The 126,483-nt window shown below is 40.8% G+C and overlaps 2 protein-coding genes and 3 long non-coding RNA genes across 10 annotated transcripts; 3 read left to right on the top strand and 2 right to left on the bottom strand.

Annotated features, from left to right (window-relative positions):
* Positions 1-13,655: 13,655 nt before the first annotated feature.
* Positions 13,656-20,439, bottom strand: LOC102155678. Of its 5 annotated transcripts, none has more exons than XR_005359705.1 (5): positions 20,178-20,439; positions 18,985-19,185; positions 17,129-17,242; positions 16,755-16,948; positions 13,656-13,877 (listed from the first exon to the last, which is right to left on the bottom strand). It is a non-coding gene; the product is annotated as an uncharacterized LOC102155678 (long non-coding RNA). The 5 variants fall into 5 exon arrangements; XR_005359704.1 differs by having other exon boundaries at positions 16,755-16,945; positions 20,178-20,436; XR_005359708.1 differs by lacking the exon at positions 20,178-20,439 and adding an exon at positions 20,013-20,108 and having other exon boundaries at positions 16,755-16,945.
* On the top strand, positions 19,680-62,524 carry MYSM1 (Myb like, SWIRM and MPN domains 1). The gene is given in 21 exon segments (XM_038537395.1): positions 19,680-19,784; positions 24,746-24,821; positions 26,459-26,529; positions 28,325-28,402; positions 28,494-28,517; positions 29,649-29,727; positions 32,452-32,550; positions 35,002-35,215; positions 35,218-35,773; positions 40,095-40,225; positions 41,328-41,431; positions 42,840-42,917; positions 44,991-45,076; positions 47,715-47,769; positions 48,115-48,165; positions 48,875-48,949; positions 49,576-49,764; positions 50,702-50,834; positions 55,792-55,897; positions 56,076-56,133; positions 57,155-62,524. Coding segments are annotated over 21 exon segments (2,514 nt in total). The 5' UTR covers positions 19,680-19,701; the 3' UTR covers positions 57,323-62,524.
* A 1,121-nt stretch (positions 62,525-63,645) lies between these two features.
* On the top strand, positions 63,646-70,110 carry LOC119872024. The gene is made up of 2 exons (XR_005358903.1): positions 63,646-63,894; positions 69,801-70,110. It is a non-coding gene; the product is annotated as an uncharacterized LOC119872024 (long non-coding RNA).
* Positions 70,111-75,704: 5,594 nt separating this feature from the next.
* On the bottom strand, positions 75,705-105,758 carry LOC111095943. Of its 2 annotated transcripts, XR_005359710.1 has the most exons (7): positions 105,301-105,758; positions 103,217-103,293; positions 94,180-94,425; positions 93,247-93,362; positions 92,167-92,441; positions 79,526-79,768; positions 75,705-77,753 (listed from the first exon to the last, which is right to left on the bottom strand). It is a non-coding gene; the product is annotated as an uncharacterized LOC111095943 (long non-coding RNA). The 2 variants fall into 2 exon arrangements; XR_005359709.1 differs by lacking the exons at positions 93,247-93,362; positions 94,180-94,425 and having other exon boundaries at positions 105,301-105,753.
* A 129-nt stretch (positions 105,759-105,887) lies between these two features.
* On the top strand, positions 105,888-107,753 carry TACSTD2 (tumor associated calcium signal transducer 2). Its single transcript, XM_038535542.1, has one exon. The coding sequence runs from the start codon at positions 105,888-105,890 to the stop codon at positions 106,878-106,880; it is 993 nt and encodes a 330-aa protein (XP_038391470.1). The 3' UTR covers positions 106,881-107,753.
* The last annotated feature ends 18,730 nt before the right edge of the window (positions 107,754-126,483 follow it).

Below are 126,483 nucleotides of genomic sequence, written 5' to 3' on the forward strand. Positions count from 1 at the left end.
TGATACCAAATTCATAGAATTATTAGGGCTAAATTAGATAAGACACATAAAATTACAATCTCATCATGATTCCCATTTGCATTATCCTAAAATCAAATGTGCTTCCATTAGCGTTCTAATCGCTTTGTAAGTGTTCATTACATGTCTATGTTGTTCACACAGCTACACATTCTTTGAGTTTCTCATGTGTGTCTTGGAGGAGGATGGGTGAATAATACGTGTTGGGTATCTACCACAGGCCAGGCCTATATGGGGTGTTTTTGATACACTGTCTCCTTGGTTCTTTCCTCAGTCTCTGTAAGGAGATGTTGGATCCCACCACTAGGTGAGAATACTGATGTTATGAAGGTCAAGCCCCTAAGACCAGGTGTGATGCCATGCTCTTCACATCTCTCTGTAGCCTGACTGAGACCAAAGCAGGCATTCAATAAATGCGGAATAATGTTCCTGTGAATGATGAGGCCCCTGAACCAAGGTTGAATGTTCACTAAGGCTCAGCACTTAAGAGCAAGTACTTGGGCCAAATTGCCTTGGTTCTTCCACTTTCCAGCTTTCTGACTTTTGACAGGTTTTTAACCACTCTGTGCCTTAGTTTAAAACAATTGCAAAGTAGAAATCATAATAGTATCTATCTCTTCTTATTGTTTGTTTTGAGGATGAAACAAAATAGTATATGTAGATTGTTTCATACAGTGCCTGGCATAGAGTAAGTGCTCTATAAATGTCTCTCTTAAATAATCAGTCTCAGAGCCCCTGAGTGGCACTGTTGGAGACACTCAGGAAGCTACCCCATGAGCTGTGGTAGGCCAGGGCCTCAGGAGCCTGCAGAAACTTGGATGCTGTTGCTGAGGGGAAGTGAGGCCCATTTCCAGCTGCAATGGCCTCACAGCTAACAAAGGGACAGTGTTCATTTCCTTCAAAAGTTGTTTTGCTCTCTTTCCAAGGCTTTAGGGCAACTGCTGCTTCAATAGGAAGCTCTCTGAAGCAGTGAGGCAATAGTCACTCATCCTAGGAGGTGATTCACACACCAGAGTGTGTGGTCCACAAATGGTGTGGGGGTGGTACCTCTTGGGGAGAGACTGACATGCCCCTAAATGAGTTGTTTGTGATCACAGGCTGCTCACGAGCAGATATGGGAACAGATGAGCCAATTAAGTTCTCGTTGTGTCCTCTCCACACTCCTTCAGGAGGGGGGCACATGTTGCTCGAAAAGATGCTTAACTTGTGCATGAGAAGTGTTCTTGCCTGCATCCCCCAGGCCTCTCCCAAATGAAGGCCAGTGAAGACAGAATGGGGAACTGGAGGTTTGGATGGTTTCAAGACTCGTGCTGTTCACTTGGCGGTAAAATGAGAGAATTCCTGAAAAGCTGACTGGAGAGAGATTTTGGAGCTGAGCATAATTCCAGTGGGGTGAGAGTCTTGTCCCTAAATTTTACTCAATGATAAAAATTTTATCAAGATTAAAAAAAAACAATTAGCCTATTATTTGTTTCTTCCAAAGGACTGTGCATGTTCTAGGGGTACTATGAATCTTATTCTGTATCTATCACAGCCAAGAGGACTGCATTGGCAGTGCCAGAATGCTTGGATGAATCAGAGCTCTGGGCAGCTGTGGAACCTCTCAGTGCCTCAGTTCCCTGACCTGTAATATGGGAACCTACCTGAAAGGGTTGTAAACATTAATCAACCTAAAGCAGTGCTGCTCAAAGTGGGATCCACCCTCCAGAGCTCATCTACAAACTTACCAGTCCTTTGCCAGTTAGGAAAGTAAGAGTAACCTTTTGAGAAATTTTATCCCAATTGCTCATTATAGCAACAGTTTATTATATTTTACAGAAGTATCAGTTTGTAGTAGATGAAACATTTTTTAACTGTCTCTTCATCACAGTTTGAGAACTACTAATGGTGTCTATCTTAAAATGTAGGTGTGTTGCAGTATCCATATCATTTTGTTATGAATATCTTCCTTTGACTTCTCCTCTCTGCTTATCATTGAGTTTTATGGGTCGGTAGTATGATTTCCATTTCAGGATTTTTAAAAAGTTATTTAAAATGTTTATTATCAAAAGTGGGCGTCCTAGTGTTAAGAACCACTGATATAAAATTTTAGTAAACACAAGGACTTTGGATTTGATTTCAAGACAGAGTGAGAGACTTAGGGTTCTAAGTGGGAACCCTGGCAACATGGTGAGGAAGGGCCTTCTATGAAATCTCACCCTTCAGCAATGTAATACCATGGTAGGCCCTCCTCCTTGGCTCTGCTGTTGGAAAAGCCCTCTTGATGAGCCTGGGTTGAAAGTAGTCTTTCCCACTCTATAATACATTTCGTAAGATAGAATATGGGCTTTGCTCAATATCAACTCATTAATTTTAGACAAGAGCAAATACTAGGCCAGGGAAACTGTCATTAAAGTGATTATTTTAAAACCTACCAATGTGGAGCACCTGGGTGGCCCAGTCAATTGTGCAGCTGACTCTTGATTTTGCTCAGGTCATGATCTCAGAGTTATAAGATGGAGCCTTGTGTTGGGCTCTGCGCTCAGCAGGGAGTCTGCTTGAGGATCCTCTCCTTCTCCCTCTGCACCCCCCCCCCCCATGCTCACACTCTCTTTCTGTCTCTCTCAAAATAAATACATAAATCATAAGAGAGAGAGAGAGAGAGAGAGAGAAAATCTACCAGCTCATGGGCATTTAAGGTGCCCTCAATTTTCACCCCCATAAAATGAGAGGTTCAAAATAGGTGTATGATAGTGTAGTGTAGCAGAAGGAGCAACAACTTTGGAATCAGGCATAACTAGGTTTGATCTTTCACTCTGCTGCCTATAGATCAACAGATCACTTAATCTCTCTGGGCCTCAGTTTCCTCACTAGTAAAATGGAGATAGTAAAACTTGCCTTGTAGGATCTTTGTGAAAATGAGCAGATACTTGCTGGTGTGCCCCTGACATAGAGTATTTCAATCATTGTTAGCTGCCATCTCCCTACTTTCATGTTTCCATGAAGGAACTTCTGACAAATAAAAATTAAAGATGATCACAAATATCTTGCCATTCTCACTGAGAGGTGGAGTCTAGTTCCTCACCCCTTGAATCTGAGCTAGGCTGGGTTACTTGTTTAACCATAAAATGTACCAGAAGTCATGTTCTAGGACCTGCAAAGCTAGGTCATGGGAAACCTTGCAGTTTTCACCTAGGGTTCTTTGAAAATTTGTCATGGGGGAAGCTACCTGCCATGTAAGGATCTGATTACTCTGTCCTCTATGCTTTGAGGAAGCCCAAGCTACAAAAGTAGAGAGGGCAGTGGGGGAGAGATATTCCAGCTGGCCAGTCATCCAGCCCAGGTGCCAGACATGAATGAAGAAGCCTTTTTTTTTTTTTTTTTAAGATTTTATTTATTTATTCATGAGAGACACACACACACACACAGAGAGAGATTGAGAGAGAGAGAGAGAGAGAAAGGCAGAGACACAGGCAGAGGGAGAAGCAGGCATCCACGCAGGGATCCTGATGTGGGATTCGATCCCAGGACTCCAGGATCATGCCCTGGGCTGAAGGCAGGTGCTAAACCGCAGAGCCATCCAGAGATCCCCCTGAAGAAGCCTTTAGATTACTCCAATGCCAGCCTCCAAAAATAGCCATGTGAAGGACCCTAAGCCAGAACCACCTGACTGAGACTGTCAATAGACAAAACTGTAAGAAAAAAACACTGCAGTGTGGAGTGGTTTATAAGCCACAGTAGACAGCCAGAACATTCTGCTAGAGTAAAATTTCTAGTCTTTCTACCCCGTACTAACTTATGAGTGATTGATGGTTTGCCAATAGTTTAAACTCCATTAGCTCACAATCCTGTATGGGCCAGGAGTAAGGTATTCAAGGTTGCTGTTTCCACATGGCCTGCCTTTGTTTCCCATTTCGTGATCTGTGAACATTCTCCTCCTTCTCCTCTGTGACACGTGTGGCTCTTCTGGGGGTAGGTGGGGAGGAGGCTACTTGCCTCAATGATCTTGCCTGCAACTGGGTAGGTAAGTAAGAGAAAGCCTACTTCATGTTGAGGTGACTTTCCCCAGTCTAGATCTGATATTTTGAACTCCTTCTCTTTGACCGAACTGGTTAAAAACCAATAGTGGGGAATGTTGGGACTGGCACCTCAGAGAGACCCCAATGTCCCTTCTAATTCTGACATTGTGTAAAGCAAATGGTTAGATATTAGGCAGGTTCCTAACCTGCCTTGCTGATATGGAACTCTTGCACACATTGCTAATAATGTGTTTAATTTCCTCAAAATAACAAACAAGCTAAAGCAATTATACTTTTGGTTAGTCAGTTTCTGGTTTTCTCTTGACACTTTTGATGGTTTGCTTACATTACTTCTCACAAAGATCACGACAAAAACTTTCTACCAAAGCCAAGCTGATAAACAGAGCCCTGGAGACTGCCATCATATCCTGTACATGACTCAAACATGACTTCTAATTTCCTTAGTCCCTGGGAAGACGACAGTGTGCATCTGCTATATTAAATTCTGTTGGGCCTTCATTGTTTTTTTCTTTTAGTTATTGTTGTATTGCTTCCAATCATTTCTTCTTATTCAGGACATAGAAGGAGAATGAAGATTCTGTTAAGGTAACAAATATAGGTGTTTTTCTGCCCCCTCTCCACGACAATGCTAATCCATCCACTCATCTAAGCACCCAGTCATTCATTCAGCATGTCTTTATCGGGAGCCTTCTCTGAACTGAGGCCTGTGCTGAACCCTGGACATTTAAGTGTAAGTGAGATACTTGCAGGCCCTTTCCTCAAAGGGAGTACCTCTAGTGACAGAGCATTTCAGCAGATCATTGCAATGCTGCCTAATGAGTGTCCCAACAAGGAAATACATGTACACATACACATTCTTCTGAGGGAAGAAGGCAGAGGCATTGAGGACACCAGCCTCTGATACCCGTGTCCTCTTAATATTCAAGTTTAAGCACAAAATTTGAACACTTTTTGTGATTCTGCCCATGGATGAATTTCACCATTGCATTTTGTGTCCTTCGTGGATCTTATTTACAAAATCTTAGGCAACAGAATTGCTAGAGGTGGAAAATCGGTCTCTAATAACTGATTATTATTAGCATAGTGACTACAATATATATTATCTTAGTGAAGCCTCACCACAACCCTGTGAAGAGGCCTAGCATCTCTGTTGCATAGAGACCTCTAGAGCTTAAGGAACATGCCTAAGCTGACACAGCCAGTGAATGGCAGAAACAAGCCATGAAAAGAGGTTTGTATGAGTCCAATTCCATCATCTATCGTATTGTGCGATAGAAAAATATCTACAGAAAGAGCAACTCCACCCCTCACACTGTATCATTAAAAAATAATAAAACTCTTATTGGGGAAACAACGACAAAGAGCAGTAGGAAGGATGTTAGTGGTCCAATAATATTAAGATATATAAAGCAGGTGTTATGGGCTGAATGTTTGTGTCTCCCCCCAAATTCTCAAGTTGAAGTCCTAGCCCCCAATATGATGGTATTTGAGGTGGAGCCTTTAGAGAGCAATTAGGTTTATATGAGGTCAGGAGGATGGGACCCTTGTAATGGGATTAATATCTTTGTGAGATAAGGGAGAGAGAGAGATCCATCTCTCCAGGAATATGCACCAAAGTAGGGCTATATGAGAACACATGGAGAAGGTGATGGTCTACAAGCCTGGAAGTGGCTCTCTCAGTCACTAAATCTGTTGCACCTTGATCTTAGACTTTCCCACCTCTAGAACTGTGAGAAATAAATGTCTGTTGTTTCAGCCACTAGTGTATGGTATTTTGTTACAACAGCCCAAGCAGACCATGACAGCAGAATATGAAATTCAATACAATCATAACTATGTAGCACAAATGTACAGAAAAAAATAGAAAAAAAGCCTTAGAATGTTAACTGTTCTAAGTGATAAAAATACTTTTTCCAAACTTTTCTATATTTTCTAAAATGCTTATAAAATGGCTCATAAGAGCTCCAATTGCTCATAGGCTGATGTTTATTGAGCACTTAAGTCCGTGCCAAGATCCATAATTTCAGTTGGTCCTCACAACGATCAGAGGGGGCAAGATCTATAAATTCCTCTATTTTACGTAAGGGAAAAGTGAGGCCAAGAGACGTTAAATCATTTGTTACAGATCACACATCTGGTGGATGACAGAGTAGGTATTCAAGCTTCACTTTGTATGGCTCTACAACTAATTTTCACTTTGAAGTTCCAAAAGCAATAAACTTTATAGTCTTCCTTGGCTTCATCCTATATTTAGACTCTAAAAATATTATGTTACTGCAAAACTTTAACCTTCATTTGTGTATTCCCATTTTGATGCAGGGAAGACAATAAGCCCTGAGGAAGTAAATTCCTTACTTTGAGAACATGAATGAATTCTTAAAGACCACTTAGTAACTTGTTTCATCCCTGGGGCCTCCTTCATCCTTTCCAGCTCTTGCTTTCTGTTAGCCTTTTCATTGGCTGAGGGTCACAGAACGCCCCCCCCCCCCCCCCCCCCCCCCCCCCCCCCCGCCAACCCCCTCAGTTGGAAGGACCACAGAGACCATCTGGTCAAATGACCCATGTGAGGCTGGAGGCCTTCTTCAACCTCCCCAGGTTAAAGAAGTTAACCTCTAATTGTACCTTGAATACATCTCCAGGGCAATTGCTGCCTTTGACACTGTGATCCAGCTCTTTGCAGGGACTGTGTTTTTGCTTTGAGGGAATTTACAACAACCTCATTATCTGCAAAGAAAAATAAAGCAAATACAATGCTGTCCTTACTTTTCTCTCATGGATAAACAATTTTAATGTGCTGCAATAAACTGCTTGTCCAGCATATTCAAGACATACTAGTGTCTAACTATGGCAGAGAACATTGCTGATACTCAGCCAAGATGCATCTAGCATCAGGCCTGGCTGCCTCTGTCCGCAGGCTTCTTTCTTCAGTCAGCTCCTGCTCTAGTCTTCCACATCTCAGCAAACGACACCTGCATCCTAGCATTGCTCAAGCCAAAAACCTAGGAGTTATTCTTGTTGCCTCCTTCTTCCTCACCCCCACAGACAATCTGTTACCAAATCCTGTTGATTATACCTCCAAAATATATCTCAATTTCATCTAATTCTATCATCCACTCATGTCCAAACAACTATCATTTCCCATCTGGAACCCTGATATTCCCCACTTTCAGAATACTCCCCCCAAGTGCACACACACACACACACACACACACACCACAATCCATTAACCAACCAATACCCAAAGTGATCTTTCAGAAAAAATATGCTAGGTCATATCACTTTCCTGCTTAAAATCCATAAATGGCTTTCCATTGCCCTCATGACATGGTACCATTAAAAATCCTCCCTGATACTTCCAGGGTTCCTATGATGGCCCCAGCCATCTCTTGGCCTCATCTCACATCATTTTCCATCTCATTCGTCATATTTCCATGTCAACAGATAGCTTTCAATTCCTGCCTTCCTTGGGGCTCTCATCACCCACCATCCTGGAATATTTCCCCTGCACTGCCCATCTCCTTCCCTGATCTTTGTTTGGCTGGTTCCTATTCGTTCTTCAAATGTCAGCTTAAGTGTCCCTTCCTCAGAGAGGTCTTCCATGATTTCCCAACCTATATAGCTCTCTGTGGAAGCCAAGGGCTATTCTCTTGCAAATAACAAAAACTGAACTTTAACCAATTTGATTAAATAAGCAGTGTTTTTTGGATCAATAAACAAAAATGAATTTTTGACCTATGGAACTGAGAAGTTTAGGATTGGTCTTGCCTCAGACACCATAGATCCAGCACGCAAATGATATCATCAGAACTAAGTTCAACTCCATCTTTTCATTCAATTTTACATCCAAAAAATATTTATTGAGTATCTAGTAGATACCAGGCACTGTTCTAGGTGTTGGGTTGTATTAGATAAGAAAAAAAAGATAAAAATTCCTGCCTTCATAGAGTTGTCATTCTAGCAAAGGAAGATAGTAATCAAGGAAAATATACTCTATAATAGAAAATTTAGGGTGAGATAAGGCAGATTGGTACAGCAGAGAGAGGGAAGGGGTTTGCAATTTTAAACAGGGTAGACTTAGATGAGAAGGCACTGTTTGAGCAAAGATTTGGAGGTGAGGAAGCAAACCATGTGAATATCTGAGCTGGTGGGCCATCCAGGCGGAGGGAATGGCTAGTAAAAAAGCCACTCACACAAGAGTGTGTCTGTCATCCTCAGGACCACAGGGAAGCAAGAGTGACTGGAGTGAGGAGGGATAGGAAAAGAGGTCACAGGTAGCAGGAATCCCATCTTAGAGAGCTTCATGGGCCATTGGAGAGTTTTGAGTAGAGGAGTTAAAAATCTAACTCTTAAAAGAATCATTCTGTGTTGAGTGAAGATTTCAAGGGAAAGCAAGAGTAGAAGGAGGGATCAGTTTGGCAGCTACCACAGTCCTCCAAAGATTAATGGTGATTTGGACCATAGTGAAAGCAGTGAAATGGTGAGAAGGGGCTAGAATCTGGACACATTTGACAGATTGGATGTGAGGTGTGACAGATGCCCAGGATAAAGTCTTCATTTCCTAGCCTCTCCTGATGATAGGTGGAATCACCTAATTCTAAGTTTTAGCTCTTGAGACATAAGCAGAAGGAGGTGGACAACTTCTCAAAGGGAAGGGGCATGCCCTCTACTTTGCCTTTTACCTCTGCCTTGCTGGCTGACATTCAGCCATAACATTGGTAGCCCTCTTGCACGTTGCCATTTTGGATCCTCCCAAGGGAGCCACGGGGTGAACCACAGAGGAGCTGTCACAGCAGTGCTGGTCTGCCAATGCATGGCTTATTGTTACATGAGAAAGGAAGACACCAAGTACTTGACTCCTTTTACTTTAAATCTCTGCACAAGAGGTCAAATGTCTACTATACTGAAGATAATGGCCTTGTGATCTTTATCTCACGTGTGCCAATAGGACTTTATCTTGCATGTGAAAGTCTAGGTCAACCCAAGGGAAACATTTGATGGCAGAAATTACACCTTTTAGAAGTCACTGAAAGGAAGTTGAAAGTACAAATACTTGACTTTTCATAATGAACTATTTTATTCACAAAATGTTTTTTTAATTGAATAATAATTGACATACAGTGTTATATTCATTTCAGGATTACAACATAGTGGTGTGACAATTCTATAGCTTCACAAAATACTTTTAACTACATTACTTTCTTTACTTCTTGAAACAACACTGTGAGTAGAGTATTGGTCTCCACTCTATCGTTATCACCCAGTGGATAGGGACTGTATTTTAATCATCTTTCTACCCACATCTCCTGTATGCAGGAGTATGGTCTAGCATGCAAATGTGTTTAGTAGATATCTGATTAATAAAAGCATTTGCAAATGCTTGGATACATGAAAAATATGGTTCCCCCATTTTCAAGATATTCAAGAACTTACCAAGATGTTAAGTGACTTGCTCCAAGTCACACAGTTCATAAGAGATAAAGTCAGAAAGCTATGCCCTCTGAGTTGACACTTGGCTTCAGATTTTACCCAAAGAAGACAGGAGGAAGGAGAAAGAGAAAGAGGAGTGAGCTGCGGGGAAAATAGAGAAAGGGAGAAGACAGGGTATAAGTAGAGAACTTACTCCTTGACTGGGACATTCTACCTAAAGGGAAGGAAACAAATAAACTAGGGATATCCTCACTTGGAATCCTGGGGTGGTGCCCAGCCCAGCGATAGGGAACAGGCACGTCAAAATCCTGCCTCTCGCTGGAGGCTAGCACGCCTCAGAGCACGCTGGGTGCTCTCAGCTCTCTGAACCTCAGAGCTGTTCTGAGTCACTTTCCCGCTGGCAGATTCGGGACACAGATACTCTCTCCGGGTAATGGATCTTTCTGTAAATAAAGATCGTTTAAGAAAACCAGACCCACTAGCTGCTTATGTTTGCCGGGAACAGAAACGAGTGTGTCTTTTCCCTTAAATCCTTTTTGTGTGCTTTTAAACCTTCCTGCTTGCACAACCTGAAAGAGAATTATTAAACCCCAGATTTAAAAAAAAAAAATTGTTCTGCAGCTTTAAAGTTTGCCTGCCTTACTCATCTAGTGGGGAGGATGTGGGTAGGGCCACATGATGTCAAGTAAGCAACAAAACCATGACATTCATCTCAGCCTGTAACTGACAGCACAGAGCCAGGATGACCAGAAATCACAGAGCCCTCCTCCAGGGCAGGTGGCAAAGGCTGGTCCCTGGTGGTCTTAGCCACAGCTCCCAGGCAGGCTAGTGCCCGTTTGAAGGAGGGGCTGTTTTGAACACAGACTTACAGCAGATGTGAGGGGCCAAACCAGCCCTGGTGTGTAGGGAGTGCAGTGGTAACCTAGACTGGCTGTAGCCCGAGGCTGCAGGATCTGTTAAGCACTTACCACTCGCCAGTCCCTGGTGAGGCCCGTCCACTTCCTTTATCTTTATTTCATTTTGTTTCAGATCATTTCATCTTCCCAGCAGCCCTCTGAGGTAGGGATCCTGACCCACCATTACAGACAGTGAAAGTGGGACTCAGTGACACGTACCCTCCAAATGCACCCTGCTAGTAAATGCAAATCTGCAATTCCCTCCTGTTCACTTTCCACTCCACTATTCACCATCTACTCCAGCAAACATCACCTTTGCCATTCAGAGAATCTGCCTACACTCCTAAGTGAGCAGACAAAGGAGAAATAAAGACAAAATCCCTGTAGAGGGGAGGATAGGGTGGGTGTGCCTCTGTCTGTAGTCTCCTGGGAAGAGCCTCAGGGACTCTGCTGGCTTTCCAAGGCCCCAAGCCAGAATGGGATGACACAGACCACAGGGTGCTTTGGGGGAGGGGGGGCAGCCCCTGCTATGGGGCTAATGAGGCGTAACCACCGCACTCCAGGCACCAGAGCCATCCAAGGCCTCTGGAATCTTTTATGGCAGGTCCACTAAAGTTGCAAATCCTAGTGGCCATAGTATATTTTCAAAGGCTTAACCAGCTCAGTAAGAAGAATGCTCTGGAATCTTCACTAATTCAGTGAGGTCTGTTTCCAAGACATGGGGCTTAGAGTCCAAGAATCTTACTGAGTATCATCTGGGCTGCTTAACAGAGGAAAAATCACAGCAAGTTCAAGGTGTCGGTGACTGTGATGGAAATGGGCTCTAGTGAGCATGAAATTAAATCAAATAAAAGCGTGGAAAACCTTGAAAAACCCCTTCCTGTCTTAAATGAAAGCCACAGAAAATGTATATGAGTAATTCCTTGATGTCCAATTTTTTCTATCAAAGTAAATCCTTTCAAAGGGTTAGAAGAGTTAGGGACAGCATGTGGCCTTTCAAACACACCCTCACATGTAAATAATTAACACAATATCTGTACTGTCAGGATTGTTTTTACTACCACATTTCACTAAACCATTATTTTAAAGAGGTCTTTGGTTTTCTTATGAATGTGAAAGAATATAATCCATGGCATGGAAACAAACATATATGAAACACATTGTGGAAAATCGCACGTGATAAGTTCTCAAGTCAGTATGAAGAAAAGACGGTAATGTGATATTTTCATCAATGTTGAATTGTAACTGGGTCTATTTCATGATACTTCGCAGGGTTCTGTGATGGATGATGAAACTCTTATCCCATGAAATGCCCTATGTCAGAGCGGGTGAAGATACATAGAAATCCATTTAGTATAATTCAACAAACATTTACTGAGCACATACATGTACCAGGAATTCTATCGAGTATTAGAAAGAATGAAAGTTGAACAAGTCAAATCCATATCCCCACACCGCACCCCCTATCCCACTTCCAGCCCCTTGAAGCTCACAATGTGGGTGAGATGAAATTGCAGGCATCAATTTCAAGTAACGTATTTTCTCAAATCTCTGAAAACAGGATGCATCTTACAATCAACAACATGTCAGAATGTAATTGGCAGAGCTTTTTCTTTCTTAATGGCACATAAAATAACAGAATAACTTACCATCCATGACAATAAAGTTTAGATTCAATGAAATATGATAATTATTGCATAAGGCAGAACAGAGACAGTGCTAAAACAAAGAGATCCAAAATTTCCTTTCAAACTGAAATGTATTGTCCCTCCCTGGAAGAGTTTTTGTAGTTGAAGAACTTAAGCCCTTAATGGGTAATTCAAGGTAAATAAGTAGGAATGATTACACAAAAGCACTTATAAATTGTTTTGTTCATAATAATAAAACAATGAAAGTGCACTGGTATTTCACACAACTTTAAGCAACAGTAATGGATATTATAAAATTCATTTCTATTTATTTTGCTTCTTTGAAAATTTTCAGGATTTCAGGACTTCTCTTCTGGTCGGAATAAAATTTGTTTTACATACCTGCTGGTAATATGCACACTAGGAGAGGTTTTATTTTCCAGAATTGGGCCTTTCACCCAAATATTCAATTTTCTCTTGAGTGCATGGCTTACAGTTATTACTCAGTCCATGGGTCATTGACTTCCCAGAAATGAAAAACAATGTGAATGCTTATTTTTTAATAGCATTTTATATTGTTTTTTAAGTAGGCTCCATGCTCAATGTAGGGTTTCAGCTCATGACCCTGAGGCCAAGAGTCGTTCGCCCTACAGGCTGACCTATCTGGGCGCCTCTAGAACAATGTGAATATTTATGATGAGAAACAAATAACAAAGAAAACTTTGGGGGAACATTTTTTTTCAATATTTTCAGCTTAGTGTATTTCTGATAGGTATTTCTCAATGAACAAATCTTCTCACTAGTTTTCTCCTCTTCATATCCTCTATATACCCTATGCTGCAGCCACAGCAGGTTGCTGCAAATCCCTAGCCCTGCCTTGTACTGTCCATGCCTCATTGTCTTTGCTCCTGCCTTTTTTTTTTTTTTTTTTTAATCTTTTTTGCCTGGAATGCACTTACCCTCTTTCTACACTTGGAAAGCTGTTGCTCAGCTTTCAAAAACCAAGTCTAATATCACTGTCTTCTCTTAGCTTTCCCAGGAAAGAAGGGTCTGGGACCCGGGCTTCAGACACTCATTTGTTTGGGAAGTAGTCCCAAGGATTATGAAGGACAGGAAAGAGCGTAACAGTAAAGGAGGGAAGGTCAATTCAAGAGTAAGTTACTGCTTTGCTCTATTCTGTAAATAAAGGGGCTCCATCCTATTGGATTTGCTCCCCATTGGTCAACTCCCCCCACCACACACACACACACATCAGTGTTAACACCCTTGCTTTCCTGCATTGTGCGTGAGTGTACTTTCTGGTGCAGAAAGTAGGAGATGTGTGGTGCTGTCAGGGTACACCTGTGTGAAGCTGGTTGCCATGGCAATCATTGAAGTAAAAGTGATCTAAAGAGGATGACAGGCAGTGCACAAGAGGTCATTTTCCTAACTTGCACAGAATTAGCCTTGCCCCATCACACCTCCATGGTGCCAGTCACAGACCTCTGCTTCATGGCCTTTGTTCTGTCGCTTTGTGATGATCCATTCATATATTGAGTATGAATTTCTAATCAGTGGTGACAAGATCTTGTTCATTTCAGAGCCTACTGAACTCAGCAGAGTAAACAGCAAGCAGCATATGGACTTAGGACCCCTCAATGTGGTAAAAAAAAAACACACATTTTAAATTAATGGGAAGTGTTATGGCAGCCAGTTTATTTCTCAAGTAGCCAATATGACCATTCAAATGAGAACTCAGGATGCAGTTTTAAAAAAGGAGAAATAGGTCGGGTGGGCTCAAAACAAAAAACAGCATAGACAAAGATGTACTCATCCATGATCCCGGGAAAAAGGAATTATTTTAACAAAAGTATCAGTTACAGTTCGTGGAATTTTTTTCTTCAGGAAACCTGACAAAAAAAGAAACATTACGTGGGTCATGTTACCAACCACTCCGTTTATAATCCTAAATACATTTCAGTATGTAACTTATATTGCTAATATCTATCTTTAATCTCACTGGAGCCCTACAGTGACTCCCCAGTTCACTCAGAATGAAAACTATTGTCCTTACAATGACACCTACAGCTCTACGAAATGTGGTCCTGTTACCTTTCTAGCCTCCTCTCCTCCTGCTCTTCTGTGTGTTCACTTTCCTCCACCTTGCGGGCCTCCACCAGGGACACTCCCACCCAGAGTGTATGTACCAGCTCTTTCTTCCATCTGATCATTTTCTCCTGACATCAGCTTGGCAACTCCCTCAGCATGGCAAGACTGCTCAAATGCCTCCTTCCCAACAAGGTCTATGCTGAACCTCCTTTTTTTAAATTTTTTTTTATTTTATTTATTTATTTTTATTTTATTTATTTATGATAGTCAGAGAGAGAGAGAAAGGCAGAGACATAGGCAGAGGGAGAAGCAGGCTCCATGCACCGGGAGCCCGACGTGGGATTCGATCCCGGGTCTCCAGGATCGCGCCCTGGGCCAAAGGCAGGCGCCAAACCACTGCGCCACCCAGGGATCCCTGAACCTCCTTTTTAAAACCTGCACCCCTACACCGCTCTGAACTCTTGAGGTCCATGTCCTGCCCTACTTTTTTTCTCTTTTTCCATAGCACTTAATCATCCTCAACAAATATGTAATTAATTTATTATGTCTATTGTTTCTCTTCCCCTTTGCTAGGATGTGACTTCTATCAGGGTAGGAAACTTTGCCCTTTTTATTTATTGGTGTATCCCAAATGTGCAGAATAGTTTTTGACACATAGGTGTTCAATAAACACTTACTGAAGGGATGCCTGAGTGGCTCAGCAGTTGAGCGTCTGCCTTCAGCTCAGGGCATGATCCCAGGATCTGGGATCAAGTCCCACATCAGGCTCCTTGCAGGGAGCCTACTTCTCCCTCTGCCTCTGTCTCTGCCTCTCTGTGTCTCTCATGAATAAATAAATAAAATCTTAAAAAAAAATAAACACTTAATTGAATGAAATATCTTGAAGCTTTGAGATAACAATATGCTTCACGATATAGAGGACATGCTGTCCATCCAAACGCCGGTAGGGCACCTACTGTGTGCTAGGTGTGGATAACATAGACATGGTTCCTGTCGTCAAGGAAGTCTCAGGCTAGTGTGGACACAGGCAGGGCCAGACAATTACTGGCCAGAGTGACAGGCCCTCTGACACAAGCCTTGCTGTGGCTTTTGGGTCACAGAGACGGGGGTTTGTATGGTCGGGCAGGAAGATGTTATGCAAGAGCACCACACTGAAGCTGACTCTTCCTATAGAAAGGGAACTATTTAGTAAAAGGAAGGACATTGGACTGGATTTTGTGCACACATACTTGCTCATGTGCGAGTTATAAAAATGAGAGTCATAACAGTTTTACATTTCATCTTAAACACCCCTTCAGAATCATTACAGAATGAACTTTTCCCCTTGAGTTGGTTACTTGCTTTCTGCCTCCCCTCTCTCCCCTCCAAAAGTATAGGCAGTGTATAAAATAAATATACAGGCAATAAAACTTCATACATCTCTCCTTCACTAATGAGGAGAGACTTTGAGAATCTATGTAGGTTTATAATTGTTCCTTTGTCTATTGCGTTATGTATTTCTTGTCAGGATCATAATGCAATTGTTTTATACATATATATGTATCATGAATTTATATAGTTCTCATTTAAAATATCCATTGATTATGTGTTTATAAAGGAAGTTTTCTGTATTCAACTATTAAAAGAAACCTCTGGCTTTATTTTTTTCTACTTGTTTCACTCATTCATTCAACAAACTATTATTATTATTACATTGTTTAAAAGATTTTATTTATTTGAGAGAGAGAGAAAGAGATATCAGAGAGAAGGACAGGGGGAGAAGCAGATTCCCTGCTGACCAGGGAGCCCTACACGGGGCTTGATCCCAGGACCTGGCTCCATCATGACCTGAGCCAAAGGCAACCACTTAACCCACTGAGCTACCCAGGTGCTCCTCAATGAAAGAATTGTTAAGTGGTTATTATGTATCAGGCATTGTGCTGGGTGCTATGGATACAAAGAGGAACAGAAACATGTTCCCTACCCTTAAGACGTTAGTAGTGCAACAGGCAGACTAGTGGAAAAATCAGAACACTGAAGTCCTACATTTAGTAGGAGAGAACGATTTAGGGCAATAGTTACAATGTGCAGGTCAGATGTAGCCCACATACGTGTTCATTTGGTCCAATAGTGTATTTTAAAAATTTGAACTGTTTTTCACAAATTAATTTTGATTTCTGGCTTGACTTAAAAGACGAATCAGAAGGCTTGGCAACTCTGAGCCAGAGTTCCAAAATGGCAACAGTTAACTAAAGCTGAGTCAGAACCAGCCCATTCAGAGGGAGAGAGATGGGGAGCTAAGGGCAGAAGGCAGAGTGCCCCTGAATGTGGATGGGCTGGGAACTGGGGAAGTGTGGCAGATTCCAGGCAGAGAGAATATTTTGGTTATGGTCCATATTTAACTAAGCATCCAACCATATACAAACCCACACAGACTTTGACAATTCCATCCCCGTCTTGCCCATGACAGCATTCATAAATGTCTGTGAAATGAACACAATCAAAGAATTTTACCTCTGGAGATTATTTCATAAGTCATTTTATAAATGAAGAAGCAGCAGTCTAGAGGGGTTGAGTAATTTGCCCGATGCAGTGCCGACATGAGCCTATAGCTGTTAACAGATTGTACTAAAGGCCTGAGGGAACAGAGGGGAATTGCAACATAGAACAGTATAGTGGGCATCTGTTGTTTTACTTACCCAGCATCCATTCTTCCTCCCTCTGGAAACAGTACCCTTATTTTGCTCCAGGAGCCACCACTCCTCATTCCATGTGCTGCTGGTGGAACTGAGTCCACCTGGCTTCTTAGATGGCATGTGACCCAAGCCCAGCCAACCACACGCATCCTCCTGGAGCTACTGAGAAAGAGGCATCATCCTACCAATGGCAGCTGCTGGAAAGAAACAACGCAATTCTGAATGATGCTATTAGAACCTAACCTAAGACACCATGATGTAAGGAAAAAAAATAAAAAATAAAAAAAATAAAACACGGTAAGCCCAGATTCTTGGGTAAATTGCTTAACTATTCTGAACCTCAGTTACCACATCTGTAAGTGAAAATAATTCCTTACCTCAAAGGGCTGCAAAGAAATAATGTCTGTAAAATGCCTGGCACACAGTAGGAGCTCATTAATGTTGGCATCTTCACTTTCCCTTCCGAATAATGTCAGATGGATGTAGCATTACTGTAATTAAAATGTAAGAAGTGCATTGGCAGACGTTCCTTACAACATATTGAGAACAGCTTTTTCAGTAGCTACCTTATGCGATTTCAGGGAACTGGGGAGGGAAAATAAAATAAAATGCAGCTTGTTTTCCTGGAACAATTCAAGCCATATCCAATGCCTGCCAAGTGTAGCTCCTAAGTCTACGTCTGCATTCATCTATTATTTCACCTCTGTGTAGATAAAGTGGTTTTCCTACCCGCTCACTGGCCATTTTCTTTTTAAAATGGGAACTCTTAAATCCCTGGCAATCATTTAGCTGACAGTTTGGATCATAATGTAACAATAACATTAGTGAGCAGTTGTGTGACAGTTCCTGCTTTTAAAGCACTTTACAAATCTGGGCTAATTAGCATGAACGCTAACATGCCAGCTTTTCATGGATTAATATTGCAATTATACTTTGCTTTTTCAATAAAAATGCAGTGATCCCTTTTCTCCAGAAATAGGGAGAAATGAAATGAATAAACTGTCTCTTCAATGGATTCAAACACTACGCAGTTAAAATGTGAGTCAGATACTTTGACTAAATGTTCCTCTAAAAACATTTGTGAAGACTTACAGGTACGGCACCTCTCGCAAATTCTGTTTCAGCATCAATGAGGGAAATAGAGGGACAGAAAATAATGTGGGACAGAAAAGGAATTTGTAAACTCAAGGTAAGTTTCCAACCTTCAAAATACAGTTTCCACTCATTTCTAGATTTAAGCACCTCAAAGAAGTCTGAAAATTATGATTATGATTTACTCTTAAGCCAGATGAGAAAATACCAGTTTACGTAGTATTGCAAAAGACCTTATTCTTTCTGTTGTGAATTAAAATACAATAGATTAAGTATAGAAGGATAAAGACTTGGGTTGGGATCCCACCTCTAGTACTCAGCTATAGAACTGTAATTTTTCTGAATTTTGGTTTCCTCACTTCTAAAACGGAGGCTGGGGTAGGGTGATAATACTTACTTTGCATGATTCTTGGGAGGTCCAAAAGTGATAACACCTTACACAATATCGGGGATATGACAAGTGATCATATTAGCCCTGACCCACCCTCTCTATTTGTAATTAATCTTCCCTTCCTTTCCGCTCTAAAATTAATCTGACATTCATTCAGTTTCAGTTTACAGAAAGCAGGGCATCATAGTGAATGAAAATGTTTGTGTTAGGTATTATAAATAACTAAATTTAAAGGGCCAAGAATAATCATAAAAGTTCATTGTGAAGGGAAGAGTCATATGTTTATACGATCACTTGAAAACTCCTTCGAACATACTATGAAACATACTATGAAAACATGCTATGAAACCTAGAGATATCTCAGTTAAATCTGATCATTTTGTCCTCTGTTCTCTGTGCAAAGTTAGCAAAAAGTGATGTGAGGAGGTATAACAGTAGAAAGGCTGGCTGAGACAGAAGGCTGTCTTGAGCACACTTAAATTGTTTCATTCATTCATTCATTCATCAGTTCAACATTTATTGAGCACCTATGACATGTCAGACACCATACTGAATGTTGCCAGTATGAGGACTAGTACAAGGAATAGCAGCTATAGCTTTTGTACTTTAAGGATTCACAGTCTCGTGCTGGAGCCAGACAAGTGAATGAACAGTTACAATAATGCGAGCGATAAATGCTAGTAGGTGCATACTCAAGGCCAGTATCTAATTTCTTGAGAAGTCATAAATTCTCTGAGAGAAATGGTTTACCTTTTGCAGTTCCTGCCACATGATTTGTAGAGGGTGAGCACTCAGTACAGGATCAAAAGACCCATATTCTGGTCCCAGCTCCGTCTTTGACTAGCTATGCATTCTTTGATGGTCATTGCAGTTTTCTGAGCCTCAGTTTCCTCATCTGTAAAGTGTTGATACCAGTTGATACCAGTCCTCCCTGGGTTATTGTAAACATCACTGGTCATGAGAAAGAATTTTTAATTAATTGTAAAGACCTCTATAAACTAAGTCACATTCTTAAATGTTTTTTTTTTTTTTTGTATTTTAAAATGGAAGTTGTTTAGTACTTCACATAATCGCTGAATCATCCTTTTCCTTAAAGAAAACAAAAAAGAAAGAAAGAAAACCAACAGGTAAGGGTCCTTCATTGGACCCCAAGCAGGTCCAGCTTCATCTTCATTGGACCCCAAGCAGGTCCAGCTTCATCTTTTTAGCAATCCAGGTAGCCATTTACTATTATCCCCATTTTACCAATGAGAGAAGTGAGGAGCCAAGAATTTGCCCCGGAGCACAGCCGCTTCCAAGCCCAGGGTGTGTATCTGAGGACCAAGCCTCAGAGAAGGCCGCGCTCTTTTCCCTGGAGGCCCCGCCCCCCGCCCTGGAGGGGGCTGGACGAGGCTTAAGCCCCGCCCCATGACGCACGCGGCCCCGCCCCCAGGCCTCCACCTCTCGCGGGATCTCTCGGGAGGACGGATGGGGTTAGGTCCCATCATGGCGGCTGAAGAGGCGGATGTGGATATCGAAGGGGACGTGGTGCCAGCCGCGGCACAGCCCGGGTGAGGCGTAGAGACCGGGTCTCGCAGGGACGGGGAGGAGCGCGGGCGCGAAGAGAGTACCCCAGAGAGGCTTGGGGTCCGGCAGGGACCCGGGGAGCGGAAGCCCATCCGCCGGGCCAGGGTGTCCCGGCGGCCGGACCGGCGCCGCGCCCACACGGCCTGGCCTGTAAGCTGCCGCTGAGCCGGGCGGGCGGGGACCCGGGGCTCGTGTCGGACGGCCATTCCCACCTCTGGCCGCGGTATTCGGAGCGCGCCGACCCCGCCTAGCACACTGCACTCTGACCAGCGATTAGATTGCTACTTCCGTGGTGTCCACGCCGGAATCCACCCCGCCCCCCCCCCCCCCCCCCCGTGGACGGCGACCCGACCTAGGGCGGAGCCTCTGCACCGCACCTGAGCCGCGGGATCCCTGTTCCCAGCGCTTGTAAGCCCGGTGACCTTGGCCGTGCCGTTTCTTTGCCTCCCGACGACAGGTTTCCTCCCCGACCTGGGGTTAGTTGTGAAGAACTTCCAGGGAGGCAGGGCCGCACAGCTCTGGGGTCTCCAGCGTGGGCCGGCCTTGCCCGTCCCTTAGCCCCGTGACCTTGGGCCAGACAGGTAACTTGCCGGGGCTTCAGACAGCTAGCTCCTGGGGAAGCTGACAGGCCTGGTGTGTGCCTCCCAGGGTCATTGTGACCTATCGGTAAATGTTTTCCCTTCTTCCCCACCTCCTTACCCTCGCGTGAAGGGTATCGTGAGAACCTAGTGAGGGCCCACGGTTTATTTAATGCAGATTTCCTGCCGAACAGGCCAGTGTGGTTCCAAGCAGCATCCTCCAGCTTGAGAGATCCAGCCCTTTGCTTGCTTTCCAAGTAAGAAATCGATGCATACTATCTTCAAAATGTGCTTGCCCAGCCACCGTTTAGGATTGGAAAGAGGCCTGGACTGGTCAGGAATCACAAGTTCTAAACTGAGCCAGTTTATGTTGCTTATAAAATATCAACAACCAAAAAAAAATAAATAAAATAAATAAAATAAAATAAAAATAAAAAACAACCTCGTTAGAAGTCTGTTAGGTTGACTGAACCATGGGGAATCGCCAGTCTTAGACCATTTTTAGCTTTAAAATAAATGGTAAAATTTCATTCATTCCAACCTCATAGTAGGGCCTCTATAAATTATGGAGAGCAGTACCCGCTCTGCCCCTGGGGGACTAAAGTAGCGGGTGTAAAGTTCTGCTGAACCCTGAAACGGTATAAAAATGTGAGGAGTAATTAAATTCATATGGTCATTCTCTCCCAAACCTTTAGGCAAAGCAGTCCAAAGCTATACTGGTAAATAGGGAACTTTTATTAACAATCATTTTTCAAATAGTGAAAGGGAATAAAGGGGAAAGGAAAGAAAATGAGTGAAAATACCAGTGAAGATGACAGAACATGAGAGACACCTAACTCTGGGAAATGAACGAGGGGTGGTGGAAGGGAAAGTGGGCGGGGGATGGGGTGATTGGGTGACAGGCACTGAGGGGGGCACTTGAGGGGATGAGCACTGGGTGTTATGCTGTATGTTGGCAAATCGAACTCCAATAAAAAATATACAAAAAAAAAAAAACCAATCATTTTTCACATTTGTGTAGATCAAGTTATCAGGTTAGTTTTAGTGCTCTTGCTTGCATGATTTAATTTACTTTTCACAGTAAGTCTGACAAGTAGGCAGGGATACTTACCTGCAGTCCAGAGAAAAGTGAATTGGCCTTGGAATCACAAAAGGTCATCTGAGAGCCGTGGCTCTGCCCCTTTTCCATGGGTTCTTCTTTATTTTTCTGATCATGTTTAATTTTTCTGCCTTCCTTTTTTCTTTCCTTTCTCTTTCTATTATGCTCGAGCCTTAAATCTTCTGGTGACGCTTATGATCATCTTAGACTCACGCAAGCCAGATTACAAAGGGTATTGGTCCCTGACAGTGAGAGCCATTGCCTTACCCAACTCCAAGGAACATCATTAACATTATATTTTGGTGAATGGTGCCCTCTGAAATGTGTTGGTACAGCTAATGATAATATCTGTGGAACCCTTGAGGATTAATTGAAAACACGCTTTTAAGTACTTGCGAAATTCTAGGTACCAAAGTTAAGAGGTGGCACTGAAACCTTGATTTCCCTTTCACTTCTACCTTTCCTCCTCATCTTCCTTTTCTCCTATTTGTCCTTTAAATCAGTGTTCCAAGGGGTTTTGTCATAAGACTTCTCACTCACCACACAGTCCCTAGTTATATCATCTCTCAAGACTTTAATTTCGTTAGGTTGGATCATATAAAGTTTTGTCACTGTTCAACCATTTTTGACCATTAAAAAAAATGGTGATTTCCTAAAGTTCCACCTATTACATACTGATGTTTCCCAAATCTGTCACCAACCCAAAGCTCTCTCTTGAGCTTTAGATCCATTTATCTAATTCTCTGAATCTGTCTGTTCTTGGATGTTCCACAAGCATCTCAATCTCCGCTTATAAACGTTTCCCACTATACCTGCCATCTGCTTCTCCAAGTTCTCTAGTTCAATAAATGGCACCATTCACCCAGTAACTCAAGGCACGGACCTACACTTTATCCCTTTTCTGTACCTCTTTCCTTCCACCCTTCTATTAGTTGCTAAAGGTCTGTTAATTTGAAGTGTCCTCTCAAATGTATTCACTTTGCTGTTCACACTGCTTATTCTGTAGGTCTAAGTTACTGTCACTTCTTTAGTATTTATATAATCACTTCCTTTTAACTGCTCCTTGTCTCTTTAGCTCCCTTCTATTCTTTTTTTTTTTTTTTTTTTTTAAGATTTTATTTATTTACTCATGAGAGAGGCAGAGACACAGGCAGAGGGAGAAGCAGGCTCCATGCAGGGAGCCTGATGCGGAACTCAATCCCGATCCCAGGACTCCAGGATCACTCCCTGAGCTGAAGGCAGGAGCCCAACTGCTGAGCCACCCAGGCGTCCCACCCCCTTCTATTCTTGCCTGAAATTAGAGCAGTCTTTGTTACATCCAAATCTCATCATATTATTCCCTTCAAACTTCGATTTGCTTTATGAGAAAATCCTCCTTCCTTCCTTAACTCCTACAGACGTGGATGATCCATGTCCCACCTACCTTGTTCATTTAGTCATTCAACAGATGTTGACTGAGCACCTTTTCTATGCCAAGGCTTGCGTCTCTAGCAGTTCCAAAACTAACTCCTTGTTCTTATAGAACTAACATTTTTATTGGGTAAGAAACAGTAAAACTTACATGTGGGCCAGATGGGGATAACTGGAAAAAGATAGAGAAGAGAAAGTGGTTGTTGTGTTAGCTTTATCATGTATACTTACCCTGGAAAAGTGGCCCTGGAACTATAGGACTTCAGAGGTCAGCATGGATGTAGTGGTAGGCTGAATTTGAAAAGGGAAGAAGCCATAGAATTAGCAACCAATTGAATGTACATTGTGAGGAAAATATGGGCAGGCTCAGATTTCTGGCTTGGGCAACTAGCAGAATGGATATGCCTTTGTCTGAAACAGGGAACAATGGAAGAGTAGCAGATTTGACAGGAATTTCTCAGGGAAGGTTTAAACTTGTTAATTTGTGCTATCTATGGGGATTCAGGTAGGTGTCCAGATGTATACACCAGAGGTATGGAAGTTGCTAATCCTTATTGAGGAGCTCTGTGTAAAGAGATGTCTGCATTAAGTGAGGGGCGCCACTCCTGAAATGAGGGGCGCCTGGGTGGCTCCATCATTTAAGCATCTGCCTTTGGCTCAGATCATGATCTTGAGGTCCTGGGATCAAGCCCCCCACATCAGGCTCTCTGCTCAGCAGGTAGTCTGCTTCTTCCTCTCCTGTGTTCTAATCTCGCTTGCTCTCTATCTCAAATAAATAAAATCTTTAAAAAAAGAAAGACCGGAAGTGATACTAGTCCCACTTTCTGCATCCTTATCCTTGGCAGACCTCATTAAGCAAAGGTTTCCTTCTGCTGATCCATGTCTCAGAATCCTTTCTTTAGCATTCCTGGCAGCCTCTACCAAATCAGAGCTAACACCTGAATTAAAACCTTTTGCCATCAACTGAGGGAAGTTACTGCTTTTAGTTTATTGTAGAAAGCCCATTAGTTCCACAACTTATTGTAACCACTTTAGAATTAATTGAAGATTCAAAAAGATAAAGCTTTTTGCAGTCTGAGAGGTACAAAAATTCTTATCACAGACTAGGTCTGGGAAAAGTCAGTAATTTTCTGGGAAACTTTATAACTTCAAGATATAAAAAAACAAATATTGAATTTAATTATATCATAGTTTGGTCTTCTAAAACTTTTCATCTTTTTTGTAAGAAGTGAACAAGGTGACTTTAGAGAATTTTTATTAATTCAGTGAAAGGAGTGAGAATTAACAAAGTTTAATCCCCCATGAACATAGAAAAGGCCCCAAATAACCCAAGTTAATTTTTTTTATTAATATCAAATTTTCTTTTTACTGTCCTATTTTTTTTTATTTTGGATCTTTGATCATCTATTCTTTTTTTTTTTTTTTGGCATTTTTGAGGGCAGCGCTGTTATTGATGACTTTTATGCTTTAGCTATCACTAAAAGAATTGATTGTAAATTTGAATTCCTATATACATATGGATGCTCCTCAAAAGAACTCTGAAGTGTTGGTTCATGGCCATAGAGCATGTTGTGGTTGCTGCTTTGGGGTATTTTTTTTCATGAAGTTATTTCTTAGGAAACAAGAGAAGAGAACAGACTTTGCTGGTTAGCAGTTGAGATAGGGTGGCTTAAAGACAGTTTATATTCCACAAATTAAAGAAATAGAGGAGGCATTTCTGCAATGTTAAGTCTCTTAGGAGAAGAAGGGAATGAAATATTTGTTTAACATCTGTACCCTGCCAGTCACCGTGCTGTTTAAATGGTACTTGTTAATTGGTATAATAGCACTTTTTTACCCATTTTCTTAATTATTACAGAAGTGATGGAAATACAGCATCTGTTTTACAAGATCACTATCTTGATTCATCGTGGAGAACTGAGAATGGTCTTATTGTAAGTATTTTATGAAAATAATAGGTGCACTAAGCTTTTAAAAAGAATACCTCTTTTTTCCTTAGTGCTAGTTCTCAGCAGTTCCAGGGGTAATATGCCAAAAACATTTTTCTTACTTTAAAAATAAACTTATTCTTATTTCTTTTGACTTTGAAATGACCTGTTGGGAAACAACTTTGGAGCCACCTAGATTTAGGTACAAATCCTCGTTCTACAACTTACTAGATTTGTGAACCTTCTTTTCTTCATTTAAAAGATGGCGATCATTGCAGGGTTCATTTCTTTCATATAGCAGTTATTTATTGAATACTTACTATATGCCAGACACTACACTGGGTTTGGGGGATACAGCTATAATCGAGACAGACATAGTCTTGCTCTCAAGTTGCTTATGCATTAAAAGGGAATTAGGCAATAAACAGGTAGACATAGTAATTATAGACCATAAAGAAACCTGAGATGCTGGCTGAGAGTAACAAGGTGGGGAACCTATTTTAGATAAAGTTGTCATTGAGGGAAACAGAAGGTGACAGTTAAGTTGAAAAATAATAGGAGTAGATGTGTGAAGAGTTGAGGAAAAACATTCTAGGCAGAAGGAATAGCAGCACAAAGGCTCTGTTTGAAAGCCAGTGTCTAGAATATGGTAGGAAAGGGGGGAGTGGCAGCTGTGACAGGGTTGGAGAGGCAGACCAGTGTTCTGTCATGCTTGTATGAAGCAAGAGTAGAATCAAAAGACCAGTTAGGAAACATCTGTGGTAATCTAAGCAAGAGTTAGTGGTAGCTTGGCTGAGATTGTTGTAAAGATGGATAGATTTTAATTCTATCTATTTGGAGGTAGAACTGCTTGGTAGATTGGATATAAGATTGAGAAAAAAAGGGAAGAATCCAGGATGATTCCTAGGTTTCTAGGTGAAATAACTAGGTGACTAATACTGCTATTTACAAAGTTGGAGACATAGGGAGAAACTGTTAAAGGTAGGTGTTAGCGAGATTTGAATATGTTAACTTTGAGAAGCCTACTAAATATCCAGGTGGACATTGTGAATGGTCAATTGGACATAACAGTCTAGATAGAAAGAAGAGCTTGAAGTGCTTGAAGAGCTTGAAGAGTTTCAAGCCCTAGATAGAGCTTGAAGAGACCTGAGCTGAGAATTTTCTAGATAGAAGAGCTTGAAGAGACCTGAGCTGAAAATTTTCTAGATAGAAGAGCTTGAAGAGACCTGAGCTGCAAATTTTTAAGTTTTGAGGGCTGAAAACATGTATGACCACTTACGGAGAGATTGTGGCTTACGGGAAAAAAAAAAGAATTGTGAGTTTTGAAGATAGGGTGAAATTTCTAGCAACATGCTCACTACCTGATACTTCTCATACTTGATTGATAGCTGTTACAACTTTACCATGAGTAGGAGCCTGAGCCTTGGAATCCAGCAGTCCTGTGTCATATCTCTACTCCTTCACTTGAAACACTTGCCTTGCTATGGATGCATCAGTGAAGTAATAATTCCTATCTCACAATGTTATCCTGGGAGTCAGATATGTCTGCATAGTAAATGGTAACTTTATTGTTTTAAACATAGAAGATAATTTCAAAAACCAGTTAAGTAAAAAGAAAAATACATTCTTTTTTTTTTTAATAGCCTTGGACTCTGGATAGCACCATCAGTGAAGAGAACAGAGCTGTCATTGAGAAGATGTTGTTGGAAGAAGAGTATCCTTTAATGATTATAAGGAAAATAAAGATTGCAGGATTAAAAGTTTATAAATGCAAGACTTAACAAAAGAGACTACTGTTGTTACTAGATGAACCTTATTTGGCCCCAGGTTATAATTACATCGTGTGGTACCTACCTATGCAAAAAGCATTTTATTCCTCTGTTTATTTCTCTGTTTTACTACAGAATCTGAGATGTAACCCAATATGTTTGAGTTTCTGTTGTCACCTAACTCTGTACTATCTGAATGTTGAGTAGAGATTATAGAATATTTTAAAGTCAGCTAGAACCTTTAGTCCATGTCCAAGATCATTTAGTCCAAGCTTCCATCTTCAGTTTTAGAAGCTAAAACGCAGAGATGTTAATTTATCCAGGGACACAATTAGAATATGTAAAAGTTCTCACTTCTTACTCTACCAGTTTACAGGTGTTATGTGGGAGGAATCTAAGTAAAAAGCACAAAACAAATACTGCAGGAAGATTTTCCCTTCAGAAGTTGTAGATCTTTATCCACAGTTTAGCCACTAGCTTCTTGTCCTTGTTTCTCTCATCTATTTGGTAATGGAAACTTAACTTCTTTGGGACTCCATTTTCTTATATGCAAAATGAAAGGATTGAATGAGCTGATTTCTGATTTTGATTTTTAACTATTAATAATAGTCTAATAAATACTGGTTTATTTTTAACTCTCATCTGTATTTTATGGATATCCTCCTTTTTAAGCCAGAATTTCTCTGTTCCCTTTATTCCCAGTTATTGCTATTATTGATTTCAGAGTGTCTACACCTTTAATTATCATAGGTTACATTTTTTAGACTTTTTTATTCTCTTTCTTTCCCCAAACATCACAGCCTAGATCATTGTTTTTCAGTAGAAAAATAGTGCAAGACTCATATATCATTTAAAATTTTCTCATAGCCACATTTCAAACAGGTGAAATCCATTTTAATAAGATACTTTATTTAACCCAGTATATTTAAAATAATATTTAAACATTTAACAGAAAAAATTTATTGAAGTTTTTACATTCTTTGTTTATATGTAGCTATTGGCTGATACATTGAACAGTGTAAGTCTGTTACGAATGAACACTTCAGTAGTCACAGGTTCACTTCCAGATTTAGAAACAGAAAAAATGAGAGTAAGAACTAAGTGAGCTCTTGCAGTACAGGGATCTTTTCTTAGATCTTCATCCTCAGCTCCTTGTACTTAGCATATTGCCTGACATACAAGATATATAGTCAATATTTATTAAGGGAAGCATATGTCAGACTAATTGAGGAGTATTACAGTAGGCCAGTTTTAAGAAGTTCAAGGGGGAATGTCCATGGTAGATTTGACTTGAATTATTTTTATTAACGTAGAGAATACCCTAAACTCTGTTACCTTTAGAACTATGAAAATATACTCCCTAGTTAATTCTGGATAACCAATCAAATTCATCTATTACATTCTCCATATTTTAGGAAAAATTTAAGTGAAACACTGTGACTATTTCTTCTCTTAGACACTTCTAGTAAGGAATATAGGAGAAGCTAACATTTATGTAGCACATTTTGTGCAGGTCCTATGTTTGTGTGGTTTCACATGTAGTATTTAATCCATATAACAGCCTTGTGAGGTATAAATATTTTTATCATAGTTTTTGCCTATCTGGAAAAGGTTTTAAGAAAAATTAGTTTAGCTAGGATTCAAGTATGATTTTCTTGAATAAGTGCCTATTTAATAGAAGTCACACAAAAACGATATGATTTTATTATTATTTTTTAAGTTTCTTTAATAATTACACAGGTATTACTTATCTAAAAAATCACTTCCAGAAAAATTCTGGCTTGATCAAAAGGAAGATGATAAAAAATACATGAAGAGGTAAATCAATTTTTAATATTTTTAGAAGTCTGAACTATATTTTTAAAAACATATTGAAAAGCTTCCTTATTTTCTTTTTCATGTGGTGCAGCCTGCAGAAAACAGCAAAAATCATGTATGTACTTCTATGTTTTATATTGTAAAGTTATAGGAGAATTAAACAAAAATTATAGTTGGCCTGTAGAAAAACTCTTGACCTTGGGTTGTACAAAACTATAAAATCAAAATTTCTTAGACCGATGTTGGAATGCCATGAGATAATATTATGGTGTTATTCCTATGTCAGAATATAAGGTCCTGTCTATGTAAGCAATTCCATTAGATTATGGAAGATGGTTTCCTAGGGATTTGTGGGGAAATTTTTAAAAACTGCTATCTAATATATTAGGAATTGGCTTGTGCTCACTTCGGCAGCACATATACTATATATTAGGAATTGGCTTGATTTCTATTATTCTATTCAGTTAATTTTCACTCATTTCAAATAAAAATTTAATTTGAATTTGTGGTTTTCAAAAATTATCTAGAGAAATTAAGTATTAACTATTTTATAAATATCCTTTCCTTATAATTGAAGAAAATTTGATGTTATTTAGTGTTTATAAGCTTTCATGTTTATGATCCCTCAAAGGGTAGACTTATAGATTTACCATTGCAAAGGGTTTGAGCAGTGAGCAGACTTTGGATTTTGCATTTTGCTGAATAAATAACAGCAAAGTTAATGAGATTAATGGTTTGAATTAAATTGATGAGCTTCATCTCTGTTTTTAATTTTAATTTCTTAAGGACTACATTTCAAAAATAATAAATATAGTTTCTTCTTTTTTGGCTTGATATTTACATAGATTTACACTGAAGAATCAAAGAGAGAATATTTCTGGAGCCAACTTAAACACTTAACAGGCCTTTTAGGATTTGGAAATGTCATAATGTCTGCTGATTTGTGTCCAGTCTAAGGAAGCCTATTTGTTTGTTATCACTTTGACTTCCTTTGATGTCTTTTAGTGTTATCTTCACTCAGACCCAAGGATTATTCTTTTGGGGCTCCTATCATCCTAAGCTAGAGAAGTATACAAGACAGGGTAAATCCATCCCCCAGGTAGAGGCTGCAGCCTTTTCTTCTTTTTTAACTCTTAGATTCACAGTATTGAATTTAGCCTATGGCTGTCTATAACCTTTAGCTGCATAAATATGGAATGTTCCATTTCAGACTTTTTTTTTGCATTTCCTTTTTTTTTCCCCTCAGGGCACACTCTCCTACAAAATCAGCCAGTTACTCAGTAAAGTGGACGATAGAAGAAAAAGAGCTGTTTGAACAAGGGCTGGTAAATAGAGCAATTTTTAATTTATAGTAAAATAATTTTAGAAGCCAATATTGATAGAATTATAAGGTTAATTTGTGAAGACTAGAAATTTCTTTTAATGATCACATCTTTAGTTTTTCTATTGTGATGATATTTGTAGTATAGTATGAGAGAATTCCCTTTAACTCAGACCTAAGTTATTAAAATAGATTTGGATCAGTATTTTAGATAGTTTTCACACACACACCCCCCCCACGTTTTTTGGTAATAATAAAACACAAGATACTGAGCTCTGTCTGTATACATCAACTACCTGGATTAAAAGGCAAAATTACTTAGTTATCTAATGTTTTCTCTTAGAAAAAAAAAACAAATAACAAAGGCAAAAAACCTTGTATATTTGGAACTGTCTGCATAATCAGCTGAATCCTTTTTTATTCAGATATTTGGCATTCTGCACACAGTCTGGATATTTTTTTAGTGGACGTAGTTAAAGACCAGAAACATTTCTGTTGCATGAATGTTTCACTGACATGTATTTAAATATCCACAAGTTACATAATAGAAAAAAAATGTACACTGGTTTCTAATTCTGAAAATTCTATTAATGTGAAGAAACTTTTAATAACATAGAAAAATTTTTTATGGTATTAAGAGTAGGCTATAGCTTTTCCTTTAAGATACATGTTACCAGTATTATACCAATCAATTTTGAAATTATGTATATTTATATATTATTTATAAGATATTTATGTAATATGTGAGATTTATGAATGCAAATTGAAATATCATTGTTAACATTTCTATAGATTATGGGAAATAAGATGTATTTGTATTTATATAGACCTTGCCATGACATCTATATATTCTGTGATGTCTTTATATGAATAAATAAACTATCTTAAGGTTTTCTCTCCTGAGGTTTTTCTCCTGTACTGTTGATATTTTTTATATTGGTATTTCATTTTTTTTGCATGATTATCATTTTTATAACCTAACTTTAATTAAACAATCACTTATTTAAGATTGCTGCTTACTTTGGTGTTTTGCCCCATACCGAAGGCTATTATATATATGTGTATGTGTTTGTATACACACACACAAAAATGAATTGTGAATTTTTGGTTATTGTTGACACTGGTGGTAACAATAGGGGCTACATCTTCATGGATCAAACTTCAAAGAGTATTTGAAGTTAGAGGTGTTAAGTTTCCCAGTCATTCCTGCCTGTGCCGTTCGTTCTCTTTGCCTCAGGTAACAATTGTCACCTGTTCTTTGCATGTCCTTCTAGAGATATTTTGTCCCTATTTATGCCAATAGGCATTTATTTATATAGATAGATAGATAGATAGATAGATAGATAGATAGATAGATAAATGGATATTTTAAACCTAGAATGTTTTCCCACAGAAATACGTGGAATCGTTGGTTGTATCCCCACCCTTTTTAACCTTTTGATACAGTTTGCTTATACAGTGAGCTCTCTCAGGCTTTAGAGAAGGGAATTACGTGGTACCAGATGGTGAAGGAAGATTTTTTCCTTCCCTTTTGGGCATAGATCTCTTTCTTTGCTCTCTTTTAAAATTGGTGAATGTTTGCTTTGTTCCTCTTGTTGGTGTATCCTCTCCAATTTCCATAATGCCCAAGCCCCCACAATCTCAACTGGTTATAGATCTTTGGCATGTCTCAAAGTGCTCCATCCTAGGAAGTGATTGATTTGCCTTTATCCCACAATATGTATAACTAATTCTTCAGTAAGTTGATCTTAGCTACGTATTTATTAATAACCATCTTAAGTAATTAATTTATACTTACTGAGAATTTTCCTATAAGTACTTTTAATTTTAAGAAATTGTTTGCATGTCAGATTTTCTCATGAATATCAGAAATAAATATATATTTGTTTATCATTTGGGTCAGGTTTTGAAGATGATTTGCCACCATAAGTCATGACCTGTAGATATCATAACCTGTTCTGTAAATTTGGCCGTTGGGATCAGCTTCCCTGAGTTGTGGAGATACTGTGAAGATTTAGGTATCAAATATTAGACTTGATACCTAAAAATTCCCTTTAGCTTTAAAATTATATTGCATTCCTTTCTTTGCTTCAGAAAGCACCAGAGCTCCCTTAGGATCTCAGTTTTTTCCCTACCACAGCTTCGTTGTTAGCAGGCACACAGCCTTTAACAGTACAGGTGTATAGGGAGGTGTCGGTTGCAGGTTGCTTCATTTGTGATTCCTTCATTCTTCTAAGTCTGTTTTCTGTGATAACTGTGTGGAGTAAAAGTATCTGCTATGGGACAGGTATTGAATATTGTACCAGGTGGAATATGGGTGAAAAAAGATATTTTGAAATTAGTGTCAGGTATATAATCAGTTGATTCTAGAAGTAGAAAATATAACCTGCCTCTTTTTCAGACAGTTTTCCAGATTTGGAGCATTGTAATGTGCAATATGAGTATATACTGTTAGGAATACATAAAAGTGGTGGATCTTCATTTAGATAGCTGGAAAAAGAAAACTAATTTCTAAATCATTGTGGTCACTTTTCAGATGTTGAGATTCCAAAAGAGTATGGACTTTGATTTAAGAGTCTTAGCTTATCTATAAGACTTCATTGTGTGCTTTAGAAAATAAAGATGGGTTTGGTTTTTTTTTTTTTAGCTTTTTAAAAATGTGCAGTTGCTTGGAATATTAATAAATACATTAATCAAGATCAATTTCTTTTCCATTTTGATAACATAGGCTAAATTTGGCCGAAGGTGGACCAAAATTGCAAAACTAATTGGAAGTCGCACTGTTTTACAAGTTAAGAGTTATGCCAGGCAGTACTTTAAAAATAAGGTAAGCAGGATATAAATGTCCTAGTTAATAATTATTAATATTAATAATATTTATATTTATATTTATATTTTATGATAATGAATTTTAATAATATTAATAATATTTGCAATAAAATTAGTAAGCAAAAGTAGTTCTTTAATTCAAGCATTAAAGTCAATGTTCAGAGTTTTTGGAAGGCAGCTATGCTCACCACTATACCACCAACGCTTGTTCAGAGTTTTTGTAGTGAAAGAATTTTATATTCATAAAGTATTCAATGCATGTTTATCTTTAAAAATCTCAAAGTATATCTTCAGTGTTTTGAGTATAGACTGCTATTAGAAGGCATTGTTTCCTAGAAAAATATCTTTTCATTTTAAAGATTTACTTTGTAGCTTTTTTGTTTTTATTATTGTTCCTTTTATTAGCAAGATACATATTGTAAATTCTGAAGAGTCTGACTTAAAAACCAGTCTTTTCAATATGTGAGTGCAAGACCCAGTCCAGAAAAACAAGCCCACAAGCTGCAGAATGATGTTTGAAAATGCAAGTTGTTAGGGGCACCTGGCTGGCTCAGTCTGCAGAGTGTGCTACTCCTGCTCTCGAAGTCATGAGTCCAAGCCCCACGTTGGCACAGAGCTTACCTCTGTTCGGCTTCAAGACAGGCTGGGGAAATTCCTGGACTTTACTTGGAGGTTAACGGCTCCAAAACAAAATTGATGCTGAATGTTCCAAAAGCTTGGACTGGCTCCTACTCTGAACATTTTGTTCCTGCTCCATCTTCATGACGGCAGCTTCCATTACATTCTCAGGACTCCACGATCTGTGGCTTCAGCTCACTTCTCTGCTGGGCCATGATCTCTAGGCACCCGGGCCATCCTAGTAGCCTCAGAACTTCTGTCCAAAGATTTGCACTGTAGTTTTTAGGAATGATTAGAGCTTAGAGCCATAAATGCTAACATGATGCTAAAATCTATTTAATAGCGGTGATGAAACTTTTATAATTTTTATGAGGAATTATCTGAAAACTTCAGTAAGTTGCAGGATTCAGAAAAGGATAATTATATTTGGTCTGGTTCTTTAATCTTTCAAGTAATCTGTGCTGTGTTTAACCACGTAGTTGTGATATTTAGAAATTTTTAGTATATTCCCTGCTTGAGTTCTGGAAACAGAATTATATAGAATTTGAAAGGGTCTTAAGTGAAATTTGCTGTTTTCTTTTAATGCAAATAATGAGTTTTTCTCTGAATACAAGATTTAGATAATTTAGTGTCATTTGAGCATAGGAAGTAAGTAATATCAATCATCTACTCCCTCTTTAACCAAGCAAAAGCATTTTCAAGGCAGTCAGGCAAAGTTAAGGTATTCTGGAAGAGAATAAAGCTTAACTTGGTTAATCCTATTCCGTATTCCTATTACTCCTATTCCTACTCAGATTGGAACATGCAGAACATATTGGGGTGTCAGTTTTACTTAAAAACTTGGGGAAAGGAGACATCATGATGCTAAAGGAGACATTCATACAAAATATAATACAAATCTTACCTGAATTTTTAAGGTTAAAACAGGAGACTTCAAGTAAATAGCAAGGTCATTAAAGGGTGTTCCAAGGCCATGTGTCCAAAACTCCTTTTCTTTCCTGCTACCTTTTTGTTTTCTAAATAGTAAGCCAGTTAACCTCAAATACTAGATTCTGGGATTCTGTTGTGATACAGGATCTGCAGGTAAGCTCTTTTTAGGAGCTATCCTCCCTTGGGTATGCCAGACATATACAAGATTTTTCAAAAACTGTATGTAAAGATTTTATTCTAAATCATTTTTATTCATTGACAATCATTTTCTTTTCCATGACTAGATATTTATGTTATAAAAGTACATAAAGAAGATAATTTCATGCCTTAAATTGTTAGTTGTGTAATACTGCAGCTACATTAAATGAACCTTTGAAAATATTTGTTTCTTGTATATCTGAATTTAAATGAAAGATGAATTTAATTTACTAAATTAAAGATATGTGACAGATTCCTTTAATATGTTATAATGCTGTTTAGCATTATAAAAAATAATCAGCTGAGGTATCTGATACTCTAAGAAATTAGCCATTAAAAATATTTTAATACCTTAAAGAATACTTTAGTATGACAGTTGTTCATTCTCTGTGGTTGTTCTGAGCCAGATTCCTGTTTTAAACTTAATATTGAAAAACAAGATAGTAGTTGTAAATAGGTCATGATTATTTAATTAATAAAATCACCCAGCCATGAATGAGTCAAAAATATATTGATGGAAAATTGGAATGATATTTTACATTCAAAATGCAGTTGTAAATCCTTAGAAGAAAAGCACAATAAAGGTATAATTATACCATTGACATGTACTCAGTTTAATAATACTGTATTTATTATATATATGGCAGTAGTTAAATTTTAAAATATTAATATTATGGGGCTTTTATCTTGATTTTTTAATAAGGTAAAATTAGATGGTCCAGAGAAGGAAACACCAAATCAGAAGAGCAGCAGTGATCTTCAGATTAAAACTGAAGGTGAAGGCACAAAGGCATGGACGCCATCAGATCTAAGGGGACGTGCTGATCCCAACTTGAATGCTATAAAAATTGAGCAGTTATCTGATGATGAAGAAATAGACATCACAGATGAGGCAGATGAGTTGACTTCTCAAGCTCCCCAAAGAATTCTAGCAATGATGTCTTATTAAACATTCCTAGTAGTATAAGTCATGAATCCAGCCAAGGGGAATTTATTGCTTCTTACAACCAAGAAGATTCTGTATCTAAATCTTCCAAGGAATATTTTCAGAATATAAAGCAGGGAGAAATGGAAGCACTTTCAAGCTCAGGAAGTAAATTTTGGACTGAAACACAGAACACTAGTGACAAAAAGTCCCTTGAATTAAATGATCAGAAATGTAATAAAATGATGAAAAACTCTGAAAAACATGATGGAAGTGGAATAATGGATGATGCCAGGCCATTGTCTTCTCCAGAGCCTTGTGAAGTTCAGAAACACTTGAGTGATAATGAATTGCTTTTTCATTCTTCCTATCAAATGGAGGACGAGAGCCATGAGGAAGAAGAGCTTAAGCCACCAGAACAAGAAGTAGAAATAGATAGAAATACCATTCAAGAAGAAGAAAAACAAGCAATTCCTGAGTTTTTTGAGGGACGCCATGCTAAAACACCAGAACGCTATTTGAAAATTAGGAATTACATTTTGGATCAGTGGTAAGGAAGAACTATATTTTAGATACTGTTTTAAAACTTAACCATGCTCTAGAATATTTTAATTAGGCCTATGCAGAATTTTACATTGCTAGTGATACAGAGAGCTTGAACATGTGAATATATTTTAATAGGCAAGACTTAAAATTTCTCATAGTGAAATTTTCTTTGAAAGCTTTGGTAAATATTGTTATCTCTAGCTATCTCAACCCATCTGTCTGTTCATTAAGAGTATTTGGTCCTGGATAACAGGGATAATTTGCTTTGAGAAGCAGTTTCTTAGGACAGTATTCGGAAGAAACAGAAAACACTACTATACTAGAAAAAGGGGGAGAACATCTTTCCTAGTTTATCACGTATTTGTAAGTACAAAAAGAAACTTTTGTTGACAGATATATTTCTGTCATTAAATGTGGCTAGATTACAGAAACCATTCTCCATAGGTGCTTTCAGCTTTGAACTTGTAACATAATGTGTTAATAATCCCTTCATCCAGCTTCATCAGTATACAAGACTTTTTCTGATATGTGACATTTATCTTCTAAATTGTCAAAATTTGAATTATTTAGCATTGGATAGGGCATAAACCAAAGAATTTCCCACCTTCTCAGCCTAAGTGCTCTGCAAATAATTTGAATTTTCCATAGTTTAATTAAGATGTTATCAAACATTCATAATTGTTATTGCTTTAGGAGATACTGAGTTGCATAGGGCCATTTTTACAGAGGACTTGTGCTGTAACCTAGGAAGATTTGCCAAAGGAAAACATGTAACCAGGCTTGTTACATCAGTACCCTTCATTACTCCCACAATATTAATTTGGCTTTTAAAGATAGTTCTATTCTAAATGAAAGATTTTTGTTCTTGACATGTGATTGTCTTGCTGATGCTTGGGATGGCTAAAGTAAAATTTCTGGGTACAGGGGGTATCAAATGAAAGAATAATTACAAGGAACAACTGATATTTGCATAGTGCTTTACAGTTTACAGAAAGCTTTTCCATGTTTGATTCCTCAGAACAATCCTATAAAATAGGCAGGTGGTGTTTTTTTGTGTGTCTGATCGATTTTGTGGTCTCGCAAAGTTTAGGGGCCTTTGATCATACAACCAGTTACTGACAGAAGGACCTGTGTGCAGGTCAGCTCTATCACTCTCTCCATTATTTCACATTGCCTGATCCGTTCACACTGTTGAAGAAGATCAGTCAAATTAGATCTCTATGGGTATCTAATTTTGTTTTTGTAAATAGAAGGATGAATGGCCAAAGTTGAAGAACTTCAAAATAATAACTCAAAAATTTTTTATCTACATGTATCATCAATGAGTGACTTAATAGTACTTTAATCAATTTGATTTATTTGAATTTTGGATTCCCAATAAGGCAGAATAATTTACATAGATAGTATAAATGATATGGCAGTAGTTTCCTAATCTAATCTAATAGTTTCCTAATCTGGCCTTAGTTCATAAAACCAGTTAAATGTTGTTTCAGTATGGTGATTTAGCAGAACAGTGAAAGAAAAATGTTTCGAATAGGAACTCAAAGCTATTCTTTTCAGAAATAGAAGAGGGGACTGGAGGTGGTGTTAAAAAAAAAAAAAAGTAGAAGAGTTAAAGTTTTAAAATAAAAAGGCCTGCTAGATTTGTTTGTGGCTAAAAGATCCTTTCCATAAAATCACATGCAACTGACTCCCTGTTTAGAAGTATGTTTTATTAAGGTAACCAATACCATTATTATTGAATGCCTATGGAATGCATGTAAATGTATTTAAATCATCCCCAGTCCTCTTGACAACCTTGTCCTCATTTTACAGATGAGAAAAGTGAGGTTCAAAGAGGAAAAGGAACTTGTTCAAGGTCACATTAGGTGGAGTTGATTTCAGGGTCTGCAGTCTTGACTCTGTATTTTCACACTTCATCCAGGTCTTTGACCCAGACTTTTCACTCTCCCTTGGATGCTCCCCCAACCTGGCCCCCAAGATCTTGATGAATTGTGCTTCATTGTCTCCTTCAGATCTGCTCCATGGAAATGAAAGAACTTCACTACCCCCACCCTATGTAAAATAAAATAGTTCACATGTCTGCCTCTCACTCTCTTACTCTGTATTTTATTGATCTTCGTAGGACTTATTACTACTGAAAATATTATGTTTTTATTTGTACATTGTCTCCCCTTTCTCCCCCTTTCCTCCTCATAATAATACAGGCTTCACAGGAGCAGATTTTTGTTTTTTCATTGTTAACACCCCTAGTGCTTAGGGCAATGCTTGTCTAAGCAAATACAGAGGCACTCTATTTACTAAATGGGAAAAGATGACCCAAATGAATCATGAACAGGTATCTTTAGAGGCCCTACCATTTGTTCAGCACTGTACTAGTGCTGAGCTCGGTTTAAAGACTTTTGAGTTGGGTGATCTTTAATTAAATTAATAGTTTTTAAGATTCCTATAGACTTTTGGTAGCCAGTTATACCATGTTCATTCCTGCTTTCTTACCTTTATTTGTGCAGTTGGTTTCCTTTTCTTTCACACTGAAGTGAAGTGAAAACACACTGAAATCTCAGCTTCTCAGTAGAATTTCTTTTTTCCCCCCTAAGATTTTATTTATTTTACAGCAAGCATGTAAGTGAGGGAAGGAGCAAAGGCAGAGGGAGAGGATCCCAAGCAGACTGCCTACTGAATCAGGGCAATGCACGAGACTCAATCTCACAATCCTGAGATCATGGTTGACCTGAGTGGAAACCAATAGTTAGGTGCTTAGCCAACTGAGTCACCCAAGTGCCCCTCAAATTTCTGATACCCTCCCACATCATAAATTACTTTGCCTTCCCTGAATGTCTGTAGAATTTATGTTTTTTTTTAAGATTTTATTTATTTATTCATGAAGACAGAAAGAGAGAGAGAGAAGAAAGGCAAAGACACAGAGGGAAAAGCAGGCTTCATGCAGGGAGCCCGACGTGGGACTGGATCCTGGGACTCCAGGATTACGCCCTGGGCCGAAGGCAGGCGCTAAACTGCTAAGCCACCCAGGGATCCCCAGAATTTATGATTTTTAAGTTTGGCTTCTGCTTCGACAGGCCTTACTGAATATCCTGTCTAAGATAGTCGGTCCCTAGTTGTCTCTGACTATCCCCTATCCTTTTTTTTTCCTTCCTAGCATTTACTGCTACCTGACATTGTTTTATTTATATATAATAATATAGTAATATGTTATATATAATTTATATAGTAATATATAGTAATATATATAGTTAATATAATTAATATATAGTAATATATAATATATAGTACATATTATTCATTATACGTATTGTCCTATTAGCATGTAAAATTAGGAACTTTATATTCATATTTGTATCTTTACTGCCTGCAACAGTGGCTGGCGTGTAGGATGCAAAAAATTTTTTGTAGAATATAATAAATAAGAAATGCCTGTTATATAATGTATCAGAATACTTGGTTTATAATGTCTGTACGTAAATCTTGACTTTATTTTTGTAAGTGAATACTTTAATCCCTCTGCTTTTTTGTTTCCTCATCTCTAAAGTAAGAATAGTAAAATGTACTTTGTAGAGTTATGAGGATTAAAGTTGTATAATTATTAGTACTGACACAGCATTCAGTAATTGCTACTGTTAGTAAGTTCTTCGTTACTCTTAAACTCTATATACCATGGTACAATAAGTATATTCAGTAAATCTCTGTTTTTATTATGTAAAGTTTAAGTTTTTCATAGTCTTTGGGCATTTCTTGATTCCTTGGAAATCCTGTAAATGTATTTCTATTTTCCACAGAGAGTAAGCACTTGATATTTGCCTAATGTTTAAAAACCAATATAAAACTTTTAAGCATCATAAGGTAGCTTATAATTAAAAGATACTGCCCGGCAATGTAAAAGTAGATGAACCTAAGTAATATATAAAATTAGAAAAGCCTGATGTTAAATACTTTAGATATATCATCAGAGTGCTCTTTTTATTCAAAGATTGAGGCTTGAATTTGGATCTATAGACAAAGCTTCTAATTTTAAAATCCTGGGATACCTGGAGTCTGTTACATTTCATATGGAAAAAAAGTAATAATAAAAATTACATTATACTCGTATAATAAAAGTCACATTATACTCGTATGTTATTTTATCATTTAAAGATATTTCAGGAAAAAGTACACTTGGGTGTTATGTATTAGCATTGTTCTTCCTACACATTTACCAATTGAGAAGGGGTAAATTTTTAAGATATTTCAAATATTAAAAGTAATCCCCAGAAATCTTTTTTTCATGTTTTTATTTATCCAAAATAACTGTACTTCCATCTCTTAATTAGGGAGATATGCAAACCGAAATACTTAAATAAGACCTCAGTACGTCCTGGCCTGAAGAACTGTGGGGATGTTAATTGTATTGGACGGATTCATACATACCTCGAGTTGATAGGAGCAATCAATTTTGGATGTGGTAAAAATAAAAACCCAACAACATCTTTTACTCAACATTTTTTATCGTTAGAGCACCCATTAACTTCTTTCATGATTAGAATTCAAGCAGATTTAGTATAGATAGAGAATTCAGAAAGATGCTATAACATTATGGAGTAAATGTATTGAGTTTTTTAAAGATATTTCTGTTGATTAAACTGTATTTTCCTATAACCTACAGTGAAATTGGTATATAAGGAAAAATAGTCTACTTAAGTAGTAGAAGTAATATAACAATGCAGCTTTTTGTCAAGTAAAAGTAATTTTAAGAAATTCTAGTAATAGCCCATTTAATTTGTGTAATCTATATTAATGCTAGAAATACTGTCTAGCAGTGTTTAAAGAAAACGACTTATGAGCCTCTACACTTAAATGTAATAAAAGTGCTAAAATATTTTTCATGGAAGAAAGTTTCTTTTACTAAAAACTAGGTTTTTCTCAAATTTAAAGTCAATGAATATGCATGATTTTAAATGTATTCTTCACTTTTATTGAATTAATGTGACACAGAACATTTTGAAGAAAAATAATAACCATAGTTGCAAAGTAATAAAGTAATTAGAACTTTGTAACCCATGGTTTCAGAAGAGTATATTCTATGATATATCTATGAGAAGCCATTAACCAGAAAGTTTCTTATCAGAGATTATTTTATTTCATAGAGAGAAAGAGAGAAAATTAAGAGTCTACCCTGTGGTCTGTCCTTCATTTCAGTGTCTTTGTTTCCCCAAGCACTGTACATGGGACTGGCTGGTCAAGAGAACTAAGATCTCCTAGCTTCCTCAGTCACACAAGAAAAATCGTGTTTTCTGCATTAGACCTCTGAATTCAGAAGAGTGGGCTTAGCACTCATTTAATTAGAAATTAAATTACCCATCTCACAAAAACCCCGTTTTATTGAGATTTCCTTAAGAGCATTACTTTTACATGAGGACTTCCAAGTGGTTGTAGAGTAGGTTTAGAAGATCAGGTATAACAAAACTTAGAAATTGGCTTACAACTTAACATCTGTGTAGATGTGTCTTCCTAGTTAACCAATGAGTTTCAGAAAATAATTGATTGTTTTTCCTGAATTCCAATAGAACAGGCTGTATACAACAGGCCACAACCAGTTGACAAAGTACGAGTCAGAGACCGAAAAGATACAGTCGAAGCATACCAGCTTGCACAGCGGCTGCAATCTATGGTAAGCAGCCACCCTTTGGTAAGAGACCTCTTCAAATTGCTCCTTGCCCTGTTGAGTAAGGTGTGCTTCCTTCTCACCAGTGATTTAACAAATAGACATTTAGTGGAAGAACATGTTTTCTCAAGTATTTCACCATAGCCATTCACTTTCTTGGTTCCCATTCAGTTTCATGTTAAAAGGCAAAAAACAAAAAAAAAAAAGCCCTCAGTTCACTGACAGACCCTTGTGCTTTGCTGGCGACATGGTCTTAGACTGCTTGGTTCTAGTTTCTTTATCTAGCATGTCTTTACATCTATACAGTTAAGCTCTTTTTTTCTCTTTCAGTTCCTTTTTTTTTTTTTTTAAGATTTTATTTATTTATTCATGAGAGATAGACACACACACAGAGGCAGAGAAGCAGAGGGAGAAGAAGGCTCCATGCAGGGAGCCTGACGTGAGACTCGATCCCGCGTCTCCGGGATCAGGCCCTGGGCTGAAGGCAGTGCTAAACCACTGAGCCACGGGAGCTGCCTAGTTACTTTGTTTTAAAGTTTGAACTTTAGGTTTCAGCTTTTTGGAATAGCTATCCAAACTATTGTAGTCTTTCTTTTTTAATTCCTGAGGTTATTGAGTTTTAAATATCTTAAAATTCATGAATCTAATTTTTAAAATAAATGATCCTACAAGTCCTCTAAAAAACCTCATTGGTTTTACTAATAAAATAGGTTGAATTGATAAAAAGTGAGGCAAATGAAGAAAAGTGTCCATAATAAAGTGGGTATTTTTCTCAGAGTATTTAGGCCATAAACCATTTCTACTTAGATTTACTGTAGTGAGAAAGGATGTTTTTAGATATAGTTGCTGGAAGGAGTGCTATTTGTACGTTGGCTTGTGAGCCAGTGCATTTTAAAGGCTTCAGTGTTGAGGTCTACAAAACTGGGTATTAGTAATCCAGTCAGTTAACTTTGTGCTTTTTTATTATTTGTATCCATTAGGCAATCTTTCCCTTTGTAAGCCTGAGAAATAATTATTTTGCTTCTAGTTTTCAGTATTCTACTTCTTGCTGTGGGTTCTTGGAAGCTTTCTACCACAAGTGGTTGAGAGGGAAGTCATTTTCTTGATGGTTCTTTTGGTCTTAAAAATATCTTTTGTCCTAGTATTTTAGCTGCTAAAGGTAAAGAAAAATGAAAATTCAAGAAGAAATCTAAGTAAACTTGAGAGGATCATTACTGATTTATTTCTGAGGATAGTGCTATTAAAAATAAGTCAATAAAAATTTGGTTATGCATTGCTAATCAGAGATTATAATATTTTAAGAAAAAAATTAACTGATTTTTAGAAAAATGTCATTTTGGTATTGTATATTACTGTGCTGTGATTTCTCCAAGTTAATCTTGTTACCTTTTGCATTATTTTAATCTTACCACAGCGCACAAGGAGACGTAGGGTCCGAGACCCATGGGGAAATTGGTGTGATGCAAAAGACTTAGAAGGACAAACCTTTGAGGTAACTTTGACCTTTGCAAATAGCTCATCAGTAAAAGTTAACCTGCCAATTAACATTTGTATATCTTAATGCCACATATATTACACTCATTTGTATGTGTATGTATCCTTCCCATGTTACCCATGTTAATTTGCTTGTGTAAAAATCACCAATAAACAACAAAATAGAAGGCATTGGTACAGTTAACTAGGCGTTTGATTCATTTCCTGAATTTTAATTATCTACCTCTGCATTCTAGTTCTAGCTCAAAAATACCTGCCAAGGTGCCAGGAAGTTAGTATGCCTAATTCATTTTAGTAAACATTTGTAGGATAATGTTTTAAATTTTTTTTTTTTTTTTTTTTTTTTAATTTATGATAGTCACAGAGAGAGAGAGAAAGAGGCAGAGACTCAGGTAGAGGGAGAAGCAGGCTCCATGCACCGGGAGCCCGACGTGGGATTCGATCCCGGGTCTCCAGGATCGCGCCCTGGGTCAAAGGCAGGCGCCAAACCGCTGCGCCACCCAGGGATCCCTGTTTTAATACGGCATTTAAAATCTTGTTCTACACATTAGACATAATTTAAATTACAAATATTAAAGTATTTCTTATAAAAACTGATCCAAAAGAGAAACACAGGCAATGAATGTGTGTGTGTGTATTCTAAATCTATATAATTTATTTGTGAACATCTAGTGCAGTAGAATGGAAAGAATTTGTGAATGGGTACTTAACTGACTTTGTTACCTTGAGCAGTTTCTTAACCACTAAAGTTCAGGTTTATCTATAAAGTGTGGATAATATCTCTCAAAGAACTGTTGTGAAAATTAAGTGAAGGAAGTAGGATAAAATGTGTGGAGGTCCTAGTACTAGGCACTTAATAAGCCTTGCATATACCAGTTACTCAGTAAATGTTACTTCTCCTGGGTTTCAGTGCCAAAAAAAAAAAAAAATTGTTCTCTTTCTCTCTTTCCTATTCCCTGCCCCCAACCTCACGCCTAAGCACCAATATCGGCACATTAGTAATTCGTGGTTCCTGTCTAAAAGGAACTTATATTTCTGGTAGGAAAGATGATCTGTGATAAGTTCCATAAGATTGGTCTTAAGAAAGGTGAGGTCTTGGGATGCCTGGGTAGCTTAGTTGTTGAGCATCTGCCTTCAGCTCAGGGTCTTGGGGTCAAGTCCCACATCGGGCTCCCCTCGAAGAGCCAGCTTCTCCCTCTGTCTGTGTCTCTGCCTCTCTCTCTGTGTCTCCTGAATAAATAAATAAGATCTTGAAAAAAATAAGGGAAGTATCAGGTCTCCCCCAAAGAGTGTGATCAGAGGTGGTGTCACAGAAAATGTGATATTTCATCTGTGACATGAAGGATAAGCAGGAGGATTAGTGCATGAAGGCATTCCAGGCTAAGGGAGCAGCCTAAATAAAGGTACAGATGGGGAAAAAATATCAGACATATTCTGGAAAAAATGCCTAGTTCATTTGGGCTGGAGTGTAAAGAGTGGTAGTAGAAGTGGGATGAAAGATGTGTTCTGTACTTCACATTATTATCAGGATTTTATAAACATTAATTAAATCATCTCTATAACACCAGAACATTGTTGTTATTACTACTTGTGTTCCTGTGTGAAAGGTAAGGAAATTAAAGCACAGAAAACTAAGGTAACTTGGCCAGGGCCACCCAGTGGGTAGCAGAGCCAGGCTTTTTATCTCCAGAATCTGTGCTCTTTACCATTATGTTACAATGTCTCCTGCTTGGGGAAGAAAACTCAACACAGTAGGACTTGGTGATTAAGTAAGTGGAGGGACTCAGGTGATTTCTGAGGTTTTTGAACCTGGGTGGTGCCATTAATTGAAATGAGCAAAACAAGAGAAGGAATAAGTTTTAAGTTTGGTATGGTTGTAGATTGGGGAACAATTTTTTTATCTGTTTCCTAGCATTTCAATTTGATAGTAGAAAGAAGGACATAACATCTACATGAACATGGTCAATCTCGTTCTCACATGCCCTTAAATATGGTCTAAGAGTTGTTTTTGTTTTTTATTAATTCTCTCAGTGGCTGATGGACTCTGATCAACTGGTGTTTTGTATTTTAGCATCTTTCTGCTGAGGAATTGGCAAGAAGAAAAGAGGAAAAATGTAAACCTGTCAAATCCTCAAAAGTACCAAGACCAACAAAAAGGTATACCATTATATAATTTTTTTAACTTCTCACAAATGATTAGGAAATGCATGGGAAAAAATATCTCATATAACATTATATTAAGTTGAAAAATACTAACATTTTGAAATTTTTTATTTCACTGATTATCAATTTGGAAGACCTCGAGCAAAAGTTTTAAATTTATGTGGGTTTAGTGACTGTAGGATCCAACATATGTTGTAAAGGGGCTTTAATTATGACAAGTCATTCAACTCCTTAGATATTTTAAACAGCAGGTAACCTCATGAAATGGTTCTTTCTTTGATTGGTGCTGATTGTTAGCAAGGTTTTTTGTTTCTTAAATAATCTTATATTTGTAACGTGTAAGAGTAAAGGTCACCAAATAAGTTAAATGTCTTGATTTTCTAGACACTCACTTTTTGCAGATGCCCCATTGAATAGGGTATAGTTTTGTCAGTGTCCCTTTTAAAACAAGATTATCTAGGAATGCTACTAAGTCATTTTCAATGGAAAGAGCCCTAATGCTTAACCAGGAGTGTGTCCCTAGGTGTAAGTTACATAAAGCCTTAAGCCTTCAGTCCTCGTTTATAAAATAGTAGCTATAATAGCTAACTCTGTTATCTATGCTTTAAGCACTTCATGTATATGAACTCTTTAAATACTCATAAGTACCCTATGCAGTAGTTAATATCATTCCCACATTATAGATGAGGAAACTGAGACACAAAAAAGGTTGAGTGACTTGCCCGTGCTTGTCAGTGATGAGGCTGTGATTTACATCTAGGCAGTTAGTTTAAGGAATCCTATTGCTGACCATCATATTATTTATATATCACCTCTCTAAAATAAAAATTAAAACTTAAAGTTGAATTGAACACCAATAAAAAATAAATTTATGAAATACTAGACTCCTCATCTAGTATCTAGACATTTGATTCTCTGAATCTAAATGTGAGATTTATTGTGACTCCCAAGTCCCCGTTCCAATTTGTCAGGATCTTTCTGAATCCAGATCCACTTTTCTCATATTTGCCTTCATAACTTTGAATCATCAGCATTTCAGTAAGTTACCTCTTCTGTCATTGGCCACTGATTAAATAAAATGTTTAACTGAGATAAATGTAAGGCTCAGACTTCATTGTTCAATCAGCTGTACGTTGCCATGGTTAACCCGTGTCTTTTCATCTTATGCAGAAGAAAAATTTTAGCAGATGTCTTGCTTATATTCAGGTAAAATATATTTGAATCTTTATGAGTCTGCTAGTTTCTAGCAGATCAGTCCTATCAAAAATAAAATTTAGATTTACTTCTATTTTCATAGATCATTATTATTATTCTTAGTAGTCACCTCTTCATTTGGTAAAGGCTCAAAATCAGCTGTTTAATAATCTTTTCCAGAATTTCTCAATATTTAACCCTCTGCTTCTAAAGTCTGTTTTTCCCATGTTTTGAAAACAAGTCCGGGGGCACCAATAGCAGGTCATGATCTCAAGGTTGTGAGAGAGAGCCCCATGTTGGAACCTCACGTTGGGCTCACTGTTGGGCTTGGAGCCTGGTTGAGATTTTTATCCCCCTTCCCCCTCCCAGTTCACACACACATGCATTCTCTCTCTAAAAAAAAAAATAAAATAAAAACAAGCCCGGTAATTGCCTATTTGTAGCCCTCCAATAATTTTTCCATTCCTTAAAGTTCCTCCAACAAGATCAGTGGAGTTTCACATCATGCTTCTTCAGTTCTCTGGGATGTATATACTGTCTATTCTTTTTATTTATGTTGATGAAGCATTTTTTTATTGGGATCTTTTCCCTTCATTCAACAAATATTTGTGAGTGCTTGCTATGTATCAGGCACTGTTCTAGGAACTTGGATTACAAAGTGTGTGATTTCCTAGCACTAACAATCTCTGGTAGAATGGGAACTAAATAGTCCTGCTCTTTCCAGTCCTATTAACATAAACATATTCCTTGTTTGTGTGTGTTTTTTCTTCTCTGAACATAGCCTAAAGAAAGCCTTATTAATCGTTCCTAATACCTTTCTCAAACCTCAGCTCTTTACCAGTTAAAGCTTTTGTAACATTTCTCTTAGATTTACACATGCTTTTGTATCTACCCTTACTTGTGTTCTCCTCTTTTTGTCTTTTTTTTACTCTTTCATTGTAAAATTAGAGTTTATCATAGAATTTTATATATATATATTAATTTCTTTATCAGAACTGCTTGTTGTTTATTCATTCAGCAAAGATTTATTGAGTCCCTACTCTGTGCTGTTAACCGTACTTACAAGTATTTTTGAGAAACTTACATCCTTCTTGAACTTTCTTTCCCATGTCATATTAGAGAGTTGTTTACATTTTCTTCCAGTTTTTTGAAATACACTTGTGTGTATTATAATGTTCTTTTCTTTGGGTATTAAATTAAGACAACAGAATTGCTTTCTCCCAAAGGTCTTATTATTTCCCATATTTTTATTGAGTCCAAAAAACCAGTGCGTCTCTCAAAGGGTTGTATAGAATGTCCTAAGAAATTCTCCTAGTTTAGTATTTTTCTGAAAATTTGGGTTTAGATTATTGATACATATTTTCTAATTTAAATGAATGTTATTTTCTTGATCTTCTTACTGAATTTTATTAGAAATGATTTTTTTTTTCTTTTCCAGCTCGTTTGATCCCTTCCAGCTGATACCTTGTAATTTTTTCAGTGAAGAAAAGCAGGTACTATTTATGCATTAGTGAATGGCCATAAATAATGCCCCCGTCAGGCATGAAGTATTTCTTCTTTTTCTGTGTGTGCGAGGCATATATATATGTGAAAGATTGGACAAGGCAAAGTACATTAAGGGTCAAATGAGTGATACAGTTGGGAAATTAAAGAATTTTTCCATGCTAGGATTTTGAATGATAGTTTATTAAAAATTCTCTGGCTTGTGCTGAGCCTTGGTTGGTGATGAGAACTTGGTGTGACAGGTGAAGGAGAAAAGGGTGGACGTTCCAGTGAGGAAGAACAAAATCTCTATTTTTATGCTCCCCCATTTTTTTTTTTTTTTTTTTATATTTCAGGAGCCATTTCAGGTGAAAGTGGCTTCAGAAGCACTTTTAATAATGGATTTGGTAAGGATAATCTATTGTGTTTACTTACTCTGATTTCTATTCTTGTGTATTTTTATTGCAGGCTTAAGAGGGAGTATGGAAGACGTGTATTTTGGATCTTAACTATCCTCTTTTACAAGGAATCTAAAAATAAGTCTTTTCTTTTGGAGAAAAGCCAAACAATTGCATGTTTCCATATTTTAGAGAAAATAAATTAATGTGAGTTTTGCAGACTGTTTATCATCATTAACCCCATATTCATTTTCTGGTATCCTTTGTCTGCTGCCTTTTAGATAATTGTAACAAAGCACAACTCCTACATTTGGGAGGCTCCTTGTTGGCACTAAATTACCAAGACCTCCAATAGTTGTGTTTGTTCAGGGTGTTTTTCTGTAGGAGGACCCAGAGCAGTTTACTTTGTATCCTTCTGATACCTTTCCTGAGTAAGGAAAACAAATGGTATCTTCCTTTTTTTAAATTTAAAAATGGTATCTTGGAGTATTTAAATATTTGGTTCAAAGCTTCCCAGCTGGCAGTGAAGATAAATCTGAAATCCTAAATTTCTTTGCACTGAGCCTAGCATCTAATTCCTCTACTATGCTACTTTATTTTAGAAAAGCATAGTTAACATACTTATAGATGACTCTTCTGTGATAAGTGAGTTTTATTCTGATTTTTTGTCAGATGGATTTGTATGTTTGAGCTAAGTCTATTTTATATTTCTTTTTAGCATGCTCATGTCTCTATGGCAGAAGTGATTGGTCTATTAGGAGGAAGATACTCAGAAGTTGATAAAGTAGTTGAAGTAAGTTCTCTATTGTTTTAAAATAATTTTTAAAAATTATTTAGTCCTGCTGCCATACCAAATATTTTTACAGATTTCAGTGGATATAATTAAAATACAGACTTTTACCTGTGATATAAATGAGACTATGCAAATGTGTTAGATATTCCCAGGAGCAAACTAACATTCCACATATTGAGCACCTGTTCCTTTTGCCATCAAGAAAGAGAGAGTGCTGCCAGCCAGGCCTTGCCTTCTCATTTCCTTCACCAATAAAAAGCTACAACTACTTTAAGAGGCCAGGAAGCATGCACCAAATTGAAACTTGGCATGCGTCACTCTGTTGTAATCATTATCATAAATAATAGGAGTCATTGAAAGACTATGTACAGATATGATAAGGGCTGACTTAGAAAAATAATTATTATTACGGCCTTGTTTGAGTAGAAAAATGGATTCTGAGTTCCTACATACAATCACACTTTTGGAGTGTTATTTATTTGCCAGTTAAAGGCTGCCTGTGATACTGCCAAATACTTTCACTGGCTTAAAAAAGTTTCTGTATCTATGTATGAAAGAACTAAAACATTAAAGTAATAGAATTAACAGGATTTCAGTGTAACCATATAAGGATTAATCTTTTATAGGTCTGTGCAGCAGAGCCATGTAATAGTCTGAGTACAGGACTGCAGTGTGAGATGGATCCTGTCTCACAAACACAGGCCTCAGAGACCTTGGCTGTGAGAGGCTATAGTGTTATTGGATGGTATCATTCTCATCCTGCCTTTGATCCAAATCCTTCCTTACGAGATATTGACACTCAAGCCAAATACCAGGTGGGCTTGTAGGTTTTATGTGTAAATAATTGCACCTTTTCTCCTCCTTTGTTGTTTTCTATGAAATAAATGTATTTATAGCATTCCTAGCCAAGTATTGCATTTCTAATACTATTTACATCTGGAGCTTTGAAATAACTGCATTTTTTCTGATCACAAGAGTAATATGTGTTTAAACACTTAGCTATTTTATTTAGTACAGACAAACCATCTAACAGTGATAAGTACTTCTAGAGCCTTTAAAAATTGATGGGAATGGGGCACTTGGGTGGCTCATTTGGTTAAGCATCTGGCTCTTGATTTCAGCTGAGGTTATGATCTCAGGGTCGTGAGATCAAGTCCTGCATCAAGTTGCACACTCAGTGTGGAGTCTGCTTGGGATTCTTTCCCTCTTCCTCCCCCCCCCCTCCTCCCCTATTACTCCCCCCTTACCGTTCCCTCTCTGTAAATAAAAATAAAATCTTTAAAAAATAATTGATGGGAACAACTAGGACAGGGTCTAGGTATGAATGAAGTAATCAGTACCAGTCTATTTTACATCTCTGGTAAAAACAAAGTTTTGTTTTATTCTGATAGTTTATGTTGGATAGGTGAATGTTTTTGTTATAGGTAGCTGTTAATAAATTATTACCGTATTGATAAAGATTATACCTATAGTGAAAATAATCTGTAAACATATTCATGGCAAATACAGATTTTGGAGGCCACATGATCTAATTTTTAAGGGTCATTTCTGGTTGGGTTGAGCACATTTTGGCCTGAAAAATAATAGTGCGGAATGATACATATTTCAATTAGTTGCTGTTTGGCTATAAAGTTTTTAACACACCTTTGTATTCCTTTTTCTTCCATTAGGTGTTTAAGATGTTGGTATGGGTAAATACTGATTTTTAAATTTATGCAGTCAAGACTAATTCTACTTTTCTTTTCACTGTAGAGTTACTTCTCCAGAGGCGGTGCAAAGTTCATTGGAATGATTGTTAGTCCTTATAATCAAAACAATCCTTTACCTTATTCCCAGATTACCTGCCTGGTTATAAGTGATGAAATTAGCTCAGATGGCTCTTATCGTAAGTTTTCAACAAAAACAGCTTCACCCAACAACTTCACCCTATCTCAGCCTTCCTTTCTTCAAATCTCACATATGTGAGGCTGTGTGATTGAGAAGTTTGTCCCATCAACTAGGGAATAATTGTTTGCATACCATGTAGTGCAGCCATCCTCTTCCCTTTGGTGATCCCCTTGTAGATTCAGGTCCCTACGGTGTTAATCATGGCCACTGGGCAGGAGGATTACAATGTGGGGAAAAGTTTGGGCCAAGCAGTGTCCATGTTAGGTACAGGCATACCTCAGAGATACTGCAGGTTTGGTTCCAGACCACCATGATAAATTAAATGCCACAATAATGAATTTTTTGGTTTCCTAGTGCATATAAAAGTTATGTTTACAATCTACTGTGGTTTATTATGTGTGCAGTAACATCATATCTAAAAAATGACACACATACTTTATTTTTTTTTAAGTAAAGATTTTATTTATTTATTCATGAGAGACACAGAGAGAGAGAAGCAGAGAGACAGGCAGAGGGAGAAGCAGGCTCCATGCAGGGAACCTGATGTGGGACTCGATCCCGGGTCTCCAGGATACTGGGCTGAAGGTGGCGCTAAACCGCTGAGCCATCCGGGCTACCTGGCATACATATTTTAGTTAAAAAGTACTTTTGCTAAAAAATGCTAACCATCATCTAAGCTTTCAGTGAGTCATAATCACTTATTACATATCACCATAGCAAATATAATAATAATGAAAATTTTTAAATATTCCAAGAATTGCCAAAACGTGACACAGACACAAAGTCAGCAAATACTATTGGAAAAATGTTGCTGATAGACTTGCTTGACTATAGGGTTGCCACAGACCTTCAATTTGTGAAAAACACAATAACTGTGAAATGAAGCGCAGTAAAATGAAGCATAATAACCCAAGGTATGCCTGTCCTAGAGTTATTAGAGTTACTGCTGTAAGTGAAATAGACAAAGTCTCTATTCTCAGGAAATCTTGTATGAATATAGACTGGCTTTCTCTACAGTGGCATTCAAATGGGAAAAAATAATAATAATAAGGAAAAATTACCACCCTGTTACCAGTTCTCTGTGGCCTCTCAGTTTAGGCTTTATAGTGCCTGACTGGTTTCCTAGTCTTTGTTTCCATTCTATCCCAAGAAAGTATGTGCTGGGCTTAGCCCAGTCATATGATTTGATTCCTTTGGGAATTACGTTACTTGTAGTCCAGTCAACTCTGGCTGGACAGGGAATTAGTGTAGCAGACTAGGGAAAAGAGGGGAATGTAAGAGGCAAGTGTGTAGAAAGGAAAAGACTTGAAGAAACAATGACATTTCTGGAATATTTATTTTCTCCTCTCTATCCTTACCACAGCTGCTCTCCTTCACTGTCCTTTTTTGATATTGTCACTGAACATTATACTGCTCCCCATTAGCTCATGAGCTCCTTGAAGGTAGATGTTATATTGGACTCATCTCTCTGTCCTCAGTCTCTAGCACAAGGCCTGGCATAAAGTAGGTATTGAGTGAAAGTTTGTTTAACAAATTAACTTCGTTGTTTTTAATGATGTCACTTTAATGATGCCATCTCTTTGGCAGAGTAGTGCTTACCCCCATGTCATTGCAATTAGTTGCTCTGTTCTTTGTGCATCTGCAACACTTGTTTCCTGCCCTCAGGGTGCTTTTATCCTTTAAGTTTAATCTATCCATTTGACATTTCACACTAAAATCTGAACCTCAGAGAGCCCAAACTGTGTTCTTTGTCTGTGTATCCCCACCAGCACCTAATTAATAGTTGCCTTGCACCTAGGGAGTGGTCAGCACTCTACTGGTTTTTATTGAACAAAGAGTATTGACACTAGCTTTAGTCCAAAATGCCCAGTTTGAACATAGCTCATGTATATAACATTCTTTAACCCAATATAATTTTATAAAAAGTTACAAAAGGAGTAATCACAATTAACTTATTCTCAATTTAAGTCACTTTTTAAATCTTACAGTCTGCTAAATTTAGGAAATGAGCCTGTACTCTGATGCTATCAGAGTATACAGAGAATACAGTAGCTACCAGCTGCATAAGACTATTTACTAAATAGTCTAAGAATTAAATGAAATTTAAAATTCAGTTCCTAGAATTCTGCTTCTGGCCCAAAGAAAGTAACAAAGACCTATCTGAAACAACCATAAAACTGGACAAATGTATAAGACAGTGGTGTTTAGGTCACAACATCAGGCAGTGAAGGGATATTGCTGAGAGATGGGAAACAAATGAGGGGAGCCCCAAATTATCCTAGCTTACCAACCTAACAAGAGTTTCCCAGTATGACACAAGGAGGAGAAACCTACCTATGGAATGGCAGACTGAATTGAGGTGACAGAGGGAAGACAAAGTCAACTAAATTTGTAGGACAGAGTACCCGAGAGCAGAAAGCTTCATGGGGAGCCAAACTCTAGAGATTTGTGGGAAGGGACAGATTTAGTATTAAGCAAAATATAGAGCAGTGTATGCATGGAAGAAAGTACCGAGGCAGGGGCAGGAATCACTTGAAAGGATGAGAGGGAACTGTACTGGATGCTCTCATAAGGTACCACTAGACAGCACACAGTATTCAATATTTTCATCATTGCAGAAAGTTCTATTGGGCAGAGTTGTCTCTTAAATGCCTCTTAACACTGCTTACTAGGTCTTAATCCTAGGTTCTTCACTGTGCTCTTATTTGGAAACATTCTGGTTCAAGAATTTTCAAGAAGCCATGGGATACCTTGTGTTACAGTACTTTTAACTTAGGTTCTCTTTTCCTTGCCTTTCCTGTCCTACTCTCTTTTTTCCTGTTAGGTATATAGCCATGTTCTCTTTTAAATGTTTCTAATGGATAAGCATTTTCTGTACTTGGAATAGGCAAAAAATATACTTAGTGATTAGTTTTCTTCTGATATTTTAATGGATTAAAAATATTCAGCACAAAAAGAAATTTGTACTGATTTTAGTGCTTTTTTTTTTAACTTAGAAAAATACTCTTAATACCAAACAAAGCTGAATAGTTTGTGTGTGTGTTTTTACAGTTTTTCACCAGCACAGACTGAAAATGCATTCTTTATTCTTATTTTTGGTTCTCATTAAGAGTAGGAGTTGCTTGCCTAGATTATTCAGATCCCAGTTCTGACATTTATTGGTTATTTTACCTTGGGCAGATTACTTAGCCTCTCATTCCCTTTTGCCACATCTGTAAAATGAGAAAAAATTATTACCTTGCTGAGGCGCCTGGGTGGCTCAGGCAGGCATCTGACTTTGGTTAAGGTCATGATCTCAGGGTCCTGGGATCAAGCCCTGTGTTCATCATCACCACACCACACTCCGCAGGGACTCAGCTTCTCCCTCTCCCTCTGCCTCCCCCCACCTTTGTGTGAGCTCTCTCTCTCTCAAATACATAAAATAAAATCTTTAAAAAAACTATTTCCTTGCTTTCAGGGAAGTTGTAAAAATTGTTGTTAGTATATCAAGTGCTTAGCAAATAATAGATCTTCAATAGGAACTTGTGATTATACTGTTGTCTGAGCTTAGTAAGTAATCAGAGCATTTCAAGTAAATTATCAATATCACCAAAAGGAGTTTGCTTAATAGCTTGTGTGCTGTAATGTGTCACTCTTCTCAAGTTTTTGGAGGGAAAAAGTGAAATGGAGGAGAATTGAGAAATAAAAAAAAGATCCACATGAAAAAAATAGGGGTGCTTTTTAGAACACATTGACAAAATAAGCTTGTTTTTCAAGGAAGTTAGTCATGGTGTTTTTCATTTCATTTTCTTCATGCCTTCTGATTTGCTGGCATTGTATTTACTTAAAAAGCCTTATATTGACAAAAACCCAGTTGAGAGGCAGTATATTGTAAAGTTAATAACAAACTTAAGCCAGACTGCCTGGGTTCAGATTTTGGCTCTGCCTCTTCATAATTATATATATATGCTGATGAACAGGTTATTTAACCTCTCTGTGACTCAGTGTCCTAATCTCCCTCCCCCGCCCCAGAAAAAGCAGGGATAGAGGATAATACTGGTAGCTAGTTTAAAGTGGCCTTACATATATAAAGCACCGTAAGCCTGCCATATAGTAAGCATTATGTAAATTTTACTATTATTTTTATGGTATTGACCTTTGGTAATGAATCACCTGAGCTTTTCTTTTTAATACACTGCAAATACAATTATAGGGAGATTTTGAAAGATATATGAGAAATTTCCGATAGGCTCATCCTTGGTATTTTTCCTTTCTAGCTGTGTGCATGGTATCTACCCCTTGGGCTCCTTTCCTCCAGAGTTTAGCCTGACAGTTTTGACTCTAGTGCAGTTGCTGCTTCTCCAGAGTTAATCCTATTTCCTGACTGGTGTTAACTCCTATAAGGAGGTAAAGTGAGTGTGGGCTCAGAAGCCAGGCAGACTTGCTGGGGTTTAAAATCCAGGCTCTTCAATTTCCCCAGCCTAAACAAGTTGTTTCACTGGTCTCAGCCTGTTTCTTTGTAAAATAGGAATAATGCTGCCTACCTTATAGCATTGCTGTAAGCTTAACCTATTTAAAAATAAAAATCACTGGAATATGGAATGTCTTGTTTTGCCTAGCTCAGTGTCAGTTTAAGCCCGTGTTTCTGACAATTTTTAACAGTGCCCCCTTTCACTCAAAAGTCTCTTGGTTTGGATATAAATTATGTGATCATCCTGCCTCTCAGTTCCTTACATTTAATTGTCATGCAAATGGTACTTTTACTTTTCTTTATTATTATTAATTGCTTGGCATTAATGTGCTTGATGGACCTGGTTCAGCCAGGCAGTAAATATTTAATGAATGCCCACTATGTTTAAAGTGCTGTTCAGCTGGTCTGCCAAGTCGAGAGGGTGAGGATTTTAGGTAATTGAAAGGAGATTGCAGACTTAAGAAATAGTTGGTGATAGTCTGTCTGCCTCTTTATGCTCTTCTAGGTTTACCTTATAAATTTGAAGTACAACAGATGCTGGAAGAACCTCAGTGGGGATTAGTGTTTGAAAAGACAAGATGGATAATAGAAAAATACCGGCTCTCCCATAGGTATGTACTGTGGTTGGAGATGGTTGCACATCTGCAGTGTTTCTCATTAAATTATGTTTTAGAGAAAACCCAAGTTAAATATAAAACTATGATATATGACATCAGTGACAGTTTATTACAAAACTGATTAGTTTAAGGTATTTGTTTCATCAGCTTGTCTTCATATTTCTTCCAACAGCAGTGTCCCTATGGATAAAATCTTTCACCGGGATTCTGACCTGACTTGTTTGCAGAAAGTAAGCTGCCTTCATTTTAATTGGTTCTATTGTTCATGAATTCTAAAGCTATTCATCTTGATGTGTTTTCCCAGGATGCCAAATGCTTTGTAGATACATTTTCTGTGTATTTTTTTATTGCTTTTTCCTTTCAAAAATTTAATTTCTAAGAGATAATTAGTAATATGTTTTGTTGCCCATACTTGCTTATAGAAATAATATTATTTTAGAATAAATTTGTGTTGGCCAATAAATTTCTTAGCAGATTATTGTATGTAGTGGAGAACACTTTTCTCATTTTGTTAAATTCAAGGCCATGTTTCCATTTAGGCATAACAATTGATCATTTTTAAGAATGGTAGAATAAATCTAATAATTACATGTAAGTGGTCATTTTATTTAACTTTCTGGTAGGAAGTAAGAGTTCTGAATTCTTCTATTTCACTTCTTGTTTTGTTTCTATGAGTATAAAGAGTTAAAGACCATGAGACTGGCAACATCTTTTTTATTTTTTATTTTTTTGGTAACAGTTTGAGAATAGAAAATTTAAACATACTAAGTTTCTTTTTAGATTTTTTTACTCCCTCTCTTAAAGCTGCTTTCTCCTTGTTCTGTTGGAAGATTAATACGCATATTTTTCAGGAATCAAACTCTAGCATCCTAATTTTGAAGTTGTCAAGTCCTGTATATGTACACAGATTTTTATTCTACAGGATTATTTTGCTGTGTAAATGTAACTTTAGAAAAAAGAAGGAAAGTCACAAACTTGTCCAAAGTAGAAAACATCACACTTAAAATCTTAGGTTTGTCTCCTCACATAAGATCATAAAGGAACTAACCTAAGCATTTCTCAACAGTGACTTGCTGCATCTGGCTGTCTGATTATTCATCACAAATACATCTCCAGCCACGGTTAAGGAGACTGTTTCTTACTTGCACATTAGAAAATTTGAGATTTGGAAAGGGATACAATAATGATAGTAATGCAAACCCTCTTATACTTTTTGCGTATTTTAAATATAAAACTTTTCTTTCCAACTAGCTTTTGGAGTGTCTGAGGAAAACTCTGAGCAAAGTGACTAATTGCTTCATTGCTGAAGAATTCTTAACTCAAATAGAAAATTTATTCCTTTCCAATTATAAAAGCAAGCAGGAGAATGGAGTGGCTGAAGAGAACTGTGCTGTGGGTACAAAGGAACTGTTAATGTAATTATTTTAAAGTAAGACATTCTAATCTTGATACAGTGATCATGCTTTCAAAGTAATATCCTTGAAATTACTGTAATTTTGCTAATAGTGGCACAACTTTAATATTTTTTCTCTAGCTCACAAAATCGAAACTTTGCCACATAAATGATGTGACAAAGAGATACGGACTGGCTTTCATACAGTGATTATCAGAGTGTTGTGTGAAGCAGGGTCTGCTGCAGTGCTGCAGACCAGCCATGGCCAGTAAGCAGTGCAGGAGACCAAAGGGCTGTCTGCTTTACTGTTGTATTCAGGTTGATAAATGGAATGTATCTCTAATATTTATTTCTCCCCAAATTTTGGTACCTCATGTCTCTGTCTCATTAGGAGTACTTCCATTTTTTTCCATCTGCTTTGGTGAGATTTGCTTATGGTTGCAAATGAGCTATGGATGGATGGCACCGAGATAATTAACATGGTTGAGAACTATCGATATAATAAATCTAACAACAAGCTGTAGGAGGCCAGGGGAGGCATAAGGAGAAAATCTTAAACATAGAGAAGAAACCCAAAGGAGAAAATCAAATTGCCAGTTTTTCAGTTAATAGCTATTTGTTTCCATTTTATTTTATAGCAGTAATACTACAGGATATGCCATTTTCTCAGCTAGCTGAAACATTTTATATGGATTTCAGATACATAAAATAATTAGCTTCAACTATATGTCCACTTATATTCGTATGTGTGATGAAACCTCATTTAATTAGGACACGGATAATCATAACTCTCGTATTGGATTTTTTTTCCCCTACTACCTGTTATCAGGAGAAAGTGGCAAATTATAATAACACTTAAATATTAAATCAGATATTTAATTTTAAAAACAAAAAAGCCTTCCAGGACATACTACGTATCTAGCCCAGTTTCAAATACTTTCTAAATCTAGAACAGAAGTGAGCAAACTTTTTATGTAAAGGGACAGTTAGTCAAAAACTTAGGCTTTGCAGGTCAAATACCGTGTCTATCAGATATTCTGCTTTATACTTTTTTTATAATCCTTTAAAAATGTAAAAACCATTCTTATTACCTCGTGAGCCTCACAAAAAATGGATTGCTGGCCATTATCTTCCAACTCTGCTCTAGAGAATTATAACACTTGTAATTTACTTTCAGATATACGAACCTGAGACACTGAAAGGCCTTGTTTACATCATCTTCAAACAACAAAACTTAAGATTGTGATTTACATTTAAGTACATTTTCAAGTAAAATTAGCAATCATGCTGCCTGATTTACTCAAATGGATTTCAGTTTATTCTGTTAGCCATAGAACTGATTTATACCTGTTCTTCAAGCACTCTTATTAATAATAGTTTTATTACATCTTACCTGGATATGATTCTGTATTTTTACCTTTTTTGGTAGTAATCATTAGCCATGGAAGAATATGACAGTGTCTGAGGGAGTAGTGAGCTAGATCTAGATGGTCTAGGTCTTGGCTCAACCTTGTGACTTGGGTGAAAGGGAGGGGTGGATATAAGTTGACCTTCTCTAAGCCTAAGTTCTTGTATAACTGAGAACTAACTTACCTTCTTAACATCCTTCCAGGTCTAAAATGCATTTCTCTATATGTAGTTAGGATAAACAATGAAACATAATTTATAAAGCAATTACCTTTGGGAGTAGAGGTGTTAAGAGCTGTAGACCAACGTCAGGAGACCTGAGTCCTCCTCCTAATTCTGTTACTGGTTTCACTCTCTGGAAGTGATAACATCACATAATCTGTCTGGACCTCATGCCCTTCACCTGTAATCCATGGGTCTGAGTTTTTGTTTTGTTTTTTTTTTTTTGGGTCTGAGTTTTATGACTTTGTTTTTCCTTCCGAGCACAGAAAGTCTGATTCTATGATACGTAGTAATTGATTCGTTTGTATTTCTTCCTTTTAATGTGTTTTTCTCATTGTACATTGGGAACATATCCTAGAAATTGGTATGAATTAACTCTCTTGATTGACATTTCCCTATAATATCGATTAATTTGGGTGATAGAAAATAATGGAAATTGTTTAAAATTCTGTTCTCAAATCTGGATCCCTTATGTGCCAGTAACTAACCATATTTTCTAACCTAAGCCATACTGTGAAGAACTTGAAGACAGTAATCCTTGGAGTTTAGAGTGTGGAGAGCACAATTTTTAAAATAATATATACTGAGTGTTTTTTTTTCTTGATGATAGAGTACATTTATCTCAAAATATTTTTTAAAAAACAGAAACATAAATAAAAATATATAAATCCTATTATCTAAAAAACCACAGGTTAACATTTTAGTATAAGTTCTTACCCCCTTTTTTTTTCCTGGACCATATAATTTTAGAACATTATAATCTGTGATATTTTCCTTCTCTCCTTCATTGTTCATTCTCCCTGTTTCTTTTTTTCTCTTATCATATTCTTGAAACACTTTTGAAATTGCAAGTGCCCACCCACATTCCTGTCACTGCCAACTTAGGCTGCTTAGGGTAGTCAGAGCCAGGGTGCTGGAGAAGCACAGAGGAAGTCTACTGAGGGCAGTGTAACTAACATAGGAAGTTCAGGGGGCAGAGACTCAAAGGGAAACTTACCTCAGGTGATGCTTACTGGAGTGGAGACAGGACCTGAAAACATCCAGATCTTTTCATCCTGATTTGATTCTTAAGACTGCACAATGACAATAAAATAATGAACTTAATTTTTTTCTTTTCTTGCTTGACTAGTAGAAATGGACACTAGTACTTCGCAGTATTAGACTGAGCTCTATTAAAAATCTAATCCCAAAGTAACATGCAAAAAAGAAAAATCAGTGGAATAAGATCAACAAGATCAGACTCTCCTCATCCCTCCATTATTTTATCTTTGAACGGTCTTCAAACCCACATTATGTAGGACTTAGACACTTTTGCCTTCTTAGATGTTGTCTTCCATAAAAAATTAAAAATTAATTCACTACAATTTTATTTATATAAAATGAGTCTAATACTATATATAAACATGTCCTCAATCTAAAAGATTGTTTTTTTTTCCTTCTGAATTTAAAAGATGAAAACATTTTTTATGGGCCTTAAAAGTATTGTGGGCTGGAGGCATGGTGCCTGAAAGATAAGGTGGCCCTTCCTATATTCTCAAGGGTATCACTGGAGAAATAGCAGTCATGATTCTGTCGCCTGTAAAACTTATCTCACAAACCCTGGGGTAGCTTTGCCATCACCACCAAGAATATTGCAGTTCCTGGGGCTTTAAATCTATAGACTTGAACCTTGTTCTTCACTGACATGACCAAAACTTAAAGAGTGTTGCTTGGGAAAAATCATCCTCCTAAAAAAAAAAAAAAAAAAACAGATACACAGTGATTAGTTTTAGCTTTCAAGTGGATATTTTTGTCTGATCCTTAATCTGTAGTTGTGAAGCTCTTGCCACATATCCTACCACCTTTTATTTCTTCATTTCCTTCAAACACACTCCCACTTTATACTCGCTCCCTCTACTTCTTACCTCTTGGCACATAGGTACAAGATGGTTCATATAACATTTGTTGAAAGCGGGACCTAGAAGGATAGAGTTGAACAGACCCATTCATATTTCATGGAAGCTGATTAATGCTTCCATGCCTTCTCTCCAAAACTCTCCTCCCCCACAGGAGTAGAGGTGAGGTCTGTGATGTGCAGACTGTTAAGTAAGCAGGGTCAGAGCCTCTGCAGCTGTCTGGGCAACAGGGTGATTGCAGTGTCAACAGGCCAATCTGTGCAGGCCTCCTGCTCTTCAGTTGGTCATGTTTTTCTTGCTGGGTCCTAACGAGGTGAGCTGGAAGACTTGCAGGAAGTGATGTAATGGCAGGATGCTTCAGGATTGATGCTTTACCTGTGGATAAAGAGACTTATGGACATCTGACCACCTGACATACAGCTGTCAATCCTCAGGTCATCAACAGGCATTCAGTGGATGGATTTCTCAGTAGAAATTAAATAAGGGCACCCAAACTTTATATTTTTTTTATCGACACTCTCCTTTACCAACAGTAAGAGACTTAAGTCTAGAGTCCTACATCATGGCATTTAGGAAAACTTACTTCATCCAAGCACAAAGGAAAAAGCACATTTTTATCATCATCTCTATCATGATTAATACAAAATTTGATCAGTATTCTCAGTTTACCAGCAATTTTAAATAGTTTTCTTACAAATCAATATAAAATTTGGAATATTTCCAGGAAATCACTATGGAGAATAATGTCACATACTTTAACTAATTAAATTTCTGACCTTTTCTTAAATGGTTTTATGTATTCTATTCCTCAAAACTCTGTTTTCTCTGTTTTTTTCATTTGCCCTGTAATTTGTGCTTTCTGGCATTTTCTGAATCTTTTTAGCCACCTTAAATTTTTTGTGGAAAAAGGCAGAGAATAAATATGTTAGCCCCCTAAATCAGGAGAAAATCAAAACTTCCCAGAGAAGCTGTGATTATACCAGATGCTCTGTACTGAACTAAATTTGAGAAGGTAAAATTAACTCATGATATCTGGGTTGTTTGTATTTTCTTCCTTTGAATATATTTATGAATATATTCATAAGAATTTTAATTTCAGGGAAAAATGCCTTATGTGCTGTCTTTGAGGTTTCCTAGAGTAGTCTCTTAGGATTTAAGAAGAATGTTAACTAGGATTTCATAGTTTGTACTCCTGTTTCATAGGTTACCACAGAACATTTGTTTCAAGCTATGAATTATAAAATAGTATTTAGAATCCAGCATGATTTAAATAGACTGGTCATAGATCTTTGAATTTGTGTATTTGATGTGTAAATTGTAAATTGTGTATTATGTATATGTATCATATAAGTTTACTGTGATTATCGATGAACCTATTGCTATTGTTCCCCAAATGTTATTAGTGTTGATGGATTTCTTTTATTACTTTGAATTTTGGAATGTTCTATAATTAAAATATATGACATAAACTATTTTGTACATTTAAATACGATGCCACGTTGTCTAAATCTATATTAAATAATATTGTAAATATTGTTTATACAGTTATGAAAGCTTCTCCTCAAAATGGTTGGACTCTTCTCCCTGTACTAAACAATGACATGTTATAAAATATCTGATTTTAAGCTTTGAGATTTTTAGCTTGTGATAAAAATTAAAGGGAAACATTCTGAAGATTCTATATAAATAAAATTCTGAGAAAAAGTGGTGGTGAATCATTTGATGTCTTTCTAAGTTTTAGCAGCATACACATTGAATTGCAAATATGCCCCATTAATTCAAACATTGGTTGAATGTCTTATTATGTTGAGCTTTGTAGGGGACACAAAGATGAGTAAATCTTGATTTTTGTCCCACAAGAAGCCTATTACCTAGTAAGTGGGAAACACATAAAACCCAACATGGACAGGTAAGACACTAAGATACAAACTGAAATGGATTATAAATGCCTGTAAAGACTTCAAGGGCAATAGGTGTTTAGACAAATAATTCTCTAGAATGTGAGCAGGGAGATCGATTTCTTGGAAGACCTCATCTTTAGATATCCTGGCAGGGTTTGGTAAGCGACATTTGGGGAAAGATGTTTCAGAGAGGTGACCTTAGCACAGGTTCGGAGATAAGAAGTGGGAAATCGAGAATGGTGAGTCTTTGGCCAGAGGGTAGGGTATATGGAGGTGTTCATTAGGTAATTCACATTGAGGCAACTAAGGATACAGAAGCTATAAAGTGAAAGAAAATCTCATCTTAAGATCAGAATTAACTCACCGGTCTTTAACTCCCCAGTCTTTTTTCCTATCATATACAAAACCTCTTGAAAGAGGACTTTACCTACTTCCATTCTGACCTCAGTCTGTACTTTCTAATTGACCAAGTTCTTCCCAGCTTATCAACTCGGGCAAAAAGATGCTGTGAGCAAAGCATCCTTCGATAGGGACCAAAACTACCCCTTGGTTAACAGGGCCTGCCTTGAGCCAGCAAGAGCCTGCATGACTGGCCCCGACACAGTGATCCACCTGACCTTCACTGCCCACCTGCTTGTACCCGTCCACTTAGCCCCACGTTTTCCTGATACACCTGGGAGTAGAAGTCTCTTCTCACTTTGGAGACAGACTTTGAGCCACTAGTTGGCTCTCTTCCCGGTGGTGGCCTCGCTGAAATAAACTCCTTTCTTGTTTCACCCCCACTCCTCTCTGCCTTTGAGTTTTGTCGGCAAGTGGCTGAACCAGGCCCGTTTGGGACCTGGCAATTCTTGGCAAGCCAGCGTGGAACTATCTTTTCAGTTTGCCCAGCCTCCTTGGGGTCCCCCCACCAACGGAGCGGTTGGTGTGGGCGGTGCACCAGGGCACAGCTGTTGACCCAGCAGGTGGCTGTGGTCGTCAGAGTCAGCTCCTGTGGTGAATGTCCCCCCTCCCCCGAATGCAGAGGACAGGAAGTCCTGGGCAGCTGCTGAAACTTATTTTGTTGCAAAGATTCTCTTGCAACTTTGCCCTGAACTGCATCAACTGCCTTACCTGCATTTGGTGAAGCAGAGAAACAGGTTGAAGAATAAGCAGGTCCTAGGAATTTGGCTCCTGGTAAGTTCCCTCCACAGGTGTACATTGGAACCCATCCTTCCATGGTTCCCTGCTCTTGGGTTCTTTGGAACCATTTATTTCAGGTTTTCATAACCCATTTATTCAGGCTCGTGTTCCTTGAGTTGTGGCAGGGGCTGTTCTAATTTGTGAAGGTGCCCTTGGAAAGGAATGGGTGGGAGGGAGATAAACGGGAAGCCAGGGTATGCACTTGGGGAGATCTCTGTTGGAATTTGTGTGTGTGTGTGTGTGTGTGCGTGTGTGTGTGTGTACAAGATAGGGGATGCTAACCCCTCCCGAAGGCCTCTGGGGAGAATATTGGCTGGTGTACCTTTAGTTATAACCCTACGACTAAGAAGAGGACTTTTTATTCTAACACTGCCTGGCCCATGGATGCGAAGCTCAGAGGAAAGACGGCCACCGAATGGCTCTCTGGTATTCCTTCCTCTCATCTGGTTGTCTCCAAATGATGGTGGTGGTGTGAGGGCTGGCAGGGAGGGTTGTTTGGCTCTCCCAATTTGTTCTGGAAAGCCGTTTGGTTCAGTCAGTGAAGCTCTGACTTTTGGGGCAGAATGAATGCTAACATCAGTACTCTGAGCTTCATTTAGCCATAATTGTGTTTCTTCTGTGTTCTTTCTGAGCTTTTGCCTAGGAAGACGGAATCTTTTTGTTTTCCCAAGAAAGTGCACTAGGATATATTTTTGAATAATTTGGTGCAATAATTTGAATAATTTGGTGCAAAGACCTGAAAATCAACTGGAGTAAAAGCCTACTCTGAAGGCGAGAGAGACGGAAGACAGAGATAGATGAAGGGGTGTTAGATAGATGAAGGGGTGTTAGTCCAGACTTTGAGTCCACCTCCAGCCTCGACAGTGGCACCCTGGCCTCTCCTTCTGTGTGTGCACCACCCCCCGGTGCTTCTTAGTGGCCTCCTACACCATCCTCCTGCTCCTCCTACCATCAGTGTTGAGTGAAAGCACCCCAAGCTGTCAGGCCATCTCCTTTTGAGGTTCAAACTGAAGCACCTCCCAAGTCAGCATGAAGGGGCCCATGGGCTCAAACTGCCCACATGAGATTTCCCCACAGGAGCCCCAGGTAAAACTGACAGTGGGGAGTAGAGGGACTGACCCACACTGGACACAGGTGTGACATATCATCATTAAAGCTAATTTAAGTTTGCTGGTTTAACTAAAATAGGCGTGCCTTTCAGAGCTATCAAACATCAAATATAATACAGTTATCAATTTCTACCTGAATTAAACTCATATTTAATCTGTTGCAATTTGATGTAAAATGATGGATAATTTTGTCTCTCTCATAAAGCTTTCATGGGTAATTGTTAAGAGCAAGTATGTTGACTAAAAAGGTGTATAGCTTTCAACATCTTTGGTAACCAAGAACTGAAGTTTTGCTAGGTTAAATAACAAATGGGTTTGAACTCAGTAATTATTTAAATAATTTCCAAATAAGACAAAATAGGGACACCTGGGTTGCTCAGCGGTTAAGTGTCTGCCTTTGGCCCAGAGTGTGATCCTGGAGACCCGGAATCGAGTCCCGCATCAGGCTCCCTGCATGGAGCCTGCTTCTCCCTCTGCCTGTGTCTCTGCCTCTCTCTCGGTGTCTCTCATGAATAAATAAATAAAATAAAAAAAAAATACTATCTTCTATTTTAAAAAAAGATAAAATACTGAAATATTAATTACTAAACATCGCTGTATCGGCTTTGGCTTCTTGTTACAGAGAACCCAGACGCTGCAGTAGGCCTTATGCGTAATTGAAAGATTCTATTGTGGAGAAGCACATGTTTCCAGAAATTAGGAAATGTATTCATAAACTGAGTTAAAGAATTCTGGTGTAATAGTATACACTCACTCACTAGCTAGTTTGCACTGGAAACTAAGGTTCTAAGTAAAAATTCTGATAAATGTAATCAGGACTGCCAGAAAATGATAAAGAAAGCAACCTTGTATGCAAGGAAAATAAGCTATGTTTTTGATAAGAAAGGCATGAAGAACAGGAATATATTTTTGTTGAAAAGAAAGTAATTTTGTCCTAGAAAAAGACTGATTATTTAGAGAGAGAAAGCTAAGGACAAAATGCATGAAAAATTCATGAATGAAAAATTTGTAGAAGGTTTGTGAAGGGGAATCATTGGAAAAGAATTGTATGTATTGCCAGAACCAAGATTTGAAATGAGTGATTTTTTTTTAAAAAACACTCTAGTATAAGATTGGGATTTGGTTTTTCTCTCTATTAAAAAGACAAAGTTCCCTCTTAGATTGTAGGTCTGCACTTGTTAAGAAATTGTAAACAAATTTTTTTCTTTATCTGCCCAGAAAACCACATTGTCTTTATCAAACCACGTTGTTGATTCCTTTAAAGTTAAAACTTCTCCACATTGAAAGAGCTAAGTTTTGCGAACAACTGTGTGACCTTCTGTATCTGCCTTTACAATCTCTCTTAATGCCACCTTGAATAAATAATTAAATATTGAGTTTTATAATTATCTGAATCCTATTTAAGCATGTCCTTAAAAACCTTCTGAGGTTTTTAATAAACTTCCCAAGATTCAAATTATAAATGTAGTCTTTTTGACTAATTAGGCTAGTTTATTTGGTATGTTAAGTTACATGGAAGCATGTTAAACGAATGTTGATAAACCTTCCTGGGTTATATTGTATGAGTAAATGCTGTAACTGTTCTAGAAATTATATGAAATCCCTAAAGTTTTAATATGTTCTGATATAAGGTCACTTGACATTCTGATTATTGAAATGTGTGTCATAGAGATAAGAGGATTACCTTGTCAACTGCATTATAATGAAGTCTCATCAGATCTCTAACCAAGCCCATTGTTGAGTCTTGTCCTTTATAGTTCTTGTTCTGATGCTCTTGAAAACTGTGTTTCATCAAGGAGATGCATAAAAATGACTTTGGACAAATACAGTTTTCTGATACTTTTAAACTAAGAGAACTGCCTTTGAGTAAGAATTTCGAGAACTAGAGGGAAAGCTGCATTCAAACAGAACAGGAATTAGTAACATGGGTTGAATGAATTGAGGAAATGATTATAGTTTTTGTGACTCTTGAAACATTGCTGATTCTCTAATGTTTGCTCTCCCAGATTCCAGATTTAAGGAAACTTTTTCTCTTAAGATATCTATGATTTACAGAAATATGAGAAAATGTTCCTTCGTAAACAAATTTAAACATTTAACTTTTCCCCCTACCTCAACCCTCAGAATTTAGAAACTCTCAGCGAGTATGCTTTCTTTCATGGCAATTATAATTATTTGCTAAGTTCAATAAGAATCTGTTCTCCAAAAAAAAAAAAAAAAAAAAAAAAAAAAAGAATCTGTTCTCCTTGGAGGATGTGGAGAAAGGGGAACCCTCTTGCACTGTTGGTGGAAATGTAAACTGGTACAGCCTCTCTGGAAAACTGTGTGGAAAAAAAAAAAAAAAGAAAAAAAAGAAAACTGTGTGGAGGTTCCTCAAAGAGTTAGAAATAGAGCTACCCTATGACCCAGCAATTGCACTGCTGGGGATTTACCCCAAAGATCCAGATGCAGTGAAACGCTGGGACACCTGCACCCCGATGTTTCTAGCAGCAAAGTCCACAATAGCCAACTGTGGAAGGAGCCTCGGTGCCCATCGAAAGATGAATGGATAAAGAAGATGTGATCTATGTATACAATGGAATATTACTCAGCCATTAGAAACGACAAATACCCACCATTTGCTTCAATGTGGATGGAACTGAAGGGTATTATGCTGAGTGAAGTAGGTCAATCAGAGAAGGACAAACATTATATGGTCTCATTCATTTGGGGAATATAAAAAACAGTGAAAGGGAATAAAGGGGAAAGGAGAGAAAATGAGTGGGAAATATCAGAAAGGGAGACAGACCATGAGAGACTCCTAACTCTGGGAAACCAACAAGGGGTAGTGGAAAGGGAGGTGGGCAGGGGGTTAGGGTGACTAGGGTGACGGGCAGTGAGGGGGGCACTTGACGGGATGAGCACTGGGTGATATGCTGTATGTTGGCAAATCAAACTCCAATAAAAAAAAGTGCAAAAAATTTTTAAAAACCCATCTTATTATGTAAGACACACACAAATAAAAATTAATGAGGTGAAAAAAATAAAAAAGAATCTGTTCTCCTGGTAGTAGGACACCACTGAAAACACTGCTTGTATTACTGAGGCTTTGACTGGAAAGTCATATTTGACAGAGATGTGCATAGGCAGACATGACCAGATAGCTTTAAGGAACGAAGGTTGACTTTATGGAGCCAATAGAGCCCTCTTGAAATGTTGGCCTGATACCTTGCTTACAGAGTTCCCAGCAGCCTTACCTGCTGAGTAAAGAATGTCCCTTCCCGGCAGGTGCAGGAACCTAAGGATATTCTGGGGGACCTTGAGAAGAGGAATTCACCCAAATCTATAGGTATTCCAGGCAAATCAGATGACAAGTATTTGGTGTGGCTTCTGGCTTTGAGAGGCTGTTAAAAGTTCAATCAGAAATTCTTTATATTTCCAGCAAAGCAGATTTAAAAAGAACTTGTATCATAAATCATCATTCTTGCTCTGCTTATGTAAAAAATTAGGCCAAGTTTGGTAAAACTGGACTTGTTTTACAAACGAATTAGTCGTAATTTGGCTATCTTTGATGAAATAAGGGTGATTTTAGAAAAATGATGTCTCAGTAACACACACCCTTGTGGAAGTTAGATTCTAGTTCTGATGGTCTTTGAATGTTTATTGTTTGCTTAAGCTAGATAACTTGAGGTAAATAAACCTCAGAGAAATTGCTACAATAGCCCATGTATAGACAATCTCCCTTATTCTGTGGGGATAATATAAGGACCCCACAGGCATATGATTATTTCAACAGCTGGACGATGGATGGATTCCCCCAACAACTGACTGTGTAACTCAGCTATAACTTTGACCAATCCTATGTGGCTCGGATGGCAAAATCACTCCTTAAAAGCCAGTGCATACCCCTACTTTATGGGGTTCACTATGGACTCATGAAAATAATGGATGGAAGATTGGATTGGACGGTGTACTTGGGGATGCACATGTCTCCTGAGATGAGTCATCTCCCACTTGCCACTGATTCCTTGTAACTGGGATACTGTTAAAAGCTAGCTAGACACGAGGCAAAGAAGGCTTCTTGATGGTCTTATCCCTTAACCATATTTGTTGGAGGAGCCACCTCTACTGGTGTAGAATTACAAGTAGAGACTTTACCCAAGCATACAGCAGCCGCCTTTAACCAAACCCAGCACACAGTCACCCTTCTAAATGATGAAACCACACAAATTCGAAAACCATAGTTCTTCCCCACCAAATGGCCCTCGATATCTTGACTGTGGCCCAGAGAGGAAGCTGTGCTCTCATTAAAACAGAATGTTGTATATATATTCCAAATTACTCAAAAAATGTAACTGAAGCCTTGAAAGATTTAAACAAACACATCACTACTATAGATGCCCTAGCTCTAGATCCTTTTTGCAGTTGGCTAAATTAGATTCTTTCCTAATGGAAATATGCTGTTAAGCATTGCTATATTTCTTGTGCTTTTTTCTTGTGATGATTGTTTGACTTTTAGTATTTGTCAGGTGGGAGCCTGTGCTATTCACACAAGCCTAGAGATGCCCTTAGTGCTTATTTGGGAGAAATTCCTAAAATGAAGTTCCTCTACCTGTCAAAGTGTTCCATTCCTAAACCCCTACGTCATCCCAGGCAGCAGAAAGTAGCTAGAGAAGATATGGTTGTCATCCCATCTCCTTCCGTAGAAATGGAATGGAGATTTCACGGTAGGGATTTGAAAAGAAGATATCAACTACCTCCATTCTGACCTCAGTCTGCACTTCCTAATTAATGAAGTTCTTTTTTTTCCAGCTCATTTCCTAACTCAGGCAAAGGACCCTGTGGGCAAAGTGTCCCCTGATAGGGACCAAAACGACCCCCTCAACTAACGGGGACTGCCCTGACACCAGCAAGACCTCATGTGATTGACCCTAGGGAAGAGATCAACCTGACCTTTACTTCCCCGGGCTGCATGTACCCATCTGCCTTTGTCTCATATTTTCCTGAAAGAAATCTAGAAGTCTTTCCAGCACTTTGGAGACAGTCTTTGTAACTTTCGTCCACTGCCTACCTTTCTGATATTGGTCTCACAGAAATAAATTCCTCTCTTGTTTCACCACCACCCACTTCTCTGCCTTTGGATTTTTTCAGTGGCGAGTGGCCAATCAAACCTGATCTATTTGAGGAACCTGGAGTCAGGTGTTCTTGCACCCTTGGGCCCCTGTTTCACTATCAATTTAAAACATAACAAGGACCTACTGGGTCATACTATACATCTTCAGTTTCTGTCCTCTCATTGAGGACTTCTTCCTACAACAGCACATAAGTATCTATTCATTCTTGGCAAGAGGTACACAGCATTCTACAGTACAGATTTGCCATCATTGATCCAATCAGTTTTTTATTGATGAACCTTATTTAGAGGTTTCCATTTTTCTATGAAAAATTATTCCTTTTTTCTTGCACACTTCGTATTTCTCTGAAGAGATTCCTAGAAGTTTAGATGCCAGATCAAGAACTATGTACCCTTTAAATGTTGTTAGTATCTGCAGAAAAATCTTCCATTTCTATAAGCTAATTTTCCTCAGAGTAGTACAGCCACATTTATCATCTCGTTTACAGAACCAATTTGAACTCAAGGCTCCTAAATGATATGATTTAGGTGGCAAAGTACAATAAAATCCTAAGAGTTTTAGTTCTACAAGACATTTACTTCATTAGAAGTTCATTCCTTTGTGCAGCTTGTGTGGATGCTTGCTTATTAAACATTTGCTGTAATTTTCCTGATTGTGACCCGCATCATACTCAGCCAATAACTCTACATCAACATCATCCTGCAATCCTATTTGTACTGTAACTGGTTTTTCTTAGTGTCGCTGATGTGTTTCTACATCACTGAGTCTCAATTATCTTCCCATAGAAGGCTAGCTTTTTTTTTTTTTTAGAAGGCTAGCTTAAATAAAATATTGTCAGTGTTTGCAGAGATATAGCTAAGTAAAAAACTTGCTTTTCAGGCTCCAGGGTGGCTCAGTCGGTTGAACATCTGACTCTTGATCAGTTCTGATCTCACAGTTGTAGTTTCGAGCATGGAGCCTACTTAAAAATCACACAATTTTTTTTAGAAAGACCCTTGCTTTTGTCTTCCCATATTTTTCCTGTTATCAAAAACAAGACTTATCAATGAATAACTCCAATACCTGTTACTAGGCGTAATCAGTGATTCCTTTCCCACCTTCCCCACGAATCCCCCATTAACAAGGTCACTTCAAAATACAGAAGAACTGGAAAGTTTCAGAATGCCGTTTAACTGCTTAGTCATTTTTTTCTAGATCAGCGGTGATTGAACTTTGTTTTTTTCCCAAACACCTGACAGATATGACTCAGCAGTAATTGCAACGCCTGTGCCCACCCATAACCAGAAGATTGTCTACATCAGACTCATTTTGTGTAACAAAATTGAATAGTTCAAAGGAAATCTTGGTAAGACGTTTTTCAGAGCAGTACTGCTCTCCTAACCAGAAAACAGACACTGAGTAAGCTAGTTCCACCTCTCTCCTAGAGAGAGTGCGAGAACATGCTTTTATGAGATCAGTTTGCTTTGATACAATGCCTCAAGTTAGATCTCAGCATCATGCAGTTGGAGAATATGTTGAGATAATTAAAGTTAGCTCCTATGCCAAACCACCCTTAACTATCAGCACCTCAACATAGTGAAAGGTTATTTCTCACTCACACAGAGTCCATTGCAGGTGTTCTGATTGGGTGGCTCTCCTGGGCAGCACATCTCCAGTAGGTAATTCAGGCACCCACGTACTTTTCCGTGTGGCTCTGTCATCTTGTGACTCCACGTATCCCAAGTGTCATCTACTTGAGGACAAGGGGAATGAGAAGGAATGGGGGAACACACTTGATACTTACCTACCTTGGCTTGGAGGACACACATTACTTATGGCTAATAACTTTTTGGTCAAGAACTAATCATATGGTCCCCCCTGGATGCAAAGAGGAACTCTAAGCAGAGTCCTTTTGGGGTGTTGCTTCTGCACAAAATTTTACCCGATGGAAGGAGAACATGAATCTTTGTTAATAACCAGTGATTTCTGCTACAGATAGCTGGAATGTTATAAATTCATCTTCAGATGGGCCTTACATACTGTGCTTGAGACCCCCGGTTTATAAAGAAAAGTGGACATCAAATTTCTTTGAAGCCAGAGTCCTAATAGATAAAAAGATAAAAGATAATGGAAAACATTTCTCCCTCAAATCAAAGACTCTGAGAGCTGGAAAAGACATTGGAAACGTTCGGGCCTAGAGTCCTCTATCCTAAGATGAAGAAACAGGTCCCCAGAAATGAAACACCTTGCCTAAAGTCACACAGCCCATTGCTGCAGCCAGGCCACCTTGAGAAAACCCCAGTTCTGCTACTGCACCGTCCTTTTGAGTGATGCCAAATTATTTTCAATTTCATAGCACAAAGAACTACTGTGAAGATTTTATGTGCAATTCAAACGTTCGATATAATTTATGTTTTAATTTAAAATGTAATTTTGTCTTTTAGAACTGCAAGATCTAATAAATGCCTGGAACATGACTTTTATGGAAAAGTTGACTAAAGAATTACTATTAGAGGTGATATAATTAATGACACTTTACTAGCTTTATCTAAGATTAGCTATATTAGCTTGATCTAAGATTAACGAACACACAAATCCTTGCTGTTTGCTTTATAAATCCACAAAGCCACATCTGCTCTTCAATCATCTTAATGAAAACGTTGACTCCAAGACCGCCAGAGGGCGCTCTGTCACGGTGGATGAGCACCATGATCCCAGCCCTGTAAGGTTCACCAGCCCAATCCTCAGAAAACACTGCCCAGATCAATGCATTTACAAACACTGTGACACATTTCATTGTCCAGTTCCTTGACATTGTGTGATCTAGGGGTGAATTTCATTGTTTTTTAAGGTCTCTCCAGGTCAGCCATTTTCATTCATCAAGGCATTTTATAATAATAGCATCCATCCATTTATAGATGCAGGGCTAAACACTTTTTGTACAATGTCACATTAAATCCCCACCATAGCCATGCAGGAAGTTCTATTATCCCCACTTTAAACTTAGCCTTCGAGTGCTCAAGGAGCAGCTTATCCGAGGTCATCCAGCCAGAAGTGGCAGAAACAGAATTCATACCAAGATCCATAGGATTCTAAAATCAGCTCGCCAAGCTATCATGGTATTGGTTTCAGACCTGGAAGGAACCTAAGGAGCAATTTAGTTCCATATCCTCATGTTTGGGTGAGAGAACTGATACCCAGAGATGACAAGTGACTTGTTCAAGTCACAGACTCAGTCAAGGCCAGGATGGGAAATGATGGGCTTCCCATTGCCAGTGCTCCTGGATCACACCTCATGGGAAATCCTGCCTTCTCTGGGAAACTAAGAAAATCCCATGCTCATAGATCCTGCACCATCATACACCCCGAAGCAGTAGATAAAGCCATGGGATTATTAGTCTATTACCTCGACAGAAGAAATGGACCTTACAGTTAAAAATTTTGCTTCAACATGGTTCTCTGTCTTCCCCATTATGGCCGAACCTGGGAGAAGTGAATTCATAAGAAGAACATTTTCAAAAGTAATCTCTCTGCTTCCCGTAGGTATCCCTCCACCCTCTACACTACAGCCAGATGCATTTTGTTCTGTTTTTGTTTTGTTTTGATGGAGCACAAATCTGAGCATGTAAGTACTTTGCTTAAGATTTTCCAAAGGCTCACCAAGCTTTCTGCACCAGGTCCAACACAGATGCTTAGAAGACTCTTAGGATGTGCCCCTATCCCTTCTCTAGTCTCATGTCTTGCCAGTTCTCCTCCGCCTCCAACACACAGACACACATGCACATGCACACACGTGTACTCTTCGTTCTAATCATATTGAACTATTTGGTGAATCCTAACACACAGAGCTCCACCCAGCAGGCCTATATACTCCTCTACTTTCATATGGAACACGTCCCCCGGTTCCAACCATGTCTTCTGTGTGACTTTCAAAATTTAAACATCCCTTCTACCTAGAAGCCTGCCTTGACTCTCTACTCTAGACTGGATTAAAGCCCTTCAGCTGAGCCCTCTGTCAAAGCCCCAGTAGAACTGGTTTTTCCTTGCCTCTTTACTTTTCTGCTGCCTTCAGTGGACTGTGAGCTTCTGAATAGTATGGATCCTGCCTTTTTTAAGCTGTGTATCCCCAGTGCCTAGTATATAATACCTAGCATAGGTTAAGAAGGCATTTAATGGCCCTCATTCTCTGCCTGGCATCCCTATCCTGGTCTTACTCAACTATTCAGAGTTCGCTAATGTGCCTCATTTCTCCATCCCTACTCATGCGTCATTCTCTCTGCCTGGAATTTTGACTGACTTAATCAATTTCTCCAGCAAGCCTCACCTGATTTCGCTGGTCCCAACACAGGACTAGGCCCCATCTAGGCACATTTCCACACAACTCCAATGCTTCCTACTTGGACATGAAGTTGTTTTCTCTCTTTCCCACTAGAGGGTGTGCTCCTTGGGGGCTGGAATTGTTCATTCCTATCTCCTGGGTCTAGTACAGTGATTGTTACATAGAAGTGCTGAGAAAAGGTTGAACGGATGGATGGATGGGAGGGTGGATGATGGATGGGTGGATAGGTCTCCTGTTCAAGTTGGCATGGCCAGCAGATGAAGTAACAAGGACTCAAAGTCAAACCTTCCTTCTATGTTCTTAATTCTGTATTACCCAGCTTTGAAACCAGTTCTCCAACTTCCAGATTTCCCAAATTACATCTATCATTGCAGGCTGCTACAAATGATGATGATACGGCTGGAGAGCTCTTGTTGCTCAGATGAAGGGCCCTGTGCCCAGTGAGCACAAGGTGGTAATTTGTCCAATGAGCTTTTTGTGTCCTGGACTGAATGTTGCAGAACCAGCTAATGAAATCTACATTGTAATTAGGGAAAATATTCCTGCAGCAGGTTGGAGAGATAATTACTGCCTAATTGTATTTTCTCCCAGTATTTTAACACAATGGTCTAGAAAAATAATTTAGAATTGTGATTTTTTTTATAATTACCCTTTTTCTTCAGAAATCTGTTCAGAATTATAATTATCACTTCACATGTTTCAGAGCAGAAACTCTTCGAGTTAGACACCATCGGCTTTGTGTACATTATTTCCTTTGGTTATCTCAAAAACACTGGGATGTAGGTCCTATTTACCATATTTTATAGATGAGGAAACTGAGCCTAAGATGGGTTAAGAATCCTGCCCAAAGTTACCTTTGGTAACAGGGTTGAAATAGAGCAGTCTGTCTAATACTGAAGAGCATGATCTCACCCACTTCTCTATGATGTCTCAAAAACTCCCAAAGGAATCAATTATTCAGTGAATTTAGAAATCCTTTATTTTTTTATCTTAATTTTTTAGGGGGGCACGCACACACGTGAGCTGGGCAAGGCACAGAGAGAGAAAGGGAGTGAAGAGAATCTCAAGCAAGTTCCATGCTTGGTGTGAAGCCCAGCATGGGGCTCCATCTTATGACCCTGAGATCCTGACCTGAGCTGAAATCAAGAGTTGGTTGCTTAACCAACTGAGCCACCCAGGTGTCCCAGAAGTCCTTTATTGTTAAGGAGTGCCAGGACTGTTTTAGGTGCCAGAAATACAACCGAAAACAAAACAAAGCCTCTGCCTGCGTGGAGCATATGCTCTGGGGACAGAACAAAGCAAATAATGAATAAATACAGACTACTATATAAGATATTGGTAAATGATATGAACAAATGTAAAGAGAGTGTATAGGAAGGACTATTTAAAGAAAGGAGGAAAAAAAAAAAAAGAAATAAAGGAGACACCTAACTCCCAAAACAGTAGTGTCTTAGTCTCAGAGCCCTGGAGAGACCCTCCGTGCAGGAGTTTGTATGCACAAGGTTGATTGGGAGGTGCTCTCAGGAAATACAACTGTAAGAAAATGAGGACAGTGGGATTGGGCAGAGAGGAGGCAGAACCAGAGGGTGATTACATCTGAGCCCTCAGCAGATACTACAGTGAGCTTGCACTCGAGCCAACTCTTCAGGGTTGTCCAAATGGAGGCAAAGAGGACTGGACCCTTGTCCCCTGCCTCAGCCAGGCATTGGCCCTTGGCTACTGCTGGGAAGGAGTAAAGCAGCTCCCAGTGGCCAAGGGCAATGCCCAGTGAGGGGCACTTTTTGGAGTTGGGTTTGTTTCTGGATAGTGGTATTTCCTGTCAAGCTTCTCTTGTCATGTCAGTGGCTGATGCCAAAGAATTAACTGCCTAAGCCTGTGTTCTTCATCTTTACAAGCCAGGATAGTAGTATCTCTGCCAAAAGGTTGCTATAAGGATCAAAACAATAAAATGGTGGCGAGTGAAATGTAAAGGGAGATTAAATGAATGAAGGTTATCTATACTGTGGAATAGTATAGGTTGTGAAAAGAAATGATCTGGACCAACCTGAACTGATGTGGAGAGACAAGACATATGAGAAAAAATAGCAAAGGGTAGCTATTGTCAAGATTAGACACAAGTAAATCAGACACTCATTCACAGGGGCTGCTGTCATTAGCCAAAAGTGGTCACTTGACATTCCCTTCACTTCTAAACAAGAAGCAAGGAGTCAGAGGAATGACTTCCCTGGGCCAAAATAAACACGGCAAGATAAGCCAGGTCTCCAAATGAACAAGTATGCTTCCAGGTAGCTAGATGAGAAGTTGATTCACCTGAAAGTCTTCTCGTAAATCAGTGGTTCACTTGGTTTTTAAAATATTTCATCAAACTAATACAGGCACATAGTTTTTTTTTTTTTTTTTTTTTTTTTTTTTTTTTTTAGTAGGCTTCTAATGAAATACAGCAAGCCCTTCACCATACCTTGGTTCCATATTCCAAAGGCAACATCATTTGTCCCATGGAGCTGTCTCACCAGACACTTACCTCTATATTTCTAAATAATATGTTTATTTTACTATCTCCTATTCTACCAAATTTAAACATTATGTATTGTCAATTATGATCTAAACATCTGGCATTCCTTATACCAGCCTCCCATGCCCCACCTGTCCCATAGTTAAATAAAAAAATCAGAGTCTACACTATAATGACTATGTAATACAGTTCTTTAATTTTTTTTTTCCAAACTCCTCATCAGAACGTCCATCTACCTACCCTTTGATTACTGTTTTCAAACATTCTCATACTGGGTAGTCCATTGATCTCATTACCTCCTTTCTTTGTTCCAAGTTGGAGATCTCTTTCCAGAAGCTTCTGTCCTCCAGCTCCAGACTAGACTGCTCTCTGGGCTTGTTGCATAGCTGCCTTCAGGCGAATGCTCTTTGTTGCTTTTCTGGATAGAATCCTCTATTGCCTGGATTTTATGTCTTTCTCTCTCCCCAGTTTTGCTGGGGCACATCCTTAAAAAGGGAACTTGGCAGAGAGGGGTGTAAGTTTTCTCTTCATATCACCTGAAGTCCATATTGATTGGCCAATAGCCGGATGGCTTTCTTCCTGGTAAAGTACTTCATAGCCCTGAATTTAAACAGGTATATCCAAGGTGCTAGATATTAATCCATTTATCTAACAAACATGGACCAGAAGCAAGGCCCTGTCCAAGCATTTGACTCAATAAAACAGGGGTTCTGCTCTCAAGATGATTTTTGTTGGGGGAAATAAGTAAACAGGCAGTGACATAAACAGGCCTTCTCCTCTTCCTCATTCTTGACTCAAATCTGTTGAAAATGCAAATTTTATTGTTTTCCTGCATGAAATCCTCAGTCAGCTTTCTATTGTACTTAAAACTATAAATCTCTTCCAACGGTCCACAAGTCCCTTGGATTACCCCACCTTCATCCACTGTGATTACCTCCATCTCATTCCCTTTGCTCATCAGCCTTCAGCCACACTGGTCTTCTTTCAATTTCTGTAACACATTAAATTCTTTCTACCTCAGGCTATGGGCATGTGCTCTTCTCTCTGCCTTGATCAGCCTCACCTCCCTCTAGACCTGGCTAACCCATTTCATTCTTTTGGGTCTCTCCTTAAGTGTCATTTATTGTGGGAAATTTCCCTGTTGACCTTATCTAGATCAAGTAGCTTAAATTTCTAATAATCTATTTTTTATTCCTTCTTACGTTTATCAAATTTTAAAGTATCTTATTTATTTTTATGATTATTATGTGTTTATCTTACCTAAAAGACTAAAAGTGTAGAAATTGGCAATTTTGTTCCCTACTGTACTGATGGAGGAGGATGGCAGGCTTGGGGGTGGCACTCAGTCAGGGCTTCCTGATCCTGCATCTGGCAGGACTGATCCCACCTCTGGGCCTGCAGGCCACCCTCTCTCCTGGAGGACTCAACTGTTTCTGCCCCTAAAGGACTGTCACTCTATGAGATGCCTGGGTGGCTCAGCGGTGAAGCGTCTGCCTTCAGTTCAGGGCGTGATCCTGGAGTCCCAGGATTGAGTCCTACATTGGCCTCCCCACAGGGAGCCTGCTTCTTCCTCTGCCTGTGTCTCTGCCTCTCTCTGTGTGTATCTCATGAATAAATAAATAAAATCTTAAAAAAAAAAAAAAAGGACTGTCACTCTAGCAGCTCTGAGGATGGTGACAGACAGCCTGGCCCCTTGACAGCTTCTCCCATAGAAGGCCTGAGGCCTAAACCGCTTCCAGCTGAGTCTCCTTCCCAATTTCCCCCCACTATGGATCACCATCCCCGGTGTGTTCCCTCAGATTCAAGAGAACAGGGACTCAGGTGAGCTGATCCCCAAAGGGAGGAAGACATAGCCACACACTTACCAAAGGCCCCCTGCACATTGCATCCTCGACCCTGGACCCTGTATACACACACACTGCCTTCTCTGAAATAAACCCTGGGCTCCTGCCCTTGCCTGCTCCTCCATGCACTTCTTTGGCTTAAAGGTTTCTCTCTCTGGGTCTCTGATTGTACCATCCCAACCCCGAGCTTTAGCCACGCCAGTGGGCACAGGAGCTGGAGTGCACACAGGCTTGCTCACTGTGCCCACACATCTCTTTGGCCAGCCAGGGTTCTTGCTTAGCTTCCACACCCAGACCTGGCTCCCCTTACCCTCTCCTGCTCCCCACAGCTGGACACAGACCTGCACAAGGACTGCACCTTCAGTATCACACACGTGTTGCAGGAGCAGCAGACCAAATGTGCTGCTGCCCAGGGTACCAGAACCAGAAAACAACTGCCTTCTCACAAAGGGAAGGCAAAACCATGGTGGCTGATGGGAAAAGCCTTTTACAAATGGTATCAACAAACCTTCTCTGGAAAGGGCACAGGTGGGTACCTCCCCACACATAGACAAGACAATTGCTCATTATAATTTTGCCCCTTGCAGAGTTCTCAGATCAAGTGCAGCATATATGCATATGTACTCTCAGTGAGGGCTTACTTAACACCCTCATGGTACAGGAGACTTTATAGAGCACTGTACTGGGTTATTTGTGCTCCAAATCCCAAATTCATATTAAAACCATACCCTGCAATGTGGTGGTCTATGGAGGTCAGGCCTTTGGGAGGTAATCTGGTTTAGATGAAGTCATGAGGATGGGATCATCATGATGGGATTAGTGCCCTTTACAAGGAGGAAAACAGAGCTCTCTCTCTCTCTCTCCCTCTCCCTCCATGCACAAGGAAAGGCCATATCTGCAAGCCAGGAAGCAGGCCCACTCCAGGAACTGAATCTGCTGGCACCTTGATCCTGGATTTTCAGCTTCAAGAACTGTAAGAAACACATGTCTGTTTAAGCCAAGCATTCAATGGTATTTTGTTGCAGTGACTCAATCCGACTAAGACAGGTATTTGATAAATATACTGATTCAGGGGCTTCAAAAATCTATTGATTCAGAACCTTTTCAGGGTGGACTCCAGAAATCACTATTTCTAAAACTCCCCGAGACATTCCTATTGAGACAGCCTTGGTCTGATGTTTGGAACCCACTGCCCTAGAGAAAAGTGCCCAAGATTAAAAATCAGAAGATGTAGGTTTGAATTCTGCTCTGTAAATTGTTGGGTATGGCATTTGGGGATGTCATTAATATCTCTGATTTTCAGGATCTTGCTCTGTAAAGTTGAGGAATAAAAACACGTGCTCATGTGCTTCAAAGCATAGCTGTGGGGGTCCAGTGCCCAGCGGATGTTACATCACTTCACAAGCTACACAGTAGAGAAAGGTCAGAGTTGGCACTTGTTGAAGAACTCTTCCTCAGGGTTTGCCTCCCCATCTCTGACCATCTTCCTGGCCCAGCCCACACTTCTCCATTGAGATAGCATCCCTTTCCTTGGACTTCTGAAGAAGGGCTAATAACAATAATTCACCGAGCCTTTTGCTTTTCCAAAGTTCTGGGCCGTCATTATTTAGATACACATCGTAACACACCCACAATCGCACTAGCCCATTTGCTGTGGGGAAAGAGACTGAGCTCTGGCAGCAGCAGCAAAGCCAAGACAAGAAAGCTTGGCCTGACTTCCACAGGCGTGACAAGGGTGGAGTCTCTGGGAAGTCACAGAGAAAGGCCACAACCAGGAATTGGGGGACTTCTGGGCAGTTTCTTAACTGGCATTCACATGCTCAATCTTTTGAAAACTTAACTATTTGGGGTGACGGCAAAATCCAGAAAACTGAGTCCACTATCAGAGGTAAATGGAAAAAAAAAAAAAAAAGAACTCTCAAATTTAAGCAACTTGGTGTATGAATCCAGGAAAATTCTCTCATCAACTTGGCTTTCAGGTACCTTATATGTGGAGCAGGTGGTTGGACCAGATGAATGTATAAATGAATGAATGAATGAATGAATGAATGAACCCAACTGCCTGCAAGATACCTGCTGGGGGACATTTGCTTTTTGTCTTAAGATGAAATATCACCTTTAGTAGTAGTAGATGCTCTGTTGAAAGATGTAGCTCGGTTTGAGTGCCAAATGAATCAGCCAGGGAACCGTGGCTGTAGGCAGATGCCCACCAAGGTGAGGGGGCAATCGGGGCAGTCGGGAGTGGGGAAGGAGAGTCACAGCGGAGTGTGTACTCTCTGTGGGCAGACTTGCCCCCACGACCGGCAGAGCTGAACTGAGCATTCCCTGCTACTCTCCCAAATTTATCAGGAGAGAAATCACCCATCTCCCCAGATGCAGATGGAATGAAAAAAGGGAGAGAGACCCAGAGTCTAGAGGCTACATTCACTTGTTTCCTTCACAGGAAGGAAGCACCAGGCATCAGCAAGGAAGTTTCCCCGGATCGGCTACGTTGCATCAAACATCATGCTGGATCCTGTCACCCAGGTTAGATAATTCAATCCTCACAAAGGGAGACAGAGGTAGGTATCATGCCCATTTTATAGGAGAGGAAGCCAAGGTTCATAATGGCTAAGTGACTTATCCAAGATGACAAACCAAGGAAGTAGTAGAGTGACCGTGGAGTCAATTGTATTATTAATAATGGTTGAGATTTGTTTAGGTGCTTATTATCTGCTAGCCTGTGGAATACGTACAGGGACACATTTAATACTCCCAGAAATCCTAGGAGGTAGGGATTGTGTTTTTCTCTTTTGTAGATGAGGTCATTTAGACCAAGGTTCCCAGTTCAGGACTGAGATTCAAAGCACAATCTGTCCTCCGAAGCCCCGGTTTGTCTCCAGACTTTTACATTGTTCCTGTCTTGGGCAAAACATGTAAGCACATCAGTAAGTAGCCCCAAATCACAGGACATAATGCATCCTCTGAGACAAAAAGTTCATCTTTAAAACAGATAAGATCTCCAGGGTCTGGGTTTAAATCTCATCACTTGTCAGCCTCTTCTGCACCTGCCAAGGGGAAGTGATGACACCCATCACAGAGATGGACAGACACTGGAGAGGTGAGTGTGCTACCCAGCTGGCACAGAGATAAGGATCTGAGTCATATGAGCACTCACTTCTCAGGCAGGAAGCGGGCTCTGGCTGTATCTTGCTCCTACAGAGGATTGGCTCCTCTCCGGGTGTTTGTTTGGATCCCATGAGGCTGCCCACTTCTAAGACAGGAAGGAATGAGAAGGTCCCTCTTTTAGGGGGTGACTCTGGGATCCTGTGATAGCACAGGACAAACCCTAGGCTGGGAGAGGGGCAGGGCGGTTGGGCGGCTGGAGGCAGGGTCTAATTAATTGCTCCTAAGAAGACGGGATAGCTCACTAAATCCTCTCAACAAACCCAAGAGGCAAGTATTATCTCTGTTTCTCAGAAAAGTCAACCGAGGGTGATGAAAGAGAAGAAACGAGCAGTAGGAGGAAAAGAGTGGCATCGGGGGCAGGTGGAGAAGGAGCAGAGAGAGGGTGAGAGGATCACTTCCCCCCTCTCAGGGGGTCTGTTCCACACCAGGAGTGCCCAGTCTCCTGTCCCACTTGGGGAGGAGTAGTGAATTCTGGATGTGGGAGGTCTGGGCACAAAGTTGGTAATATTGTGCCCACGTATAAGGTAAAAAGCTGGAGGCCCTGTCCGAGGTCCACGGGTGGTAGATGGTGGAGGAGAGCCTGGGATTTGAGCTGGTCTGACTCTTGCACTAACGGGGTCTCTTTTAACCATCCATACCTGTGTTAAAGTGTTGCCAGGACCAGCAGCTTCAGTCTCACCTGGACATCTTTTTAAAAAGAGGGAATCTCAGGCCCAGCTCCAAGCCTCCCAGACAAAATTTACTTCTTCGCAAGATCCCCAAGTGATCCCAACATCTGTTCACACTTAAGAAGTCCAGTCCTACACCATGTGCAGGTTTTCCTGAGGTTCCTTCGAACCCCCAGGTTCTCACTCTTCTGTCGCTGGTGGGCCTGTCCCTGTCACCTCTCTGGCTGCCTTAGCTCTGAACCCCCCGCAGCACACACACCATACACCTGGGATTCTTGGCTCCCTTTCTCACCCGTCTCCGGCCCAGCTGGTGAGCCCCTCGGGGGACAGAAGTGCGGCATAGCGTGTTGTCCACACTGCAGAAACAGCTCCTTGCTCGTCTCCACTGCTGTCTGCAGACCTCATCTCCTCCTGATCTTTGCAGCAGCTGTCCAGAGTAGATATTATCACCCAAGTCGATAAAAGACTTGTCGGAGCTAGTTTAGTTCAAATGAAGGGCTCCTCAGTGCTCCTTTCTATCTATCTACCTCTCCCCACGGAAAGAAAGAAAACCTCATTGCCAATTTGGAGGTACTGAAACATGGGCACAGTACGCGGTGTTTTAAGTGAGGGCATTCGGTTACTCCAGGAATCAATCTTCTGGAATGTTCTCTGGCCGGCACAAGTGCCCCTCGCCACAGGGACAGCAGCAGCCAGTCCTGAGGCAGGCTTTCCTCTGCAGGCCGGATCTCATCACTCTGGAAACCAGCAGCCCTGGGGCCAGCCTCGGCTGTCACTCACTCGCAGTGAGGCCTTGGGAAAGTCGGCTCTGGTGTGTGAGACCCTTACCCCAGGGCTACACAGGAAGAAGACACTCAGTAAGAGGCAGTCCTGCTGTTCTCTGGGCCTCAGTTTTCCCACCTGGGGAATGAAGGCGCTCTGCTAGAATCAGCTTTCGAACTGTGGTCCACAGAGCTTTGGGGATGTCAGTCTGGATCTGGCCCTGGTTTGGGCTGAGATACGAAAGAGAAAGTGAAGGGATCCCTGGCTGCCCCTGATTACAATCAGGGCAGCTGACATTTATCCATTTTACATACAAGCTTTCTTAGGAGACTATGTATATATATATATATATATTATATAATTTCCTTGTTTTGCCTAAAATAATTCTGAAAACCATTGTCCTGAAATTTATCTGAGATTCCTTCTAGCTAGTACCAACTATGATCCCAGGCCTTATTGGGATTTAATAAGTGAGGCACTACAAATATTTATTGAGTAGCATCATGTCATTTACTGAGTGACATGCCCTGATGGCTGCTTTATGGTGTTCACTTTGGCTGCTGTAGGGAAAGCAGACCATAAGGGTATGTGTATGACAGACATGCCAAGATCCATCAAGCTTCTTTCTGTAGCAACAGAGCCTGATTTTTAGCTGAGCAAAAACAGTCTCTGGTCTCTACTGCCCAGGTAGCTGGCGTGGCTATTTGACTATATTCTGAACAATGTGTATAAACGGAAGTGGGCATAATTTGTGGTCCTTGCAGTTAGAAAAGGGGTGAGTGTGCCTTGCTCTTCTCCATTTCTTCCTCCCAACTGAGCAGTAGTGAGGGTACAGGGTAGTGACGGGGTAGTGAGCAATGTTGGGTTACATGAGCAAAGGAAATACCCTACAGAAGGTGAGGCCACAAAAACAAAGAGCCTGACGCTGTGGGGCTGCCACACAGTCCTCGACTGCTTCCACCTAGATTGCTACATGAGTGAGAAACTCCTGTCTTGTTTAAGCCACTGTTTATTTGGGTCTCAGTCGGAGTAACCAAACATATGTGTGTGTGTGTGTGCGTGTGTGTATACACACATAGATATACAATTTCATATATATGTGTGTGTGTGTGTATATATATATATATATACACACACACACATATACACACACATACTAATTAATATATGTGGACAGGAGTGGGAGCAGAGAGATCAGTTAGAAGCTTTTGAAGCAGTCCAGGCAAAGATGATGGTATTTGGGAAAAGGTAGTCACTTTGAAGATGATGAGAACCTCAGGTGGTTCTGGAGATGCAGAGATACAGATGATGAGATTTACTGGTGGCATGGATGAGAGGTATAAGAAAAATAGTCACAGATGATTTGGAGATCTGAAATAATGTGTTGCTAGATGGAGAAGAATAGGAAAGGAGCTTGGATGGGGTTGAAAATCAGGAGTTCATTTTGGACACATTAACTTTGAAATGTATGGTAGACATCCAAGTGCTGATTGAGCCTTTGGATTCAGGCATCAGGATTTCAGGGGAGAGAGAATGGGCTTGAGTACAAAAACCGACGTTTTGGGCAAAAATGTAGGGAACGAAATAGAATTCCACAGAGAATATCTGATCAAGCTGCTGGTTTGTCATTTTCTATAATTGCAAGATGGCTTTTAATTAACTAGCTCTGCAGACCACTGGGCACTGGGGAACCCATAGGACAAATAACTGCTCTGTGTCTGCACCGTGGAAAGTGTACCCTCACATCTGAACTGCTCAGGGTTCCTGAGGCACATACCTACCCTCTGAGAAAGCTTTCTAGGGTGAATGACATTTGGGAAAGTTAGGAGGTTGGGGAACTGGATGTTCACAAGGTCAGACTTGGAGTCCTTGGACAGTCTATATAATGGCCTGATGATATGAGCCAAGTTAGCTAATATCCATCCATGCATCCATCCACCCATGGGTCTAGCTATCCATGCGTCCATCGATCATCTGAATAGAATACCTCCAGTGTCATTTCCTTTCTCTTGAATCTCCCACATCCTTACACCATGTGGCCAGGCTATGCTGCTTCTTGTCCAAGTAACACGAGAGAGGAAACCTCCTGGAAAATAGAAAGCTATACCGTACAAGAAAAGATGATAAGAAATATAGGGATATCTGTCCAGATAGCAATGCGTAATCAAAAACTAGTCTGGCATCAGGGTTTGGAGCAATAGGCAGAGAGAAAACCCAACCGGAAAGCTACACTCTGTGAAGTGAGAGCTGTTGTGTCTGTTGTGAAGGAGGTAAGGGAATAATAGTGAAGAATAGCTTGCTCCTAGAGTCTCAGAGTCTAGCTCTAGGAAATTCTAAGTCTTGGGTTCAGCTTGGCACCATGTCCAACACATGTGTGACCACCCGGAGGAATAGCACTTGAGGGAGGAAACAGCAAGTGCAAAAGCCCTGAGGCTAGATTTTCCTTGACAACTTCAAGGAACAGCCTGGAGGTCAGAGAGGCTGGAGCAGAAAAGGAGGGGAAGAGAGGAAGGGAGTTAAGTGGAAAGATATCCAGCACCACTTCAGACAGAGCCTTGCAGGCTATGATTAGGAATCTGGATTTTGTTCTGAATGTGAGGAAAAGCCATTGAGGTTTCAAGGCGTGAGATTGTAAGGAGCACTGGGGAACCTACAAATACTCCAGTGGAATTGAACCGTCACATTCACATGAGGGATCATAAAAGAATGAACCAGAGGATAAACTGGAGACCAGACACAAACAACCAGAAGATCTGGGACTTATCTTATGTGTAATGGAGACACTGAATTGACACAATCCAATTCAAGTTTTGGAAAAACAAGTAGGAGGCATTTTGGAGGTTGGATTAATAGAACAGGAGAGTGATGTAGGAGAGAGAAGGCAAAATAAGGGCGCCAAAAAAACAACCAAGAAGGCTGGTGTAGTCATCCAGATGAGAGTTGATGACCAGGCAGGTGCTGTGAAATGGAGGACTGAGATAGAACCGCATGTGATTGAGTTTGAGAGGTAAGGGAGAAGGAGGAGACTGGTTTTCTTCTCCCTCTGAGGAGTCTTGTCCATTCCCATGGATGGAAATACCATCCTCCAGAGAGTGACTCCCCAAATTATGTTCCCAGCTCAAATCTCACGTCTGAGCTCTCATCCCCAGCTGCCTCCTTGGCTTCTCTGTTGCCTCACAGATACCTGTGTGTTCCAACGACAGCCCTGATGGGCCCCTCTGGCCCCCACCATCCAGGCTTTCTCACCTTGGTGACAACACTATCCACAAATCTGCTCAAGCCAGCTCCTGCACATAAGGGTGGGCCTTGGCTCCTCCCCACCCCCCACGACCACTCCATTGCAAGTCCTAACATTTCTAAGTGCATTTTGAATCTGTTCACACTTAGTAGATCCACTGCCACCACCTTAGCCACAGTCACTATCATCTGTGGCTCAAATTGTGAGTTCAAAAAGGCAATGCAGAAGACAATCAATTTGGCTCCAGGAGATACCAGAACTTCTACTTCTGTTTATTGTAGCATATCCTTTGTAACTGTTGTTTTTGTATTTGTTTCACAATATGCATTCTACTTTAGTGTGACAATACTGATAATAATAGTCAACACTTAATGAGACCTACTAGAAACTGGGCCCTTGTCTAAGCACTATGCATTCAACAGCTCATATAATCGTCCCAATGAGTGGATGAGGTTCCTATTATTATTATAAAACTGATTTTGCAGATGGAAAAATGGAGGCATAGAAGTTATAAATACCGCAAGATCACACAGCGAATGGTGCCTGTGGTGGACCTAGAGATGGGCTGTATTTATGCCCCTTGAAAGGATGTGATGAGGAGGGCTGGGGTGGGTCAGTAAGTAAAGTGTAGGACTTCTTGATTTTGGCTCAGGTCATGATGTCAGGGTGGTGACAACCAGCTCAGAGCTCAGCAGGGAGTCTGCTTGAGATCCTCTTCCTCTGCCCTTACCCCACTCACATGCACTCTCCAAAAAAAAAGAATACAAAGAAAGAAAGAAAAATAAAAGAAATGCTGATAAGCAGACAGCCTCCAGTAGTTCATTTTCCTTGGTACCCTCATCTGTTCCCAGTGTAGCCCCAGCCTATGCCTGAGCAAGGCGACGGTACCTGGGTCTCGGCCTCTCCACTCAAAGTGGAATTCCTCTAAGGGGCTCCCCCTCCAGCACTCTCCTCTGGCAAGCATACATTTTATTGGAAGGCTTCCTAGTTCTTTAAAGATTTTTTTTTTTTAAATTAATCATGAGAGACACAGAGAGAGAGAGAGAGAGGCAGAGACACAGGCAGAGGGAGAAGCAGACTCCCTGTGGGAGTCCAATGCGGGACTCAATCCCAGGACCCTATGATCATGCCCTGAGCCAGAGGTGGACTTTCAACCATTAAGCCACCCGTGCGTCCCCGAGGGCTTCCTGGTTCTAGCAGTTTCCTCTGCTCAGTCTGCTCACTTCCCTCCCAATGCTACTCCTCCATAAACCTCTTGGTCCTATCTGTGGCTCAGCCTCTGTTCCCCAGTATGCCCAATGGACATGGAGGCAGAGCCAGGACTGGATGCCGGGGAAGAGCATGACTCTGTGTGCCCCCACTATCCTGTCCCTCTGTCTGTCTTTGCATTTACTGCACTGCATTGAGATTTTTGGTGTCTGAATCTGGGGTGTGTGTGCCCCAATACATGTATAATGTAAAATTTGCTGTTTTAACCATTTTGCAGTGTGCGGTTCTATGGCTTTAATTACGTCCACGCTGCTGTGCAACCATCCCCATGCTGTTTCCAAAACTTGTTCCTCATCCCAAACGGAAGCTTTGCGCTCCTTAAACGATAACCCAAATCTGCTTTTTTAGACTCCAAAATAAACTAAGGTTCATTAGGACAGCAATTATGTCTCACTCATCTCTATCCGCAGTTCCCAGTAGGACCTGGAGTTTACTAGGCATGTAGGATATTGCTTACTAAACTGAAAAATTAAAAGGAAATTTCTTCTAAGATATTTGGAAAAAAACTTGGGAAAGGTGACATTTCATTGGACTCTTACAAGATGAATGAGATTTCAATGGGTGGAGCAGAGGGAAGGGCATCCCAGGCTGGGGGTAACAGCAAGACAGGGTAAACTGTGCTGGTGGCCACCCCGGAGTCAATGTTCCCCTCCCAGAACTGCAGTTTTGTTTAATGCAGCAAAGCACACAACTAAGAAATATACATACATTTCCTAACCTTTTGTTCAGATCCACATAACAGTTTGTTCAGGCCACATAACAGTTGTAGCCGATGAGATGTAGGCAAAAGATGAATGGTGATTTCTGGGGAAGGTTCACATTCCTAAAGTGGGTATTGCTACCTCCTCTTTTTCTTTCTTCTACTTCTCCTGTGGAATGTAGATGTAGTGGCTGGAGCAACAGTAGCCATCTTGCAACCTTTCAAAATTATGGAGTCATTGCTCCTGACATTTTTGAGCCACTGATTTAGCAACTCTAGACTTCTCTGTGTGTGTGTGTGTATGTGTGTGTGCATGTGCATGTGCGTGTGTAATTCCTAACTCTAAAAGTTGCCTGAGATTTTTTTTTTTGTAATCTGCATTTAATATGAGTCTTAGCTGATATGACAGTCAGTGGTTATAAACGCAATGGCAAGACTGGAAAACAAGACTAAGTACAACCTCAAGAGCCATGGGCAGCTCTGGCCTGCAGAAGAACTTCTGTCTCCTCTGCTTCAGGGAACTGACAGCCAAATGGGGAAGTTGCCTCTGCAGCTGTTCTCTGCCAGGATCAGGAAACCACCCAAATCACCAAAAGCCACAGTCTAGAAGCTAAAATGACCAGAAGGCCACTGCAATCAAGTGGTGTCTCAGGAAAGCCAACCTCCTGTGAACTTGCCAGCACAGCCACAGACGCCAGCAGGTGAGGAGGCCACCTTGTCACTCCATCTTCCAAACCCTGCATAAGAACATCTGACTGATTGGACTAATTCATATTCAGAATGTGTGCCACAAAGGAACCTGGGAAATGTGAATTTTTTTTTTTTTTTTTAGCCTCCCAGTCTCCACACGCCAGGAGGCTGGAGTAGGGATTGAATGCCATAGATGACATCTGCCATAGCCTGGAACAGAGTCATTCTCCTTCTTCCCCTGACCAAGTACAGCTTGTCTTCCAGGTTTTGCATTAGATTTCACTTGCTTAAGAAGGCATTCCCCGACCCTCAACCTATTTAGACTGCCCATCTCACCTCCTTGCTGAAAATCCCCATATCCTTCTGCAATTGTCTATTACAAATTACATATTCACCATTCTCTGACTCTAAGAGCTTGTCTTCCTTGCTAAGCTCCATGATAGCAGAGACTGTTTCTGTCTTGCTCACCTCTGTGTTCACAGTAAGTAGTGTGCCCAGGACACAGTGCATTATAGTCTTTCTGTATGGAACAGGTCAATGTCTTGCACGAGTAAATACATGGAGGCACAAAAGAGAGCATGGAGGTGAGCACTGTGGAACGGCGTGTCGTGAGGCAAATATAGACAGACATCAGTTGGAGGAAAGTTCTTTTGACATGGGAGGGGTTTCCATCTCGGCAATTTGTTTTGCAGAAGTGGATACCCTCTAAGTATAAAGTATGGCAGACCTGGATATCCTCTGGAAATACCCATCACACTCTACGTAATTTTCATCAGCAGCCTTGAATGAAACCAGATTTGCCTAGGAGAAGGGCACTTATTTCCCATTCACGGGTATCTGTCTCCAATAAGAAACATTGGTCCCCAATGTTGGGGACCTGAAGATGAATGAGATGCTCAGGAGCCTAAAAGATGCAGGAATGGTCTTTGTTCAGAGGTTGCCAACAGCCTGGTCCTCAGAACAGACAATCACAGAGAAGGAATATTTCTTCTATAGTTCTGGGACAGGAATATTTGAATAGAGACCCATTTCTTGAAGGATTGGGCCTGACAACTTGTTCTCATGTGTGGATGCCTTGCCATAATATTGAAAAGTTCATTTCTCTGAAGAAAGAGCCTGAATGGTAGCTACTGTGTTTGGCACAGTAATGCTTAGGCTCTGGCACAAAATCAGGTCATCAGAAGCTCTTTTCCTCTAAATAGACATTGGATGGACCAAAGTCTCGTGTCAAATCAATGCAGAGCCCCATTTTTAGATTCCCAGTCCCTTTTTCTCTTGCTCCAAAAAACCCTGAAATTGTTAGCAGAGTGAGTTTAGTCACAGCCCAGAGGCAGCAAAGCCCAGGGGACAAACTGGGGCTGCTCAAGGGGGAGCCACCGCTTTGGGGCTTGGTTTTGACCCCTGTTATATAGGGTCACACTTCCACCAAGATACACTAATATGCTCAACAAAACTAAGGTTTGCAAGATCAAGGTCACACAGAAAAAAGTATTAATTAGAACTGTATAATATGTGTATATGCATATGTATACATATATATGTAAATATGGAATATAGCTATTTATGAAACATCAGTAGACAGTGGTCAGGGTCATGTAAGATGTTGGGGACCCATTTGTGCCTCATTCTCACTTGGTATCATTATTAATCTACTTATCCCCAATCCCTCCCACCCATGAATCCTCCTGCCTTGCTTACAAATCTATGAAACATTTAATCTTTTTTTCTTTCAGTGCTCTTGTTTCTTTCTTGGTTTAGAATAGTCATTGAGAGGTAGAGCTCTGGAGTCAGACTTTCTCAGTTTAAATTCCAATTCAACCCCCTGCTGCTATGTGACCTAGGACAAGTGACCTAATATTTCCCTTCTTCAGCTCCTCCTCTGTAAAATGGAGATGAAAATATCTCTAACCACATGGAATTGTTGTGGGAATTCAATGAAGTAATCTATACAGCATTTAAAGGAATGCTTGGCATATCGTAACTCCTCAATGATATTTGTTATGCTTCTTATGATTATTATTATTAATATTTATGTGCAGCATTCTTTTACTCTTAGGAGGCATAACTTTTGTAGATTTTATGTTGTAAGTCAAATTTATGGTTTAAGTGACAGCTGGATCAAATTTGTTTCCTTCCCATTCTCCATTCTGGGGCTTTGAATACAGCAAGTGAGTATAGGCTGAGCTCAGGATGAGCTGGTACTGAAGAAATTAAACCTCCTGAACAAATGTGCAAATTTCAGAGAAAGGAACTATAGCGTTAATTACATTGCCTTGGGAAGCAAGCAACAGACCCTGCACAAACTGGCTTAAGCTAGAAGCAGACACATTAGTTCACATAGGAGATATCCAACAGTAGAGGGGACTTCGAGTTGGTTGATTCAGAGATTTGATGATGCCGTTTTGGCCCTCAGTTCTTGTTCTTATCATCTCTCCCCTGTGTCCTCTGTGGTACTGGCCTCATCCTAAGTCTGGCTCTCCTTGTGTTCATATGGTGGCTACCAATGGCAACTATGACACATGTGTCTTCTTTGCCATCCAGTGAGGGAGCAAAAAAAGGCTAGATGCCCCTGAAAGATTCTTGACTGATGTCTCCAGGAGGCTCTCCTCATGACTCAGGGGCCTCCCCACATCTATCTGAAAAGGATGGTGTTATCATGGTTTCTCTAGACCCTTCAACTGGGGTGGCATGAATATTGGAGTTCAGTCACCATGACCTTGGCAGGATCACATTAAAAGGCTTTCAGATGGTGCCAGGGCTTACCTCCTTTTATATTTTTTGAATGTCAACAAATGAGGATATTCTGTTTATCTGTTGCTATATGGAAAATGACCCCAAACTTAGTGATTTGAAAATATAATCATTTTATTATACCTCATAATTTATGGATTCTGAATTCAGGCAGGGTGCAGCTGGGAGATACTTCAGCTTCATGTGGCTTTGAGTGGGGTCACTCATTGGTATCAGCTAGTAGCCAGGCTGGTCTGAGGGTCCTAAGATGGCTTCACTTGAGTGACTGGCACCCTAGGAACAGCTAGAGGCTGGGCTCAGCTGGATGCCCCTCCCTTACTGGGTAGTCTCAGGACCTTTCCATATGGTCTCTCTCTAGCAGACAGGCTGGACTTCTCACAGCTCAGTTTGCTACCGAGCTGTAAGAGACAGAAATTGTGACGTAGAAGAGAATTCCAAATAATTTGAAATGCTGTCTTCAGTACACATAAAAAACATAAAGAAGGCATGCAATTTCTAATAATAGACACTTTGTCTCCCTTCACACCCACAAAATGGAGATGTCCATTTAAAAAATCAGTTTGAGGAGGGCCCCCTGAGTGGCTCAGTCGGTTAAGCATCTGCCTTAAGCTCAGGTCATGATCCCGAGGTCCTGGGATTAAGTCCTGCATCGGAGTGCCTGCTTAGTGGGAAGTCTGCTTTTTCCTCTGCCCTCTGCTTCCCCTGCTTGTGTTCTCTCTCTCCTTCTCTGACAAATAAATAAAATCCTAAAATAAATAAAAATAAAATCCTAAAATAAAAAAGAAGAAGAAGAGGTACTGCTTTGTCATACTGCCCAGGGTGACAGCATCACTGGCTTAGCCCAGTGTGGTTTCTCTGAAACACAAATCTGCTCCGACCATTCTCTTGCCTCACATCAATACTGGATTTTTATTCAACACCCAGGTAAATTTCAAACTCTTCAGCATGACTCATAAGCATTTCCTCTCCTGGGTCAAATCTTCCAATTAGCAGTGGAATGTAAGCTCCAAGAGGGCGGGCATTATATCTTTCATACTCATTGCTTTATCCACGGCACCAAGACCAGGCCTGGCATCTAGCACGCACTTCATAAATATTTATGGGTGGAAGGGAAAAAGGGAGGACAAGAAGGACAGTGGAAGAAAGGAAGAGAAGCAGGAAGTTAGCTTCTGTAGCACCCTCTACCTGACCCATAATACTCACTTTTAGTTTAATGCCTGGCTTCCTCGTGAATGGTAGGGTCCATGGGGGTAACAGACACACCTTACATGCTACATCTAGCACAGTGCCTGGAACAAAGTAGGTGCTCGAAAACATTCCTAAAATAAGTGAATTATTTAATAATGTGGTAAGTGCTTAAGGCACATACACAGAGGGGTGAAAGCCTGAAAAAAAATGTCAATTGATTCTCTGGAGTTTGGGAGTGGAAATGGGAAGGAGACAGGACAGGAATGAATCCTTGGAGAGTGATGCCAATGGCTTCTGCTTGGGGGCCCAAGCTCATGGGAGGCCAAGTGACTGGTCCCCTTTAGGCCTATGGCTCTGGAAGTTTGAGTCCTTTGCTTGGTCCTGATATCCCTTTATGCACCCAGTTTTCTTATTTGGCACAGGTATCCAACCCTGCTAGTTTTTTTCCAAGAGAACGAGTCTTTTGAAGTGATGCGTGGACTGCCTTGCCTCAGCCTCCTGGAATGTGACCTCATTCCTCCCCCAGGTCAGTCATCTCAGTAAGCAGCCTGCCCAGTCCTGCTCCATCAGGCAGCCTGCCAGGCATGCATTTGGCATAAGAGTGCCAATTCAGGGACCAAGGGAGTCTTCACTATTTAAGAGCATGGGCTTCAGCCTCAAATAGACCAGATTTTGTATCCTGTACCCATCACTTACTAGCTGTGGGGTCTTGAGCAAGTTGCTGCCTTGGCTTCAACATCTGTAAAATGGAGCTAATAACAGTGCCTATTTCATAGTATATTTGTAGTGATTAAATTAGATTCTCCATAAGCCTAAAACACAGAGTGCTCCATAAATGTTGATTATTATTTTTCTACTCAGGACTACTCAAGTCATGAATTTCTCTGGGATGGAGCAGGGGTAAAGGGAAAGATGGGGAGGGGGAAGTAGCATATATTAAGCACTTACAATGTACCGGGTACTGGGCTGACATGTCTGCAAGGGTCATCTTCCCCACACCACACAATAACCCTGTTGCTGTGTCTAGCATTAGTCCCATTTTCCAGTGGAAGGCATGCGGATTGTAGAGTAGGCCAACAGTTGGAATGCAGGTTCTAAAATGCACTTGCCATGTGAGTCTGGGTAAGCCCCTTCCCCTCTCTGGGCCTCAGCTCTCTCTCCATCAGTTGCAGCAATTTCTATCTCCTGGGTTTGCTGTGTAGATTGAATGAGTTAGAGGTAGGTAAAAATGCTTAGCCAAATGATGCTCTCAGTATATGTGACTTTCCTCATTCCCAAGGGGACCTCTGGTTGGGAACAAGGTTTGAATATAGAGAGGGAGATGCCAACGAGAGGTACCCCAAGGCATCAGGATTCTGGAGGGGATACCCTTACTCCCCAGAGGAATGGGCTGCCATAAAGACTCTGATGGCTGGCTACCTGCATCCCTGACCTTGCATTTACTAATGAGTAACAATAATCACACCAAATTGCAAGTTAAGGTCCCCAAAAGCAAAAATTGGAGCTTTTTTCATCTTTCACACCCAGCACAGAGCCTGACCATAGAAGGCACTCTGAGTGAGCTGAACAAGTGAATGCACTCTGCAAAGAGCTGTTTCTAGGTTGAATCCAGCCGCACCTCAATGAGCATCACAAAAAAAAAAAAAAAAAAAAAAAAAAGGCTGAACAATTCCTCTTCTAGTTTCCATTATATGCCAAATATAGAAACCTGCAGCAATGCAGGCAGGACAAAAGCACTGACCCTGAAGGCAGGAGTCCAGGTTTCTAAACTCCATGCAGCTCTGCTTACTATCTGATCTCCAGCAAGTCACTTCCCCAACCTGGGCCTTTGTTTGCCCAATGGTAAAATAAAGCTGTGGTGAATAGATGATGGGGTCCCCTCTAACTCACAAATGTGGTTGCATTTGTGTCTGATGTTTCCCTCACAGGGATGCTCTCAAGTAGAGTAGGTATATGGGCAGAAGGTGCCTGAGCTGGGATAACTGGCCTACTATAGATCCAAGAGACAGGGCTTTCCCAAGCCCCCAGAGCTGGAAGATGGCAGGGTGCCCAGAGCCCAGAACAGGGGTAGCTCTGGGGTAGGCCCTGCCTGTCTTCTTCCTGTGCCTCTGCCCCTACCCAGAAACCAAGGCCTGCGGTCCCCATTCTAGCCCCTCCCAGAGCTCTCTGCCCTATGGTGCTGGCATCGGACTTGAGTCTTCCCTGAAAATAATTAGAGCTTGTGCCACTTCACCCACTCAAGCCAGACGTGGACGGGAAGGCCTCTGCAACAGGGAGGAGCAGGGAGGCTCCGTACACCTTGGCAACGTCGACTTATTCGTAACAAACAGGTTGGCTGAGTTGGGTGGCCAGCACCTTGTTTCCTGTTGGGACTTATGCCACATGGAGGTGACCCTGGTGTTTGAAAAAGTCCTGGTTTGGGAAGGCAGAAACTAGCACCTATGAAAAGCTTGTGGTGGGTTATGTGCTGCTCTAAACTAATGGTCAGCAAACTACATATCCTGTTTTTGTATGACCACCTATTTTGTATACGGTCTATAAACTAAGAATGTATTTTACATTTTTAAACAAATTCTGTAAGGACACCCAGAATAGTCATGAATTTTGCTCCTTAGCCAACAAAGCTTAAAATATCTTTGTGTTTTACCAAAAGTTTGCTGACCTCTGCTCAAAGTTTTTCACATAGATGGACTCCTAAACCTCCTGCCTTGCTTACACACAGTAACCTTATGAAGTTGGTTACCATTACCTCCATTTTACAGATGAGAAAGCAAGAGGCCTAGTAAAGGTAAGTGGTTTACTGAAAATCTATAGCTGGCAAATATTAAGATCAGGATTTGAACCCAAGTCTGAGTTCCTTCTTATGACTAAATAGATTTTTTTTTTACTGACTGTGTGACCTCAAAGAAGTCACTGTAGTCTGGGTTGAGTGTAGAGGCTTTTGGCTCAGGTCATGATCCTGGGGTCCTGGGATCGGGTCCCCACATTGGGCTCCCCACAGGGAGCCTGCTTCTCCCTCTGCCTATGTCGCTGCATCTTTCTGTGTGTCTCTCATGAATAGATACATAAATCTTTAAAAAAAAAAAAAGAAGAAGAAGTCATTGTAGTCCCTGCTCAATGAGGTGAAGGCATCTAACTCCATCAGATATTTTAAATTGGGGGTGGGAGGGACTTTGAGTAAATCAACTCCAGGGAATCCCAGGTCCCTCTGCTGGAAATCTCAACAAGGTTCAAGAGTTTCGTGTAGAGGTTACTGTCTGTGCACAGCTGCATTTACTTGAGGAGAGAATCCATGTCACTCCCCTCAGAAAAGGATCCCATGACTCCAAACAGAGTAGAACTACTGGACTAGCTTTCTTGGAAAGTTGTTTCCGGCTTTAACATACGTTGACGTCATCCATTTGGGTTGTTAGTTTTTTTTCCCTCAAGGGTTGACTTTGTAGGCTGTCTTTTCCAGCCCAAATGTTATTTATTTCAGTTGTCTTTTCCAGACCTGTTACCTTTGGGTTGTGTTTTTCCCCCTCCCCTCACCCTCAAAGCTCTTCATACTCCTCACTGGGAAAAATGATAAAAAACAGGCACAATTAAGAGCGAGTGAGGTTTTTATACGGATGTATTCTGTAACGAGGGGAATAACCCATGTCAGTGGGGAGGGCAGGAACTGTACTTTATGACCCTTTATTATAATTATTCATGTTTCTATGTTATCTGTTCAACAAATATGCACTGAACCCGACTAGACGGTTGTTACTGTGTGGCCTGTGTGCTGCTCAGAGTCCGGGGTTCAGTGTTATTTGTCCTTTAGCCCCATAGCCTAGGACAGGCTTGACACGTGTCAGGCCCCCCCGCCCCATAAGCGTTTGAAATGAACTAATGATGCCTGGCTGGCTGGATAAGTAGATGGTGAACGGGTGTAAGAGAAACCAGTTGGGTGGGCAGGGAAGGGAGGTGCTTGGTGCTGGGCAGATCAGTTCTGTTGGCTCCCCATTGCTTTCCAATTGCGGCCTCTCCGAGTTCTTGGAGAAGTTTGGGAGGGCAGTCTCCGTTTTCCCATCAGCCATGGTTTGAAAGGTTACAGCTGACGTTTAGCTGACAGAGCCAGGACTTCCCACATGAATCCAAAGAAATGAGTCCAATCTCTTGCATTCCACACAGGCTAGAGGAATAATGCGGACTTCCCCACCCTTTGTCTCAGACCCAGACGTTGGAGAACAATGAAGTCTCCTCTCCCCCCTTCTCATTCTCCCCAGACTTCCGAACTTTTCTTCTCTCCCACTCCTCCTCGCCTCTACTTCCATCTGGTGACTCAGCTAGCTGCTGAGGGTAGGAGGGCAAGACCCTCCACACAGCCAGCTCCTTGGGCTGATGGGTCTAGAGAGAAATAGCTGCAGAGGCAGGGAAGAGCGGAGGGCAAACCACAGCCCAGGAGAGGGCTGGGGTGCTCATGCCCATGGAACACAAGGCTAAGGAAAGCTTCTGCTGCTGGTAAGTCTGAAAAGTTCTGACATTCTCTTAAGCTGGACAAGCTGCTAACCTGCACTGAGCTGGACTTTATTCATCTGCACGGTGTACATAATCCTTTATCCACTTCCCTGAAAGCATGATTTCAACCATGCTGTCAGGGAGCAAAATTGCAAGTTGTCCTATAAAATCGAAGTTCTATCATTATTTGGATTCAGGTGAGAGATGATTTTGATGCTCTAATTCAGCAGCTGTAGAAGGAAAAGAAGTTGCAATGTAGTTTGAACGTGGAGAGAAGTGAACTCGTACAAAGGTGTGGTGGAGGTTGAAACGTTCGGATTGGGAACAAAAACACAGTTTGTGGCAGTATGGTGTCACAAAGAAGCACAATCTCAGAACCAGAAAGAAATGGATGTGAATTCCAGCTCTGCCATTTACTATCTGTATATTCTTGGGCAAGTGTCCTCTTGAGTGAGTTTCTTATTTGTAAAGCAAGAATAACAGAGCCTACCTCATTTAGATGATGTGAGGTTAAAGATAACACAGCCTGTTGAGCAGCTGGCCCATAACAGGCTCTCAGTAAATTGTAGGTATTAGAAATATTGCTCAGACACCATCTGTTCCAAGAAAAGATGGAATTAGTAGACAGGCAGGGGATACTTTGGGTTATACCTACCCTCCCAGGCAGAGGACAGGGATGGGACAATAGAAGCAAACCCTCCTTCACAGCTTCTGGAGGATCCTCAGCTGGGATCTCCCGAGAGGGCCTCATTCCACAACATGGTGTGTTGAATGGGGCCGCCAGTGGAAACACCACCACAACGCAGAGGGTGAGATTGGCAGAGGAGGAAGGATGAGGACATAGGGAGGTTTCACTAGAGAAAGGCAAAGAAAGAGGAAGGAAGGAAAGGTTGAGAAGGGGAGCTCGTGGACGGGAGAGCTGCCTTCAAATCAATACCTCAGGAGCCACTGAGTGGAAGATGAAAATCACTTATTTTGTGTTGCTCCAAGAATGGAAATTCAGAGAGTTTGTGAAGATTACAGAGGCCTAGAGTTTCCCTGAATGTTATGATGAACCTTCTCATGGAGCTGGTTGGGATTAGGCCAGGCTGTCTTGTGGGGAGGACGGTTGTCTTGACACCACATTAGCGTGCCCCGTAAGCACCTGTTGAGGACTTGGAGACAGGACTCCACACTTCAGGTGAGAGACTGAGATAAACGACCTCTGATGTCCTTCTCAGTAATCCTGAGGAGCATCCACTGGATGAGTAAGACTGCCCCAGACAGGCAGCCTAGTTTGGAAGAGGCAGCAGCACATTTGAGACCTGTCACTACTGCTTTCCCCTTGGAAGGACTGGAAGTGCTCAGAAACAGCAACACCTCCACAGCGCCCCACGGGCGCCTCACACCTCAGCTGGCTAGCTCTGGGAAAGAAAGCACCGTGACTCATAAATGTGGGGTTGGAGAAACGTGGCTGCCTCGGGAATGTTGTGACAAGATTTCCCAATCTCTCCTCATTTGCTGCCAAATCTCTCCTGAAACAATGGACCCAAGAGCCAATGAGATTAGCTACAAAGTAACTACAAAGTTATTGGGTAGAGGCATCTGGGTGGCTCAGTGGGTTAAGCATCTGTCTTCTGCTCAGGTTGAGATCTCCAGGTCTTGGAATTGAGCCCCATGTTGGGCTCCCTCCTTGTCAGGGAGTCTGCTTCTCTCTCTCTCTCTCTCTCTCTCTCTCTTTCTCTCTCCCTCCCTCCCTCTGCCTTGTTCTCCCCCTCTTTCTAATAAATAAATAAGCAAACAAACAAATAAATAAAATCTTTAAAAAAAAGTTATTGGGTATTTTATTGGCTTTTGCCCTGAGTATAAAACCTCTGGAAAAGAAGTCAACTACTCCTAGGGAGAGACCAGATGTGAGGGGAGGGAGTCAGTGGTGGGTTGCAATTCCTGACAGGGAGACCATGACTGGAAGATCATAGGTAGGAGATACCGAAATGAAACCATGACACACACTTTTCCGGTGAGGTTGCAGTTACTTTCAAAACCTGATGGAGTACAAAAAGCTAAGCAACATCATGGATGTCATAGCAAACCTCTCCTAATAAATGGAGTAAGGCCCTACCCAAAGGAGCACACAACAGAGAAACTATTATCTTTCTAGAAAAGTGAAAAGATCATACATTCCATTCCCTAGGCATCCCAGACCCAAACCACACCCAAACTACACCCAGTTTATCATTCTTACAGTTTCCTTCCACTCTTGCTCATTCAAGACTCTTCAGTAAGACACTAAACTGTGTCATGGAGGAGTGTAGATGTCCCTATCACCAGACCTGGGTTCAAGGCCCTCCTCCACTGAGTCCTAGCAGTATGACCTTACAACGCAGCTTCCTCATCAGGTAAACAGGGACAAGAGTAATTATTTGGTAGAGATGCTGGGAGGATTATAGGGAATTTATTTATAAAGGGCCTGGTACAAGATTGGTGATCAATAAATGGCAGTTCACATTAATAACAGAAACTATGGAAATGGAAAAGAAAAGACAATTAGAAAAGCAAAAACAGAAATTTTACTCCAAATACTTTTTCTAAAACTTAATTTGAGGGATCAACTTATTTAAAAAGATTTTATTATACATATTTTAATAATAATAAACAAGAAAATATAGAGGGTGTACCTATCCCCTGGCTCTTTTGAATTCTAATACTTTGCAATGCTTTTTTTTTTTTTTTACATTTTTAGAGAAATAAAACATTACAGTTAGAATCATATACCCCTTACTCATTCTATTGTCTGCACTCCTGCTCCCCAGGCCCTGGGCTGACTTCCCATTCTTTTTATGGTTTCTTGGGGCCTCCTTCCTCCATCCTGAGCTAACAGTCACCACAGCCCACTTCTCTGTCTGCATTTTCTGCATTCTGGCTGAAGGATCACCTGCTTCCTCTAGTGCTCTGAGCTGTCTCTGAGGAGGAGGGGAAACCCCAAATGGTCTTCCAGCATTGTCCATGTCTCAGTGGTGCTCCTGACAGAGGCCAAAGTTGACCATGGTCAGGCAAAAAGAGGAGTGAGGGGTCTTCCCAACTTGGCCAACGCAGCTTCACAGACGATACAACCATGGAACCCCCACCAGGTCACTAACAGGCAACATTGCCTCTTTTCTACAAAAAAACAAACCAACCAGAAGGAGCTGCCCAGGGCCTGGCCATGCAGAATTCTAAGTCAGGCTGCTTCATCACAGCAAAGCAGGCAGCAAGAAACACTTCCACTCCAATGTGGGAGGAACTGGTGGTTAATGGCATGGGCTCTAGGGTTTTAGGTATGGGATCACTGTTGTGCCCTACATAAAGTAGCTAGTTTTTGCTTTTTGGAAAACCAGAACTTTCTAAAAAATATTTCTATAACTAAGAGAAAGAAAGAAAAATAAAAGAACATCAGAGAACCCTAAGTTGAGACTCTGACCTCTTGACCCCTTTGATCCTCTTCTGTCTCTGTTAATTTGTATGTATATGTGGTGTCAGGAGGCCTGGATTCCAGGCCCGGCCTCTCCACTTACAAGCATGTGACCATAAGCAAGTCCTTCTCTTGTCCTCCCAAGGCCTCTGTTTCCACATCTGTAAAATAGGGGTAACATCTTCTCTGCCTACGTATGCCCCAGAGCTGCTGTAGGGCTTTCAGCAGATGATGAGTGTAGAAATGCTAAAGCACTATCTGCATCTAGATAGTCTCCATATTCCTGCATCCTATAGGTCAGGATGACAAGGGTTTGGGGGCAGCTCCCCGCACTCACACACAGCTCCTCAGGCCTGGTCTTCAGCAATCCCCACCAGCTTTGTGCAGGAACCTATAATGAACTCAAAGCATCCTGAGATGGCTGATAATAACAGCTGAGATGAATTTTCCTTAGTGTATGCCAAACACCATGCTGGGTATTTTCTATTCTTTATCTTGAATCATTAAAATAATTATAGATGGTAAGTATTTTTTTTTATTAATCAAATACAGTTTTGTTTCTGTGTTTTGTTTTTATAAATCACACCCTTCAATATAAAACTGATGAGTTGGTATTGGTCTTACACCTAGGGAAGTCAGATCATCAGCACCAGATTAGAAAACAGAGCACAAGAATAGATCAAGTATGAGGTTCAGTTGGGGAAAAGCATGTTCATAATAACAAGTGGGAAGTCATCCTTTTCACAGACTTTGGAGAAATGAAGGCATTATTACCCCCATTTTATAATTAATGAAATTGAGGAGTGAAGTAACTTGCTCAAAATCATACAGCCTGTGGGTGATGTGAAGCCAGGATGTGAGCTGAAGTTTCACTAGATCCAAAGTCTGTCTTCCTTCAGCTGCACTAGATCGCATGCCTCCAGAATCCTGTCTGCTTACAGACTAAGCAGATTGTATCCCTATTCCCTATTGCCACAGGGTGATAAAAGTTTGGGATCACACATAAAAGCAAAAGTAACAGTTCATCATTACTCAGTCTTCCTTGAAACTGGATATTTGGAGGTTGGGTTGGAGTAAGTAAGGATAGAGGTTCATGGCTGGGGTCGGTGATGAGAATTGGACTAGCAAAGAAGAATTGAAATGGTCACCATGAATACTCCTGGGAATGTAATACTGATATCTAGAACATTCCAGACAACTCACTGTTAATTAACCCAATAAACTCTACTGAGCCCCTAATATATGTTGGTGCTCGGACAACAGTGCTTAGATATGGTTCCTGTCTCTCATAGACATTTGACAAGTCTGAGTTCATAGAATACTTTGGTTAAATACTTGAAAATTGGGGATCCCTGGATGGCTCAGCAGTTTAGTGCCTGCCTTCGGCCCAGGGCGTGATCCTGGAGTCCCGGGATCGAGTCCCACATCGGGCTTCCTGCACGGAGCCTGCTTCTCCCTCTGCCTCTCTCTCTTTCTCTCTCTCTCTCTCTCTCTGTGTCTCTCAATAAATAAATAAAATCTTAAAAAAATACTTGAAAATTAAAATTAAAAAAAGTACAAAGAGCTAGAGCTAACATGTGATGTTTTGCAGACCTAGGCAGGAAAGGGAGGAAAGAAGAAGGGAGAATCAGAATAGAGCCTGTGTTTAGTTTGTAAATTCATCATAAGGGCGTCTGGCTGGCTCAGTCAGTAGAGCATGTGACTCCTAATCTTGGGGTTGTGAGTTCAAGCCCCACATTGGGCATAGAGCTTACTTAAACAATTAAGGATCTCCCAACTAATTCCCAAAAGAATTTATTAAAAAATCAAAACAAATAAACTCATCATAGTGTTTGTGTGCCTGTTGAGGAAAGCCTGGCAGACCAAAGAAATTAAGAAAGGGGAGGGGGGGGTCCCTCCATCTTCCACAGAGGACATTGAAAATGGGCTCCCTTTATCTCCATCCTCCAAACACTTACCATGGATGAAAAAGGCCAAGGTTTGGAGACCTCAGGGCACTAGCCTGATTAGCTAAGCAGTCAGACACCACTGTACACATTCCCCAGCCCTGAAAACCCTTCCCCATCAGCTTACCTCCTGCCGTCCTGGGATGCATTGAAATGTCAAACAGGTAGCTCTGCCATTTATAGAGGACAGTGGCTACTTAGTAGCTGGAAAAGCAAAAAAAGATGGGATAGGTATTTAAAAGATAAAAATGCAACCTAACATTTTTACAGTGTCTTAAAGTCCATAAAACTTTGGTATCTACTGTCTCATCTATTTTAGATATGATTGTCAGAATGCCTTATAAAACAGAGAGATGTTATCATCTCCATTTTACAGATGAGCGGCCAGAAGCCCAGAAATGTTAGTGTTGCTGTTCTGGTATGTTAACAGGATTTAGGAAAGCACAGAGAAGGAGCACTCCCCTGAGTGCAATAGACAGGGCCTATCAGGGAAGGCTTCCTGGAGGCCATCCAAGAGCTCGGTAGAAAAACACAATTATGCAGTAAATAAATGAGGGGAAGACTCCTGGTATATGATTTTGCAAAGGCTTGGAAATGTGACAAAGACTGGAGACACTGGCAGGAGCAAGATGAAGATGATGATGGTTGTGGTGGGGACCACGACAGTGGCTAACACCCATCCATGCCTACCAAGTGCAGATACTGTTAGAACAGATACTGTTCTAAGCCATTTAACCACATCAATTCCCACACCAACCTTGTGAGCAGGTACTTTTCTCATCCCCATTTCACAGATGAGGAAATTAAGGCACAGAGAAGTCCCTCGCTCAAGGCCATATATGATCCTGTTTGCTAACTTACAAAGTGTGAATTCTATACCAAGAGCCAAGAGCACTTCCCACTCTGCTCTCAGCAGAGATGGACACAGATTTGTGATTTAGCAATCCTTCTCTGACCTAGGATGGACCGGGTGTGGGAGCGGAGAAAAGAAACTGGATCCGACTAGGCTTTTGGTTCAAGAAGCTGAACAGAGACAGTGGGAATAGAGAGCAGAGGAGCATTCCCACAATGCCCAGTGCTTGTGGGTTAGAAATTGCCCTCACATGACTCTGCTTTCTCTGCCTGTAAATGCAGAATGATGTATTTCCACCTACCCGCCTCAGAAATTGCTTGAAAATTAATGGGGTAGAAGCCTCGCTGGCTTTTAAACAACACCCTTGTACTACGGCTGGTGTTCATTAAATGCTGAACATATAAAATGTGCTTTGAACGGAGGAGCTGGGAATAATTATAGCTTGCTAATTATTGTTAATTTTACCACAGCTTTGAAACCCTGGACTTTCTCAATGATTTAAAAAAGAGATTGCAACCCCTCCATCCCATTAAAGTAGCCACACAGAGGCAGGCAAGCAATTTCCCACAGGCTCCATTCTTTCCTTATTTGCAGTGGTTCAGCTACTTCTATGGGACACGGAAAAAGAAAAGCAATGATTTACTCTTTTAGAACCCAGTCATACCTTATAATCCTGGCCGTTCTTTTTAAGAACTAGTTCCTTTTGGTCTCCCTACACTGAAGACAGGTATAAATATTACGTGTTTCTGTGTGTGTGTGTTTGTGTGTGTAGAGGAAAAACAGGTGTTTACAGAACATCTGACACACCGGGCACCGGGGCACCTGGGTTTTACTCATGGTGAGTAACAAACACTGCTCCCTTTCTTCGGATTGTGCCCCACCGTCTTTCCGTAAACACTGATTCAAAGTTTCACAATGGCCAGGCCGAAGAGAAAGGCCCATGGAGGGGATCCTTGGGTTCAGCGGTTTAGCGCCTGCCTTTGGCCCAGGGCGCGATCCTGGAGACCTGGGATCAAATCCCGCGTCGGGCTCCCGCCATGAGGCCTGCTCCTCCCTCTGCCTGTGTCTCTGCCTCTCTCTCTCTGTCTATTGTGAATAGATAAATAAATAAAAAAAAAATTTAAAAAAAGAAAGAAAGCAAGAAAAAAGAAAGAAAGAAAAAGAAAGAAAGAAAGAAAGGAAGGAAGAAAGAAAGAAAGAAAGAAAGAAAGAAAGAAAGAAAGAAAGAAAGAAAGAAAGAAAGAAAGAAGAAAGAGGGCCCCTCGGAGGAAGAAGGGGAGGATGTTGATGGGCTGGGTGACCTTAAGTGTCAGCCTCAACTGCATCGCCATAAAATGGGTCTGAAAGGCGGTCCATACCTGTCAGGACTGAGGTGGGGATGAGATCCTGCTCGCCAGCTGTGAACTAGGACTCCTTGCTGCTAGCCGAGCTGGGGGGAGGGCAGGGTAAGGGTAAGGGTGAGAGGTTGAGAAAGGGAGTAAGAAAGGGAGGGGAGGGAGGGGTCAAAAGCCTGACGATCTCCCGGGCCTTCTATTTCAATGAAATTCTCCAGGATTCCAGTGGAGGAGGGGAGAGCAGCCAGGCGGCCAGGGTCAGCGGGCTGGCGGCCGCTCCTCCCCAGGTGAGGCCCGGCGGGCCCCCCCGCAGCCCCGCAGGTGAGTATCGGTCTTCTTCTCCGGGGCTTTCGGTCTGGAGGAGGCGGGAGCTGCCTCCGCTGCCCCGATCGTATCGCGGGGCGGGGGCTGCGCCTTCCGTGGGACGGTGACGGGGCGGGGGGAGGGGGGATGTGTCACCCAAATACCAGAGGGCGAGTCCGCCCAACCAGCCGGGCAGGTCCGGCGGAGTATAAGAGCGCAGGGCAGCGGCGGGCCGCACACTCCCGAGCCCGTCCCAGCGCCGAGCCGCAGCGCCCCCCCGCGTCCCGCCCGCGCCCCGCGTCCCCGCCATGGCCCGGGGTCGGGGCCTCGCGCTGCCCTCGCCGCCGCCGCCGCCGCCGCTGCTGCTGCTGCTGCCGCCGCTGCTCCTGCTCCTGGCGGCGGCGACCCGCCCCGCGGCCGCGCAGGGCAACTGCACGTGCGCCACCAACAAGATGACGCTGTGCCGCGCCGACGGCCCCGGCGGCCGCTGCCGGTGCCACCTGCCGGGCTCGGACGCCCCGCTGGACTGCTCCACGCTCACCTCCAAGTGCCTGCTGCTCAAGGCGCGCGCGAGAGCCAAGAGCGGCCGCGCGCTCGTGCGGCCCGGCGAGCACGCGCTGCTGGACAACGACGGGCTGTACGACCCCGACTGCGACCGCGACGGCCGCTTCAAGGCGCGCCAGTGCAACCAGACGTCGGTGTGCTGGTGCGTGAACTCGGTGGGCGTGCGCCGCACCGACAAGGGCGACCGCAGCCTGCGCTGCGACGAGCTGGTGCGCACCCACCACATCCTCCTGGACCTGCGCCACCGCCCGGCCGCGCGCGCCTTCAACCGCTCCGAGCTGGACGCCGAGCTGCGCCGGCTCTTCCGCGAGCGCTACCTGCTGCGCCCCAGGTTCGTGGCGGCCGTGCACTACGAGCGGCCGACCATCCAGATCGAGCTGCGCCAGAACGCGTCCGACAAGGCCCCCGGCGACGTGGACATCGCGGACGCCGCCTACTACTTCGAGCGGGACGTCAAGGGCGAGTCGCTGTTCCCGGGCCGCGGCGGCCTGGACCTGCGCGTGCGCGGCGAGCCCCTGCAGGTGGAGCGCACGCTCATCTACTACCTGGACGAGAAGCCCCCCCAGTTCTCCATGAAGCGCCTCACGGCCGGCCTCGTCGCCGTCATCGTGGTGGTCGTCGTGGCCCTCGTCGCGGGCGTGGCGGTCCTGGTCATCACCAATCGGAGGAAGGCGGGGAAGTACCGCAAGGTGGAGGTCAAAGAACTGGGGGAGCTGAGAAACGAACCGAGCTTGTAGGGCCCGGGGGGAGGGGCAGGTGGAGGCAAGGGGTGGAGGGTTTCAGCCGCCGGGGGGGGGGGGGGGCCCAGCCCCCGCTCCCCGAGGGGACCCGCCCCCGCCCGCCCGCGCGCGCGCGGACTCTTGGCCCAAAGGACACGTGGCTCTTCCCAAATTCCCGCCGCGCCCCACCCCCACCCCCACCCACTTTAATCCATCCTGGGCTCAGGTCACCTGTCTTTCCCACGTGGGGCTTCAGGGGAAGCGTTTCTAGAATTCCTTCCCTTTCGGTCCCCGACCAGAAACCCGACTGGAAGAGTTCAGGCAAGTTCGGCGCAGGCCTAGGTATAAGAATCACGTGTCTGTGTGACAGTCCAGCATCGTCTGCCATAGACGACGTCGATGTCGAAAGCTTCCAGGCGCTTCTATCAGGGAGGAGGAGGAGGAGGAGGAGGAGGAGGGCGGGGTGGGGGTGGGGGTGGGGATGGGGTGGGAACAGCGCTTGCACTGTCTTGGCTTAAGTTATTTTTGACCAGCTCCACTCCTAGCGTGCATGGCCTTGCTGGTGAGAAAGGAGTTCGCCAGCCGAGCCCGTGCAGCGTATGCCCATTTGCTGTCGTTTGGGTCACCAACCACGCATGCTTGGTCACCGGGAAAGAAGCCTGTTTCAGCTGCCTCAACACATTTGGGATGTCTCTGTTTGAGGGTGGACTCTCCCCTACAAACTCAGCGTCTGTTCTTCAGCCTGCCCTTATTATTAAAGCAGATGTTAGTAATGTTTCTTTTGTAAAATGTTTGTACATATTTTGTCTTTGATAATGCTGCTGTGATTTTTTTTTTTTTTAAAAACAACAACATGAATTTAATAAAATACGGAAAAGGCACAGACCAAAAGATGGAGTTTGTGAAAACGCACTCCGGATTCGTATCACTTGGGTATCCTCTCATTTCCCACCACTCGGGGATCTTATTTCAAATTATAACACTTATTTTTTTTCCCTCCCCTTTCAAGAACAGGCATTTCATTTTACCACTCTGGTGTTTCCTGAGATGCATTAACAGGCTGGCATAAATACTGGTCTTTCTGAATTAACATGGCTTGGAAACCTCCCTCAGAGTGCAGGAGGGTGGGTCCGAGGCAGGAGGCTAGAACTAGCTGCCTGTTGTAGGGAAAGGGGACCAGCTTTAGGTTCTCTAAAGAGTCTCTAGTGGAGAATGGAGAACACTACCTTTGTGTCAGGAGCTGTATCTCCTCTGAATCCCAGCCCTACTTGGAAGTAGTGGTATTATTCCCATTTAGCCCCTGGCGATGTACTTCCTATCAAAATCTCTTGGCTCCCAGACAGGTTAAAGGACTGTAACCATATAGTTACAGCTAGTCTGCAGTGGGCCCTACCTCTGGTTTGGCAGGGGTGGGGGGGTGGATGGCACACACACAGGTTGTTTTCCTAAAATTTCAGTGGTCATATGCTTTAAAAACTTTTACTTCCTACTAGCTGTCAAAACTGGCGACCTATCGCTTCTCAGCCTTTTGGCTAAGATCAAGCGTAAAACTGGCAGCCTCTCTCCTTCATGCTTCTTTCCTCATTGTCACTCCTTTGTGTTATGTGGAGTATGTTAGAAGGTCACTGTTTGGTGGCCTACAGGTAAACAAGTTTCAGCAGTTACCAGGAAATTGGTGCAACAGTGGGTGTGCACAAAGGAGGGAGTGGCTGGTACACCTGACAGTAAGTAGCTAAATCCAGGACTTGAGTTTCTTCCCCTGAAATCCATTGCTTGTTCCTCCTCCCACTCCCACTCCCACTCCCACTCCCACTCTGTGGTTTATGCCTACCTCTCAAAGGCTGAAACACCAGTTAAGAATCGGGGAGGAGACTTTCGGCTTCAGCCTTCCCAGCTTGGGGCGGATCCCTAAGTCTGTAAGCACTCCTGCTAGGGTGACACTCCCTTCACCCCACGCCCAAAGTTGTCTCTGGGTCAGTTCTCTCCTCTCTTAAGGAGGGAAGAGGGGGAATGTAGGCTGGCTTCTCCAAAATACAAGTGCCTGAGGCTAGAATGGGAGCTGTAATAGTGTGAGACTCTACTCTCCCTCAGCTCCCCTGAATCACTGAAGTGCCTTAGCTATAGGGACCTTGGCCATCACTTCTAACCCAGCCTCTCATTTCACGGAAGGAACAGGTAAGGGATTTCTCGAGACCAATGTTGCTGTGGCACAGCTGGAAGGAGACAGCCTCCTGTCCCCTAGTCTGCTATTCTTCTCACGACACCGGGCTGCCATTGTTTTGAGTCACTTCAAAAAACTGTCACTTGACTGCCTACAAAATAAACAGAGTAAGGATTGAGTGGGCAGCTGAGCAATGGGGAGAGCCCTGAAAAAGCCTGTTTCTTCGTAGAGTATCATTCTAAATTCCAGCAGTAATTCAGGACTAAGTCTTGGCACTTTATTACGCTTAATACTTCCCAAAAGCACTTTTTACACCTATCGTCTTTGAGACATTGGCTTACTGGAAACAACCCAAGTGATGACAAATCTGAGTTCAAATCCTGCTCCACAAAGCAAGTAAGTCCCTTACCTCTGTGCAGTTTCCCCATTTGCTGAACGGAACTTACAGATCTCTTTCATCAATGCAAAGCTTAAATGAAGTAACTGATCAAAGTGCCTGGAAGGATCTGGGCACTTAGAGTTCAGGGTATCTTAAATTTCCTCCTCTCTTACAGATCTTATCCATTTTGCCCAGTCAGAAAACTGAGGTCCAAAGAGATTGGGTTACTCAGGATCACACGACCTCCATGTGCCAAAGCCAGAGTTTAGAACCTTTGTCTTTGGCTTCCTAGCCCAGGTCACTATCCCATGCACCAAGCAGGTTGAAATACTTTTCTTAATCACTTTTCACCCCTCACACTTGTGTTTTGTTTTGTTTGTTTAATGTATATTTTTATTTTATTTTTAAAATTTCATTTAAATTCAATTAATTACCATATAATGTATTATTGGTTTCAGAGGTAGAGGTCAGTGATTCAGCAGTCATATATAAGACCCAGTGCTCATCGTATCATGTGCCCTCCTTTATGCCCATCACCCAGTTACCCCTCTCCCCCATCCCCTCTCCCCTCCAGAACTCTCAGTTTGTTCCCTATGATTAAGAATTTCTTATGGTTTATCTCACTCTCTGTTCGTCCTGTTTTATTTTTTCCTCTGTTTTGTTTCTTAAATTCTACGTAAGAGTGAGATCCTATGATAATTACCTTTCTCTGATTGACTTATTCGCTTAGCATAATGTCTTTTAGCTCCATCCATCATTGCCAATGGCAAGATTTTTTTTTGATGGCTGAGTAGTGGTCCATGATATATATACATATATATATCACATATATATACACACACATATACATATATACATATACATATATACAATTGCGTTTTGAAACTCAGCTTGCATCTGCTGAGGGCAGGATTATCCAGACCTAGTCTCTCTCCAGGGGTTAAGCCTCTACCTCCAGGATTTCCCCTAGAACACTCGTTCACTCACTGCTTTGTGCACAGGCCTGGGACTGCCCTTGGAAGGAATGTGAGGAGCAGGTGTGGCTCACCAAGCAGGTCATAGCTTGTCTTCTGGGCCCTATGGGAGGCTCATCTGATTTCCTTGTTTCGGTCATGGGGGCTTTCTCCAGTCTTGCTATTTCCTTAAATGGAGCAATTAAAAAAAAAAATCACATCTTTTTTCCCTGCTCACGTAATTTTGGCTTCAGTATTTTCCTAATAGAATCACAGAATGTCAGAGCTGGAAAAAAGGACCATCGAGTATGTGACTCCGTTTTGTTGATGAAGAAATGGAGGCCCAGAGAGGAGAATAGATTTACCCAAGTCAGGCAGATTGGCAGCATTACCCTAGAGCACCAATACCCTGATTTCTATCGTGTCTAACGTTTGTTCCACTTGTCTCCCTAGTTAGTCTCCTGGTTATTTTTATTTTTTCCTTGATCATTTCTATTCTTAAATTGTGTTGTTCTTTAGCTTTTTAATATTGCTTAAATAGGAGAGATACTTTGATTACATGTAAAATGTATGGACTTTGAAGTTAGCTGGTCTTTCAGACTCTTGTTTTCTTATTTGTAAAATAGGTAGAGTCTTATCTAATATGCTTGATTTTAAAGATTACATAGAAGAGGGGTGCCTACCTGGCTCAGGTCACTGGAACATGTGACTCTTGATCTTGAGGTCATATATTTAAGCCCCAGGGTGGGGGTAGGGCTTACTTAAAAAAATATTAACTAGAAGATATGAAAATACTGAGTATTTTATAAATCATCACTCTTGTTAGAATGAAAGCAAAATCCCCAAGAATCTGGGGAAAAAATAACGTAATGGTTAAACTCTCTCCAGCAATGCGACTAGCATTCTTAAGGGGATATCTCTGTCCCTTCCCTAGGGAATTAGGGTAACCTTGGAAGCCACCTATTTACAAAGGCAGGGGCATGGTCCACCTGGTTTGTATAAGATGGCTGCCCACACCCAGTAGGATACCTACATTATAGTATGAGAAAGAAATAAATATCTTTGTTTTGAAAATACATTATTATTAGGTTTGTGTAATAGTCTTTTTTTTTAAGATTTTATTTATTTATTCATGATAGTCACAGAGAGAGAGAGAGAGAGAGAGAGAGAGAGAGGCAGAGACACAGGCAGAGGGAGAAGCAGGCTCCATGCAGGGAGCCCGATGTGGGATTCGATCCCGGGTCTCCAGGATCACGCCCTGGGCCAAAGGCAGGCGCCAAACCGCTGCGCCACCCAGGGATCCCTGTGTAATAGTCTTTTATTTTATTGTGGCATACTCTTTTTCTTTTACTAGTTTGAGTGTCTATAGTATTATTCCTGTAACTGATGAAAAAATTAAGACCCTAAAGGTTAAATTACTTGCCTATGGCCACAGATCTAATATGTGGCACATCTGGGACTAGAACCCAGGCAAATTGGCCTTCAAATGCATGCTCACAACCAATGTGCTATACTGTCTCCTATAATTTATAAATTTGCAAATTGTATATTAGTTTCAACTATATTAGTTTCTACTAATTTATTATGTGTTGACTCACATCCATTATCTTACAATTTCCCTAGGTCAGAAGTCCAACACAAATCTCTTCGACAGAGGCAGGATAGTATGCTGGTTAAGAGCATGGATTTGGGGGCCATCCTCCATGTAGTGGATAGAGTAATGACCCCTAAGATACCCACTCCTAATCTCCAGAATTTGTGAATAGGTTACATTATATGGCTAAAAGGACTTCGCAAATGTGATTAAGGTTAGAGACCTAGAGATGGGATAATCTTAATGGGCATTCTGTGGGTAGAGTCAGCCTAATCATGAGTCCTCATCAATTGTAAAACCTTGCCCCACTATAGCCAGAAAGAGATGAGATGGTGGAAACACACAAGGGTGCCTTGTGAGGACTTGGCTGGCCATCGCTGGCTGCAAAGATGAAGGGCAGAACTATGAGCTAAGGAAACTGCTACAAACCTGAACAGCCTTTAGTGTACAGCCAGTAAGAAAGCAGAGACACAGGCAGAGGGAGAAGCAGGCTCCATGTGAGGAGCCTGATGCGGGACTCCATCCCTGATCACACCCTGAGCCAAAAGGCAAACGCTCTACAGCTGAGCCACCCACGCATCCCTCCACATTGCTTTTCATTAACAAAACCTTCATGGAGTTCTAAGTGGTTTTCTTTCTCTTCCTTTTGCTTCCAAATATTATTTTGAGTGGTGAGCGATAGGTGGAAGCATATGAAATTTACCTCTTTAAATGGTTAACTACAGTTGTAGTTATCCTCAAGTTGGAAAACCAGTGTCTTCAAGGGACTCAAGGATAGGTCACTCATTCATTCCTTCAAATATTTTTCATCTTATTTTAAGTCAGGTATTATGCTAATTTGGGGAATATTTCATGAATTGTACAGATATGGTTTTTCTGGTGTTCATTCGTCACTTTTTCCCTGCTTACCTGCATCCCCACAACCTTCTCACTGGGGGAAACACCTCCATTATGTGAGTCTTGGTGGGATGCCAGATGCTCCTGTTCCCTGGTTGGTGGGAAATGGCATGTGATCTGGCTCAGCCACTGAACTTTCCTGCCTTGGACACTGATAGAGGACATGAAGGTATACATCAGGCCACTTGATAAATTACAGCAATGTCAGTTTCACAGGTGCCACATGTATCCAGTGGCAGCAGCAGCAGTGGAGCATCTCAATCAGACTGTCCCATTATTTGACCTTTGCCATATTTCCACTGCCAAGTGAGCCTTAATTGCTTAGCATTTTCTGAATCTGGCTCTCCAGCCTTGCCATTGATTCTGTGAACTTACCCCATATTCTCCGATAAATTTTTTTATGCTTAAGTTTAGCTAAAATCAGTTTCTGTTGCTTACAACCAACAATCTGACTGTTAGACTCCTTGCCTCTCTAGAATTTAAAGCCGAGAGGCAGAGATACTTATTAATTATATAATCACTTAAGTAAGGGCACAATTTAAAAATGAGGTAAGTGTTGTAAAGAAAACGAGCATATGTAGAATTCTGACCGAGTCTTAGCAGGAGTCACATCCTTAAGGAATTGACACTTAATTTGAGATGCAAGGTATGAGTAGATGTTATTTGTGGATGAAGAGAAGCATTTTTGGTAAGGGAGAAGGGCATGTGCAAAGGTACTGAAGCTCAGGGAGTATGGTTTATGTGAGGACTTGAGAGTAGACCAGTATAACTAGAATATAGATAACAAGGGGAAGGTAGTACTACATGAGGCCGGAGGAGTGGGCTGAGGACAGACTATGGAAGACCTTTCAAGCTTATTAAATATTTTGAGCTTTGTGTAAATTAGTAAAGGGCATGCCTTCTGTGCAGAAGGATAAAAAGACATACTTTTAGTTGGACTTAACCCTGATGTGCAGGGATTGGCATCTGGACTGGTAAGAACCTTTGTGTGATGAAAAAGGGGCACCCTCCTCCAATGACACAGCCTCATCCCCACACCAGACAAGAGCATAGGGAAATCATTGAAAGAGTATCATATTTTTTAGGGGATAACATAATCATATTGTGTTCTAAAAATATCACTGGCCGGATGGAATATGGAGAACAGACTAAAAAAGAGTGAGAGTAGAGGGAAGGAAATAGTAGAAGACCAGTAGAAGAGGAATCTCAGGTGAGGGATACAGGTAGTTTGAACTGGGAGCAGGTATATAGGATAGTGGTGGTGATGGAGCAAAGTGGGTGGATTGGAGGAATACTTGGGATATAAAATCAATAGGACTTGGGGATGGATTCAATATGAGGGTGGTAAGGGGGAAGGAGATGTCAAGAATGGATCCCAGGTTCCTGGCTTTCATGACTGGTTGGTGGTACCCTTCATTCTCTGTGGCAGAGAACACAGGAGTGGGAACATCTTTGGTGAAAGTGAAATGATGAGTATGGTTTTCAGACACATAGGATTCAGCTAGGAGTTGGATATATATATCTGGTGTTTTATGGGCTGGAGCTGGGAATTTGGGAGGCATAGGAATATGGGCTTTGAAATGCACTGGAATATAGGCAGTGCTTCAAAACCACAAGTAGGGATGGGATTGTCTAGGGAAAGGTAAGAGACTGAGAAGGGAAGAGAACTAACACTGTGCCTAAAAAGGCTCTAGCAATTCAAGGGTAGAAAGAGGAGAATGAATTGCAGAAGAAAACCAGGAAGGGTCAGAACTAGGGGATGAAGACAGAAGGACAAGCCTACATTGGTACCAGGAGACAAGACCAAGTCAGAAGTTGGGGGCTACTGATCAGATCGAGAGGGAGTTTTGGAAGGAACAAAGCCCCAGACCAAGAGAGACTTGAGTATCTGCCATTCATGATTACTCTCCACCCACTGCCTGCTATCTGGAGGTGACTGTTTGGGAACAAGGAGAGGGTTGGCATGTGCAGCTCAAGTGACCAATTTGTGAGTGCTGGGGGGAGGCAGGTGGCTGAGACTGTCTGGGTGCAACTTCTGGCAGAGCTACTTGTCAGTGTGTGAACTTGGATCCAGTTATTTAACTTTTTCATGCCTCAGTTTTTCCTTACTTATAAAATGGGGACAATAGTATACCTACCTCCTCAAAGGGTTGGTAAGATAAGTAAATAAACTAGTACCCATGTGTGCTTAGACCAGGGCCTGGCATACCACAAGTGCTCATAAATGTTAGCTGTTGTTAATAGTTATGTTAAACTTGAATACACATTGTTCAGTGCAAGCTCATGAAGGAAGGGGCTATTTCTTTTTATTCACCTCTGTATTTTCAAAGTCTAGCACAGTTCTTAAACCATAGCAGGTGCTCAATAATTAATGCTGATGAAATGGCTGGATAGATGAGGTAAATATCGATGTCTCCCTAAATGGCTAGCTGTGGCCTGGGAGTTTCAACAGAACCAAATGTGTCCCTTTGACAACTGTAGTTAACCATTTAAAGAGGTAAATTTCATATGCTTCCACCTCTCGCTCACCACTCAAAATAATATTTGGAAGCAAAAGGAAGAGAAAGAAAACCACTTTAGAACTCCATGAAGGTTTTGTTAATGAAAAGCAATGTGGAGGGATGCGTGGGTGGCTCAGCTGTAGAGTGTTTGCCTTTTGGCTCAGGGTGTGATCAGGGATGGAGTCCCGCATCAGGCTCCTTGCATGAAGCCTGCTTCTCCCTTTGCCTGTGTCTCTGCCTCTCTCTCTCTGTGTCTCTCATGAATAAATAAATAAAATCTTTAAAAAAAAAAAAAGTAATGTGGAATGCATTTGAATAATTTATGAGTGGAACAAACGCAAAACAATAAGCAAGGAAAATACAGCATGAAAGGATACACAGAAAATTAATAGCTTTACTATATAAAGAACCGAGACAAATTGATTAGAAAAACAAAGATCTAACCAAGGCCTTAGCTAGCTACCTTGGGGCAAATTAGAAAGGGCTTCCCCCCAACTCTGGGCAGATAAATCAGAAAAAGTTACCCCATATAGTCGGACCCAGTCTTGCAGTGCAGGCTTGCCAAGTCCACAGGTATGCAGGTTGCTTTGAAAGAAGAAAAGGGTGCCCTTCCTCAGTTGTGTGGGCACAGGTAGATGACTGGAATCAGACTTGATTTTGGCCCTTGGCCTTGGTATAGCTCATATACAGAACAGCCTTATGAGATGGTCCTGACATCAGTAGAAAATAGACAAAGGTCACAGATAGACAATACCAGAAAAGGAACTAGAAATGATAATAAATATCTTTTCTTTTAAGTTTTATTTATTCAAGTAATCTCCACACCCAACAGGGAGTTTGAACTCATGACCTTGTGATGAAGAGTCTTATGCTCCTCCAACTGGGTCAGCCAGGTGCCCTGATAATAAACATTTCAAAAAATATATATCTAACATCACCAGTCCTTACAGCAGTACAAAGCAAAGGGGAATAAAAATTCTCCTCCGTGAAATTAATACAACTGGTATTATCCAGTGCTGGTGAGGGAGGGGTTCATTGATATAACCTTTCTGGAAAACAAGTTGACGATATCCACCAAGGACTTTAGAAGTGTTTATTTTCTTTGATTTCCTAATTCCATGTCAACGAATTTATGTTAAGGAAATAAAACAGTGGTGCACACAAAGGTTCATATATAAGACGTGTTCCCTGCAGCAAATTTTTAAGAGCAAAACGCCGAAAGGAACCTTAATATCCAACATCAGGGGGATGGTTTTACAGGTCCACAACTCCTTGAGAGAGTTTTAGAATTCAGAATTTTGGAATTTTATTTTATATATATATATATATTTTTTTAGATTTATTTATTTGACAAAGAGAGCACAAGTAGTGGGAGTGGCAGGCAGAGAGAGAGAAGGAGAAGCAGGCTCCTTGCCTAGCAGGGAGTACCATGCAGGGCTCCATCTCAGGACCCCGGGGATCATGATCTGAGCCGAAGGCAGACGCTTAAGTGACTGTGCCACCCAGGTGTCCGCAGAATTTTAGAATTTTAGAAGGATAATTTGGTGCCTGTTATTTAGCTCTGTCAGTAGGGTCTGTGGCAGCATGATCCACACATCCAGGTTTCTGCCATGAAACTTATTTATAGTCACACTAATTGGTATAAATAGACCATAAATAGCCCTAGGCCACTTCAGGTTAGCTTTGCTGCCAAATGAGCTGGCACCAAACTTTCAAAACAGCTTTTGGTTTTTGGAACAATTTGGACTTGTAAATAAGAGATTGTGGATCTGTATAAATTTTAGTATAATCCTTGAGGACTTTCTAATATGGGGCGGGGGAAGAGTAACAAGATTATATAAGGATCCCACTCCATTTTAAAAAAGAAAAATGGGAACACATCTGTTACTTTAAATGTACCATTTGTTATTTTACATCCAAGCTGACCATAACTGCTTTCCTTTTCCTCTTTTTCTCTTCCTTTTAAAAAAAAATCTTCAAGCAGAATGGTACAATTTTTATCAGAGTAGGGATCAATCTTTGCCCCACTCAGCCTTCTTTGAACAACAGGTGGGCTGAGGCAGGAGGAAGGAAAGCCCTCCTGGGCTGCCTTGCCCTTGGTGAAGCGGAGAATAGCCTTTGCATCTGCAGAGGGAGGGCACTTTGCTTGGGGGAGGAGTGAAAGAACCTAAATTGCTTTTCATAAGGAAGTGAGAGGGGATTTTTTGGCGTTGGGTGGAAGCTGGGGGATGGGGAAAGGAAAGATCACTTAGCAGGTGGTTGGAGCCTTTTAGTTTCCTGGAACCGCCATTATTCAGCACAACAAATTTGGTGGCTTAAGAAAACAAAAAACAATTTCTCACAGTTCTGGAGGTTAGAAGTTCAGGATCAAGGTGGCAGCTGGGCCATGTTCTCCCAGAAAGCTCTGGGGAAGCATCTTTTGCATCCTCTAACTTGTGGTGGTTTGCAAAGCAGTCCTTGGAGTTCCCTGGCCTGTGGCAGTGTAATTTCAATCTCTGCCTCCTTCCATAGGTGGTCCTTTCCCAGTGTGTGTCTGTGTCCACATTTTCCTCTTCTTATAAGACAAGAGTCCATTAAATTAGGACCCACATTAATAGGAAAACCTCACCTTAACTTGATTACATCTGCAAAGACCTTATTTCCAAATAAGGTCACGTTTACAGGTTCCAGGTGGACATGGGTTTTGAAGGGGTGGTACTCTTCAACCCAGTACAGACCCCCTAGTGTGCAAATGGACTGAGAAAAGGAATTCTCATTTTCCTTTTTTTTTTTTTTCTTTTTAAGAGAAGAAGAAGGGGGTGAGAGGCAGAAGGAAGAGAATTTTAAGCAGGCTCCATGCCCAGCTCAGAGCCCAACTGAGATAAAAACGGAACAACCATGAGAAGTGAAATCAGGAACCCCATACAAGCATAAGGTAAGAGCAGGAGCATTCCTGGGGGTAAGAGCCAGGATCTTAGCTGGTGTCTGGTTATGAATGCACACAGAAATAAAATGCAAAGATTCATTGATGGGAAGAATGGGGCTTTCTGTTATCTCCAACTACACTTTTATGGATTTCCTAAATTTTTCACAATGATTATAATTTGTTTTAATAATCAGGAAAAAAGTCCCAAAAATTATTTAAAAGAAGAGCAGTTCATGGTGATGTATTATTTAGATTTTAATCCAGATCTTCAGAAAATGCTTAAAGATCTGGCAAACTGGGTTCTTCCTTTATTTAGTCTAATTAGACCACTAAATACTATTAAAGCAATAATTTTCATCCTTCATGAGTATAATTATCCTCTTCAAATTATTTTCTTTGATCAGCATGGGGAGTTTCAAAAAATTATTTAATTAAGAAATCCTAAGCAAAAGCAATTACTAGCTTTTATACTAAAAATTAATCAGCACATATTTACAACTGTCTAGTAGCCATACAAAAACACTTACACTTGGTCATCGTTTATTTTACTATACTTTTTTTTTTTTTTAAGATTTTACTTATTTATTCATGACAGATACAGAGAGAGAGAGGCAGAGACACAGGCAGAGGGAGAAGCAGGCTCCATGCAGGGAGCCTGACGTGGGACTCTATCCCGGGACTCCAGGATCATACCCTGGGCTGAAGGCAGCGCCAAACTGCTGGGCCATCGGGGCTGCCTCTATTTTACTATATGTTTGAAGAACAAATGAAGATTCAAAGTTGGGAATGAGTAGACATTAGCCATTTACTACATTGCATCACTATGCTGGAAACAGGAATAGAGCAATAAACAATTTCTCCCCTCAGAGATTTGACATGTCAGTGTAGTAGTGGTATTAGTATAGGAGGATCAATTAAACAGGTAATTCCAATAACATGAGGCAAGTGTTACTGATATGGGAAACAAAGGCAACAGAAAAAATTAAATTTCCTTCCTGCCTACAGCCTATTGACAAGTCTTTGAAACAGTTAAGTGACCTTCCCCTGGGAGCTCAGCTGCCTCGATGTTGACACTTTGCTAAGGGCAAAAGGCAATCTTACTTTAACATTATCCTGACCACCTACCCCTCCCACCCCCTTCATCACCAGGATCCTGTGAGTATACTCTAATATATAAAAATTTCTTTGGAAACTTCCTTTATCTCTACCCCCCAAGATATATATTAGTAATCATCCCCCAAGCATATGATCCACCCTATACATACATCTGAAGGGTCTCATGACTAAAATTTTATTAGATGATAATAAATGACCTTTTCCCACCAATAGCTAGCCTCCTCAAAGTCCTGGAAACCTTACTTCCAAAACTCCGCTCTTTTTAACCTACTCCCAACTTGAAAGTCGATAATGGGCCACTCTTCATGACTCCAATGCAGCTCTTCCTGACTGTGGGTCCTGTCCCCGTGCTTTCATAAAACCACTTTTTTTGCACCAAAGATGTCTCAAGAATTCTTTCTTCGCTGTCAGCTCCAAACCCCAACATTTCCATATCATTATAGTGAGGGAGTAGGGGCTCTGATAACATCCACCAGGGAGAACTGATGAACTCTGAGGTGCAGGTGGGTATCAGCTTAGGGAAGATCTGCTTCAGGAAGTTTTATCTGAACTGAGACCCAAGGATAAATAAGGATTCGTCAGGTAGGAGAAGAAGAGGAAGGGGAAAGGGATTGAGGATGAAAGCAGATGTGCAGTACTTGAGTGTGTCAGAGAGAACTGATTTCCATTCCAAGTGTTAACAATTCAACTCAAACTAGTTTAGGCAAAAGATATTTGTTGACTCGTAACTGGAAAGTGTAGAGGAGAGGTGAGCTTCAGACATGGCTGGATCCAAGGGCTCAAACAATGTCGGGTTTCTATTTCTCTCTTCATATCTTTATTCTGCTTTTGGCTTGGTCTCATTTTTTAGGCCAGCTTTCTCCTCACCACGGGCAAAATGGCTACGAGCAGTTCCAATCCCATGTTCTAATTTAAGGGCCACAGAAGGACTTTATCTCCTTTAAATTTCTTTTGGATATATTTATTGTAGATGTTAATCAAACTAAGGATCTTGACAGGAGATCATCCTGGAGGTAGGGTGGGTCCGCAATCCAATGACAGATGTCCTTATTAAAAAGAGAGGACACACAGAAACACAGAGCAGATTATGACATGAAAGCAGAGGCAAAAAAAAAAAAAAAAAAAAGCAAAGGCAGAGATTGGAGGGATGCATCTACAAGCCAAGGAGCTCACTTGTAGTGAACATGTTAGTAATTTTGTCGTAGGGTTTGGAGTGAGGCCAACCTGGGCCTCAGAGCTACTACTTCTAATCTCTTGGTAGGGATGACTTAAGCACAAAACTCCTGGTGCACAGAAAAGTGGGGCAACTCAACAGGCCTGGTGCAGACACATACAAGCCTTGCCCATGTGGGTGATTTCTGCCCTGTGTTTTGAAGAATAAATTAGTTAGGTGACAGTAGACTAGGCATTTGTAGCAGATGTCACTAGTGCCCACTCATATCTCCCGGCATATTGGTGCCTAGCCCATATTTCTGCACATGCTGGTCTAACTGGCAACTGCCAGCATCTGAATCCCTTCGCTTGAGGCTTTTTCTGGGCTCTCAGGAGCACATGAGGGAGGCTGGAAGTGCTAGAGAATTAATCATCCCCAGGACAGCCCTCAACCAATGACTAGCTGCAATTAGTGGATAAATAGACCAGTAACTTCATCTTTCAGTTTGGAAACTCTGAGGTGTGTGTTACATGGTCTTCCCACGTTCATCAGAGGGACTCCACTCCATCTGCCCCCATTTGTAACTAGTTTGTTAATGCATCATATATTGGCTTCCTTTCCTTCCCTGTCTCACTTTCCCACTCCCCAACTGGTGCTTCCTGGGATCACCTCCCAAATGAATGACTTGCATTTGAATCCTTGTCTCAGGGTATCCTTCTGAAGGAATACCAAATTACACTGCATCCTACGCAGAGAGAATGACGTGTACAAGAGCCTGGGAGCATAAGCATGGAAATTTCATGACATATTTAAGTGATTGTCCAAATTATTTGAGAATCTGCCGTCCTGGTCTCTTGATCTACTGTGTGGACTCATCTGGGGCTTGGAAATCAGTGGGTACCATGTTGTGATGACCCCTGTTTTATATTGGGAATTGTTGGAGTTTAGAACAGCAGGGGAATTGTTAATTTTCCCTGGAGTCCTTGGACCTACACAGAGCTGGACACTTAGTGTGCACTCCGTGTTTTTGAATTGACGAACTTGTTTATTTTATTGAAATTAGTGTATTAAAAAAGAAATTAGTGTATTAAAAATTCCAGTGCCTATTATATAATACATGTTCAATAAATGTTTGTTGGACAGAATTGAAGGACACTGGAAAGTCAGACCTTTTTTGTACAAGCACTGTGCCACCTAGTGGTGATTCTGAGGAGGGGGGTTTTGCCAGCACTGGGCTTGTAATCTAGAATTTGGGGACTTTGATTTTAGTTAGGGCTCAAGGTTGGAAGCTGAGTTGCTTGTAACAGCAAAGTGACAGAAATGGCTTACATGTCCAGGAACAGGGGGATGATAAATGATTCTATGTCATCTTCATAGAACACCATGCAGTGATCAAAATGGATTAAATTGATCTATATACACTGATAAAGAATTTTTTCCAAGACCTGTTCAAGTGATAAAATTGGAAGTCACAGAAAATACACATAGCGTGATGTCATCATGTTAAAACAAACATGAAAATACCCCCTATATCTTTGGTTGTTTGAAAGGTGGGCTTAGCAACGGACTGGGTGGGGTGACAAGATGGTTTTTAAGTCCCTTCCAGTCCTGAGATTCTGTAATCCTATGAAGTCAAAAATGTATAGTTCCTTTTAAAAAATGCTGCTTTGACCCATATAAGAAAACTGTAAAACTTTATGGAGGGACATAAAAGAAGACCTGGCTAAATGGAGACACATGTCAAGTTTTCTGGATTGATAGAGTCAACCTTGCAAAAGTATAAAATTCCTCAAAGTTAATCTAAGTTTAAAAACAGAAATAACAAAATTAAAATCCCAGTGCACTGTTGGGTGGAGAGGACTTGAAAAGTTGTTCTAAAATCCATCATGCATATGGGCAGCCCAGGTGGCTCAGGGCTTTAGTGCCACCTTCAGCCCAGGGCGTGATCCTGGAGTCCTGAGGATCCGAGGGATCGAAGTCCCACGTCGGGCTCCCTGCATGGAGCCTGCTTCTCCCTCTGCCTCTCTCTCTCTCTCTCTCTTTCTCTCTCGAACAAATAAATAAAATATTAAAAAAATAAAAATAAATAAAATCCATCATGAAAATCAAAGGTATTAAGAAGAACCAGAAAGTATTTGAAAATGAAATTTATATTGTAAACTTAGAATGATTAGAATCAGGCACTAATGTCAGAACAAAGGAACAAAAGAGAACACCCCAGAAGCAGAGAATATAGCATATACCAGAGTGGTGCTTCAAGTCAGTCAGACAAAGATGGGTTCTTCAATAAACTCTTGGGACAGCAGTTGCCTTAGTGGTCCTCACCATGGGCATGACACCTGCATGTATCTTTCGTAAAAGCTCCACTGGCCTGATAATTCAGAAAATATTTTAAGTTATATTTTCTTGCCTGACCTTGTACTTAAATAAATTTCTGATAGAGATTTAAGAAAGAACAAAGTCATTAAATGCCAGAAGAAAATATTGGTAAATACATGATGTTGGGCTTGAGATAGACTATCAATACAGTCTCAAAGACAGAAATCACCATGAAAAGATGGATAGATTTGTTTATATCAAAAAATTTTTTAAGTTTGTATATCTGCATATGTAAATTAACAAGGTTGAAAGACAAATACCAAGCATGTTGTTTATTACATAAACGACAGACAATTCTTAAACATATAAAGTACTTTCACAAATAAGATGAAAAGGAATACTTTATACAAAAATGGGTTAAGGCATGGACAGAATATTTGCCAAAGAAGAAATCCAAATAGCATATAGCATGGAAAAAATGTTTACATCATTAGGAATCAATGGAATGCACATCAAAAGGACAGTGAGAAATCGTTCATCCTAGCAAAGTTTTAAATATTGGAAGTAATTTTAATCTTGCATTTCAAGGATGTTGCATACCAGAGTGTTAACAGTGATTAATTATCTTTGGGTAGTGAGTTAAAGGTGCTTTTCTCTTTTTTGTTTTATTTTTTCTTGGTATTACTAGTCTGGCTTGCAATAAAGGAATAATAGTTTGTGCTGACTCTTAGAAAAATGCTCAACTGAAATCTCTGGAGAACTCATCTCTGGGGAGTGAGCAAAGGATGCATCGAAGCAGTGACCTTCCTCTTGGGCCTGGCTTACAGTTGGCAACCCATATAGCATCATCTTGGCCCCCAACTTCAGGACCTGGGGCCCGGTGGCTGCCATTTGGACAAGAGGCATGAGACCAAGACAGGGAAATCGCTCAGTAAGCTGGAGCATAACAATCCAGGAGGCAATTTATGAAAATAATACTCTAGAACTTGGTGTGACTATTCTCTTCAAGCCAAAAAAAAAAAGTTAAAGGCATCTCTGTTCATGTTCTGTGGGAAGAAAAGCTGGGTTGCCAGAGAAGAAATAAAGTAAGTGGAGCCCATGGATGAAGAAAATGCTGAGCTAGTTTTGTTGAAGTAGAACAGGGAAAGGAAGAAGCTACAGTTGTCTACACTGGGGTGATTTCAGATTCAGAACCTGTCAATTTCATCATTTGGAACTGCCTGGCACATGTTCAAGAAAAATGAAAGGTCACTTTAGTCAAGGTACCACCTGTCCATTGCAGCCAAATTTGTGACCCTTACCAAATCCTGTGGCCATTTTGCCTGGCTTGCAACCTGAATCAAATCGAGATCAGCAGAGAGCTGCATGGTCTGTTGAGCTTCTGTCTACACGTGGTTTTAAAACAATTTGAGCTTCACAATTCTTCAGTTACACTCCCTTTACCTCAGGATTCAGCTTCTGGTACTTCCTCTGGGAAGTGTTGATGAAAGTCTTTCTGTATCCAAGCATCTTCTACTTCTGGAGAAAACTGAGTTACCTTGGGTTGGGTTGCCTGGAAACAGACTCTGAGATTAAGTCTCTGTGTGCAGGGTTTTTGGATGCGATGGAGGGGTCATCGGAGATGACATCTATAAGTAAAGGACAGAGAACTGGGCAGAGGGAGAAGTGGTGCTACTCAGCCAATCCTATGGAGAGCTGTGGAGCTGGAGTTGCCTTGCTGGGTTGTCCTCAATTGAGGCACAAGGGCTTGTATCTCCTTTGTATCTCCTAAATCCATCAGTCACCGGATGCATGTTGTCCCTGGGGAGAAGGCATATTCTTGGATGAAGCAGGTTATATCAACCTCAGCCAAGGGAAGTCTCCAGGGAAGAAGGCAGCTGAATTGCCCTCGCAGACTGTTGGGGAAGAAAACAATGTCCTGAGGGAAGTGGGCTTGCTGGAACCAGAAGACAGACAGAGGGTTATACTCCACAGGAGTCCCAAAGGACAGACCATACACAATGGCAATGAGAAATGTCCTCGTGAGAGAGGTATCATCATGCCTATGAAGTTCAGAGGGGGCTCTCTTCTGCAGGCCTGGGATGATGGGAAGAGAAGCAATCACAGGGCTTGGGTTGGTAATATCTTGGTTGGTAATGACAGCATCCTGAAGCAATAGAAACCAGGTGGTGGCTTTAACACGAGAAGCCTGGAGGCTGTAATTACTATAATAGCTGGCAAGTTAAGAGGGGCTGCACAGGGGACCTGATCCTCAGAGGCTTTTAAGGTATTTAATAGTACAAGGTGTCTCTAGGGGAAAAATAGACAGGCAGCCAGTAGGGTGCTGCTTAATATCTATTCAAAAAGAAGGCAAGAATAGAGAAGCAGGAGTCTGACAGTGGTTGCTCTAATAAAAAGGTCATGCTTCTTGCTGAGTTCTCAGATCTGAGTCAATCTTCAGACCAAGACCACAGAATCCATTGACTAAAGAGGGGGTTGGGTCCTTAGGCAACCTGCAACCCTGCAACCCTGAAACAAACATTTACTACAGTGATTACTCTATGGCCTATGACCATTTTCACAGCTAACTATATGTTGGGGAAACAAACACCCAGAAATTTTGCAGGACTTGAATGAGTCTTGTTACCCAGAAACCTAAAGTGTTATCATGGCCCCTCTGTAAGAGTGGGGACTTATGGAGGTCAGGTAATAAACAGAGTCCTGGATAACATCCAGCTTACCTTGAGTCCATGGGAACATAGACCCATCCACTGGTCTTACCTCAGCCCCTGAGTGCATAATTGGGACTATATATTGAGAGCAAGTTTCACATTATGTCCCTGGTCTTGAGTTCATGGTAGGGAAAACCAAGTGAAAGCCACTAAAACTGCCCCTTCCCTACTGAGTTGAGATAATCAGCCAAAGCAATATTTCATCCAAGGGGAAAGGATGATGATGGTAGAGATTAATGCCACCATTAAAGACCCAAAGGATACAGGGTAGTTGTTCCTCTCACATCTTCATTTAATTTGCCAGTCTGGCCCCTTCAGAAAGCAGGAGAATAGTTTATAGACAACTGTGGATTTAACTACATAGTAGACCTGATCATAGTCATTGTACCATCTTGGTGATCTGTCTTAATACAGTCCAAAGGGATCTGGACCATTTGCACATCCCAGAGAACTGCACCCCATCTGTTATACTGATAACAACATGCTAACCAGGTATCCTAAGCAAGAGATAGCTCGTATATTGGAACATTTGGTGAGGCACATGCACTTCAGATAAACCCATGAAGATTCAGGGACCTGCCACTTCAGATTTTTTGTTTTTTTTTTTTTTTGTTTTTTTTTGTTTTTTTAGATTTTTGATTTATTTATTCATGAGAGACACACACACACACACACACACAGAGGGAAAGACATAGGCAGAGGGAGAAGCAGGCTCCCTGTAGGGAGCCCGATGCAGGCCTCAATTCCAGGACCCCAGGATCACGACCTGAGCTGAAGACAGATGCTCAACCACCGAGCGACCCAGGAGTCCCTGCCGCTTCAATGTTTAGGGAACCAATGGTCAGGGATCTGCCAGGATAGTTCCTTCAAAGTAAAAGACAAGTTTATAAAACACAAATAAGGGAGGCAAAGAAAACATTGCTTATAATCTT

This window comes from Canis lupus, chromosome 5 (assembly GCF_011100685.1).
Source record: "Canis lupus familiaris isolate Mischka breed German Shepherd chromosome 5, alternate assembly UU_Cfam_GSD_1.0, whole genome shotgun sequence".
Lineage (NCBI taxonomy): Eukaryota > Metazoa > Chordata > Mammalia > Carnivora > Canidae > Canis > Canis lupus.

Coding starts and splice junctions, on each gene's coding strand:
- TACSTD2 (XM_038535542.1), top strand. CDS start 105,888: ATGGCCCGGGGTCGGGGCCTCGCGCTGCCCTCGCCGCCGCCGCCGCCG.